This window comes from Culex quinquefasciatus, chromosome 3 (assembly GCF_015732765.1).
Source record: "Culex quinquefasciatus strain JHB chromosome 3, VPISU_Cqui_1.0_pri_paternal, whole genome shotgun sequence".
NCBI classification, from domain to species: Eukaryota; Metazoa; Arthropoda; class Insecta; order Diptera; family Culicidae; genus Culex; species Culex quinquefasciatus.
This window is the reverse complement of record NC_051863.1, coordinates 77,533,467-77,677,645: the sequence shown is the minus strand read 5'-3', so window position 1 is coordinate 77,677,645 and position 144,179 is coordinate 77,533,467. Positions and strand designations below refer to the sequence as shown.

The 144,179-nt window shown below is 37.5% G+C and overlaps 6 protein-coding genes across 6 annotated transcripts in view; 5 read left to right on the top strand and 1 right to left on the bottom strand.

Moving 5' to 3' along the window:
- LOC6037781 (pancreas transcription factor 1 subunit alpha) overlaps positions 1 to 11,718 on the top strand; it is a 17,241-nt gene extending 5,523 nt beyond the window's left edge. Inside the window, exons 2-3 of the mRNA XM_038265766.1 lie at positions 771 to 1,087; positions 11,378 to 11,718. Of these exons, the coding sequence (XP_038121694.1) occupies positions 771 to 1,087; positions 11,378 to 11,535 (475 nt within the window). The 3' untranslated portion in view covers positions 11,536 to 11,718. The remainder of the gene's footprint in view (positions 1 to 770; positions 1,088 to 11,377) is intronic.
- A 4,442-nt stretch (positions 11,719 to 16,160) lies between these two features.
- LOC6037782 lies at positions 16,161 to 17,193 on the top strand. The gene is made up of 2 exons (XM_038265544.1): positions 16,161 to 16,516; positions 16,582 to 17,193. Exons 1-2 carry the CDS (start codon positions 16,250 to 16,252, stop codon positions 17,050 to 17,052), a joined length of 738 nt encoding a protein of 245 aa, XP_038121472.1. The 5' UTR covers positions 16,161 to 16,249; the 3' UTR covers positions 17,053 to 17,193.
- A 12,803-nt stretch (positions 17,194 to 29,996) lies between these two features.
- On the top strand, positions 29,997 to 31,846 carry LOC6037783 (ELMO domain-containing protein 2). Its single transcript, XM_001847609.2, has 3 exons — positions 29,997 to 30,287; positions 30,348 to 31,166; positions 31,232 to 31,846. Exons 2-3 carry the CDS (start codon positions 30,621 to 30,623, stop codon positions 31,646 to 31,648), a joined length of 963 nt encoding a protein of 320 aa, XP_001847661.2. The 5' UTR covers positions 29,997 to 30,287; positions 30,348 to 30,620; the 3' UTR covers positions 31,649 to 31,846.
- Positions 31,847 to 36,167: 4,321 nt separating this feature from the next.
- LOC6037784 (protein AF-10) lies at positions 36,168 to 81,773 on the bottom strand. Its single transcript, XM_038258670.1, is given in 17 exon segments — positions 36,168 to 38,975; positions 39,142 to 39,427; positions 43,858 to 44,098; positions 44,161 to 44,424; positions 44,505 to 44,682; positions 51,331 to 51,660; positions 51,662 to 52,598; positions 53,057 to 53,753; positions 53,756 to 53,849; positions 57,869 to 58,012; positions 69,379 to 69,484; positions 69,548 to 69,911; positions 69,914 to 69,963; positions 69,965 to 70,821; positions 70,882 to 71,078; positions 71,141 to 71,710; positions 81,333 to 81,773. Coding segments are annotated over 16 exon segments (5,415 nt in total). The 5' UTR covers positions 71,496 to 71,710; positions 81,333 to 81,773; the 3' UTR covers positions 36,168 to 38,660.
- A 6,131-nt stretch (positions 81,774 to 87,904) lies between these two features.
- LOC6037790 (secernin-2) lies at positions 87,905 to 97,354 on the top strand. The gene is given in 6 exon segments (XM_001847615.2): positions 87,905 to 88,089; positions 88,150 to 88,394; positions 88,511 to 88,619; positions 88,684 to 88,744; positions 95,711 to 95,962; positions 95,964 to 97,354. Coding segments are annotated over 5 exon segments (1,098 nt in total). The 5' UTR covers positions 87,905 to 88,089; positions 88,150 to 88,238; the 3' UTR covers positions 96,484 to 97,354.
- A 28,790-nt stretch (positions 97,355 to 126,144) lies between these two features.
- The window catches only part of LOC6037793 (cardioacceleratory peptide receptor), a 161,614-nt gene continuing 143,579 nt past the window's right edge, over positions 126,145 to 144,179 (top strand). The window contains exon 1 of the mRNA XM_038260045.1: positions 126,145 to 127,021. The gene's annotated coding sequence lies outside the window, so the exon portion shown is untranslated. The remainder of the gene's footprint in view (positions 127,022 to 144,179) is intronic.

Sequence of the window (144,179 nt, the reverse complement as noted above, 5' to 3'; positions counted from 1 at the left end):
ATATAGAAAATGCCAAAAACCATCAAAAAACCTATTTTTTCAACATTTTTATTTTTTAAACCGCTGTAACTTCACAAGGATTGGGCTTAGGACAGTAGTCAATATGGAGACTTTTATGTAAAATTGTCTGGAGAATCGATTCCCGTATTTGGTTTTTGAAAATTATGACGTTTAGAGCACTTTTCAAAAAAACAGTTTCAGTAAATGATTTTTGTATTTTTTCAGGTGAGATGCTCCATCCTGCATTTTTCGTGAGTCTTTTTGCAACATCTTAGGCTATCTTCACAAAAATTTTGAACGAAAAACAATCGTGGGCTCCCCCTCAAATTTGACTTTTAAACTTAAAAATCAAAAAATCTCATAAAAGTTGAGTGTTTTTTTCGTTCAGTGTATTTTTATCGAAAAGCCTGTCAAATTTCCTACAAGTTTGTCTTTGACCACTTTTTGATACGATGCAACGGCTTCGAGATACAGAATTATTTATATTCCGAATTACAAAAATATTTAAAACACTTACGCCCTTCTCAAATGTCATAATCGTGTGGAACTGGCTCCATATACATAAAAATAGCTTATATAAGCGTAGGATAACATGTCTATAAAGTTTCAGTGAAATCGGAGAGGGTCGAGAAAAAAGTACCTGAAAAATTCCTGTTTTGGGCTGGAATTGCTCAGTATTTAATTTTCACGGTTTCAAATAACTCCAATTATTCGAATTTTTAAATCAATCATCTAACCATAACCCCTCTGCGCCCCCTCTCCCACCCCAGCATCTACTCCACCCGGTCGTCCAAGTACCGGCGGCCCAAGTGTGCCTCCCAGCAGGCCCAGCAGCGGCAGGCCGCGAACCTGCGCGAGCGTCGCCGCATGCAGAGCATCAACGAAGCCTTCGAGGGCCTCCGGACCCACATCCCGACGCTGCCGTACGAGAAGCGCCTCAGCAAGGTGGACACCCTGAAGTTGGCCATCAGCTACATCTCCTTCCTGGGGGACATGCTGCGGAAGGACAAAAACGGCAACGAACCCGGCACCAACGGGCTGAAGCGAGCACCCGTCAAGGAACCGCCGAAAAAGTTCATCGTGCGAGGTAAGGGGGAAAATGGGGTGAAATGGTCCTAATGTTTACGAAAAGCGTTATGAAGCGAACCAAATTTAGAACCGTGACGAACGAATCATCACGAAAGTGCGATATTTGAACCCCTTAAATTCTGCGCGAGGAATCGCCGAACACCGGTTCGTGGTGATGATCGCTTTCGTATTAATCCACATGCCCAATCCAGGAGGGTCGGTTCTACAGCTGGATCACATCACGGTATAATGACAGATGAATGGAGCGGCCAAATTAAGCGTAAACCGTGACTAATTTAGTGCATGGAGAACATCTCCGGGGCGATGAAAATTGATGGTTTGCTTTCGAAGCAGCAGCAGCAGCCGGTTGACAAAGTGTTTTCTGGTTGCCACAATATGGTTTTGACGAGGAAGAGTTCAGGAATACCAAATGGTACTCTGACTTGCAGGATGAATCCTAGTGAGCATTATTTAGGTACTTGGGTAACATGTGAAGCGAATGAATGAGTTTTTATTGCGGTTGGTGTTTATTCAAGCAGTGAAATGATTTTGTCTGTGATATTTTGTATATTGCACTGTTTCTATTCACTATTTATAACATATAAACTTCTATAAACATAATATTTTAGTGCCAAATGTTTTAAAAAAAGCCTAATTAAAAATAATCAACCGATTATGATTTTTCTGTTTAAAAGATTGATTTATTTCAGAATTATTCCCATTTGGCCCGTAAGCTCATGTGAACTTCAAACTTGGCCCGCCATTCAAAAACTTTGAGCACCCCTGGTTTAAAGTGCACGCGTTTCTGGGGACCCCAAACATAATGCTTTCTCTTAAGTTGAGCCTGCGCAGTCGGCTTTCATGTTTTGGGTTAGTTAACAATGCACAGTGGGTTAAAAGGCTGTTTTGATGAAATATAATTGATTACAGCCAAAAGTAAGCATTTTTGCGATTTGACATCTGGAGTTTTTTTTGAAAAGGTCCTATAAACCAAATTTTCTATTTTTGCTTTTTGGGTGTTTTTAGAACCGCCTTGAGTCAGGGGTAGGGGAAAGTGGGGCAAGTGTAACAAGCTAAGGAAATGCTCGTTATAACCCATCAAAAACGTTAAAAAATCTGTCGGATTTTTCATAATCATCTTATTCCAGGTCTTGACTAAGACTTTGTTTAAACAAGTTTTTAAAAAATCCTGTTTTTTAATGTGAAAAATTGATTTTAAAATTTTTGATTTTCCGTACGTTCTACTCAACTAGTGGGGCAAGACGAGCAACCCGTTGGGGCAAGAGGAACAATGCATGAAAAAATATGGTAATTTGCTAACAATTGAACTGTTATCACTTAGATACGTCAGATTAGAATGTATTTGAATGGTTTCTTCCATTTTTAGATTAAATAATAATATTTTACTAAAAATTTTATCGTTTTTACGAAAAAAAAAATACTACTTCGATGATAAATAGTGAATTTTCATAATATCACTATACTTTGTATGTACAATTTTTTTTAACGATTGTTTATCAGTTTTTAAGTACTTTCATGTATTTATTTCCCAATAAAATATGTTGTTGCAGCAATTCGTAATTTTTTCCATACTAAAAATCCATATGGTACACTTGCCCCACCTGAACAAGATTTTTTTAAAAGCTCTCAACAAAAATAACCAAAAGTTAAATCATATTTTGTAATAGGTGCATGTCATTTGTAGGGACACTACTAATCTAGGAAAAATAGCATTTTGATAAAATGAGCCTTAAAACGAACCCTAAGCCTTATTTTGTACTTTCCAAATATTATAAGAAAACAAAGGTTTCGAAAAAAACTTCATTAAATCTTATGCTCCGTGGCGTTTACGTCATTTTGGCGGTTATGTGGTAGTAGAATCAGCTAATTGCATTGCTAGCAACAATTCCTCATACTGGAAATAATCAAAATTGTACAAATTACGGCCGTAGGAGCGATTGTTCGTCTTGCCCCATATGGTCGTCTTGCCCCACCTTCCCCTATTCAAAAACACCCAAAAAGCAAAAAATAAAAATTTGGTTTATAGGACCTTTTCAAAAAAAAACTCCAGACATGTTCTATTTGACTCATCACAGTAGGCTATGGAATTTCTAACTTTAAACAGTTAAGAGGTAGAGCTTTGGCAAAGTTGTTGCGTTGAATAAGTTTTGGGAGTTTTTTTATAAACCCCCACAAAAAATAGGTTTTTGTCTGAAACTAATTGAAATTTTGGTGTAAGATGATTACAATGTTCAGAAGAGTTGTCAGGCATTACTAACTCAAAAAATGGAAGCAACTTTGTTAAAATACATTTTTAACTTTTTGAAAAACTAAAATTGTGGTGACTCTTATTTGAGACAACATCTTGGCATATATACTTCTGATTTTCAATGTCAAAAGTTTTGTGAAATTCATGATTCAAAATTTTAAAAGTGCTAAACACGCTAATGTTAAAAACATGGAAAACATTAACACAGAGATGATGACAGTAATTAACCCCTTCCTGCTCAGAGCAAAAACGAGATTTTTTTACGATTAGGCATTATTTCTAAACACTGAATTAAAAAAAATGATGAAATTATCAAGAATGATGAAATAACAATACTTAAAAAAAATTACAGCATTTATTTGAGTGCTAAAATGTTTTCAGGACTTCTATCGAAAAGTAATTCCTTTCGAGACTGTTTTTGTTTATAAGTTGGACAAATGCACGGCCGCCAAACTCAAACGGGCAAACATTTGTTTCACTGAAAAATCCTAATCAAACGTGCTTCAAAATTTCACTTCGAATAATCGAATCACGAAAAAAAACTTTTTTGCTGCAATATTTTTTCTTCTACTTGCTTGTATTTGGTTTATTTTTAAATAATAGCTCAACCCAAATTACAATTTTAAAACCTTATTTCGTCTGCTGTGTGCTATCTTGTGACATAGACCAAATGAGTTAATGATGACGTTTTGCTATACTTAACAAACACTACAAGTTGCTTTAACCCGATTTTGGGAACTCGCTTCCGTTTCCCGGATATCGCAATACACCCTTGTGACATAGACCAATTTATCATCAAAATTATCGTGTACACTTGTGACACGTCATACATGTTGTTGGAGAGTGTGGAAAATTTTTCTTGTTTTTCACAAATTTATGATGATACACATTTTCTAAAGTCAATGCAATCTTTTGTTTTTGAAAATATATGGATTAAGTCGGTTAATTATTGATTTAGCCTATTTTAGTTTGAATGGAAATTATGTGCACACTTGTGACACGTAGTACAATTTTACTTTCGAAACACACTTGTGACACGTGCTTTTCAGATTTTTGTTTACATAAATTACTGTATCTTTTAACTGGTGTAACCAAATTAGTTGAAACTTGGAGCGTTTGTTAGGCCAAAACCGATTGCTTAAAAAAGTTTGGCTCTATCATTCACGTTGTTACAAGATAGCACACAACATACGATTTAATGGATTTCCACAAATATTTATATTTTTGACATTTCCATGGAAAGCATTTCAATCAATAACATGCTCATTGGTTGAATCGCTCCAAGGAAAAAATAAACTCCCTCCCCATTCACCGTGCCAGAAAAGATACATTCAAATCCATAACATCTGTAGATCAATCCCAAACTTCCCACGGCCCACGATCGATAGTGGGTGGACCACACAAATGAACACACGATGACGGGTTGATGATTTATAACACGAAAATGAAGCAACCACGCCACTAAAAAGAGGATGGGCTAAATTTATGAAATACTTTTGCGCATGTCTCGCATTCTGTCTGGCTGGTGAAAATTTGAAAAGAACATTTATTGCCATTGTCGGAGGGGGTGGATTTGCAACCGGGGAAAGAATGTTGGATGATTGTGGCGTTTAACACCTGTCTCACGTCCCACAAATGTTTTAGGAATTATTCTCTTAGATCTGTGATAAAAACTCAGTAATATAGTAAATTTATCAAATTGTCAAAAGTAGTAGAGAGAAAGTAAAAACAATGTTTGGGTAATTTTGATATTGCTAAATTAGCCTTTAAGTTTGTTTTTTTTTTAAATAATGATTTGGATAACGTTGATGACGTGATTTTCTTTCAAGAATAACATTTTTTTAAGTTTTTTAGGCTCTACTCAAACAATGCAAATGTCGTTTCGTAATCCAAAAGTAAGCATGACATAAACTATTCTTCGTATTAAATCAATCAAACAATCAGACACCCCTAACGCCCTCGAAACCAAGATAAGATACGCCCCAGTGAGCACCACCTCCACGCGTAATCCCTTCACAACCCCTCGAACAAAAACTGCTCGAACCACTGGGAAGGATCGTTTCGCACTCGAATTGAGTGTTTCTTCCTGAAATGATGCCGGTGGGAAAAACGCCGGTTGCTCTCCCGCTGCTGGCTGAGTAAATAATTTTCGCTAATGCCCTCTGCGCGCTGGGTTTCTAACATCACTTAAATTGGATTTGTAAACACTCGACGGGGACGACAACGTGGCAGCAAATACAACGCCGAGTGGGTTCTGGGCTTTAATTTGTTCCCAATATCCTGGTCGCGGTTGGGTGGAAATTTCTGAGGGGAGTGAGTGCAGAACCATATGCTTGGAAGGGCGAATGTGTTTTTGATGAATGAAAGGAAGAGCAAACAAAGGTGTCATCCTTTGCGATACCTTTCTTCTAAAGAAAGATGCAATATTACAACTTTTTAAGGTGACAATTTCCAAAATTTCCATGATAATTCCTTCAAAAAGTTACCGTTTACCGTAATGTGTATATTTGGAAGGTTTAAAATTTGTAAGTGTAATATTACCTCTTTTATGATGCAATAATTTAGACTGAAAATGTGGCAAAACACTAAAATAGTGGTGAATTTACACATTTTTATAGGTAAAATTACACTTTTTTTCTACTTAAAGGTTGTACCCATTCCCAGATGTAATATTACCATTTTTTTTTCCTGTGTAAACCTGGGTGACATTGGTAGAGTTTTAATTTATTTTTCGAATAAAATTGAAATGTTAAGACTTGTCTCAAGATTATTATTGTTTAAACATGTACTGGGGTACACAGCAAAAAAAAAAGTAGTAATCCAGCTGCGTGTAATAGTCCTGGGTGTAAAAAAAAATTTGCATTATTTTATGCAATTTTATGTGATTGTACACTCAACCCCCGGTGGTTGGTCACTTTTTCGTTTGACACTTTTTTAGTTTGTACCCCGTTGGTTGGTCAAAGTCAAACTAAAAAGTGACGAACTGTCACTTTTTACGAACTGTCACTTTTTACACGGCGCTCACGCACACTATCAAAACAAACGTTTGATAATGTGCGTGAACTCCGTGTAAAAGGGGTGTCAAACTAAAAAGTGACCCCGTTCGTTTGACAACCGTTGGCTGGGCGAGATAGGACGCCGTCTATTTTTAGACGATGACTCAGCACTTTTCACTCTTGCACTTAAAAAAACCAGATGGCAGCAGGATACAACGCCACGTCCCTATGGGAAACCTTTTTGACCGAAATGTCAAGCTCATAGGGGAAATATACCCATTTTAATCACTCTAAGCCGTTCGACCAATTCTCATCACTTTTGCGGTTTTCCGCTATTAAATCAACATATTCAGCAGTGAGTGCATAATTGACAAAGGGAGCGCATGGTCGTAAAAAATATTCGGAAAGAAAAGTGATTTTTTTTGTGATTTTCAAAGCCCTTCTTATATCATCGTTGATCGGAAGGCACGGCGTCGGGTGGATTGTGTTTAAATTTTTCGAATAAGGTTTTATTTTTTATTTTTGAGGTGAAAAAGCTATTTCTATAAAATGATCGAAAGACGCACTGACAATTTGGATCGTTGAGTTAATAGTGGATCAAAATAATTGTGTGTGAGTGAGTTTGTGTGTTGACCAGAAAGACCTTCCCATAGCATCGTTGCTCGGAAGGCTCGCCGACGGGTCTGTTATGAAAGTCCTCCCCATAGCATCGAAGCTCGGGAGGCATCGAAAAGACAAAACCTTATCCTACTAACCCAAAAAAAAATAATCACGTGATGCTTGAAGGAGATGCTGTGGATTCAACGGTCTCAAGCGGTATCAACAAGTATATAGCGAAAAACTATGTGCTTGATGAGTCTGCAACTTCAACTATCGGACTAACATTCCTCCCTTTCGTTGAACTGCAGGCTTCTTGGGAGGGCGCCGGTATTGACTAATAAAGTCGGGGTCTTCAGGGGTTAAACAGTGAACGGATGGTTGGCTCCCACTGATCATTTTTGATTCATTGTTTAACTTCAGCTGATCTGTCAATAACGGAGTAGCAGCTCATTGGCAGTCAACCATGCTCATGCTCATGCTCATGCTCATTTAATCAACATATTCAGCAGTATCAACAATGAAAGTTGCTTGCTCATTTTTAATTGATCTAATTATGACTTTGGAACAGTCCAAAACACTTCATTAAAGCTGCAATTCATGCTTAAAGTGCTGATATGCCAATAATAGAAATAGGCTTAAAAAGGGTATAGTTCCCCTATATGCGTTTATCCTTAACATTCTTCATCGGTCTGGTGGCCGAGTGGGCTAAGGCGCCAGTCTTTACTATTGATGCTGGGTTTGAATCCCGTCGGTTGCAACTTTTTTTGTGTTTAGAAGAATTGCGTAATATTAAGTGCATTTTTTGACGAAGGTGATGTGTATGATGATTTTACCAACGGATTTTTTTGCTGTGTAGGCCACACAAAATCCATGTACGTTTTTTTCAAAAAAATATAATAGTGCTTTAAAAACAGTTTCGTTGAAAATTGTTATTCAAAAACTGTGTGTTTTTAACATATTGAAATAATTTCATCAAATTGACCATATTGGTAAAGATACATTTAATGATCAATTTAGAAAAAAATACAACTAAACGATTGTTTAGCTAAGTTGAAAAACTTTTTTATAAAATGCACATAAATTTGAGGTTAGGCAAGTTTGATCAAAATTCATTGGGCAGATACAAATTTTATTTAAAGTTTTTAAATATTTTTTTGTTGCCACTAAAACCAATTTTGTTGCATGATTGATATTTAAATTTTCCAAATTTAATTTTAAGAAATAGTTCTACTGAAAGTGCTTATGAATCTAAGATATTTTTGGATTTCTAGCCGGAAATTTACTAACACATTCCAGTATGTTTACATGGCAGCAGGACGTTTGTTTGCGCCCGATATGTCAGCCAACATAGGGGAACTATACCCTTTCTCAGCCTATTTCTATTATCGGCCTATCAGCACTTTGATCAAGAATTACAGCTTTCATAAAGTGTTTTTGACTGTTCCAAAGTAATAAATAGTTCAAATAAAAGTGAGCAAGCAACTTTTCATTGTTGATAGGGGAAATATACCCTTTCTAATCAAACACCTATCTTCGTCATATGGAGAGTTTGGTGCTCGATTAAAGCTCCAAAAATATTATTTAGGCTGTAAACTTACCAGCAACAGCACCGCCTCGAGTAAGCACGCAAATTTATGCCACTTACTGGCCAAAAAGATCAAATTTAATGCACTTTTGATCATATTTCTATTTTGCGAGACCATTTCTCATCATTTTGGTGGCACACACATCCACACGCGAGATCAGAGGTTAACTGCTTAACGAAAGTCACCATCAATATCTTTTCACTTGCGCTAACGATTTCAAAGCGCTTAAGATATAAAATTGCTTCCAACTACCGGCAACATGTTCTTTTGACCATTACTTAGCCACTCACTTGAAAAATAATCCCGAAAAATGTAAATAATTAGCAAGCACCAACAAAAAAAACAAACGCGCTAAGTCTTTTGACGTTTCAATTTTGAATACCGATTCTAATCAAAGGCTGAAGAAAACCGAGCGAGGAGCGAAGGCAAATAAAGAACAAAGGGTGGCCACCAACACCACCAACATGCTGGTGCAGCGCCTGTTGGAGTGAGCAAGTGCTGCCAGGAAACTTTCGCTATAAATGCTACTTTTCGTGAGTGTTCGCTTAAAATTTCATCAATTTTGGCAGCACTAAGCAGACCCAAAAGAGCGCTGGAAGAAAAAAAGAACTAAGCTGAAAATAGAAAAATGGGCGTGGCCCAATGCACTCGACTGATTAGAATGCATTTTTGTAATAGTTTTTTTGAATGCTTGTAAAAGGAATGTTCACAAAAAGTTGCTCTACTCGTTGGTGTACCGTAAAACGGGGTGACTTTGATAGCCGGGGTGACTTTGATAGGTTTGCGATTTTTCCGCAAAACGAAGAGTACAATTAAAATACGAAAGCAATGGTTCAGAAACATACTGACCGTGGTAGAGAAGTGTTCAAAGTACCTCATGAAGAACTTTTATAAATTTTTGAAAAGTTTATAAAGTTAGTTAACTATAGTTAAGAAAATGTGGATATAAGTCATTATTTTAAACTTCTCAAAGTGTCATGATTTTCTCAATGAACATGATTTTTAATCGGAAAACGGAATGCATTTTCGAATTCTCTGGACAATTTTCCACTAGGAGAAGGTTAAATAAGTTTGTAAATAATAAAAAATATGTGTTTTTGAAACACAAATAAAAAAAATCTCCAAATTTATAGGCAAATTCAGTTGAACAAATTTCATGTAAAATGTGAAAACTTGTGATTCGTGCTTCGAATTCAGTTTAAAATGCAATATAAATCGATAATTTTATAAACAAAACTATTTTTAACAAATTTCAGGCAAAATTCCGACTTTTTAACAATTTTACCTAAAATTTATATGTATTTTGTTAAAAAGCTTATATACTTAGTTAACTTAATATAAGCATTGATTTTTTTTCTTACAAACTATATCAGCTACTTTAGTGATGGTACATTTAACGTACAAATAAAGTTTGAACATCTTAAAAATGATTTTAACAAGAAAAACCATGACTATCAAAGTCACCCCGGAATTAAAACCAAGAATTTTTAACGTAACTATTTTTCTAAACACTATTGAAAAAACTTTTTTTCCAAAATAGTGCATGGACTTTGTGTGGCCTACACCAGTACATGTTTTAAAAATAATAATCTTGAGAAAAACCTTACCTGTTGGAAAATATTCTAAAAACAAATTGAAATCCTATCAAAGTCACCCCGGTTTACGGTACTTGGTTTTAGTGAAATTCAAGGAACAATCCAGATTATCCAGCATCATTCAAACACGACCGCTTATTAGGCTTAAAATGGGCATATTTCCCCTATTTTGTACGATCAGCCTGTGGGAGGTTTGATTCAACAAATTTTTTGTTGAATATAATCAACGCCGATTTTGCGTTGAAACAAACCTTGATTTTCTCAATACCACAAAAAACTTTCGTTGTTTTGAAAAAGTTGCTTTGACGTTTAGCGTTGATTAAAAAAAACTCTTGATTTTCAAATCAACAAAACATTTTGTTGATTTAAATATGCCTTATTTTTCTACGTGTGGCAACTACAGCAGAAAAGATTCAGGGTAGGCGTCGCGACGCTAGGGAGACTGGTCTAAGCTGGCTAAATCGATCTGGCAACGTATGTTTTGAGCTTGGCAACACTGATAAGTTTTGCTGGGCGTAAAGGCAAATGCTCGTTTGGATACGTCAAACTCGTGTCTGTTTGGGTACGTCAAATTCACTTCGACCAGTCTCCCTATTTAGGATCTCTAGGTGTTATAACTCCTGGAACAATTTAAATAGTGGCCGAATCTTTTCGCACCGTTAAGGGGTTCAAAACTGGCAATAACCAAAACGCACCGATTTTACGGGTTAAATTCCATTTAAACTTCAAAGTCAAAGCGCCAGGCCCTGTCGCAACCAATCAAGCTCATATTTGGCATTTGGACTCAGTACACCTAGGGTCATGCCCTTTAATGCCCGCAAAAATGACCCATTTTGTTACATCCTAATGTTAAAATAGCGTTTTTGGTTGCGGCAATTATTGAATGCAATTTTTGTTATCTTTGAAGATCACAGTTTAATTTTATGGCTAATAATTTTGAAGAACAGTGAAAATTTAAAAGAGACTAAATGTTATCAGAATCAATAAACAATTAAAATGATTAATTGAAATATAATAACTTTAAGTTAAAGAAGAAGGCATGAAAAGAAACCTTTTTCGTAAAGCGAAAGCAGATCAAAATTTCCACCAAAAATCAGACAAATTGAAAGCATTCGAAAAATTTGGGCAGCAGAGGATTAACCTTTGGTATTTAAAAGATAACTTATTCAACAACAAAAAGAATTATGATGAAAATTTACATTCTATCGCTTACTGAAAAGGCACACTTCTAACTGATTTACTCCCTTTTCTCTCCATTCGCAGGTGGTTCCGGCCAGACCCACTCCCTGTCCTGGCACCGGAAGGGTGATCGCAACGCAAATGGACGCTACTTCGCACGGATCTGGCGCCCGGAGGATCCCCGAAGCAACCAGCGGAACATCGCAGCTGGCCCTTCGACCTACTCAAACGGAATGGCTTAGAACTATTTTTCAAAAGCATCGTGTTCCTGTCCAAATTTCGTTCCGTACATTTAAATAGCATTTATTAATTTATTTCGAAATTCTAATTGATGAACATTGTGAACCGTTTCTAGTCGTTCTAGTCAGAGCTCAGTACTTTTGTTGGTATTTATTGTAAATAAATTTTATTTAATCGAAAAAAAACTCACGTCTCACACATCATTTGTCCGCATTTTAACAATCGCTTCGGCAAACAACTTCGGCGGCTAATTCACACGCGTGTCCAACGGGATTTTTGGATTTTCAAGTCATCAACTGGTAAGTTGCAGGAAGTACATCAGAAAACTATATGAACACCCGTCAGGAACGAGTTTCCCCTGGTGTTTTCACATTCGGTCGTAAAAAGAGCATCACCTGAACAAACATTGGCAACCAACGGTGCAGCGGATTTTCCTCAAGGGGAAACTTTCGCCTGTTTTAAGCACTGCAATCAAAACAGTATCGAATGAACTTGGTGCATTTAGTTTGAAGATTCATTCGAATTGAAATTTTAGCTTCGCGAATCTTCAATAGACAATCGCAAAAAAATACAGATTTTTAAAGTTTATTCCTAATCTGAGAAGGATTTATTTATTTTAATTACATTAGTGATATAGTTTAGCTAATGCTATATTTTTTCGACACAAATTTTAATCTCCTAATCTAAAACCCCGAATCGGACGTTACGCGAGCACTTGAAAATTAATGCCATCCACAATTAAAACCGAAACGCATCCATCAGTTCATCATACATCGTGGTGATATAAATCTCTGCACTTAATTGGGTTCGTTTTTTTGCCTTCTATAAACTTCATTCATCAGGAATTAATTTAAAACCGTCGGATTATTTCACGCGCCAGTCTGAACTGCGATAGCTTTCCAGGATTTTAAAACGCACACAATCAAACGCTTCATTTAGGGGTTGCATTATGACCCCTTGGATTGAGGCAATTTAAAGCAGCTAAGAATTAGGCAGGACAGTGCAATTTGGGATTGAAGGGATTGATTTTTTTTACTTTAAAAATAAAAACTTAAAAATTTCTATTGATATGGGCTGCATTTCTTACAAAAATATAAACCGTGTTAAATTTCAAAAGATTTTTCTGCCAATGCAATTTCATTAATAAAAATAGGTTTTTACCCATTTTTGCCTTTTTGAAAACGTTCGATTTAACCTTCTAACGCCCAAGTTTTTTTTCGAACATTTTATATTTTTTCCGATGTAATTTTTGTCGTTTTGAGCAACTTTTGTTCAACGAAATAAAAAAAAACTGTACTTATCTTGTTTTCGTTATACTTCTTTCTTTGAGCATAAAGGCCGTTGCCAATATAATTTTGAAATTTATGTCCCTCGACTCAGATCAAAAATGTTAAAAAAATTGAAATTACAGACCACGGTATCAACATTTCAATTAAAAAAGTGTTTCAAAATGCATTATACACTCAACCCCCGGTGGTTGGTCACTTTTTCGTTTTACACTTTTTTAGTTTGTACCCCGCTTTTACCAACGTAAAGCTAAAACGTGACGAACCGTCACTTTTTACACGGCGCTAACGCACACTACCAAAACAAACGTTTGGTAGTGTGTTTATTTATTTTATTGCTAGTTTTTAATTTTTTGCTATAGAATTATATCTTTATGATTTGAAGTGTGAAAAATGCATAAGAGAGCGTTTTTTTATTACGTAACCAAAAAAAAATAGATGCTATAAACATATGAAATAAAATAGTTCATAGGACCATTTAAAAAAAGTGGGGAAGTCAAACTTCTATCCCTGGCAATTTTAAAAAGGCCGCTGCAAATATATTTTCTTTGAATTTGTCCATAAAATCAGTGAGCAAAAAGTAAAAAACAACATTTTATTGGGAATGAATGGGTTGAAAACCATGTGAAAATTTGATTCTTAAGCTTTTATTCATTTTTAAGTACATTTGAGATCATTTTAAAATATTTTAACACTTTCAAGCCTGAAGTGTCAAAATTTCCAAAACTTTAATTTTCGTACGGTTTCTATTGCTAACTATTTTTTTAATGATGCCTAAAAAGATTATACAAAACCGTGGCATAATGGCACATCTCTGTTTTCGTTCCACTCACGGATCTCTTTATACCTAGATAATGTTTTTGCACGTTCTTATTGTCTAAAAATACTACATTTAGCCCTCTAACGCCCATGGTTCTACCAGAGAACAAATAATTTTAAACTTCGAATTAAAATTTCTCGAAAACTATTGAATGAAATGGACTCATTCTTCCTGCCCAGTGATACATAGGATGTTTATGCCTCCAATTCAAATCTCATATGAGTTAATGTTGCAGTTTGGTTCAAAATGATGTGCATAGTAAAGAGAAGTTACCGTAAAACGGGGTGACTTTGGTAGACTTGCGATTTTTCCGCAAAATGAAGAGTACAAATAAAATACGTACGAAATGGTTTAGAATCATACTGACCGTGGTAGAGAAGTGTGCAAAGTACGTCAAAAAGAACTTTTCATAACATTTTGAAAAGTTTAAAAAGTTAGTTAACTATTGTTCAGAAAGTATTGATGAAAGTCATTATTTTAAACTTCTCAAATTGTCATGATTTTCTCAATGAACATGATTTTAAATCGGAAAACGGAATGCATTTTTGGATTCTTTGGACAGTTTTCCACTAGGAGAAGGTTAAATAAGTTTGTAAATAATAAATAATACCAATGTGTTTTTGAAACACAATTTAAAAAAATCTCCAAATTTATAGGCAATTTCATTTGAACGAATTTCATGTCAAATGTGAAAACTTTTTATTCGTGCTTCGAATTCAGTATAGAATGCAATATAAATCGATAATTTTATAAACAAAACTAGTTTTAACAAATTTCAGGCAAAGTTCCGATTGTTTAACAATTTTACCTAAAACTTATATGTTTATATGCTTTTTTTAAACTAAGAATTTTTAACGTAACTATATTTCTACACATTTTTGAAAAAACTTTTTTTCGCAAAATAGTGCATGGACTTAGTGTGGCCTACCCTAGTACTTACTTACTTTATCAGCAACAGGTCTATCGACCCAACGCTGAACTAATCGAAGATTTCCAGGATGCTCGATCTTGGGCCGCTCATCTCCAGTCGCCCACAATGTTGGCCGCTCTTGCATCTTCGTCGACTGCACACAGCCAACGCGTACGAGGCCTTCCACGAAGCCGACGACCCCGTCCAGGTTCGCTGCTGAATATCGTTTTAGCCGCCCGCTCGTCCGACATTCTGGCTACATGTCCAGCCCACTTCAGCCTGTCGTGCTTGATGACTTTTACGATATCAGCATGTTTGTAGTCTTGGTACAGCTGGAAGTTCATGCGCCTGCGCCACCGGTCTCCTACTTGCTTGCCGCCGAAGATAGAACGCAGGATTCTCCGCTCGAAGACCCCAAGTGCTCTCTGGTCAGCCTCCTTTAGCGTCCACGACACGTGACCGTAAAGAGCTACAGGGTATCAAGGTCCTGTACAGCGTGATTTTCGTAGGCGTCCTTAGGCTGCGGGACCTTAGCTGGCTACGAAGACCGTAGAAGGCCCTGTTTGCAGCACTAATCCGCCGTTTCACTTCGCAGCTCACATCGTTGTCGCACGTCACGAGTGTACCAAGATATACAAATTCATCCACCACCTCATATCTTTCTCCATCTATTTCCACCTCCGAAACACCATCACCTGCACTGCCACGCGCTCTGCCAGCGACCAGATACTTGGTCTTGGCAGTGTTGATGGTCAGTCCGATCTTCGCAGCTTCCCGCTGGAAAGGGACGAACGCCTCCTCCACTGAACGACGGTCGATACCAATGATGTCGATGTCTTCAGCGTATCCAAGCAGCATGTGCGATTTAGTGATGAGTGTTCCGTTTCTTTGCACGCCTGCCCTTCGCGCAGCACCCTCCAACGCTATGATGTTGGCCTACCCTAGTACATGTTTTTAAAATAATAATCTGGAGAAAACCTTACCTGTTGAAAAATATTCCAAAAACAAATTGAAATCCAATCAAAGTCACCCCGGTTTACGGTACATAGTGTTTCATCACAAGTTGGCCTTATCAGACACCTTAGGACAGCTGAGGACCTATGGAATGTTAACATCAACCTTAACATGTTAAGATAAACAAATAATTGTCACTGAATCCGCTTTGTAAATGCTTTTCATGAAACATGAGAAAATTTACATTACTATACTGCCCATGATCGCATAAATGTCCCATATGCAAAAACAGCAAGCTCAGAAAACCGCGGAAAAAGTTTGTCCCACGCATAAGGCTACGTGTTTTCATGTTTTCACGAGAAAACTGTATTTCCTCCTGATTTCAAGAACAAAGGTCTGGATGTTAAAGGCTAATGCGATCAGGGGCAGTATAAGAAGGTATAGTAAAATCGATTGCTCGTAGTAAATTACCAAGCGACAATTATAGAACAGAACATCTTTGTTTCAGCTTTCAATCAATATTACAAATCATTCAAATGAAATATTGATTCGCAATTTTCTCTGTGCATACTCCACCAGCAATAGGCAAATACACTCGCGTCCAGACTTGTCGCACACACAAACTGGAAATAATTTAGCGTCAAGCTTAGCGTTCCGCTCGCCACTGATAACCAGTACGCTCACAAACACGACCGTGGTCAGTCACATTCACTGCGAGTCTCTCCGTTTCGAGTACGAGCTTAGAAATGACCAGAAACTGGGGCAAGTGCTGCGGCGATGAGGTCGATATCATCTACTACGATGAACGATACCGGGAAGCATCGATGGAGGTGCTCCGGAAGTCGTTCTTCCTGAACGAGGCCGTCTGCATAGGCTCGGAGGTGAACATGGACCCGCAGGCTCAGAAAGACCTGGAGCAACTCTGTCTGGATGTAGGCCGCAGCGGAGTGTCTCTGTTGGCACGGCACGTGGCCACCGACCGGATCGTGGGAGTTTCGTTCAACGTGCTGCAGGTAGGAAGGTTGATGCCAATGATGATGAGTTGCTTATGGTAATGACTATTCATTTATCTTTGTAGACGCCCAGTGCACCGGGTGACCTCAACTACTTTGAGTCATTCCGCGACGATCATTGCATCTCGCCGAGCTCCAAGAGCCTGATGCAGTACATGATCACGATGGACGCCAAGGTGGATCTGTTTCAGCAGTTTGGAATCGATTGCCTGCTGGAGATCATGTTCCTTGCGACGTTACCCGAAATGGAGGGAAAGGGCGTTGGCACGCAACTGGTCGCGAGCTCAATCGAACTGGCGAAGCTGCTGAAGCAAGGTCAAGCAACGGAAAATCTCCCCCAGGAATCGATTCACAAACGACCCCAGCTAGTGTCGTCACTGTTTACGTCGAGAATCTCGCAGAAGGTGGGCAAAAAGAACAACTTTAAAGAAATCAACGAAGTCCCGCATTCCGAGTTTGTGTTTCGGGGCAAAACGTACAGCGATCGAATCGGACCCGATCATCCGACGTCCGTACTGATGATAAGAGAAATTTAACGTGCTAATTGATAGGAACCACAGCCCAACAGTTACAATAAACGTTTTTTGGCACACGCTTCGCTTCGTAACGCAGATATGGTCTTTGAACAATGGCACAATCAAAATCACTGTACCAGCGTATCCAGCAAAAGGGCTAAACATTAGACAAGAAGCAGCTAAATATCACCTGATAAGCGCGAAATCCGCAAACGAGACGCACAAATGATAAGAAACCACGCGTGAGAAGAAAGCAAGTGTTGCTTGGAAAGAGAAACTTTATCTTGAGTACCTGGGTGTTGAATAGTGGTTCGCAAAACGGCCTCAATTTTGAACTGTCAAAGTGGAACCAATTTACTGTTCGCCAAAAGTAGAAAGTATTGTAATCAATCATTAATCAAGTAATCAATCATTGCGATGTTTGTTTCGCTGGACTAGGAAGAGCTGCAGGATTCCAAAATCAGCCAGGGAATTTATCTGCGACACCGCTGAATGAAACTCTCGCCGCAGTTTTTCATCACCCGTAAAAAAGAAAAACCCCTTCTAACCGCTCGAAACTTGAAAAACACAGCAAAAAATGTAAAAAACTAGACAAAATAAAACCCATACCACTGATTATAAAACAGCTTATTTACCAGTAAGAAAAAAGTCATACTTTTGCTTGAACAGCCTCCTACTTTGTAGATGTAAACAAAGTGGGATCATTCGAAAATCACGTTACGCATTCTCTCTGTTCATCACCCAGTTGAGTACGCTGCAAAAATAACTACATATCAAAAAGTTTAAAAACTATTAAAAAATCAAAAAATCTAATTACTCTTGAATGGAAAGAAATTGCTTATGATAAGCATTGTTCTTCTGGCTAAAATCCTAATTGCCAAGTTGTCGCACTTACAGACTGTGTCAACATTCCATTTCAAGATCGAAAACATTGCCAGGTTTAGGGGTCGCTTTTTATCGTTTGTGAGATTCTTGTAGGAAATTCAATTCGCTACAAATTTGCCGACGGGTGCAAATCGATCTGAGTTGATCCTGATTTTGATGTCTGCCTGTGTGGATCAATCGAACCGCGCATTGGACTCACAATCCAGAGGTCGCCGGTTCGAATCCTGGGGCAGACGTGTTTATATAGGTATTCGGTGCCCTCTTCCCGTGCCATACCTTCACACTTAGGAGTCCCGGGAGGCAGAATCTTGTCGCATAAAGAACGATACACGCCTGTGGATCCGTTGACGAAACCGCAAGGTTTAAGAGGACCATAATTGAGGTAAGGTGTTACGTCGATTCCATTCCGTGATCCTAATTTTTTGTGTTTTTTTTTTTTTTTTGAAAAAAGTATTTTCTTATATATTTCCTATATACCCTTACATAATTTCAAGTAAATAAGCCAATTTATTTTCATCGCATTGCTAATAACTCACCAGGATCAACTCGGCTCTTCTTGCATCCTTCGACAGAGTTGACTACCCCAAACTAGAGTAGGAAGAAGTCATAGAAATATGCCTCTTGCCTCCCGTTCTTCTTATAGTACATTCACTCATTCCACTCAAGACTAACTACGCCAATTTCCACTAAATACGCCTTGGTCGTTCGCTGTGAGTTGTGGATTCCCTGCTTCTCTTCTGATGGTTCGACTGAGGGGGCATGCTTATTAATTTCTCGTCGCTCCATACCTTTAGTGACGTGATGGGGGCAAGGGCGTCTATGCGAAGTGTTCCTACACCCGCTACAAATTTACCGGTGCTTGGGGAGGGGAGAGGGATACTATTTTATTTTATGCACCGGAATTTGTAGCACTGACATTCGTGCAAAAAAACTTATGCACGTGGGTGCACATATTATGGAGTAAAAGATGATCGAATTGCTCACCTAGCGCTCACATTCGATTCCAGGACCAAGTTGCCTGCGGGTATGGAGATCATTCATACATACATACAAAACCTATGGAATCATGTTAAATAACTATAAGTACCCTCATATAAGCAACTATGCGCATCCCCTTATTTTTGCTACCCCACAGATAAACGTGGGTGCACTTGGTTGCTTGGGATAATTCCATAGATTGTTTTCCCAAATTTATAATTTTATTTATTATCAGGGAATCCATTAAAAATTTAATTCTGTCGCTCATACACTGCCGTTCTACGCATAATTGTCCCATGTCAGTTTTGGACGGTTTTGACTTTATGACATTTTTAAGTTTAGTTTGATGTGTACTTTAAGAAAAACACATAAAATCTGGTACTTTGTTCGGAAATTCATTAAAAACAACACCAAGTCTGTTTGTCCCATCGTTGAACTTCTACGCATAATTGTCCCACCAAGTATTTTCTTACACGGAATCATTAGTTTTACTAAGCATTATGTCTTGTTTACCTGTTATATAGCAATAGAATCACAAATAATGGTGATAAACTGCTAACTGGGACGATTTGGGATACATAAGGCCAATAGGAACCCACGGGACAATTATGCGTAGAAACACAGAAATCGGTCGATAAATTTCAATCGCATTTTTCTCAGTTGAACTTTTTTTTAACATGGGACAATTATGCGTAGAACGGCAGTACAGGTCTAGGAAATCAAGCGCCAACTTTTGGTATTGTCTGTTTCTCTCAAAGATACACGCCGCGCGGCATTTCAGAATGTGCCGCAGACACTGTTGCCAGTGATTTTCTGCACTTTTGGTGCAATAAAAAACATTCCCGGCAACAATGTCATGCAATTCGAAGAAGAAGATCAACAAAAACAAAACGCACAGTATGGGATTTGACAGCGCGCATTTGCCGAAAGTGCGGCGCGTCGTTTCGAGGCTGTTATGCCGCGTGTCTTTTTCGGAAATACGCGCAATATCGTCAGGCCTAAGGGGATCTAAGGGTGTCTGGAGAACACTTTTCCCGAAGAGAGCATATGGATTCGTTGTACCTATAGCTGGCGCCTGTTGGAAATTATAGAGTAAAGTACTTCAAAAGTTATGCTAAAAAACCATTTTGAAGAAAGTCCGGAAGATCGTAAACAAGGTGGTTTTTGTAAGAAACCTTTCCAACGAGCCCCAAAACGTTGCCCGGATCTATCATGCGACCCGTCGTTGGATAGGTAATCAAAAAACCTTGCTAACGAGTTCAAAACTTCTAAAATCTGATAACCCTATCCAAAGTTATGAGCACTTAACGAGGCACATCAGCCGGAAACCCGTCCTCGAAATTTTTTTTTCTAAAGCTGGTATATCTCGAAAACTATAAAACATATCGATATGATTTTTGATTTAGCCCCTAGAGTTTTAATTTCTGAACAATTTGCAACTAAGCAAAACTATTTTACAATACCATTGTTTCAATGTTGGGTCCGAGTTCAATGTTGCATGCTGTTTTTGCACTCTACATATTGTTTTTTGATCGTGTAACCCCAACAGGGCAAAAACCACATTGTCAGTCCAAAAAAGGAAGTTGGTACGCGCTTCTCAAGACAATTACCTATTCATTGAATATAAATTTGTTTTGATATGAGTTTTCGTTTTTTTATAGTAAATATTCTACAAAAAAATATTTTTATCCAGCCCAAATCATGCAAAAGGCACGCGACAGGCAATTTTGCTGCATACAACAGAAGTGGCAACAGCGCGCCATGCTAGCCTGCTGCTCAGCACTCGGCCAGCACGCGGCACAACGCGAGAACAAAGGAGCCAAATAGGGCCGACTTCATATTTTTGTACGCTTTTAGGAAAATAAATATTGGACGACAAATATCTTTCAACATATTTTTTCACTGAAATAATGCCAACAGTAAATTATGTAATAATATTTTACACTCTAATAAAATTTATTGATGTTCCACAGCGAGATGGGAGCGTACAATTCGTACTCTGCTAAGCATTTTCATTATGCAACCTGAAGATAAAAAATGAATGAAATTTTATGTAATAATAATGTAATTTGAAACTTCAAATAACACTGGTGATTTCAAAAAAGAACAGTGTTTATTCTATTAAAAATTTTGATAATTTTGGTGGACTATTGACCCTATTTCTTCTCTGCTAACTTGCCGGCCCGGCTGGACTCGGTGTGTGATTGTGTGTGCGTGTGTGTAGGCTTTGTTTTGTTGCAATCATTGCAATCAAAGGCATGGTTTTGGATTTATTTTGGCATGCACGTCGTTAGCGACTGGTAAAGAGAATGATCAAATTAGATAATTTTTACAAAATAACAAAATTACAAAACTACAAAACAACAAAATTACAAAATAACAAAATAACAAAATTACAAAATTACAAAATTACAAAATTACAAAATTACAAAATTACAAAATTACAAAATTACAAAATTACAAAATTACAAAATTACAAAATTACAAGTACAAAATTACAAAATTACAAAATTACAAAATGCAAAATTACAAAATTACAAAATTACAAAATACAAAATTACAAAATTACAAAATACAAAATTACAAAATTACAAAATTACAAAATTACAAAATTACAAAATTACAAAATTACAAAATTACAAAATTACAAAATTACAAAATTACAAAATTGCAACTACATTATACAAATAATACAAATGAAACAAATAATATAAAAAATACAAATAATACAAATAATACAAATAATAAAAATAATACAAATCATACAAATAATACGAATAATACAAATAATACAAATAGTACAAATAATACAAATAATACAAATAATTCAAAAAATACAAATAATACTAATTATACAGAAAATACAAATTATACAAATTATACAAATAATACAAAAAATATAAATAATACAAATAATACAAATAATACAAATAAAATAAATAGTACAAAAAAAAAACAAACAATAAAAATAATACAAATAATACAAATAATACAAATATTACAAATAATACAAATAAAACAAATAATACAAATAATACAAACAATACAAACAATACAAATTATACAAATAAAACAAATTAAACGAATAAAACAAATAAATCAAATAATACCAATAATACAAATAATACAAATAATACGAATAATACATAATACAAATAATACAAATAATACAAATAATACAAATAATACAAATAATACAAATAATACAAATAATACAAATAATACAAATAATACAAATAATACAAATAATACAAATAATACAAATAATACAAATAATACAAATAATACAAATAATACAAATAATACAAATAATACAAATAATACAAATAATACAAATAATACAAATAATACAAATAATCCAAATAATAAAAATAAAACAAATAAAACAAATAAAACAAATAAAACAAATAATTAAAATAATACAAATAATTAAAATAATACAAATAATACAAATAATACATATAATACAAATAATACAAATAATACAAATAATACAAATAATTCAAATAATACAAATAATACAAATAATACAAATAATACAAATAATACAAATAATACAAATAATACAAATAATACAAATAATACAAATAATACAAATAATACAAATAATACAAATAATACAAATAATAGAAATAATACAAATAATACAAATAATACAAATAATACAAATAGGTTTTATCCCTTATCCCCGAATCCCACTTTCCCGAATCCCATATCCCCGAAAATCATTTTCCCGAAAATTCCACATCCCCGAAAATCATTTTCCCGAAAATTCCACATCCCCGAAAATCGTTTTCCCGAAAATTCCACATCCCCGAATGTCATTTACCTGAATGGCCATTTTACCGAACTGCCGTTTGCCCGAATTTACATATACCCGAATGGTTACTTCACCAAAAAATCATTTTTTCCGAATGATGACCTAAATATAAACTAAATTGTTATTTAGGGATTTTTTTTATAAAAGTATGACGTTAATATTAAATTCTCCTACGTGTTTTGTAAGATTAAAAAAACAAATAACCGCCATTAACAAGCTTCCCTGCACCGTGCGGTACACGCGGTTCAACTGTACCTCGGGTTTGCTTTGCGCCTGCTTTGTTCGGTTTACACCCGTACCCGACTCACACGAACCGAGGGTATTTTGGTTCATCGTACCAGCGCACCACGACACTCTCGGTTTGCCGCGTCGGTTTTGTGTCTGGCACTCACCCATGGCATGAACCCGGTATATGAGCCAAGGTGCTCCACTCGTCACGAGCCGAGGTACGTGCCGTGGTACGCGCTGGCGGTACAAAACAGGTTCAATACCACGACACGTACCACGGCACGCTGTGTTCATGCCATGGGTGAGTGCCAGACACAAAACCGATGGGGCGAGCCGAGAGTGTCGTGGTGCGCTGGTACGATGTACCAAGATACCAATACAAAAATGGGTTCAGGCACGTACCGAAGCTAGAAAACCAAACCCGCGGTGTGCGTTGGCACTGGCGCATGGGAAGCTTGGCCATTAATAAACCACGCGGACACTTCAAGAGTGCGGGGTATTGAGATCATCCACGTTCCATAAAAAAAGTTTTTTTTTTGTAGAGGCCATTTTCAGCAAAGGACAATTTTCCAAAACGGTATCTACGTGGTAAGGATAGAACAGCAACGATAGCTTTATGCGACGACTCGATGCGCAGGATTCAGTTTGTTCTTGATTTTGTTTAACTGAACTAATTTGTTTTTATCAATTTTGGCTGGATGAAGGCTTTGAACAATTAATTTTTATTTTTTTTACGTCCAATTAGAGTTCTGCGACCAACCCTTTAAATCTTATCTAAATAGTTGATTATTGAATTACAAAAAGCATTTTTTGAATATTTCATCACCGCCATTTTAGATTTAAAATTACTAAATCACTTTAAAGTAGTTTAGGAGCTATACTTAAGCTCGACAGCTGATTTTGGTTGCCAAGGTCCCGAGTAACAATTACAAATTTTTGCGGTAGTCGGACTTGAACGTGTGTCAAACACGTTCTGACCTGAAATCCCTTTGGCCAGTTGTCGCACTTACATCAATTTGAATATTCAAAATTCAAGTGAAGCTCGGAATTTTTTGAACGTTCAATAGAGTAATCTACGTTCGTTTGTATTGCGTGTACGTACACAAAAATTAAGTGAGGTTAAATTTTGTCAGCCAGCAAAATCAAATGGTGCACTAGTGTGCGTACGCGAAACGTCATAAAGCTCTATTGTGGACATAATCCCGGTACGAGAATCGAACTCACGAACTCTGGATTGGAAATCCAGCACGCCGCTAGTCGAAACCCATCCCCTACCGGTCAGTATTCCCAGTGAGCAGATTTTACTCTTTTAAGGGATCTGACTTTGCCGAGCCAGACAGGAATCGAACCCATCACCTTCCGCTTACAAGGCAAATCCCGTCCACGGAAGCTCGGCAAAACATGATACTTTATTGATCGCTACTTCCCCGAACCCGGTCAGGCGGGTATGGCCGTTGTCCAGAAACGCGCGCGGTTCTGGGCAACGGCCATACCCGCTTGACCGGGTTCGGGGAAGTGGCGTTCGGGGAAATGGCCATTCGGGATTATGGTCATTCGGGAAAATGATTTTCAGGGATGTGGAAAATTAGGGGAAGTGGCCATTCGGGAAAATGGTTTTTATGGGAAGTCGCCATTCGGGGATGTGGTCGTTCGGGGAAATGGATCGTTCGAGGAAATGATTTTCGGGTAAATGACATTTCGGGAAAGTGTCTTTTCGGAGATGTGGCATTCGGGGAAATGTCTCTTCGGGAATGTGGGTTTCGGGGAAATGTCATAGATTCATACAAATAATACAAATAATACAAATAATACAAATAATACAAATAATACAAATAATACAAATAATACAAATAATACAAATAATACAAATAATACAAATAATACAAATAATACAAATAATACAAATAATACAAATAATACAAATAATACAAATAATACAAATAATACAAATAAAACAAATAATACAAAAAATACAAATAATACAAATAATTCAAATAATACAAAGAATACAAATAAAACAAATAAAACAAATAATACAAACAATACAAATAAAACAAATAATACAAATAATACAAATAATACAAATAATACAAATAATACAAATAATACAAATAATACAAATAATACAAATAATACAAATAATACAAATAATACAAATAATTCAAAGAATACAATTATTAAAAATTAAACAAATAATACAAATAATACAAATAATACAAATAAAACAAATAATACAAATAATACAAATAATACAAATAATACAAATAATACAAATAATACAAATATTACAAATAATACAAATAATACAAATAATACAAATAATACAAATAATACAAATAATACAAATAATACAAATAATACAAATAATACAAATAATACAAATAATACAAATAATACAAATAATACAAATAATACAAAAAATTCAAATAATTCAAATAATACAAATAAAACAAATAATACAAAAAATACAAATAATACAAATAATTCAAATAATACAAAGAATACAAATAAAACAAATAAAACAAATAATACAAACAATACAAATAAAACAAATAATACAAATAATACAAATAATACAAATAATACAAATAATACAAATAATACAATATACAAATAATACAAATATACAAATAATACAAATAATAATACAAATAATACAAATAATACAAATAATACAAATAATACAAATAATACAAATAATACAAATATTACAAATAATTCAAAGAATACAATTATTAAAAATTAAACAAATAATACAAATAATACAAATAATACAAATAAATACATATAATACAAATCAGAATAAAACAAATAAAACAAATAATACAAACAATACAAATAAAACAAATAATACAAATAATACAAATAATACAATAATAAATAATACAAATAATACAAATAATACAAATAATACAAATAATACAAATAATACAAATAATACAAATAATACAAATAATACAAATAATACAAATAATACAAATAATACAAATAATACAAATAATACAAATAATACAAATAATTCAAAGAATACAATTATTAAAATTAAACAAATAATACAAATAATACAAATAATACAAATAAAACAAATAATACAAATATTAAATAATACAAATAATACAAATAATACAAATAATACAGATGTTACAAATAATACAGATAATAGATAATACAAATAATACATAATACAAATAATACAAATATTACAAATAATACAAATAATACAGATAATATAAAATAATACAAATAATACAAAGAATACAAATAATACAAATAATAAGATAATACAAATGGTACAAATAATACATAAAACTAATAAAACAAATAAAACAAATAAAACAAATAATTAAGATAATACAAATAATACAAATAATACATATAATACAAATAATACAAATAATACAAATAATTCAAATAATACAATAATACAATAATAAGATAAACAGATGTACAGATATTGCAGATAATACAAATAATACAAATAATACGGATAATACAAATAATACAAATATTAAGATAATACAAATATTACAAATAATACAAATAATACAAATAATACAAATAATACAAATAATACAAAAAATACAAAAAATACAAATTGAACAAATAATACAAATAATACAAATAATACAAATAATACAAATAATACAAATAATACAAATAATACAAATAATACAAATAATACAAATAATACAAATAAAACAAATAATACTAATAATACAAATAATACAAAAAATACAAATAATAGAAATAAAACAAATATTACAAAAAATACAACAAAAACAAAAAAACAAAAAAAAACATCAAAACAAAAATACAATCAATACAAATAATACAAACAATACATATTATACAAATTAAAAAAATACAAATAACACAAATAATACAAATAATACAAATAAAGCAAATATTAAAAATTATAGAAATAAATTATAAAATACGAATAATACAGTATTATTTGCATTATTTGTATTATTTGTATTATTTGTGTGATTTGTATTATTTGTTTTATTTGTTTTATTTGTATTTTTTGTATTTTTTGTATTATTTGTATTATTTGTATTATTTGTATTATTTGCATTATTTGTATTATTTGTATTATTTGCTATGTATTATTTGTATTATTTAACATTATTTGTGTTATTGTATTATTTAACTATTATTGTATTAGTATTATTTGTATTATTTGTTATTGTATTATGTATTTGTATTATTTATATTATAATATATTATGTATATTATATTGCTATTGTATTAATATGTATTAATTGTATTATTTGTGTATTTGTATTATTTGTAATATCTATTTTATTGTATTATTTGTATATTATTTTATTATTTTATTATTGTATTATTGTGTATTTATTATTTATATTATTTGTATTATTGTATTATTTAATTTAATATTATTTGTATTATTTAATATTATTTGTATTATTTGTATTATTTGTATTATTGTATTATTGTATTATTTAATATTGTATTATCTGTGTATTATTTGTATTATTTCATTAATTGTATTATTTAATTATTTGTATTATTTGTGTATATGTATATTTGCTATTAATTATTTTATTTATTTGTAATTTATTTATTTATTTAATATTTGATTATTTGTATTGTATATATTATTTGTATTATTTTATTATTGTATTATTGTATTTTTGTATTATTTAACAATGTATTATTTATTTGTATTGTGTATTATTATATTGTATTATTCTATGTAATGTATATTATTATGTGTCGTATTATTTGTATTATTTATATTATATGTGTATTATGTATATTTGTTTAATTTGTTTTATTTGTATAATTTGTATTGTTTGTATTGTTTAATCGTATTATATTATTGTTTATTTGTATTATTTGTAATATTTGTATTATTTGTATTATTTATTGTTTATTTTTGTATTATTTATATTTTGTATTTTTGTATTTATGGTTGTATTTATTTTGTATTTTATGTACATATTTTATATTGTATTTTTGTATTTTGTATTTTTTGATTTTGTATTTTTTGTATTTTGTATTTTTGTATTTTTGTATTTTTGTATTTTGTATTTTTGTATTTTTGTATTTTTGTATTTTTGTATTTTTATATTTTGTATTTTTGTATTTTGTATTTTTGTATTTTTGTATTTTTGTATTTTTGTATTTTGTATTTTTGTATTTTATGTATTTTAATATTTGTATTTTGTATTTTTGTATTTTTGTATTTGTATTTGTATTTGGATTTGTATTTTTGTATTTTGTATTTTTGTATTTTAGTATTTTTGTATTTTATGATTTTATGTTTTTATTTTGTATTTTGTATTTTTGTATTTTTGTATTTTGTATTTTATATTTTGTATTTTGAATTTTTGTATTTTGTATTTTATTTTTTATTTTGTATTTTATCATTTTGTATTTTGTATTTTGTATTTTGTATTTTTGTGTATTTTGTATTTTTATTTTTGTATTTTTGTATTTTGTATTTTGTATTTTTGTATTTTGTATTTTAATGATTACATATTTTGTATTTGTTTGTATTTTTGTATTTTTGTATTTTGTGATTTGTTTTTGTATTTGTATTTTGTATTTTGTATTTTTGTATTTATTTTGTATTTTGTATTTTGTATTTTTGTATTTTGTATTTTTGTATTTTGTATTTTTGTATTTTTGTATTTTGTATTTTGAATTTTGTATTTTTATGGTAGGTAGAGTATATTCATTTGGTATCGCATCAAATTACCAAAATTTGTCTCATTTAGGGATGCTGAACTGAATATTAAAAATATTACTGAAACGTTATTTTTTCATGATTCGATGGTTCGAAGCATTTGAAAGCTCTTCGATTATCTACTTTGGACTACGGCACAATATTAGAGCAATCTACTAATTTCCACGACACTTCATCTAACGTCCAAAGTCATCATTCCATAAGTCAGTCACGTGAGTAGCTAGACACGTGGCTGAGTCGTCACGTTAGTAATCACATGAAAAACTCTTCCGTAAACAATTCCGTTAGCAGTCACGTGGACCATCACGGAGCATGGCGAAAAACCCAAAAATCATGCATTCCATTGAAACAAAATTAGAAACAGTTCAACTACTACGACAGGATGCGTATAGAGATATCCATGCGCGAGAGTATGTAAGTTTGTTTACACACGAGAACCACGTGCTCGAAATTTCAGCCAATCAAAATCGATCAAATTCAAAACAATACTCCTGCAGGCCATGGCGAGCCTATGCTGCTGGAATAGGGTCCAGTACTCGATCGATCACTGACATAAAAAAGTTAACTAGAATATATAATGTTTATTATTTCGAAGTGTGCTCTACCAATTGAAAATATATTTTGCATTATTCTATTAATTTTTTTATCTTTAGCTTGAGAAGGAAAAATTGCTCAGCAAAAGGGATAATAATGGGCTTTGGTCTTTTTGAGACATCTCAAAATTTTATTAGCAAACGAAATATTATTGCGCAATATATTTTCAATGTGTTAGTTAAAATACTGATGAAAAAATATCAACATTCTAAAATTTATTTTCATAATAGAGAGCACAAATGTGAAGTCTACCCTATAACGCTCCTTTGTCCTCGCTTTGTGCTGGCCGTGTGCAGCGGCAGCAGCCAAGAATGGTGCGTTGTTGCCATTTTTGCGCTGCGCAACAGAATTGCTTGTTTCACTTGTGTTGCATTATTTCAGAATATTCAAAAAATATTGTAAAATCACGAATTATTACAAAAAATGTGTACTAAACCAATAAAGGTTGAAAGCTATTTCAATCAACCATCTTCAAATCACTCTACAGAACAATCCAACCACCTCAAAACGTTGCACGACATTTCTTCGTGATGTCTCATGCAACATTTTTTGAAGAAGAAGAGAACAACTTCCCCGGCTGATGTGCGCCCTTAAGTCTTATTCATACACTTTTTTGAGGTCGGTTCTCAAAAGATTGAAGGTTCCTAAAAGATTGAAGATTTGATAACCCTATACAAAGTATATTAATGTGCGGAAGGCATCAACCATCTTAAGGTGGATGAAGTAACGTTTTTCATTAAATTCATTGATTGACAAACTTCCAAAACCATTTAAAAAATAAATCATAAATGTATGACCTGGTGGACGGAACCAGTACTTTTTGCAATTACACCGTACTCCGATATACCGTAGGATTATTGCATGCAAGGCAAATAAGCAACACAGGCATAGTTTGACAACACCACCAAACTGAGGAGGAGATGACAGCTGTGGGGTGAGCTGGGTTGTTTTCTGGGAGGGTGGTAAACAAACGAATTCTAGTCAGGCTAGCTGAACGTTCAACCAAATTCAATGTTGCGTGTACGTTTTAAGGTTTGCAACAGATTGCAGATTTCTTTCTTTGATTTACTTATGTCCTTTTTTTCATTTCAGGATTAAATTTGAACATTTTAAATTGGTTTGAAACTACGTGTTTTTGTTTATAAAGAAAATCCTTGAAGATTTCATTCAATACATTTTAACACATTTTTGGAAGGATTCTGGCAATTCACGCGTCATGCGCATTGCGCCTCGGCTAGAATAGAACAAAAAGTCGGTCATCCTCAGTAGTTATGGGAATGTAATCACGTAAACAGTTTGTTCAATAGTCGCCAGCACACTTGTTTCAACAACACAAAAGTTTACCTCTCGAAAGAACCCTGGACGATGCTACCACCAGCCAGCAGCACCAAGATGGTCTTCAAAGTGTTCAACTTTTTCTACTTCCTGGCGCGGCCACTGCTCAAGTGGTTCCTGCATCGCTTCACGAACCTTTGCGAGCTGCAGCGGATATGCTACGGCTGTGCCCCGGGCGCACTCCGCACCCGGAAGGTCCAGATGTCACTGGAACTGTCCCGCAAGCCACGCATCAAGCAGATGGTGATGATTCTGAACGAGCTGGTTAGCCACGAGGTGGACGAAACGTTCCTGAAGGATGAAATCCACGGCCGTGCCATTGCGACGGTGCTGCAGGTGAAGAAAATAAACCCAAAAGTCCACGTGGACTTTCCGCGGTCGTTCGGCACGTGCGCCGAAAAGATCTGGGGCTACAAGCGGCTGTTCTGGCTGGTGGAACAGCTGCGGAGTACTCAGTATGATTGCGAAAATGACGAGCACGAGCGGAAGCTGCTCTGCCTGTGGAAGTTGCTGGCCGGACCGGAGGAAAGCCTGGAGGGCCGGGTGACGAACCAGTGGCAAAGCATTGGGTTTCAGGTGAGAAGACGCTTTTTACAGGTTGTTGCATCGCCAAGGTTACAAGAGTTCTAATATCTTTCTAGGGAGACGACCCGAAGACGGACTTTCGCGGGATGGGCATCCTCGGACTCGACAACCTGCTGTACTTTGCCCAGGAGTATAATGGGACGGCGCGGCACCTGCTCTCACACTCGCACCATCCAACGCACGGCTACTTTTTCGCCATCGTTGGCATCAATCTCACCTCGATGGCGTACCACCTGTTGAAGTCCGGGGCGGCGAGGATCCACTTTTACAACCAACCCCGGCTTACGGTGGACATGTTTCATCAGTTTTACTGCTATTTGTTCTTCGAGTTCGATCGGTACTGGGTGGAGTGTAAGCCGAAGAGCATAATGGACTTTAGCTGGATCCAGAAGAACTTTGAGGAGAACGTACGGAAAATGCTGACCAACGATAGCTGCAGTTTCAAGATGAATTTGTCGGTGGAAAATGTTTAATAGATTTTTTTTTATATTAGAAATAATATTGAACCTGCCGCGCACTTTGCTTAGCTTTTATTCGAACTAAAACAAGTGGCTTATAGATTGTGTTCTTGACCTCGGTGGAATGTTAGATAAGAAGAAATGTGTGATTTAGTTAATAATTTAATTTGGAACTGCACGTTTGAAAAATAAACATGCTTTGCAAGTCTGAAATTGTGGTTTCATTCGAGGCCGTTGCAAAATAGGTTTATAGCGGCAGGGGGGGCCTAAGTAAAATGTACCGAAAACCTTACAAAAACATACAAATGTATGAATCCAGTGTAGTAGGGTTATGCTTTGGGATGCATCCTTCAATGTTGTATACTTGGTTGATGACATTTTTTGCTTAAAACTATTTTTGAGCCACTTAAAAAAAAATGTTTTTTTGGCTACTTTTCCTGGGTGCGGGCCAGAATGGGTCTCCTTAGAAAACAAGGCATTTCGTCTAATACAACGTTGAAGGGTGATAAGAAATGACTTAAGTAACCTTTCCAACATAGTTTTCACTTTTATAGAAATAGTCACTTAACAAAACAAACTTTTTTGAAAATAGTGTAAATATGTCGAAATAAGACACTATTTTAATTTTTACGATTTTTACAAATAAGCATCAAAACTATTAAAAAATCAACTAATGTTGCATTAAACGTGATTTGTGAAGCTACCAGGAGTGAAAAAAATCCATTTAATCCAAATTTCATAACTTTTTAATGCAAGATAAGGGTGGCCCATTCTGCCCTCAAGTAGATTTTTATTTAACACTAGAGCGTCCAAAATACAAAATTCCCGGAAAACGGGAAATTTTTAACAAATTTCCCGGGAAATCCCGGGAAATTTTAAATTTATCGAAAATTGACCTTATCCTGCTTCTGATTTATATTTTGCAACAAAATTGTATAGAACAGCAACTGTAATGTTCAAAATGAGTGTGGGGGTCAATTAATGGTTTGACTGCTTTTCAAAATCATACAACTTTATAAAAAAATATCGAAATTTTCTAATTTTATATGCTGTCTTTCAACTCCTACCAAATAAAAAAATCAATTGATTTTTTTTTGTTGAGAAGTAGGTATTATGACTCATAAAGCAAAAAAAATAAATCATGCAGTAATTATGTTTTTCATGGCAAATAACTTGTTCTAGACCGCAATTTTATCAACAAATTTAGGCATTAGGATTTTTAGGCAAAATTTTGACTTTTTATCAATTTCACCTAAAATTTATATTGTTAAAAAGATTATAAACTAAGTTAAGTAAATTTACACATTGATTTTTTTTTCTTCTTAAAAACTTATCAGCAACCTTAGTGATTGTGTAAAATTTGAACACTTTAAATCTGATTTTAACAACAAATACTTTGTACAAAGCCACCCTCAAATGCTAAATATAATTTTCAACGCCACTATTTTTTCAAAAACCATTGAAAAAAAAATTTCCCAACAAGAATGCATGGACCAGTTCCTTTTTTTCAAAGTAATAATCTTGAGACTAACCTTACATGTTGGAAAAAAATAAAAACAGAATGAAATCCTATGATTGTTACCCCGTTTTACAATAAATATTATCTGAAATACACCTGAAATGAACCTGATTTTTTCTTATTAGTTCAATATGCACAGTAGATTAAAATGAATAATATTAAGTTAGGTTCTCTCATTTTTTTTAAATAAATTTTCAAAAAATTGGGACCAAAAAGTAAGGAAAATATATACTTCCGCTTGAATTTCGGGAATTCCCGGGAAATTTACAAATTTCCCGGGAAACGGGAAATATTATTTTTCGGGAAAACCCGGGAATTCCCGGGTTTTCCACCACCCATCCTCTAAATAATTTGAAGGTTCCGTTGTTGTTTAATTACCTTCGTAATAGTTCCTGGTAACATTCTTAACATTGAACAAACTATTTCAAACAATCTAACAATTCAGAAAGCTTATTTTAGAACCTTGAAATAAACAACATTTGCGTGGTTTTGTCAATAAATTTACCTTTTTGCTCATAATTCGAAAAATACAATTAATTCCAACGTGTTTTTTTGTGGGATGATGTTTTTTATGCTTTACATAACATTGCTTAAAATTATTTTTGGTCTTGTAAAATGCACTACACTGCCCATGTTCGCATAAATGTCCCATATGCAAAAACAGCAAGCTGATAAAAACGCATTTAAAGTTTGTCCCATACATAAGGCTACGTGTTAAGTTTTCACGAAAAAACTGGATTTTCTCCTGATTACTAGAACAAAATACTGGATGTTATAGGCTCTTTTGAAAGAGCATACAATTTTGAACCAAACTGCATCAATAACTCGAAATCGATGAAAATTCATATGGGACATTTATGCGATCATTTGTTCTAGTAATCAGGAGAAAATCCAGTTTTTTCGAAAAAAAAACTTAACACGTAGCCTTAGGTGTGGGACAAACTTCAAATCTGGAGTTTTTTTTGAAAAGGTCCTATAAACCAAATTTTCAATTTTTGCTTTTTGGGTGTTTTTAGAACCGCCTTGAGTCAGGGGTATTCAAAAACACCCAACAAGCATAAAATGAAAATTTGGTTTATAGGACCTTTTCAAAAAAAAAAACTCCAGAAATGCGTTTTTCTCAGCTTGCTGTTTTTACATATGGGACATTTATGGGAACATGGGCAGTACAGTAGTTGTTCGGTAACTGAGCGTTGTTTAACTGGGCGCTCGATAACTGGGCCGTAGCCAGGCAAAGCAGATTAACGTCAAAAAACCATAAAAAAACGAAATGATCGAGGGGTTAATGGATGCAAAAATCATGTTCAATTAATAAAAAAAAACTTTTTAAAACTTTTATTAGTTTTTAAGTCACAATTGAAGAAAAATGAAAAGTAAGCATTCGTTTTCGTTTTCATTTTACGGAGCAAGGTGGGGGACGCGGCCTCAAGTCAGTCCAAGTCCGGTTTCTTGTGGAAAAAAGGGTAGTGGCCGAACTAGTATTGCATACAAAATGAACACCACCGGAAGATATAGGGGATCGGGAGGGGGAAGGTGAAAGAAAATTAGTGTAGGTGTGAGTAGTAAGAACTTGGATGACTTGAGCAGTTACGTTAATCTAACTTTAAAACTGAATAAAGGAAATCTGCGATTATGATTCAATCAAAAACTAATTTGAGATTTATACAAAGGGAACCTATGATGTATTTCAAATTTAAAGGAAATCAAATAAATTTACTTGGAAATTAAAGATGAAAACTAACTTTTTAAGGAAACATAAATCTTGTGGCCTTTTTCTGGAAAACTAACTAACTTGAATCAACCTCAACTAAATTGTCTGAAAATAACTTGAATCTCAAATCCCCGAAATTTTAATTACAAAGCCAAACATTTCTTTACTTAGTTTTTTAACCTGTCTGGCTGCTTCCAAAAACAATAAACATTAATGAAACGTTCATATTTAACAAGTTGAACACTCGTTGTTAAGGCGACTATTTCGTGCCTTCCATTTCATTAGAGCACACAAGCTTTGCAAACAAGAGTGTATCCCTATCATACCTTATGTAAACTATCATTTGAGTGAAAGAGACACAATCCTGTTCACACCTGTGTGTCCTTTTGAAATGTTAGGCTCTATTTGATCGTCAAAACTCTAGTAGACCCTCGATTTGCAACAATGGTCGATACAACCACAATCCGAAAACCGTTAGTTCAACAGATTAACGAATTTTGGCCGATATCATTTCATTATTGATTGATCGAGACTCTATGGATTTTTTGACAATTCAAAATTAGTAGTATACCACTTCAATTTAAATCAGAGATTCTGATAGCATTACTTAACTGGTTTACACATAACTGGAATTATTAAACAACCTAAAAAAAGTTACAAAAAACTAACTATTCCTCCCCATTATCAAACAGATTTAAACCTGTTCCTAACAGATTTTACGAACAAGAATATTGAGATTCAAATGAAAAAAATCAATATCTTGCAATTTTACGTATTATAACTGCTGTGATTTCTATCAACACAAGTATATAAATATAAAATAAATGTGTGATATATATCAACATCGGAAACCATCTTTGCAAATAGCCATGAAACGACGGCAACGTGTGGCTCCATCTCCAGGGAGAAAAATGAAAAGTAAGCATTGTAAATAAATTTGAGTGACTTTTATTTTTATATTTCATCAGGAAAATATTATGCATCGGTGGTCCTATCGTAATTTTTCGTTCAGCCCAGTTAGCGAGCAGCATTCGATGACTGGGCTACGTTTTCAGACCAGTTACCGAACAAGTACTGTATTGTTGCATGCAAGCACTGACTAAAACCCCATTTTTTCAACGTATTTGTATCGTTTAACGTGTGCGTTTGAAAATTAGCCGTTTTGTTGCCACCGCAGTTGACGCGAGGCTTGTGTTGCTGCCAATTTTATTTGAAAATTTCAGAAACAAAAGTGATTTTTTGATTACCTCTTCTGATTGGATTGAGTTAAGGATGTGATATTCCGCCATTTGAATAAGGCTAAATTGTGATAGTTTCATTTTATTTCTTCATTGCACTAGATATCGCGATACAGCGTGCTTTCGACACTCTTTAGGTATTTTTGTAAGGGTTTCTATTTCTCACTAATTCGAATAGATCATGCATTTGCTGGATATTTTGCTTTTCTTTAACGACTTACGTTACTTCACACAATGTGTTTCCTCTTGAAATGTATTCTGCCAATAGATTTTTGTGCAAACGAATCAACCATTATTCACTTTGCCTCTGTTTTAAGCGCACAAAGCCTGTTCAACTGTAACTTTGCAATACCAAAAGTAAACAGAGCATGAATTACCTGAGTGTGCTGTCTGTCTGTGGCTGTGGTTTACAATTATTTCACATCAAACTATATTGCTACGACGATGTCCACGAAAATAATCCAATGCATTTACGAAGCTTAACAATTTGCTAGTTGAAAACATAAAATGCATACAAAAACAAAAAAAGGTCAATCGGGAGCAAACGCCAATTCAGGGTTTTTAACGTACTCGACTAACGATTCCTAACTTGCTTTAGAAGTTGATCTCAATACAGATGGCATGACTTCGAAAAAAAAAGAGTTTAAAATTTTATTTACAACATTACTGCGTTGCACATTTTGCTACTTGCTTACGGACTAATTTGGAGTTGTGATCCATAATGTGAGTATCTTTTTGATGTTTTTGTAAACAAATAACTTAAGGTGGGAAAATAAAAACGATGAATGGAACAGACTTAAATTCAAAAAGCATTTCATTATGGTTGATGTTTATTAAATTACTTTTTTGTTAGCTTTTTTTCGGGTGGGGCATAGCTATTTTAAGATCTTTTTTTAAAGAGGTACATATTAGAAAAAATAAAATTCATCAATATTGAGCCAATATTTAATTTGCATTTCGAATTCAATGCATTCAGATCCGTGAGAAAAAAAAATATAGGGAAATTTCTGTATCTTTGATAGTTTTACAATTCTGTTCTGTTATGTCAACTCTTACTTTTTAAGGAACTGTAATATGTAGAACGTTAAAATACCGAAAAGTCTTAAATAAATGCCCGAGGCAAATGCATTTTCCCCTACAAAACGTTAATTTTTTGTGGACTCTTTAATTTTTCAGGGTCCGATTAAAGTTGCAAAAATAACCTGTATAAAAATTCAAAGAATTGGATATACCTCGAAAAAATACTCAAAAAAGTCTCATGGCTTCAATGTGGTATTGTTGTGGTCTAAATAAGAGTTATCATATATACAAATTTGAACCAATTATCAAATTATTCCCAGTAGCTAACGTTTCAAAAAGTGCAATGGTTCTTTAAAAGTTTGAAAATATATTAAAGGCTAATACGGAGTTCGGAAGGAAAGGGGTCTTTCAACTACTGATATTCCAGTGCCCAGAAAAGTATAAGTCATTGTTCAAATTTTTCAACCTATCGCAGTTTTAGTGAATAAAGTTGATTTTTCCCGTTTGCATCATTTGTGCGTCTTTAACAACTTCAATTTCAATATGTGGTTTTGGCGAAAATTGATAAACATTTCCATTTTTGGTACCACCATAACACGGTGGCCTAATGGCCAAACAAAAAAAACGGGTTTATTTTCTTGGTCAAGGAACCCCCAGAAAATGTTGAGCCCGATCGGAGAGCTTTAAAAACAAGAAATAGTGCATGGACTTATGCATCTCTTTATTCTTTTTGAAGTCCCTAGAAACTAGGAGGTATTAGACTATGGCAAACAAACAAACAAACTTGCACTTTATTGTGTTTGACCGTTTTCCAAACTCGCAAACAAAGTCATATAGGCTGCCGTTTCTGCAAACAAACAAAGCAGGCAGACTTGTTTGCCGTAGTCTATTACATCCTTTAGTAGTTTTTGCTTGCTAAAACAAAATCATTAAGCTTTCTTATTTGCCAAAACTTTAACCAAATGTGCTAAATGCGTTTCAAATTATAGTATGGATTTTTTTTTTGTTGAAGGGGACCAATAATTACAATTTTTTAATACCCCTGACTTATGGCGGCTTCAAAAACAGGCAAAAAGCAAGGAAGTTTTTTTTTGTAATACAGATAGAAATAATCAAATTTCTCGAACAATAGTGCGAGCGCGAGAACGTTGACAACAGAGTGCAGAAAAGCAACTCTGCCGGAGAGAGATTGCCCGGGATAAATTTTGGTGATTTCTTTTTTTTTGCGGTGAGTGGGTGCTGAAGACGCATTCAATGGGTGAAAGTCTTTTGGTATTTGGCATGCACCGATGATAATCAGATTTGGGTGCTGATTTTGACGGTGCCCCCATTCCGGTAGCAGTCTTTCCGAAAGGAAGTTTTTTTTTTTGTTCAAACTAATTCGCATAGTGAGAAGGGTGGGTGTTAAATGTGTGTTTGTTTTTGTTGTGCTTTTGTATGTGTTGAATTGCTAAAACTTTATGTACACAATTTGTTGTTGTTGTAATATTTATATTAATATCTGCAACATGGTGTCAACCCGTGTCTTTTTCTTTAAGCCTAGTGCCGTTGCCTCTGCGGAAGCGGCTGCTGATGCTGCGGTTGTTGTTGTTGTGGGGGTGGATGTGGCGCGTGTGCCGATGAAGACGACGACGACGAAGAAGGATGGTGGGATGGATGGGAATGGTGAAGGTGCAGCTGGTGGGCGGACGGTCCCAGGTTGGAACCGCCACGTGACGCCCCGTGCGAACGTGATGTCGACGGAACGGTCGGTGGCGTTTGCCGGAGATGGTGAGGAGGTTGCTGCTGCTGCTGTTGCTGTGGTGGCTGTTGGGAATGGTGCTCCTGTTGGTGATGCTCCAACAAGAGCGGAATCTAGGTGGTTGAAAAACAATTCGTGATGAAACTATTCCACACGCTCTTGCTCTACACAAACGCAAGCACACACGCACTCGTGAGATTTTCGAATGAAGGTGATTGAATGAGTTTATGAATGATTCAACGGATCTAACCGCTTCTTCCGACATCGAGTCTACTCTACCTGATGGGCGGTGTTGTAAATCGTTTGCTGCTGGCTTTGATACACCGAAGCTGCCGCCGCCGAAGATGACGACGATGACGAGGTACTGTTGCTACTGGGTGCGTTGCTTGAGTTGCTGCCGCCGCCACCTCGTCGGGAGTGTGACGAGGGCGGGGGTTGTTCCGGAGGCATAGATCCGACGACGTTCGAAGACGCCGTTGCCGCCGATGCTAAGGATGTTGGTGGAGGCTGTCGACCGGTTGAGTTGGATGGGTTTGGATAGGATTGACTTGACGGGGAGTGATGCCTGGAAAAGTTGTTATTTTGGGGTTCATTATGGAGTTATATGTGGCTCGCATTAAATAAAGATAAAATAATAAATTGTGCTTACATGGTTAGAAGATAAAGGAAACTAAAATATGGTCATCGTTCACAATTGGCCTTTGACTTAGCAGCATTCACCTTCAATGCTATTGATTAGAAGTTAAACCTTTGGTTTCTTTTGTCAAAGTTTTTACCATCATAAACTAATAATTAACCAGTTTACCTCTACAAAAAGTTGTATTGTTATTCAGGTTAGTTTTGGAATTATGTAAAAAAGTGACCCCCTAGGTGTACTGAGCCTGAATCCCAAATTTGAGTCTGATTGCTAGCGACAGGACCTGCGACGATATTTTTGCCGATTTACTTGTATGCAACCCCTTAGCGTGTGATTTTTAATACAATAACCTAACAGAACTCATGCGACGGCGTGCCTTCCGATCAACGATGATCAAGAAAGCTTCCTGAAGCTATCTTGGCCTTGTAACAGCGGTAGAACCGTAGGCCGTTACGTAAAAAATCTCAACAGGAAAAATACAATATCTTTGGATGACCTAGGACACCCCAGCAAATCATATCTCTGCTAGTCGAAACACCCTGAAGCTACGCGAGTCGAAAATGGCCTACCTCATGCATGTACGGCGGTAAACACATAGGCCCCAACTTGGGGATGTTTCGGATGACCTAGACCTAGAATATCGCAATTCATTCGTTAAGTCTTTTGACGTTTCAATTTTGACTACCCATTCCAATCGAAGGCTGAAGAAAACCGAGCGAGAAGCGAAGGCAAAAAAAGAACAAAGGGTTGCCACCAACATGCTGGTGCAGCGCCTGTTGGAGTGAACCAGTGATGCCAGGAAATTTTCACTATAAATGCTACTTTTCGTGAGTGAAGTTAGTTACTCAATAAGAATTGTGTAGATTTAACTTGAAAATTGTACAAAATATTAAAAAAAAGTCAAGAGTTAGTAAATAATTCTCAAACAAGTATTCTTGGGATTCGTGACTTTTTGACAAAATAAATCACAAATCCCGACTTTTTCCCGACTTTTGGCGAATTCCCGACTTTTTCCCGACTTGAGTGGCCATCCTGTATAAGCTATTGTCTTTCATATGTTTATAGAACCATTAAGAAAACTCTTGATTTGTTCGAAGAGTAGCTAAAAATGATATTAGTCTGTTATTACAATAACAATCCAACAACAAAAAATCATAACGACGAATAACAAACCTTGTTATAAATAAAATAATATTTTTTGGCCTAATATTGTACGATCAGTACCTTGCTGGACTCGGTCATTGGAAACAGGGTTACCAGGTAAAAATTTAGAAAATCTGGCAAAGTATCGATCAAAAATCTTGAAAAATCTGGCAGAAGAAAATCTAACAAATATCAATGGTGAAGATGGGGGAGAATATAAATGAATTCAAAAGTTTGTAGAATTCAGGTGTTTCAACTGTTTTCAAAGCCTAGAAAAGGTAAAATATACACATTCTAATATTTTTGATTTTCAATTAAAATCATGAAGTAAAAATCTGGCAAAATCTGTCAATATCTGGCACTGAGAAGGATGAATCTTTATTCTGGCTGACACTTGAAAAACCTGGCATTCCCTGGCAACCTGGCAACCCTGGTTGGAAACGACCGTCGGCTCAACAATTCTGGAGTTTTTTAAAGGTCCAATAAACCAAATTTCCAGTTTTTGCTTTTGGGTGTTTTGAAACCGACTTGAGTCAGGGGTTTTAAAAACACCCAAAAGCAAAAACTGAAATATTGGTTAATTGGACCTTTTAAAAAAAAACTCCAGAATTCGAGCCAAACATTTCATTAGGGCACAAAACCAAAAACCGCGATTCGAGAAAATCGCTTGCAAAAGTGGACAACTTGTTTCAATTCCTATTTAAAAAGAAGCCTGACTGTTGGTATTTTAACTGATGATACTATAAAACACATCATTATCCTCAACTCTGCTTAAATGCTTCTTAATTTTTGTTGATTTTCGCAATAAAACTCATAAATTAAGAAAATTTCGTTATTAGGCCCTTTTAACTTTCCAACTGTTGTTCATAATGGGCCCTTTCTAAATGCAATTTCGAAAAGAGCTGAAAGGGCACTAAAGTGCTGTCACCGCATTGTTGTTTGGAATGATGTTTACGGGCCCTTTTGTTTAGTTAGAAATAATGAGGAATTCAGTAGAAATTTTGATAATTGGTGAAGTTTTGTGATTGAATAGTGTAAATGAGGTACGTGAAACATAAAAATTCTTCTAAAGTGTACTGAATAGCAGCCGCTGGACCGTATTAAATATTGTTTTTTGACGAAGTTTTTCTCTGCAGAAATCCTTGGTGAAAAGTAAACCAAACTTTTTTTTGTAGTGAATTAGTGTTGAGAATGTATGAAAAGTTCATTTTAAAACACACAAAGTTCCTCAAGTACGAAAACCTAACGAAAAATAAAAGGGCACATTTGAACTTTTTTTTTGGTTTGCAGTGAAAATGGTTATGTGCCCTTTTGTGTTTTTGATTTTTTCAATAGGAAATTGTTTGTTATCAATCTGATTCTTGGAGGGCATGTAGGGAGTGTACTATTGAATGTGTTGGATTATCGAATAAGTAGAAACTGTAGTACGCAACCAACAAATTTAAAGTTTATTTTCAGAAATACAAAACGTGTGCGTCTACTTGCTAGGGTCGAACAATAATGATTTCTCCACTCGAACTTCCGGCGCGGTTGACGTCTATCGAGCTGACAGATGTCAGCGGATGAGTCGCCGCGTCGTAATAGGGACGTTCTCCCAACAGAATGGAATAGTGGAATAATCCCGAATGTTTACGTTTTGGTTTTGTGCCCTAATGAAATGTTTGGCTCGAATTGGTAACCGACGAAATAGGCGGCGGGCCAGATGCGGGCATAAAAATGTCAAAACCCTTCCCCCTCTCACTTCGTCTCACCATCCAGCTGCAGCTTTGTTGACAAACAAACGGAGCACGCGGTCGCGTGATGGCGGCATCGCTCCAGAATTAGGGGTGATCATGTGGTTAAAAATTAAATAATGTTTCAAGAAAAATAATATTTCTTCGACTGAATAAAAAATTTGCGAGCATGTACAAACCATTATTCCTAATGTCCAAGAAGTGATTAAAAAGCCAAATTTTAATCCATATTTTTTCTATAACTTGAACTTTTTCACTCCAATTGAGAACCCCTAGGTCTATCCACGACCGTGAGAAGATGCCAGAAAATTCAGCTACCAACTAAATCCACAATATTTTCAAGTATCAAAAAATGTTAATCCCAAGTTGTTTCCGTCTGCTCGGGTTTGAACGTGACACATTTAGTGAAGATTATTGATAAATGTATATATATTGAAGCAAAAGAATTAGTTTCTGTAATTTTAACATAAGAATTTCAGGTTTATTTTCAATAATTCACGATCGGCGTGTGTTTTGGAATTAGGGTCCCCGTGAAATTTGCATTTTTTTAGCGTGAAAAATCACTAAGCCTACTCAAAAGCATTGTATTAAGACTGGTTAGCAGAAATGAAAAAAAAAATTAATTGTATCATATGAAATGTGTAGGGGCATCCACTTGAGCTGCAAAAGACCCACAACCTTCCCAGGGAAAAAGACAAAAAATGAAGGAACTGAACAGAACATTTCTCTCAACAATAGGAAAAAATAAAGCAAGGGTGTGTTCGAAACGAATGAAAGTAAAAAACAGAATTTAGTCGAATCCAATTAAATTTTATTTACTAAAAATAATTAAATTAAATATTTCTGGTCGATACCTTCAACTAGTCTGACGTTTTACTTGTAAACCAAGTATAAATTATTGTATAACTGAAAAATAATAACTAAACCTAGAAGGCAGGACAGTTTACTTTATTATTTTTTTATACAAAAATAAAAGTATAAAGTGTTAAAAAGCATTTTGCAGCCAACTAAAGAAAACGAAAAAAAAAAAAACATTTGTTCCGAAGTAAAAACTAAAAACAGACAAAATAAATCACTTTTCCTATCGCGCTAAACAGCTAAATTGCCAGATAAACTTTAGACAAGTCCCGCGTGTGTCCGGCGTGCGTCGGCTACAAGAGTGTGTGTGTGTAACCAGGCAGCAGAGATTGGCTAGGCCAACCCGTTCGGAGAAGGAGGAGACAGAAACCAGCAGGAATCACCACCACCACCACTTTTGATTCCTTTCAAAAGTTGACGTAGATTGTGTTGGGTTTTTCGCTGAGGCGCGCAAATTTGTGATTCGATTGTGTGATAGACGGAGAAGGCCAAAGATATAGAAATAAAGAGCACAATAGAAAGAAAAAAAAAACGATTCGTAAATAAATAAATGGTGGAAAATTATAACAAAGAGAGGAAAAAAGGATTGCTTTCCGGGTGATTTCCCGCAGGTTGGTTCCTTACCTGATCGATGAGCTGTTGGTGTTCTGGTGTGTCGTGTTTGAGTGTCTAAAGTCGATACCATTTTCCAGTGGTAACTGACCGGTAGAGTTGCTGCCAAAGTGAGATTGTGTTTGCTGTTGCTGCTGCTGCTGGGACTGATGCTGCTGTATCCGACTACTCCGGCTGGAGATGGCGCTCGTCGTGGTCGTCGTACTTCCACCTCCTTCGTGCGGTCCGTTGCCGTGCATGTTGTTGAATTGACCTGCAAAAGTCACATGTGTCTTGCTGTTTAGAATTATCATCAACGCATTCAAGTCAACATACCTTGAGATCCCGCGGAACCGGTACCACTTCCACCTACCGTCCCCGAAGGGCCTCCTCCTGTTCCACCACTGGCGCCGCCACCACCACTTCCTCCTCCCCCTCCCCCAAGACCAACCCCTCCCAGAGCGGCCGGGTTCAACGGAATTGCCAATCTCGCGTTAACTGCCAGCAGGTGATCCCTCCGCGCAACCAGGTTGTTCACGTGATCCTCAAGCCGGATGTTTTCACTTCGCAATTGGTGCAGGCAGGACAGTAACGATGCGACTATAAACAAGAAACACAAAAAAAAACAAACCATCAGTATCGAAGGGCGGCCAGGACATGGACGCGGATAGCGGACTCACTGTCGAAATGTTGCGCCTGCTCCATCAGGAATTGAGATCCTTGTTCCCATTGCCGCTCGAGCAGCTGCTCCAGACTCTGGGGGGTGTTACCGTTGGCGGTGGCCGTCCCACTGCCCGACAGCATCGAGCTGAGCGAGGGTGGGGCCGGTTGGGGAGCGGTCGCGTTGCTGGATCGGGCCTAAGGGAGATGGAAAGTGTTAAATTTTGAAATATTTTCTAAGAGAATTGTTTATGTTAAGGTTGGTTTTTATAACGAACAGATGGTTTTTTTTATAAATTTTGTCAATTTTCGAACTATATGCATTTTTTCTTTGGTTCCCTTTGGAATATTTGTTGTAAATTGCTGACCTTTATTTCCATTAAGTCCTAGATCCGTCTCTTTCACTATTTTAATAATATCTCTTGTATAACATTCCTTTTTTTCTTTAACTCTCTACTTGTACTCCTCCACTTGTATTCATTTCATTCTCACTCTATTGTTACTGTCTATCTGTCTCACTATCGCTGCAGTTTTAATATTTTTTCTCTGTTCTATTTATTTTTCCTTTATCCCTCCCTTATTCCCTCTTCTTTACCACTAGAGGGTGACGATTCTCGAGATTTTCAATTTCCCGGGAATCGAGAGTTGAATTTGGCCATTTCCCGGGAATTCCCGGGACCCGGGAGTTTTTTTACTATGCCAATAGTGCTAAAATTTAATAAAATGAAAAGTAATAAATTTGTTTTTGTTTTTAATAAATTCAGTTACAATTGATTTATACTAATTCTATGAGACGGTAATTTAAGCAGCCTCATAATTTTAAGGAACTATATGAAACTTTTTGATTTTTTTGAAAATACAAAATCGTTTCCTGAGCTTTTAAGACTCAAAATTATAGTTTAAAATGTTTACGAATCTTAATTCGCACTGAGTCATTTTTCAAAAGTTGCACAAAGTTGTTATTAGATTTTTGTAAAAAAAATAACTAATATAACTAATATATAATTTTCCAGTATCGGGAATTTTGCAATATGATAAACATCGACTGAAAACAACAAATTCAACTTTTTTTGTTATTTTTGAGGTCAACATATGTTCACAAAAAACTAGATTATGAGGATTGCTATGCTCAAGAGAAGATTATGGAAATAAACTTAACTTGAAAAATCTTTTCCCTCTTAGAAATAATTAAAAAAAAAATATTTGAAAATAAAACATTTGATTTCATGTCTGGGGTGTAACTGGTAAATATTTTTAAAGGTAAATTTTGGGGTCCAAATTTTTCTCAATTCTAGCGTTTGGAATTTTTGACAAGTTAAAGTTTAAACTTTCTGGATAAGAAGATTAGAGAAGCATTGGTTTTTTCGAAATTGAACATCGAACATCGAACATTAAATGTTCAAAACAATTTTTTCAAAATGTTTTTCTTATTAGTTTATCTATGTTTGCTTCAATATTTATAAGTTAAAAAATTCTCGGGAGTCTCGACCGAATTTCCCGGGAATCGAGAGATCCAAAAATGGGCGATTTCCCGGGAAATTTTTCCCGGGAATTCCCGCTCGTCACCCTCTATTTACCACATAATTTTTCTCCATCACCCGAGCGAGTTGTGGCGCTATAACCACGGCAAAAAATGTCCAGGGCATTTGTGGAAATACAATGTCCCATCCCCGAGGGTCCCGGAGCACCAAAACTTCTTAGCATGGTGCTCCCAACGAATCATTGCTTTTATATATAGGAACGTGAGCGGGGGATCCCCACGTTTCTTCCTCCCCTGTAGATTCAGAAATGTATTGTGGTTTGAACACTCGTGCTCAAACTCAATCCACTTCAACGAATCATCTTTGCGGTTAACTTTACGCAGTTGGCCTGGCCGCTTTAACGTTTGTGATGTTTCTAAGCAACAGAGGCGTCGCGTCCACCTGTTCATAGGACAGGTGGATCATTTTGATTTCTTTATGAAGAAAGAATTAAAATATGTTCATCAAAATAATTGAACGAACATGCCAACTCTTCTTAGAATCATGAAACAATCAAGCGCATTCGAATCCATAGAGCTCTCAATGAAAATCTAACGCGCACTGAAAATCCTCCCAAGCAGCCACCAACCTGTTCGAATTTCTCCATGCACGAGTTCCCATACAACGCATCAAAAAATACACAGAAAGCCGCCCCAATATGTACACTAGGGTGTAATATGAAAATCGATTTTCCAGCACAGCAATTTTTCAGTTCCTTTTGGGGTCCTAAACAACTCCCCAAAGTTTGGGAACGATTGGTTCAGTCCTCACATTGCGCAAAGCGATTCAATTTTCCATATAAATTTGTATGGGAAAAACATTTTTTTTTGGATTTTGATATTTACAAAATCCACGTTTCACGCTGTACTAAAACCGGATTCATATTCGGATGCTCTGGAATGTGCTCTACAACTTTCCCCAAGAGAGTATGGTGCTAGCTTGTCGCTGAAAGAAGATACAGCGTCCTCAAAACTCGTCTAAAACGTGATTTTCGATCAAAAACACGTTTTAGACGAGTTTTGAGGACGCTGTATCTTCTTTCAGCGACAAGCTAGCACCATTCTCTTGGGGAAAGTTGTAGACACATCCAGAATCCGAATACAATCGTTTTAGTAGCGTGTAAATATCAAAATCAAAATCCAAAAATGTTTTTCCCATACAATTTATATGGAAATTGAATCGCTTTGCGCAATGTGAGGACTGAACCAATCGTTCCCAAACTTTGGGGAGTTGTTTAGGACCCCAAAAGGAACTGAAAAATTGCTGTGCTCGCTAAATTTGGACAACTTTATTTTTTTCCATACAACCATATTACACCCTAATGTACACGCTGTACGGTATGAATGTGGTAGTTCAGGGTGTGCATGAAAGCTTTTGCACAGTCGACATAAAAGCGCGCGAGCCGAGACGCGAGCAGGGAGAGAGCAAAATCTGGAGTTTTTCTCTCTCTCTCTTTGAACTTTGCTCTCTCCCTGCTCGCGTCTCGGCTCGCGCGATTTTATGTCGACTGTGCAAAAGCTTTCATGCACACCCTGAACTACCACATTCATACCGTCCAGCGTGTACATATAGGGGCGGCTTTCTGTGTATTTTGATGCGTTGTATGGGAACACGTGCATGGAAAATCCGAACAGGTTGGTGGCTGCTGGGAGGATTTTCAGTGCGCGTTAGATTTTCATTGAGAGCTCTATGGACACGAATGCGCTTGGCTGTTCCATGATTCCAAGACGATTTGGCGTGCTTGCTCAAATATTTTAGTAAAACTTTTTAAAAATGTTGCTTCAAAAAAGCGTTTTTAACTGAAATAAAGTAATAAATAGCCCTGTCAAAAGTAAGCAAGCATGTTCATATCGACAGATTTGCAAAATAATTTGGAAGAAAATAGAACGAAATCTTTAACCTACCAAGCATACGATAATTTACTTCAAAAGTTATTTGTACAAAAACAAAAATAAAAACAAAGCTTAAATAAGCTGTCGTAATAATGTCTACTTGGTTTGAATTCTTGAGTTTTGATCGTTTAAATTTTTTTTTCGGAAAATTTTATAAAGTGATGTTTTTTATTTTATTTTATGGATTTATATTGAGATATGAGACGCAGTAAAAAAACAAAAAAACTCAGACTTTTTATACTTAATTATGGCAATTATTTTTTATTTGTGGCTATCAATTCAAAATTTGTTATATGCTTAAAAAGCCCATTTTGAAAATCAATGCAAAAATTAAGGTTAAACGTCCAATCGATTGCACGAGTTTTTGATAAATGAAAATTTTTATTATCATCGATATTAATTTTTTCTCTTCTAGTTTTTTAGGGAAATTTTGAAGAGAAACGTAAAATAAATTTTTTATGGCCTAATTGTTTTGGTCAGGAAACTAGAGCACGTGATTTCAGGATTAGAATGGTCAACATCCGGAAGGTTTGCTTAGTGAGATTTGAAAATAATTAACAATTTTGCTCTAATCTAATCCAATGGAACATAAGAGAAGTCATTCTAAAGAAAACTCCAGGGAAAAACTTGTGGTTGGATTACGCCTCATTTTTGAGTTTTGATTTAGTTTTTTATTCATTTACAAAACAAGCTAATTATAGAAAACTACAATGTAAAAAACATTTCAATTTTACACTTCTTAAAGGATGATCATTACTGTAATTTGAAAAAGTTACTATTTCAATAAAAATCATGTGATCAATAATTCTCACAACAATATTGCTAACATCATCTAATTTCTCTTTATCATGTATAAAAGATATTTTTTAAATATAATTGAGCTAAAAAACTTGAAAATTACTGAAAAGATTGTTTGAACAGGTAAACATTTTGGCCACGCGTCGCCTCTGCTAAGCAATTTATTGCATTGAGGCACTGCAATTGTTAATAATGACAAGAGGATGCTAGGCGTTAATCAACCTAAGACATTTTCCAGGATGCCCTCGAAAGACTGGCTGCGCTAGGGTTAGATTAGATTAGATTAGATTAGACATAATTTTTCTCCATCACCCTTGCTTATTTTGGTCTAATTTTTGTTCCTCTACTTTTGTTCTTTTCTATCTCCTTTTTCTGTGTTGTCTTACGTGATGTTTTCCTCAAATTGTGTATCTTTTCCATTACGCTCTACCTTATTCTTTTGTATACCCATTTTTAAAAATCCTGTTAGCCAAATTATGTGGTATTAGGGGTTTTCTAGATTTCTCTTTGATGTTATATTCGTAGAGCAACTCTCTGTTCTATGTTGCAAACTGGTTTTCTGTGCTGTATTGTGGCGCTATTTGTAATGTTAGCGACGATTTATGTTTCTTCAGTAAAATTAATTCTCTCTCTCTCTCTCTCTCTCTCTCTCTCTCTCTCTCTCTCTCTCTCTCTATCTATCTATCTATCTATCTTTTTATCTATCTATCTCTCTAACTTTCTATCTCTCTAACTTTCTATCTCTCTATCTTTCTATGTATCTTTCTATATATCGATCTTTCTATCTATTTTGTTTATCTCTAGTCAAGTAAAAAAGTAAATCTTTCCCAGTTCCTGAGGGGAACACCCTTGAAGAGTATCGGGGCCGGCATTTACAAAGCGGATTCAGTGGCAGTTTCATTCTCAACTTAATGTTAACATGTTAAGGTTAATGTTAACATTCCATAGGTCGCCTCCCTAAGGTGTCGTGATAAGGTCCAGTTTGTGACGATACACTACCTTCCCTTTAATAAGCAATCGATTCCAGAAGGGAAAAGATCACCAGTTGTGTTGGTCCGAGCCGGGATTTGAACCCCGATCTACCGCTTACGAGGCGGAAGCGTTACCACTGGGCTACGTGGCTCGGTCAAGATGTTCATCTCTCGTTCAATCATATTTTCTCTTCCTCTATCTATCTTGTAAATCTCTCGTTCCATCTCCTTATCTCTTTTTCTATCTATCTGTTTTATTTCTCTGAGAGATGTACTCTTTTCCTCTTTCTATATTTCTTTCAATCTACCGACAAGATGTCTCGAAAAATATGGCAATCAAACATTTTGAAATCACACATTGGCGAAGGGGAGGAAGAATATTAAATTATTAAAAAGTGTGTAGGTTGATTTATTCGACCTCAAATTTGTTGAATTTACATTTTCATAAAACATTACTAAACTTTTCGATATTCACTTTATGATTATCATTATTTGTATTTGTATTTGTATCTTTATTTCAAAAATATACATAAGGGCAAGCCTTTTATCGTATACAGAGACATCATTTAGTTCGAATATGATAAAACTACAAACAAAAAAAACTTATAACTTATTTTGGCTGAAACTTTAAACATCAGACCTTCCCATATTCATCTGGCCACTTGACAACCCTGCTAATACCTTACTTTTTTTTCTCTTTTATCTCTCTTTTGTTTTCTCTATCTCTCTCTTTTCTTTTCTCTCTCTCTTCTATTTTCTCTATCTCCCTCTCTTATCTTTTCTCTCTCTCTCTCTCTATCTCTCTCTCTCTCTCTATCTCTCTCTCTCTCTCTATCTCTCTCTCTCTCTCATGCTCATGCTCTCTCTCTCTTCATTTATCTTTCGTTTTTTCTTTTGCTTCTCCTTTTTCCCCTTCTCTTTTACCCATCCCGTGTTCAATTTTGTTCTTTTCTTTTAATTTAAAGAAAAAATATCAAACTTTTCCTTCTATTCAACAGCACAAGCATTTTCTAATTGTCAGCCGCAAATAAGGATTTTCCCCCTCTCGCCAAGGGACTGACAAAAATTACGTGCAATGTTTATGATGATTTATGGGGAATACACTCAACCCCCGGTGGTTGGTCACTTTTTGGTTTGACACTTTTTTAAACAAACGTTTGGTAGTGTGTGTGAACTCCGTGTCAAAAAGGGTGTCAAACTAAAAAGTGCCTATCAAAAAACAATAAAACAACAACTCCAAAACATATTTTATAAAACAATTATTTCCAACGTTGTTACTATTATTTTTTTTAATATATCCTATAAACATATGAAACACAATAGCTTATAGGACCTTTCCAAAATAAAATCTAGATTTTGTCGCTACTATCTTAAGGCTGGTATGCTGATCGGAAGGAAAGGGGTCAAGAAACAGCTTTACGAACAGCAGAACAAAGAAGAGGGAACGATTTCTTGGGGCTTTTCTTCACCCTCTCTGGCTTGCTTACACTGCCACTGTTGCCCATTTGAAATTTTTCTTGACCGATTCCTTCCGAAGTGCGTATACCGCTTTAGTTTTCTTACCGAAATACGAAAAAAATGGATTGTGTTGTTTTGATTTACCGACCTAAATTTTACCATCGGTGAAAAACAATCTATAAATGGATCCAAGGGAAGCCAACTTACCGCTTGACTCTTTCCTGGGAACGGCGGTCCCAGCATGGCCGTCGGCGCCTCCACGAACGAGTGCGCATCGACCTCCATGCACAGCTGGTCGGACATTTTCTGCGCCACCGTACTGTTCGGATTGAGCTGGTTGCCGAGCATGTGCGTCGCGTGCACAACTCCATTCTGGAACAGTTTACTGTCCTTGGCGTCGAGAGGAGGTCCGGCGCCACCGCCGACAGCATCGCCGACGATTCCGACGCCGACAGCGACACCACTCTTGCCAGCGTTCGAGTTGGTCGACAGCTTCCGGTTGCGCTTGTTGCTTCCGCCGCGAGCCCCCTGTAACTCCTCCCGTGTCCGATCCGGGCGAGCTGGGCGGCGACTCTTTGACCACCATCGGCTGTGGGGCGGTGATGATCGTCGAGGTCGCCCCCATTTGGGCCGGATTTGCCGCTGCGGAGAGGATGGTGGTGGTCGGGGTTTGGGCTTCGTACGAGAACTTGAGGCCGCCGCCACCGCTAAACGACGCATTGGAACCGAAACTATTGTCCGGCGTTCTGGAAGTAGATGGCGAGGGTATTTCAACCGACGGTTGCGAGGATCTAAGCTTCTTGCTGCCGGTGTGCGTGACCACGACAGCGTTATTACTGTTGTTACTGTTACTACTGTTACTGGTGTTATTATGGTTATTGCTACTGGGGTTGGTGCCGACGCCGCCGTGACCGTGGTCCGGGGTTGTGCTGCTGCTTTGGAAGAGTTTGGCGGCCACCAGCGGAGACGCTGCCGGAACGACCGAGCCAACGCTCTCGATGACCGGCGTTCCGACCGAAGGGACGACAGTGTTAGAAGAGCTGACCAGCGCGTTGACGGCCGGGACCGTCACGGAGGACGACGAAGAAGCGGAGGGCGTAAAGTGGGAAAGCTTGTCGGAGTTGTGGGCAGAGTGGCGTTCCGGGAGTTGCGGTCCGGCAGCGGTGTTACTGTTACTACTGTTACCATTGGCCGTGTTAGTGTGACTAGGCGTAGAGCTACGACTGGTGGAGGTTGTGGTGGTGGTGGTGGGCTCGTTAGACGGATAGATTGCGTTGTTGGTAGAGGAAGAAGGGGTGGAAGAAGAGGACGACGTGCCGGAGCTGATGAGCGGGGACGAACGGTGTTGGTGTTGCTGTTGTTGCTGCTGTTGCAGTGACCGTTTTTTGGAGATTCGTGTTTTACCAGCACCGCCGCCGCCGCCACCCGAGTTGTTTCCACTTCCGGTACCACCACCACGTTCTCTTGATTGTGATCTGTGTACAAATGGTAGTGGGTGGGAGAAAAAATATTGACGTTTTTGTTGGAGGCATCGATCATGTTTCATTGTAAGATACCATGTGAGTGAAGAACTGAACTGAACTGAAAAGTGGAACTGAGGAATTGTGATGACTTACTGCTAAATACAAACCAGCTTTATTTAATCTACTAAATTAACTTTAGTTTTTTACCTTAACATAAACTATGATCTGTGGGTTTCTAATGAAAATTTAATGTCCTTTTGAGGAAATCTGTAAAATTCAGAATGTTGCCCGACTCTGTGAAAAAATGTCGATGTTAGTTCCTACTGTTGGTTTGTATTTCGCAAAAGCTCAACTTATCTACAAAAGCAAACTACAAGCTCAACCTGACTAAACACCATGCTAACTAAATCTCATAATAATGAATGTATGTAAACCAAAACCAATCAAAACAAAAAAATACTCTCGCTTACCTCGACCTCCGCCCAGCCAGCTGCTGCTCCTGCTCCTGAAGAGCCGTAATGCGGGCGTTCGTCGTGGGCGCTTGCTTCTCGAAGGTTATCTTGAGACCGCCATCGCCCCCGGGCGTAATCGGAGACGACGACGTGCTCTGTATGGCACTCATCGGCGGCACGGGCGAAATGCTCTGCAGTACGGACACGCCCCCGGACAAACTGCTGCCGGAGTTGAGGTCCATCGCCGCGGTCAAAAATAGATTGTTGTGCGATTGTGGTGGCGGCGGCTGCTGGTGCTGCTGCTGCGAGCTGGCGCTGGTGATGATCGAGGGTGACGATCTCATCGAAGGCGAGTGCCGTTCGAGGATCGAGTGGGCCGCATTCTGGATCACGTGGCTCGGCGCCGGCTGCTGGATGACCGGGCTGGACCGGTTGGTGCTGTGCGCGTTCAGCAGCTGCTCGGAGCCGGATCGGTGCGCAATTTGCTGGTACAGACTCGACCCTGGTGGCATTTGGCCGGGGGAGATGATGTTGGGGGTGTTGCCACTACTGCTGCTGTTGTTGCTGCTACCCGACTGCTGACTACTCGTCGGCGGCGGGACATTGCTGTTTGAGTTGGTGGTGTTGTTGCTGCTGCTGGTTGTGGTGGAACTGCTGCCACTACTACCACTGTTGCTCGTCGGTAGATTTATGCCAGGTACGGTAGCTGTCGACAGGGAACCGACACCACTAGACTGGGTGTGTGCGGTTGGTTTTGTTGCTGTTGTTGTTGAAGTTGTTGTTGCTGCTGCTGAAGTTGAGGTGAGTTGGACTGGGGAAGAAACAAGGCAGTAAATTTGTATCTGTTTTTATTTTTAAGGGATTTAAGAAAATAAGTACATGAAGCTTCTTTTATTAATCAAGATTTTAAAGAGGAACCTGAGCCAGTTGCCTTTCTTTTTTTAAAAAATGCACGTGTTACTCTGCTGAAACAACTACCTACTCGGCTTCAACCAAATCTTAATTTCACATAAAACATCATCAGATGTATTTTATATTGACTTGAATTTTAATTGGATTGATATTCTGCTGACTCAGTTTGTGTGCATCCTATCTCGAGCCGGATAAGTAGCATCGCCAGCTTTTCCGGTTCCATATTGATGTGTTCCGCATCGATACCATCCTTTCCTGCTGCTTTGTTGCTCATTCAACTTTTTGATGGCGTCTTTAACTTCCCTCATCGAGGGTGCTGGCTTGTCTCCGCCGTACACAATACCGTCATCGTCGTTTCTCCTGGTGCTCTGGAAATGCTACTTCCACCTTTCGATCGCCTCGTTAAGCAAGATTCCCCATCTTAATCCCGGCACATTTCGGCTAGCGGCCTGGAGCCATTTGTAGAGCTTATACATTTTGTTGAATCCGTTTCAACTGTTCCATGTCTTGGCAATCCAACTCTTGATGCTTTTTGTCTCGAAAGATTTAGGATTACTGTATTCACAACTATTTATACGTGTCCTTTAGGGTGGTCCAAATCCGGACTTTTTTGGGGCTACCCCCTGAAATCAAAGATTTACCCATCACCAGGCTAAATTCCAAATTTGAGCTCATTCTGACCACGGGAACCCCTCCCTCCAATCGCTTAAAGTTTGTATGGGAAAAATCATCAAAATGTATGGAGAAAAGCAACTGTTTTACTTTTTTACCTGTGGAAGGCGCCATAGTTATCCGATTCTTACCATTTCTTAAATGTAGAACATTTATTAAATTTAGAACAACTTTCCCGAAGACACTATATTTTAAGGATTTTTTCCCGCGAAGTTATTAGCGCCCAAAACTGACCATTTTTGCTCAGCTAGCTGTAAGGGGCTACCTAACAACGATGTTTAATTCCAATTCGTACACGCACGTGCTCTCTCTCAGGTCCAAACTCTCTCGCGAGCTTGCTCGCCTGCCTGCCTGTTTACCTACAAGCGCGCGCTGTTTCTCTGCTTAGACTTTTGTCGTCGTCGTCGTTTTCGTTTGCTCTCCGCTGCGCTGCGTTTCTGGCATGTTTATTATAATTTTCAAGATATATTTCGAGTTATAAAATTAAATGTAATATGTGATCAACAATAGATATCATATTATCAGAGCGTGTGTGAGAGAATACAATTTTTGATAATTTCCATACAAAATATAACAAACTTCCTTACAACGAATTGCGGTATGTTTTGCCTTTGACGATTATTAGAAGTTTATGTCAGATTCCGAAACATCCAAAAAGTGCAACGATGTCTAAAAGAAAAGCCTCAAAAATAGAGATTGTTGAGCTAGCTAGTTTTATATCTGGAATCAAATTGCCTTGGAATGGACAAGCAGTTGGTCGGATGATATTTAGAGTAAACAAAACAAAATTTGTATTACCTGAAGATTTTTTTTAATAATTGAATCATTCTTTCTAATGAGCATATACGAACAACTGCTTGTAATGCTTGGAAAAACGAACAAACTCAGTTCATTTGCTTAATTTTTTTAAATGAGGCTAAGCCAAGGCTGCATTTTATTCAAATTATATTTTTCAGTGCACTTTTTTTAAGTTTGACATAATCTAAGAATTCATATGCTAAATATATCTCAAAACAAACCTGCTATTTTAGTTGGAAATTATAATAAACATGCCAGAAACGCAGCGCAGCGGAGAGCAAACGAAAACGACGCTTGTAGGTAACAGGCAGGCGAGCAAGCTCGTGAGAGAGTTTGAACCTGAGAGAGACACGTGCGTGTGCGAATTGGAATTAAACATCGTTTTAGGTAGCCCTTACAGCTGGCCACGCAAAATGGTCAGTTTTGGGCGCTAATAACTTCGCGGGAAAAATCTTAAAAATACGGTGTCTTCGGGAAAGTTGATCTAAATTTAATGAATGTTCTACATTTAAGAAATGGTAAGAATCGGTTAACTATGGCACCTTCCACAGGTAAAAAAGTAAAACAGTTGCTTTTCTCCATATATTTTGATGATTTTTCCCATACAATCTTTAAGCGATTGGAGGGAGGGGTTCCCGTGGTCAGAATGAGCTCAAATTTGGAATTTAGCCTAGTGATGGGTCAATCTTTGATTTCAAGGGGTAGCTCCAAAAAAGTCCGGATTTGGACCACCCTAGTGTCCTTGTTCTCTTGAATATTGTGCAGTACACTCGTCCTGTGCCATTTCCTTCTCGTTCAAATCGATCTGACATTCCTCGTCGAACACAGTTCAATTAATCTGTGGCGTTCGATGTAGTTTCGCTGACGGATTCACTCGTCACAGATGATTTGGTTGATTTGGGTCTTCGTGTTGTTCGGTGATCTCGAGGTGTACTTCTAGAGAAATTTGTGCTGAATAAAAGTACTACGTATGACCATGGTTCTAGTCACAGAACCGGTATAAATTCTTTCTTCTTGCCAACCGGAACGCTCTTTAAGTCGCCGATGACAATCTTGACGTCGTTTTTTGAACACTTCCTGTTCAAAAAGCTCGTAGAAAGCGTCCTTGTCACAGGCGTTGCTTCCCATATGCGGGCTGTGCGGGTGTTGCTTTCCAACCGGCACATGAGCTGTCTCCAGATGCGCTGCCGCTGGACTTGAGCTGCTACTCTCCAATTCCACTGCAGAACTTCCACACTTACTTAGAAGATCTTCCTCTACTTGGTCCAACCACTTCGCACGTTGCGCCCCCCTCCGCCGCGTTCCAACCGCTACCAAGTTAAACACCAATTTCACCGGATAGATGTTCTGGTTTGGTTGGCATGCTTCCGACCTATATGGCGTTCTTGCGACATGTCCGGCCAGCCTTGGCGACTTTCCGAATGCTTAGCTTGCCGTAGAGTTGGGCCAGCTTGTAGTTCATCCTCTCTTCCATACATCGCCGTTCGAAAACTTCAAGCGCTTGCAGGTCCTCCTCGAGCATCGTCCACATCTCGTGCCCGTAGAAAACAACCGGTCTTATCAGCGTTTCGTACATGGTGCACTGTGTACGCCGGGAAAGATGACCAGACCTTAGACCAGACTACCGGTGATGATGCGCCTCCGGATTTCCCTGCTGCACTTGTTGTCCAACGTCACCAACGATCCGAGGTACACAAACTCATCCACGACCTCAAACTGGTCGCCGTCGATCGTCACGCTCGGTCCTATACGCGAGTTAAGGGACTCGGTTCCTCTTGCCAGCAGATATTTCGTTTTCGCCACACCTCGAACGTTCTGCCGCGATGTCCATGTCGTCGGCATAGCAGATGAGCTGGCTTAATCGGTTGAAAAAAGTGCCCCGCATTTGAAGTCCGCCTGCCTCATAATACCTTCAAGCTCAATGTTGGAACAGAGGCCACCCGAGATCTTCACGCTGCACCGCGCTCTATCCATCGTTGATTCCACCATTCTGATCAACTTCCCGGGGAAGCCGTTCTCGTACATGATCTTCCATAGCTCATAGCGGTCGACTGAGTCGTCGGCTTTGAAATCGATGAACAGGTGGTACGTCGGGATCTGGTAATCGTCACATTTTTGTACGATTTGGCGTAGCCAGAATGACGTCGAGATAGCGTGCCTCCAATTCAGAGACTTGCAGTTCCACGTCCCGAGTTACCAATCCCTTGATCCCCGTAAACCTGGTCGGCGATTGGATCGCCTTGCATCTGAAATTTTCTAGTTGCATTGCGGGTATGTTTAGCTGTCTCGCCGAAGAACCCTCGTGCCAGAACTGATTAGGGTCTCACGCTTGCACTGGGACTTTTAATCAGCTGCTTCTAACCTGGGGTACAGACGCTGTTTCGAGCCGTTCATAACCTGTCAATTGAAAAATATCGATTAAAACCCCCAAATCCCAAGCGCACTCACCTGCGATTGATGCTTGATGGAGGAGGATGAGATAACGTTCGAACCGTGCTGCGTCTGCTGCACCAGGTTAGGGCTCACGTTTTGCAGGTTAGGATCCCCGCTCGTCGTCGTCGGCTGGAGTGGGGAGTTTGGTTCGGTTTTGGCCTGCGTAATAAAAACACGATTAAGAGGGAAAGAGAGAAAAACAAACACATTAGAGTACATCGTATAGCTCCGCACACACAAAAAAATAATCATTCAATGGGCAGAATATGCAAATGCTGTCTACAGGACATAAAGTATAGCGCGCGCGCTGATGGTCAACCTCTAAAATGGGGGGAACTTTTCAACACAATTGGCGGCTCCCTACCCTGGTAGTAAAAAAACACACTTCATCGTCCGCGGTTCGGTCCCTTTTGCGTTTCTTTTCGCGCCGTTCCTTTTTGTGGCTCTTGTGTTTCATCCTCGAAGATGTCCTGACACTGCACAGGGGAGGTTCAATCACACTTTATTGTTTTGCCTTGTGAAGGTCACCGCCGAATGCAAATCCCAAATCAATGCCGCTGGTGTTTTGAACAATGTCCTGGGACAAGCCAAACACTCATCGATTCACATCCCACTGGGAGTACACTTTCGATTATTACAAATCACTGTTACAACAGACTGTTACGCGACAACTCGAGTACATTACGTCTGGAGGCGCGTGCAGACGAGGAGCACATGTCCTGTTTGCAACTTCAACAGCTTCGGTCTTGGTTTTTGTTTGCCCTTTCTCAGTTTGAGATTTCTGTTTTTTACCTCGAGTGTTGTGTACCCTTCACATCTACAAGGATACCGTTAGGGCAAACACCAGAGAAAAGTGAGAGTAATAAAATCCTGGCAAAATTTTCCGCTCTTCTCCATTCACCATACCTTGCAGAGTCCCCAGATTGACGATACATTCAGAGATGACGCAACGCCGCACCTCGTACAAAGCCATAAACATGTATCAACATTTGTAACGTAATTCGTGAAATCGCACGCTTTGGTGAAATGCTGATGTCCTGCTCCCTTCAGTAACACGCTGCGCGTGTGTGTGTGTGTTTGTGTGGTTTCAACACACTATGGCGAGGAGACGAATACCTTTACAGAATGAAAGGATGAATTAACAACCAGCGTACGAATGGAACAGAGAGAGAGTAATGAACGCGGTTCGGTCGTCGTCGTCGTCGTCGTGTCTGGCTTGGGTCGTTCTACCTTCTATTCAACGTGCGGCAGAGGGGTTGATGTGCGGATATTTCAAATCTGATTTTGCCTGGGTTGGACCGGGGATGATGACTGCCAAATGGCGGTGAATTTTAATGTTTGGTGAAGGTATGGGAAGGACGATGACGTGATTGTGTGTTCGGGGTGTGATACAACATGTTGTACAAATTATTAGCACTGGTTAGGGGGTCGTTTGTAAATTACTTTTCAAATATAGAGCTGGAAAGGGGGTCTTATTTTGTGACAGCTAATGTTGAAAGTATATGATAACCACGTGATAGGAGAAAAGGGTCTGAAATGAAAAAAAAAACTATGGATGCTATATTTGAACAGCCCATAAGACAGTTTGTTATTAAAATGAATATAACAAACATCGATTTAAATTGATTATGAACTCAAAGATAAACACTCGGACAAGTTTGCAAAATTTCATAACAGCCATCACAGCCAATAAAGAAAAATAACAAAATAACGAGCACCAGATTTTTTTTGACGCTTCTCTTTAAAAAAAGGAGCGTTCTTTTATTACGTATCGCAAAATTTTGGTTTTTTTACCCCCCTCCCCTCGTAACAAAATTTCTATACAAATTTTAAAATGTTTGTATGGAGCGTAACACGGCCTTTGACCCTACCCTCTCCCCTCCCCTCAACTGCGTTACGTAATAAAAGAACGCTCTCGTTTAATAATTTATTTTTTGCAATTCCGTCGTGAAACCGCTCACTTTTCCTGTCATTCTTGAATGACGAAATAGCCTACTTTTCAGTACCAAAAATAACAGAATCGAATAGCAACACTTTTCAAAATAAATGCTGAAAAGTTCTACTATTCAGCACTCAAATTGGAGCTGAAAAATTGAACTTTTTAGCACTTGTTTCGAAAAGTAACACTTTGATTTTTTTTTATTTAAACGATTTATTGACAAAATACATGAAAATTTGACTTAAAATTTCAATGAGTGTTTTTCGAAATTGCAAAAAATGTTGTAAGGAACTCGTTGCAAAACTTGATTTTTTCAGCACTCATCGTATTTATCCAACTCGGTGAACCTCGTTGGATAGATGTACGACTCGTGCTGAAAAAATCCTCTTTTTGCAACTTGTTGCATAAACTACTATTAACCAACTGAAAACCAGTTAAAATGCATTTTCCCGCGTTTATAATCATATTTAGCATGTTTGAACTCCTTTGAAAACATTTTAAATTTTCATGAAATACCAATATACAGTCCCACAACAAAAAAATTTTTTTGGGGAAAAAAAATCCGTCAATACCTCGATATTTTCAAAACTAATAATTGGAAAGCAACTGTAGGGGAAAGTGGGGCAAGTGTAACAAGCTAAGGAAATGCTCGTTAAAACCCATCAAAAACGTTTAAAATCTGTCGGATTCTTTAATAATCATCTTATTCCAGGTCTTGACTAAGACTTTGATAGAATGAGTTTTTTAAAAATCCTGTTTTTTAGCATAAGCATAGCATAAGCATAAGTGCCCACCCGCAGTTGCTACTCCGTTATTGACCAGGACCTCCAGAAGTTACATCCACGAGCCGTGGAAGATGAGTGGGTGCTATCTTTCCTCGCTTCGCAACTTCTCAAAGGCCCCTATCATGCTGATCAATACCGGCGCCGGCCACGACCAGTGGTAGAGTCACGGGGAAGTGGATGGGAATGTTAGTCCGATACTTGAGTGATAGAGACCGCCCAATCGACTGCTTCTCCGACAAAGTATCACATGAGTTTTGAGGGGGGTTAGTAGATGGGTATGAGGTCAGGATTCACGAGTGGCAGTGATGTGACCATGAGCATTTTGTTTATCGGTTGAACATTTTAAATCTTAGGCAGCCGGCTGCGGAAAGATAAATAATTGATTATTTAAAAAGAAGTTTTTTAATCGGACGCGTGCCAACCGAGCAGTAGTGCTATGGGCTGGACTTATTAGTATATTTTTACTGTTTGTACAAATTAGATAGCGCGAACAAATTTAAAAAATAGTAAATAAAAGACGCTTTACTCTTCATAAAATCGATAGTTTGTTGAGTTAATACTAAAACTGCCAGTTAGAGTAAATTATTACGATCAACGAATATAAACGAAAAGAAAACAGGACACCACGTAACCGATTGTAATGAAATTAAAACAATAACTTAAACGAACTAAACCGGCGACGTGCCTTCCAATCAACGATGATGAAAGAAGGACTTATGGAAATTAAATATCAAATAAACGGCTCCGAAAAACACGTTGCAGAGTATCCGTGAACGCGATGCCAATTCAATTGGCGTCGTGATGTTTTGTATACTTATTTAACCTTGAAGCTGAAAATTAAAGTTATTATCAGATTTTCTCACGCAACCGTTCACTTATGAGCCGAAACAACATAAAAAAGAAAACTTAAAAAAGCTTCTTGAAATAACAACCTTGAACAAACATGTTATTAAAAATAAAAATAAAATAAGTAAATAATCACAAAAATAATAATAATAATATTACATTGAATGATAATTGGCAACACTTTCTAAACAACATCTACAACCACATTCAAACATAGTTGTGTGGATCAGTAACTGTTGTTTTGGCTCAATCTCATTCACTCATGCATGGTTACCAGGTCAAAATTAAAAAAAAAATCATGCAAAGTATCAAATATAAATCTGGAAAAATCTGACAGATGAAAATCTATCAATTCTTAATGGTGAAGGGGAAGGAGGATATTAATTAATTCAAAAGTTTGTAGAATTCAGACGTTTCAACTGGATTAATGTTCTCAACGATGTTGAATTTACATTTTATCAAAGAAAACTACAATCTATTTTTTAATTTGAATTAAATTTGTCAAAAAAATCATAAAGTTGCTCAAAATGGTCAAAAATTGAAAATCTGGCAACATATATGTGAATGTTTATTCTGGCTGACACTTGAAAAATTTGGCATTCCCAGATATATCTGGCAACCTGTTAACCCTGCACTCATGCACTCACGCTCACACATCTACATTCACATAACAAATTCCTATTGGAATTGGCTCACCCGATTTTGTGGCGTTCCACCAGCAACAGCGCGCCGCCGAGCCATGTCATCGGCGAGCCAAAAAGCGCACACACGAACCACAGTAAGAAGCAGAACCGCACAAAAGCATCTTTGGTCTTCTTCCGGCCTCCTCATCACAAAGGCTCCCATTTACCACCCTTTTCGGGCCACACACACTAATGCAACCCAAGTGCTTTCGATCACAAACAGAAAGGTTCTCTACAAACACAGAGACTTTTTAGGCATGACTTGGTGTGCGTGATACACAATTTCTTTTCACTAATACTATCACCATGCAAATGCAACGCGTGGAGAAAAGCAACTAAATCGCCGAATTATCACGATTTAAAAACGCGATTTTCGTAACTACGAAACGGTAGCCAACAAATCTTCGATCACCACGACGTTCCCGGAGTAACCACGAATCGATCAATCCGTGTCACCAAGCAATTCGACCGAAATTAATCACTAAAAAAAAGTTACAAGGCAAGAGCGCGCGACGACGATTCGAACTCGACCAGCTCCTCCAGCCCGTCTCAGTTTTTTTAAAAATCCTGTTTTTTAATGTAAAAAATTGATTTTAAAAATTTTGATTTTCCGTACGTTCTACTCAACCAGTGGGGCAAGATGAACAACCCGTTGGGGCAAGAGGAACAATGCATGAAACAACATAGGGCTTTTGTTAATTTGATTTGGTTAACCGCGGTGGATTTTCTTGAAATAATTCGAACTGTCAAAAATCCACCAAAGCATCTACCACATTGATCGCACAAAAATCTGTGGTAGAAAAGTATCCACCGGTAGATGCTTTGGTGGATTTTTGACAGTTCGAATTATTTCAAGAAAATCCACCGAGGTTAACCAAATCAAATTAACAAAAGCCCTCATGTTAATTTGCTAACAATTGAACTGTTATCACTTGGACACATCAGATTAGAATGTATTTGAAACGTTTCTTTCATTTTTAGATCAAATAATAATATTTTGCTTAAAATTAGATCGTTTTCACCAAAAAAAAATTATTGCTTTGATGAAAAAAAGGAAATTTTCATAATATCACTGTATTTTGCATGGACATTTTTTTTACAATTGTTTATCAGTTTTTAAATACTGTTATGTATTTATTTCTCAACAAAATATGTTGTTGCAGCGATTCGTATTTTTTTCCATACTAAAAATCCATATGGTACTTTTGCCCCACCTAAACAAGATTTTTTAAAAGCTCTCAACAAAAATAACCAAAAGTTAAATCATACTTTATAATAGGTGGAAATCATTAGTAGGGACACTATATTTCCTTGTAAATTTTTGCCTTGTATAATTTTCTAATACTTGTTTATCAAGTAGGGTACACCATAAGACAGAATGGTTTTGATGATAATATTTTTGAATTCAATAAGATCTAGTTAAGGCACGTTTGGTTTTCTTCAAGAGCTGTTCCATTTATATCTTGATTTATTTCAGTCGCTAAGAAGTCTTCCAGGATACTCCAAAACCATTTATCATTTACACAAGATTTATTTAATTCAGCAAGAGTCTTTGAAGACATTGCTAAAACTTATCTGCTAGATTATATCGTTTTAAAATATCCTTGAAAATTGATCTTCATAACCTCCTAAAATAGTCCACTTTGCACTTAACTCAGCTTTAACTCGTGTTTAATACAGCATGTAGGACTAAAATGTTTTATAACAATTTTTGGCCAACGACTCTTAATAATCTCTTCTAGATCGTTTTAAAACTTAAATTGTTACTTGGGTACTGATCTAGGAAAAATAGCAGTTTGATAAAATGAGCCTTAAAACGAACCCTAAGCCTTATTTTGTACTTCGCAAATATTATAAGAAAACAAAGGTTTTGAAAAAACTTCATTAAATCTTATGTCCCGTGGCGTTTACGTCGGTTTGGTAGTTATGTGTTAGTAGAATCAGTTGATTGCAATGCTAGCAACAATTCCACATACTGGAAATAATCAATATTGTAATAATTACGGCCGTACGATCGATTGTTCCTCTTGCCCCATATGGTCGTCTTGCCCCACCTTCCCCTACGTCAGTAAAATTCATTTTAAAACACTTTTTTCATCCACATGTTGAAACCTAGGCTTGTAGCCCCCTCGACTTTGGTCAGAGCCGAGGGACATAAACTTTGAAAAATATTTGCAACGGCCTAAGATTGTGTTAACATGAAATTATCACCTGAAACACTCGCTCCTAATTCCATCCAATTTGCTGATTTTCACAGTTTAAACCATTTATTTTGTAAATCTGTTGATAGAAACTTGCTTGCTCACTTCCTATCGAGAAATTTAAAGTGAGAGTGTGTGCGTGCAACATGGACAAACTAATGATGCAAAATGGCTTGTTTGGCAATGCTGTAGAGCGAATAATTTGATTTTTTGTTTTTTTTTTTAAATACAAGAATTAAAATTCAAAAAAGGATCGATTTCTTAGAGAACTGCTCTATATTTGAGTTATAAAGATTAAAAGTTTTATCTGATTTAATTCCATTATGTATTGTCGTTGCGGCACTAAACCGAATTGAGCGAGTTCAACTCTCGCGATGATTACTGTCGCGAAAAATCAGTCATGCAAGTTTACGTGAATTCAAATCAGTGTGTTGGCATGTTTTGTTTAGATGGCTAGACATTGTTTACGTTGGTGAAAAATGCTTGATGGATCTATGCTAAGAAATTGAAGAAATTATTGTTCTGAATCTTAAGTACAAGTACACTTATTTTCTGCTGTCACTAGAACTGCTCTGTCGGTTCAGTCGGTTCCAGTAACAGAAGGGGCGCAAAATGAAAGCAGTTTTGGTTACGTTGCCGAAAAGGTTGACCCTTAGGTTCACTGAATCCATGCCCAGTGACATGGCCATGGCAGTGGTATTGCTCACAAAACGATTTCCGGCAAATTTTCGGGATAGATTGCATGCTTCATGTTGATCGCGGCGCGAGTCTTTTTGCCACCCAACTCGCGACCTTTCAGTTTGGTGCCGCGGCGAAATTTTGTTTTGGTTTTTGCGTGTGACATTTGAGATACTCTCAGAAATGGAACAACGCGAAATTGCTTCGCGAGATGAAAAACACTCGCGCTGTTATTTCGATTTATTTCAAAAACCACAATACATATATCTATTTTGCATTTTTAAATCAAAAACATAATTATTGTGGAATCCAAATCAAAACAAGATTTAACAGTCTTCTCTAGCCAAAATGATAAACATTACTTTAGTTTTTTGTTTTATTTTTGACATTTTGAGCCCCATAGAAAATGTTTCATTTCCCCCATAAAAAGTTTCATTTGAAAACTAAGCAAAAATATAATCTATAACTAAATAAATTTTCATGAAAATTTCACGTGACTCAGACATTTTTTAATATTAAAAAGGTCTGAATTTGAAGATGAAAAAAGGAAAATATCAATGAAATAATGAATTTTTTTGTTTGGTTCTTCAAGAAACGCGTGCAGTTTGTGGTTCATGGGTCTTCGCCACACTCCGTCAAGCACCTGAACTCCATCGTAGTCCGTTCGTAGCACCTTCCGTTCGAAAACTCCAAGGGCACGTTCGTCCTCCTGCCGCATCGTACAGGTCTCGTGGCCATAGAGGACTACCGGTCTTATCAGTGTTCTGTACATCGTCAGCTTCGTGCGGCGTTGCACTCGATCCGATGTGAGGGTCTCCCGTAATCCTAAGTACGCACAATTCCCACCAAAAATACGAGTCCAAAAATCTCTATGCTCTTGTCGTTGTCGGCGGTTACCAGCGATCCCAAGTACACGAACTCGCTCAACTCGTCCAACTCATCACAATCCACAGTTAGAGGGGTGAGATTTGGGAAGCCGACGTCCCTCGAGCCCTTGCCTTTCATGTACTTTGTTTTCGTCGTATTCATGCCAAGTCCTACACGTATTGCTTGTACCTTCAGTCGGATGTAAACATCTTTCACCGCCTCCTGGTTTCTTGCCACAATGTCGATGTCATCGGCAAAATCAAGCAGCTGGTAGGACTTGTTCATGATCGTGCCACTCGTTTCGATGCCCGCCCTTCGAACGATGTTAAAAAGCGCACAGGATAAGCCATCACCATGCCGCAGCCCTCGGCGTGATCCGCTTAATCCCCCGCAACACGCACGTGACACATCACACCATCCAAGGTAGCCTTGATCAGCCGAGTGAGTTTATTCGGAAATCCGTTCTCGTGCATAATCTGCCATAACTGCTCGCGGTCGACTGTATCATAGCCCGCCTTGAAATCGATTAAGATGTGATGCCCACACATTGTACTCACGACACTTCTCGAGGATTTGTCGGAAACAAAATATTTGGTCCGTGGTAGCGCGCACTCCAGTGAAGCCTGTTTGGTAGGGCCCCACAAACTTCCTTGCATGGGGTGACAGCTGACGGCAGAGGATCTGGGAGAGGAGCTTATCAATCATTCTTTGTTCACGATCAGGTTTTCCGCGTTGTCCCTGCACACGTCGGCTCGCGGCACGAAATCTTTACGGGAACGGTTCACCTTCTCGTAAAATTTCTGCGCAGTAGCCTGTCCCATTTTGAGGTCATGTCGAGGAATTTCAGGTGCTCACTTCTTAAATGGTAGATTATGATGTTAGGAACAATGTTTTCTTAGACAAGAAAAAATAATAAAATACTTTCTCGCACCCCCTAGTCGATTTACTGAAAAAAGTCACTTTTTTGAACAAATTTTCTAAAATCGCTTGGAATCAATACAAAAACTGTTTCGATCAGGTGTGTATTATCTTCAAACGATAGGTTTTGTCCATAGATTAAGATGCACTATCAATATTGGACGAAAATTTAAGTTTTGGACTCTCCCAGGCGGATTTGTGTCGAAAAATCGCATTTTTTCGAAACTTTTTTCAGAAATGTTCATTTAATTTAGGGTAGCCTATTTTTCCCAGTAAAACTAATACGTGCAGCTTGTAGGAAATTTCATGGCGAACATTTTTCTCTCTGAGAAAATGCAATTTCGACACTCCAGAGCCGAGATATTTGAGTTTTAGTGAGGAAAAAAGTGCCAATTTTCAAAATTTCTCAGAATTCTGAAGCAAGGCCTACTAATTACACGATGTAGCAAGCATATGTCTCAAAGGTCAGGGTATGCTTTTTATAGTAATTTTGGCCGCTGAATCCGAATCTGAAATCAAATTTCGTGCAAACAGTGATGTTTTGGAGCTACACCCTTTTGGAATGTTATTTGCGTGTTTAAGAGGTAGTTTTGTAAATATTGCTCGGTTTGTTGTCGTATCAAGGTGCTCCGATTTGGATGAAACTTTCAGCGTTTGTTTGTCTATACATGAGATGAACTCATGCCAGTTTGGAGTTTGAATTTTCCGAGGATTTCGAATATGACAAAAGTGAGACTAAACAACAGGACAATAACTAACATTGTAAAATGTTTGTTATAGAAAAATCGAAAAACTATGAGAAAAACTGCGATTGGCCAAAAGTTATTACCGTAGGCTTATAGTCCATGAAATTCCCTAACTTGAACTAAAAGAGTATGGGTGTTGGAGGCTGTTGCAAAAATATATTGAGGTTTAAAAAAACAATTTTTAACAGTAATTTGCAAAAGCTATGAGAAAAGTTAAACCAATCTTGGATGTCTATGGCTCATTTTGAAGTGCTTCAAAAGACCATTCAAATGCATCTAAGATAGTTGAAATTGATGAAGTTTTACTTAAATACGAGCAATTTTAAGATTTTTTATGTTTTTTGGACCTCAATCTTCAATGCCCGTTTTACCCCACTTCCCTTTGTCTTAGAGGGCTCATTTTTGGCATGAGTTTATCTCATGTATAGACAAACAAACGCTGAAAGTTTCATCCAAATCGGAGCACCTCGATACGACTCTAGAACAAACCGAGCAATATTTACAAAAACTGCCTCTTAAACACGCAAATAACATTCCAAAAGGGTGTAGCTCCAAAACATCACTGTTGTGTGTGTGTGTGTGTGCAACCAACCAAACGGGACCACGCGGCCGCTTCTTACAAATTGAGTTGTTTCCATGTATTTTTTAGATCTACATTCTATACATGCAAATAACTCGCATAGGCATTTGGAAGGTGTTAGCTCTGCCGAGCTTCGGTGACCCATTTCTACGCTGGCTAGCCGAGCGCGAGGTACTTCAGCTTTGTCGACAAGCCCCGCCCTGAAGAACGTTTGCACCAATCGGATTCAAACGTTATTTAGAACTTCCGAACCCTTGTCAAATGGACAAGGACCCAGCGCGTATATAGTTTGATAGTAACAGTATTCCTAATTCCAATCTTAGCTCACCAAGTCGCGATGGCCTAGTGGTTAGCATTTTTGCTTACCAATTCAAAGGACGGGGAATCGAACCCCGACTCGAGCGACTTTGATTTTTCGTTCATGTTCAGAATTTCAAGATTTATATATCCTATACTTTCTCGTTGGGAGCAGATGGGAATCGAAAACATCACTGTTTGCACGAAATTTGATTTCAGATTCGAATTCAGCGGCCAAAATTACTATAAAAAGCATACCCTGACCTTTGAGACATGTGCTTGCTACATCGTGTAATTAGTAGGCCTTGCTTCAGAATTCTGAGAAATTTTGAAAATTGGCACTTTTTTCCTCACTAAAACTCAAATATCTTGGCTCTGGAGTGTCGAAATTGCATTTTCTCAGAGAGAAAAATGTTCGCCATGAAATTTCCTACAAGCTGCACGTATTGGTTTCACTGGGAAAAATAGGCTACCCTGAATTAAATGAACATTTCTGAAAAAGTTTCGAAAAATGCGATTTTTCGACACAAATCCGCCTGGGAGAGTCCAAAAACTTAAATTTTCGTCCAATATTGATAGTGCATCTTAATCTATGGACAAAAACCTATCGTTTGAAGATAATACACACCTGATCGAGACAGTTTTTGTATTGATTCCAAGCGATGTTAGAAAATTTGTTCAAAAAAGTGACTTTTTTCAGTAAATCGACTAGGGGGTGCGAGAAAGTATTTTATTATTTTTTCTTGTCTAAGAAAACATTGTTCCTAACATCATAATCTACCATTTAAGAAGTGAGCACCTGAAATTCCTCGACATGACCTCAAAATGGGACAGGCTACTGCGCAGTCTCGGTACTGCTGGCGCTTCTTGAGCAGTTTAAGGGGATTTCGCGTAGCAAAAAACTTTGGTCCAACTTTGATCTCTCCTCAACGAAACCGGCTTACCCTATTCGTAGACCACGAGAGATTAACTGCAACCGACTTACCTTCTTTATGCTCTTCTCGAACCCACTCAGCGACGCCGGATCGATGTTGTCATTTTTGTTCAGCGGCAATGGCACGAGAGAAACCGCTACGTCCTTGATCAGATCGCTGCAAAACGAGAAAGAGAATATGTATTGCTGTTGTTACGGAACAATCTTCTGAACTACCCACCGGTTAATATCAATATCGCCGCTTGCGATCGAGGTCGGCGTCGATCGGGCGTCCGCCTTTCGCTTCTTCGCGACACCCGATCCCGTGTACGAGGAGTTTCCACCTCCGGACATGCTTAGCTGCTTGCTGCCGCTGCTGCTACCGCCACCCGGTGTATTCTCGATGACCGAAGTGGGCGCCATGTTCGAACCAATGCCGGATGATTGGCTGGTTGGGCCACCAGCATTGTTGGAGCTGCTGTTGGAGGAGGTGCTGCTCGTGGTGCCGAATACGGAGTCGGAATTGACGACAATCGTTTCGGTGAAGTTTGACGTGGTAAATTTGGCTATCGCTTCCTTGGACAGCAGGTCCTTGTTGCTGCCGGGTGATCGTGCGGTGGTTTGATGATGAGTGTCGTTGGGATGGCCGCGGGGAGAGGAAGCCGCCCGGGCTGAGGAGGCCGCGGCGGAGGAAATTTGCGCGAGCGTCTTTTCCTGCTTGATGCCATCCTGGTGCTTGTTTGACAACGAGCTGTTCATTGTCGAAGGGCGACGAGGACAACGGGTCGTTCTCTTTGGGAGTGAATTTCCTAAACTTGAGCTGACGCTGTTGACGTTGCTTGCGGACGAACCGAGGCCACTCGGATTACTGTTGCTGTTGGTTCCGCCGCTGGACTTTGACGATTTGGAGCTCTTGTCCCGCTGTGAAGATGAGGAGGAGGACGACGAGGACGATGATGGTTCCTTGTCGTGGCCCTTGTTTGTACCGGAGACTTTATTTACATTTTTGCTATATTTGTCCTTGTCTTTGGTGCTACCGCTGGACGAGGACGCACTGGTTTTGTTGTTGCTTCCTGGCATCGTACTGCTGCCAGCACTTCCGGAGATCATTCCGGTCATGCCGGAGGACGCCGAGGACGTCGATTGGCTGTTCGCTCCGAGGGAGTTGCTTCCTCCGGTGACCATTCCGCCCGAAGTGGGTCCCGAAGTAGACGAGGAACCAGCGGAGCTCTTCGAGGCGCTCGAGGACTTGCGTTGCTTCGAGGAGGAAGAGGACGAGGAGGCCGCCGCCGATGACGATCCGCCCAGCTCTCCGCCGGGCATTCGGCTGTTGGACTTCATGTTGCCACTTCCACTGTTGCTGTTGCCGCCCATGGCACTCCCGCTGGAATGCTGCTGCTGCCCGGATGATGCCGGTTCCAGTTCCTTCTCGGGCGACGACGGTCCGTCGCTGGAATTTGTTTCGTGGCTAATCGGTTTGTACGGTGGAATCGTCTTGACGTTGCCACCCTTTTTCTATTGAGAGATAAATTGCTTAGACTAACCATTAAGAACCTCAAGAATCAGCTAACTTACCAATTTACTATAATGATGCTGGCAATAGCCGCAGTACTTGACGTTGTCCAAATAATTGCCGGCTTCCTCGCAAAGCAGACCCAACTGTTGGGCGCACGTCACGTGAAACTGTTGCTTGCAGCCGGACTTGTTACACTGCATGCAGGCGCCCGCCGTCGAACGCGAACCCTTGCCCATCTCCTGACAGATGTAACATGCTGAAAAGTTCAAAAAGTTACTCCACAAATCAACTCCCTACCCAACAAAACCAAAATCTTACTTTTATTGTACCGCTCTTGCGGAATCAGCTGCAGGATGATCGGCTCCATCGTCGTCACGTTCCCGAAGCGCACTTCCGGGATGTACAGCGCGCAGACGACGTGCGCCCAGCCCTGGTTGTCCGTCCGCTTGAGGGCACCATCCCGCGAGGGGCACAGCTCGCACCGGACGCGCGCCGACCTCTCCTGACTTTCACACTTTCGACAGTACCAGGGTCCGCTCGGGACCGTTACGATTCCGTAACATGCCTGGTGTACGGCCACCGCACAGCTTTGGCCGTCGCAGTAGACCAGAGGGTTCTCTGACCAACCCCGATCATCGGAGCAAACACAGCAACCACCGACCATCTCCTTCATTCTGGCCCGTGGTCTAGGGAAAAGCGCTATCCATCCACCGATTTGCAGGTTCCGTTGCGCTTTAAAATTTGGGGTTTAATTCAAGTACGGAAAGAAAAAGAGTCTCGAACACTATTCAAAGTCTATCGGTTTCACTTTATTGCACGCACTTTCACCGAAATAAATGTTTATTAGCCATTTTTAATCACTTTGACTTACTAAAATTATGAAACCACCTGTAAGAAACAGAAAAAAAAACAATGTTAGCATTTAACTTCAGGAAGAGCACGTATTTTTGACCGGTTAAAATTGCGCGCTTCTAGGTCCATGAAGTCACTGACGTCGACTTCATGGACCTAGAATGCATCAAATTGGCCATCTAAAAGCGCTTTCCTAACACGTAAGTTAACTTCAAGTACCTAGAATACATTGGATTGTATACTGAAATTGCGCTTTACAAACACAGATGTGAACTTAAATCAGCTATAACGTTTAAAACAGCCATGAAATACGTTTCTTCGTTTTTCGTTTTCGTTTTACGGAGCAAGGTGGGGGACGCGGCCTCATGTCAGTCCAAGTCCGGTTTCTTGTGGAAAAAAGGGTAGTGGCCGAACTAGTATTGCATACAAAATGAACACCACCGGAAGATATAGGGGATCGGGAGGGGGAAGGTGAAAGAAAATTAGTGTAGGTGTGAGTAGTAAGAACTTGGATGACTTGAGCAGTTACGTTAATCTAACTTTAAAACTGAATAAAGGAAATCTGAAATTATGATTTAACCTAAAACTAATTTGAGATTTATACAAAGGGAACCTATAACGTATCTCAAATTTAAAGGAAATCAAATAAATTTACTGGAAAATTAAAGATGAAATCTAAGTTGTCAAGGGACATAGATCTTGCGGCCTTTTTTCTGGGAAAACTACCTAACTTGAATCAACCTCAACTAAACTGTGTAAAAGTAACTTGAATCTCAAATCCCCGAAATTTTAATTACAAAGCCAAACATTTCTTTACCAAGTTTTAAAACCTGTCTTGCTGCTTCCAAAAACAATAAACATTAATGACACTATTTGCCGTGGTTATAGCGCCACAACTCGCTCTCTGTAACAGTATTCCTAATTCCTGTCTACGCTCACCAAGTCGTCATGGCTTAGTGGTTAGCATTTTTGCTTACGGGGGATCGAACCCAGCCCCGAGCGACTTTGATTTTTCGTTCATATTCATCATTTCAAATTTTTTATGAGTTCTTAACTTTCTCGTTGGGAGCAGATGGGAATCGAACCCAGAACCATTCGCTTACAAAGCGAACACCGTAACCAGTCAGCCACGGCCGCTCCTAAAAAAATGACAAAAGTCAGAATCGACCAAAAATTACACAGGACAATTATGCTTAGAACGGCAGTGAGTTTAACTGATATTTTCACAAAAAAAAGTTATCAGATCATTCATAAAACATCACTAAGCTTTAGATTCACTGGTTTCAGTGTGTGAAGTCATTATTTTGTTAAAAATATGTACTTCTGGAGAGATCCAAAGTTTGTTTACATTCGGAAGAAAAAAGTGTTCCGAATTTGTGGATTTCAAGGGTCAATGTTTTTCTTTAATTCAATTCAATTCGGTTTTATTAGTGAATAATCATGTTACAATTTGTTCATTCGCAATACATAACAGAGTTTTGGAGTTCCTTTCAGCAGTGTGTTAAATCTCAATCCATTTTGGAACGATTATTACTTATCACTAAGAGATCACCAAGAGTAAGAAAAAATTTGAAAAAAAACTTACTGAAATTACAAGGAAAGGGGATAGAAATAGAAAAAGCTTAAACTAGATAACAGTTTTTATCTATTGTAGATGTGTAATCATAAGCTCCCCGAGGGCCACAAATTGCTCCGCCTTCTTACGGCAGGTCCGAAACCGCGTCATCATCTCCCCTGCGAGAGCAAAAAACTCCGACAAGGTGAAGAGATCTTCCCCGGTTACTTCTTGCTGGGCCGCATCGCCGCTACCAGCAGCGACCACGCTGGCGAACGATCGCTGTCCATCTTCAGGGACGGTAGAGCTCGTATTCCGCTGAGAAGGGTGGGATGCTGCTGCTTTCTTCTTCCTCTTTTCCTGCTCCTCGAGGTAGGCCTTGCGCGCGACGCATCCGCGGTAATTACCGGTATGGTTGCCGTCACAGTTGGCGCACTTAATGCGCGCCTTGGTTTGCTCTGCCTTGTCCCCCAAGTCCGCCTTGCGCGGCAGTGCACACTTCTCCGAGAGGTGTGTTTCACCGCACTTCACGCAGCGGGGCAGGAGGTTGCAGTTCTGCGAGCCGTGGCCGAACTTCTGACAACGGTGGCATTGCGCTACGTCCATTGCACAGTGTTCGGAATGGCAAAATTAAGTGGAATAAATTGATAACTCCTTTATTTGACGTCCTAGCCAAATTGTGTCTTCGGAAGAGTTGCTGTACTTGATAAGGGCTATCTTTTAAAGTTATTGACATACAGGGTGACGACCTTCCAGGGTGTCAACCAAAAACTAACTTTCTTGGATGACGTTGTAGGGCTTTGGTGTTTTCGGCAAAGTTGTAGAGGAGAAAATTTCATGAAAGATTGTCGAAGGCACCAAATTTGTAGCTCTTAATCTACTCGAGATATACGCCATTTTTGCAAAAATGGTCCAAAAAAGCACTTTTTTGGTGATAACTCAAAACGTTAACATTTTAGCGGCCTACTATGTTCTGAAGAGTTGTTTATGACATAAAATTACACATCTTTGCCGAAGACAGCAAAATGTTTTGAGCCTTTATTGAAGAGTTATAACCATTTTTATGTGATTTTGAGCCTATTTTCAAGTTGCTATGTTTTCAAAATGGCGCATTTTGGCGCAAAACCGAACAATGCACCTGAAAGTACACACTTTCAACTATATTCCCTGAAAATATCTCCGTGTCTATCCGTGTCTATTTTTAGATATCTTGATTTGAATTTGACGGTTTTTAATCAATTTAATCGTCATCCAAGAAAGTTAGTTTTGGTTGACACCCTGGAAGGTCGTCACCCTGTATGTCAATAACTTTAAAAGATAGCCCTTATCAAGTACAACAACTCTTCCCAAGACACCATTTGGCTAGGACGTCAAATAAAGGAGTTATCAATTTATTCCACTTAATTTTGCCATTCCGAACACTGTGCATTGGGTTTTTGGAGTAAAACCGCCAGTTTACCCAAAAACCACCCAACGCCTTAGTCCGTCGCAGGTCTTGGATTTTGACGGTGCCGCGGTCGAAGTACAACAGGTACAGAGTGTGCGTACCTGTGACTGTTGTCTTCCGCGAGAGGACTTTTATGTCACGCGGTGTTATGCCAGCACCCGAGAGGTCCTTCTTGAGGTCGGAGATCGGGCGGTCTTGGTACCCCTGCAAGACGACCTTAATGGCAGTCTTTTGCACGGGGTCGAATGTGTAAAACTTTTGACGCTTCAATTTCTCCACAACCAGGTCGAAGTTCTTTTCGTCAAATGTGTAAACTTGCACTGACGACTTACCGATTTCAGACAATATCCGAGGCCTTCCAGTAACTCGTCAACATCGCCCGCCAACGTGTCCAAAACAAAAATTTTAGGTGGTCTACGTTCCTTTGGAGAATTGTTCTTTTTTGGCGTCAACACTTTTTTCCGTGCACGCCCGTCGTCATCGTCGTCGTCGGTAGTGCTGCTACCGTCGGTGTTGTTGTTTTCTTCGTCGTCACTCAGCATCTGGAACTCGTTCCTGATGGGGATGTTGGCGGATGTTGTGGCACCGGAAGTACCTGAAAGGGTTCGCACTGGTGATCGCGGAACATATCCGGGATGTAGTAACTTTTTGTCGATTCCATCTGCGCTCACGCTCCCCTGCGCAATGGCGGCCGACACGGCGTTGTTTTGTTTACCTTTTTGCACACGGCCGGTAGACGAACTTCGCGGGTTTTCGAGGCCGCACTCGAACTGCCACGGCCACGGCCGGCCTTTGGTATGCTGGAGAAGCAAACTCGCGGGTAATCACAATCAACTACGGCGAAAATTTCGAAAAAAAGGTAGAGCACAGAGCACTTGACTGCTGCTTGCTCTCGTGCGTACACGGAGGTTGTTTGGACCTTGGACTGGGCCGACGGAACGCGAGAGATCCCGGAGGAAAGAAAGACGACCGTGTTTACCAACTAAACTACTGTTTTATTTGCGTCCGTTCCTTTCGAGTCGTGAACAACAATAATACACGTGATTTGTCTACTGCGCGCGACCTGTCAACATGTGCAGGGTTGCCAAATCGCCAGACCGGAGAGTGGCTTTAAATCACCGGAACATTCTCCCCCGCCTTGAGGCACATCTGCCTCAAACCACCAACTCCGCCAGCTGCTACGATCTTCTTCGAGGTGTGTTTGATCTTGAGCTGCAATCCTTTGCCTTCGCCAGCACTCGCCGTTTGATGGTGTGTCCAGTTTCCGATCTGCTCGACCTTGAGTAGGTGCCAGATGTGATCACGAATCCACAGTTGCTTGAACGAGAACGTGGCGTCCCTGAAGCGTGACGTAACCTCCAACGTCCTCAAACCTTCTCGTCGATTCAGTCGAATCAGTGTCGACCAACGATTGATCTCCTTCAATTTCCGTGAAACTCTCGTCGTTGATGTTGCGCTTTTCTTTCTGGAACTTGACATCCGGTCCAACTGCACGGACGCTGGATGTGTTGATAGATTGGATGCTTGGCAGACCAATCCAGACACCTCTGGAGTCCTGCGATGCTCGAGGAAGTGCCACGTCAATTCCCCGACAACTGACCGGTTCAGTCGGCAGTAAGTGCGCTTTCCGCAGTGCTCCTCGTGGATCCTGCGTCTCCACCACGTTGATTATTACCTCCTCCACTTGTTCTGCAGCTGGGTGCACTACCTGATTTTGTGATGCTTCGCCGCCTGTGAGTGCCATCTCTACGTCCGTCGCGGACGTCTCCAGACCACCCTTACCTCCATTACAACTCAGCCGAACGGGGCTGATGGTCGACATCCCGATCGCCGGAAGTTGTTCCTCCTCGATTCCGTGAAAGGGACAGAGCTCGGCACAGGTCTTGGATTCCAGTGATGCTTGGGGAAGAGCCACGTCGATTCCCCGAACACTGAGAGCTTCAGTTGGCATAAGAGCCTTCCACTTTACTCGCCTCGGTTCCTGGTCCACCGCCATGTTGATGGCAGCTCCATCCACTTCTTCCGATTCGTTGTTTTCTTGCGTTGTTGCCTTTTCCACCGATGCCTTCTCTACGCCCTCCATGGGCGTCTCGGACCATCTTTACCGTCATAACACGTCGCTTGACCAGGGTGGAAGGTCGACACCCTGATGCGGGGACGGGGATCCGGAAGCAGGAACCAATTCGACATCAGTTCGCCTTCTTCCCGCGACGAAACGGTCGTTGAGTCCGTAGCGGACGCACAATCTAACCGATGTTTGCCATTTGGATCGCCGCATCCCACGGCTCCAAACTGGCCGTCGCTTGTTGTCGTTGGACCCGAGAGGGGTGCGCAACTCGACACCTGAGCGCTGCTATTCGGATAAGTTGGAATAGTTCCGAACTGGCCGACTGTCGCTGCGGTTACTTTCTCGCAAAACTGCCGGATCTCATCTAGCAGACTGCCGCTGCTCGATTTCCGGGTAACTGCTCGAACCGGGGTTGTGTTTTTGATGTGAACTTCGAGCAGTTCCTCGGCCGCTTGATAATGGCCTATCTACAATCACTTAGCTTAGAATAGTTAAGTAAAGTAAAACTTAGAAAATGTACACAACTTACGGTCGTCATCCACAATCAACTTAGAAAATTTGCTGGGCTGATATACGTTGCTATGCAGTTGTTTGTTTACCTTTGATATGGATACGTCAACTTACCGTAGATTTTGAAATTTTCCAAACCATACGTCAAGTTTCTAATTTTATACCTTTTCATTGTAGAAGATCAGATTCATTTTCATTGATTCAAACTCCTAAGCTAAGTGAAATTTTCTAAGTTAAGTGATTGTAGATAGGCCATAAGCCGTAAAAAACTCCACAGATTTCTCACGCGCTGCGGCAACTTCTTCCTGGTCCTCTAACGTTTCCTCGATGCTCTGCTGCGTCCGCCGGAACTTCCCAGCAAGCTCCCGGAGCCGTTCGAGCCGTTCCGTTGCCTCGCTGAAGGACGCCTTCCGTACAGCGAGTTTCCCGGCTGCCACCAGCTCCCCACTCACGCGGACCAAGCACACCTTTCGAAGGTGTTCCAGCTTGTCCATGCTGACCGGTTCGCGAAACCCATCCGGCGACGAAGGACCAATGTTTGGACCTTGGACTGGGCCGACGGAACGCGAGAGATCCCGGAGGAAAGAAAGACGACCGTGTTTACCAACTAAACTACTGTTTTATTTGCGTCCGTTCCTTTCGAGTCGTGAACAACAATAATACACGTGATTTGTCTACTGCGCGCGACCTGTCAACATGTGCAGGGTTGCCAAATCGCCAGACCGGAGAGTGGCTTTAAATCACCGGAACAGAGGTGATAGGACAATTATGCTTAGAACGGCAGTGAATTTAACTGATATTTTCACAAAAAAAGTTATCAGATCATTCATAAAACATCACTAAGCTTTAGATTCACTGGTTGCAGTGTGTGAAGTCATTATTTTGTTACAAATTTGTACTTCTGGAGAGATCCAAAGTTTGTTTACATTCGTAAGAAAAAAGTGTTCCGAATTTGTGGAATTCAAGGGTCGATGTTTTTGTTTAAAGAAATGATATATAATGTAAAAAATACATCAATCGAAAGATCACAAGAAAAGCTTTCACATGAAGGTAAAAGCAAATCATTATGTTCAATTTGCGATTGTCTATGATTTTTGGAACATCGGCCAATCTGTAAACCGTTTCGAATATGTGGGATGACTGTACACATCAAATAATGAACAAATGTCTGTGCGTGCGTGTATGTAAGTATGTGCACCTAAAAATATGCACTCGATTATCTCGGGAGCAGGGGCGCCAACTCTGGGGGGGCACGGTACTTTTTGCCCCCCTTAAAATTGGGCAGGGGGGGCAGCCCATACATTGTGCCCCCCCCCAGAAATTTTGGAAGACAAATATTCTTATTTTTAATATTACAAAAAAAATCACAGAAATAATTGAAAATAATATTTAAAACTGAATTGGAATTGGATAGAATTCTTGTAAGCGAATCTGTAAAATAGTTCAAAAACATTTGTTGTTTTCTAAATCGACAACGTTTCATCTATACTACTGCGCTGTCTTATGCTAACTAGGTAGGAAAACCAGCAAGCTTAGTATACAAGAGCAAACTTACGCAAACTCTTGCCAAAACAATCATCAAGTTTTCAGACGCAACATTCTACGTTTTGCCATTGTAGATGAGGATTTAGCGAAAATGAACTGAAACACTTTTCAAAACGGTCATTTTTTGACATCTTTACGTTAAAAAAATAATGATAAATTTGATATTTTTTTGAGTAATTTTAGGTAATTTTTTTCTTGATTTCATTTTAAAAAATTGCAAATTTTTGGTCGTATCAAATTGTCATAATGCTTTTTTTGATTTTATTGAAAACTGTTTGTGTATCTTTTTTGTTATTCTTTTATTCTTAAATTCTTAGATTCTTAAATTCTTAAATTCTTAATTTCTTAAATTCTTAAATTCTTAAATTCTTAAATTCTTAAATTCTTAAATTCTTAAATTCTTAAATTCTTAAATTCTTAAATTCTTAAATTCTTAAATTTTTAAATTCTTAAATTCTTAAATTCTTAAATTCTAAAATTCTTAAATTCTTAAATTCTTAAATTCTTAAATTCTTAAATTCTTAAATTCTTAAATTCTTAAATTCTTAAATTCTTAAATTCTTAAATTCTTAAATTCTTAAATTCTTAAATTCTTAAATTCTTAAATTCTTAAATTTTTAAATTCTTAAATTCTTAAATTCTAAAATTCTAAAATTCTTAAATTCTTAAATTCTTAAATTCTTAAATTCTTAAATTCTTAAATTCTTAAATTCTTAAATTCTTAAATTCTTAAATTCTTAAATTCTTAAATTCTTAAATTCTTAAATTCTTAAATTCTTAAATTCTTAAATTTTTAAATTCTTAAATTCTTAAATTCTAAAATTCTAAAATTCTTAAATTCTTAAATTCTTAAATTCTTAAATTCTTAAATTCTTAAATTCTTAAATTCTTAAATTCTTAAATTCTTAAATTCTTAAATTCTTAAATTCTTAAATTCTTAAATTCTTAAATTCTTAAATTCTTAAATTCTTAAATTCTTAAATTCTTAAATTCTTAAATTCTTAAATTCTTAAATTCTTAAATTCTTAACAAAATAATTGATGTTAAATTTTCGATTTTTTTAAACATTGATTTTTTTTTGTAATTTCCAAATTTCAGATTTTTTAAATTTCTGACTTTTACTTTTGATTTCAAAAATTTTTTAAGCCATGAGTTTTCTTTAACCCTAGAGTTTTTTGAACTTTTTTTTAAATTTTGGAATGTTTATTTTTTCTGTTATTTTTTTTCTTAATTGCAGACTTGAAAAAATGTTGTTTTTTAATGTGTATTTTCCAATTTCTAAAGTTCTAATTTTTGCTTTTACTTTTGTTTTCATTTTTAGAATATTTGTGTTGTTGAATTTTAAATTCCTGATCATTTTATAATTGACTGTTACTTCTGGAAAATAAGTGAGAATATGCCAATTAGAAGGAATTCGCCTTCCAAACATATAAAAAATTCCCCCAATAAACATTCTCAATCACGTTTTAATATATTATCTTTAAAAAAAATGGATGAAACAAACTCGTATCACATCGTAATATTCAAATTGGTAAAATTTGTGATATACAATAAACTTAAACATCAAATCACCACTCTCACCTAACGATTTCGGAAAACAACCGTGCCCCCCCAACATTTTGGACTAGTCGGCGCCTCTGCTCGGGAGTGATTGAACCGATTTGGACCGTTTTGGTCTCATTCGATCTGCCGTGAGGCCCCATAAGACCTCAAGTTATGCTAAAAAACATTGCAACAGACGACAAATCTAAGAACGTAACCTTGAGGACGGGACAATTTTTTTTTATTATGATTACGATCAAACCACTATCTACAATTTAAAGAATGATTTCAAAACAGATATATTTTTCAAAGGTTAAGAGTTAGCGTAATTAGGTATTGCACTATTTTTACGACAACTTGTATGTTTACATTTGTGATTATTCAAACTTCGATAATTCCTATTACTAATTTGATAACAAGCAATCGCCGTCCCATACATCAGAGCAAAATCGTTTACAAACTCTGAAAGACGATCTCCACGCGCGCACTAAAACCCATCACACAGCGTGCCGCGAAACGTCTTGACGCGCCACCACCTTCCTTCTTCTTCTCCTCGTCCCTCTTCTGACCCTCACCTTATCCCACCCACCCAGCAAGGGGCAACCCATCAAAGCACGCGTTGCCTCTGGAGCTGGGCTGGATTGATTCTTCCAAAGCGGTGCGGCGTAGAGCGTCTTCATTGCGTTGCCCTTCTGCGCCACCACCCCCTTCCACCCACCACAACACTCCCTTTCTCTCAATCACACACAAACAGACACACACGCGGGACACAAAATTGTTTTTCTAATCCCGTTACCTTCTCGCTCACTCTCTCCTGTCTTCTCCTTTCCGTGGGGCCTCCCCTGCCTGTGGACAATCTTCCCTCCGCGGCGGAGGAGGACGGAACCTTCTTCTTGCGCGCACACACACGCACGTACACAAACACACACACACACACAGCTACAAAAAGCAAGCGCTGCAGGGATAACTCAATGGAACGTCGAAAACTCACTTTTACACTTTCTCCCAAAAGGACTTTTCTGCGTACCGTCCCGGTTTCAACTCGGTTTCCGGTTCCCGATTGTCCGCGGCCGTAAGGCGCAAGAAACCGCGCGCGCCCTTTCTTCCACACTCGAAATCCAAGCTTGCCTTGCGTACAGTCTCAGCCTGGCCTGCTCTGCCTTTGCTGGATGTGGTGATGTGATGGGCTTGCTGTCCCGAAAAATCCGAAGAAAAAGCCCCTTTTGGCGGCCCCGAAAGCCACTCCCGCGCGGCAGGTTCCACCCGGCGTAATGTCCACCGTGTTTGGGCCGGTTCCGGCAGCACTTTGCACCACTTTTCGGTCGGTTTTGCGTCGCGAAAGTACACAAACTTTTGACAACCCGTACGCGAGATTAATGTTGTTTTCACACGAAATTCTCCATTTTATTTCTCCGCCTGACACCGGCCAGGGATGCCAGTTTGACAAGGGGAAGGTGCTGGGCGGGAAAAAAAGAAACGCATCTGAAATTTTAAATATTGCGGTAAAATTGTGATAAAATGTTATAAAAAATATTTTAACATTGAATTCCATACAGAAAATTAAAATAACCGTCAAAATAGCAAAAAATCCTTTATTTTTGTTGCATAACAAAAGGGAAAACAAACCAACAGAAAATAAACCTGCAGCACGGCCGTATCAACGACGTGGAGTGCGGTATTTTATCTTTTGTGATAGACCGGTCGATGGTGGGGCACTCACGAAATGAGTTACTTTCGAGGGGGCCAACGATATTTAAATGTGGGTTATTTCAATGATAAAATTTTGCATAAAATTTCAAAAATCAAGCCAATTTGATATATTTTTCTAAAAAAAAACATAAACATATAAACACAATAGCTTATACCCAGTCAAATCAATCCGAATTTTGAAACGGAATCTAATTAGAATCGTACACAAATTTCGGTTCAAACGCAACAACCGGTTCGAACACGGAACAGGTTGTTGCGTTTGAAACGGAATTTGTATACGATTCTAAATAGATTCCGTTTCAGAATTGGATTGAGTTAACTGGGTAGGACCTTCTCAAAGAAAACTTTAGAATTTGACTAAGAATCAAAATATGAATAAAAATTAAATTAATGCGGTATACTTGCGGTATACCCACGGGTATACCAGTGTTTCTCAACCGGTGAGGAATTCCCCCTGGGGGAAATTTGACCATTCTAGGGGGAATGAGGGTTCAATAAAATTCAATGTCATAAATCATTATCTGAAACATTCTTTGCAACTTGCAGTTTCTTTGATTAATGATAACCATATTTGTTTTTTGCTGGTTTCAGTGAGATTTTTGTACACTTTTTCACAAGAACAATTTAAAAAAATGATTGGAAATTGAAAAAAGTTTTTCAAAAATTACTTTAAATTGTTTGAGATCTTTACATTTTTGAGAGTAATTTGTCTTCTGCCGCAGATAATCATGAACTTTATTCAATATTTGTTCATATTTTATAATTGTATTTATTTATTGTAATTTAAACGAAAAGAAGCCTAGAATAGTGGATTTTCGTGTTTAAAAAGGTGCAGGTGGTTATGTTACACATGACCAGTATGACAAAGAACTTTGCAAGATGGTTGTTGAAATTTTCGATTACATTGTCTGGTCCAAATTTCCCAAGATTCACTAGATTCATAATTACCATAAAAATTGATACCCATTTTGCCCCTACTCTTATGGTTCGGCAAATGTCCCCCCATCGGAACATCACCGTGGCCTCCGGCCTCTTCGGATTGTGGCCACTTCTGCTGAAATGTCAAATTTCATATCTAGTATCAAAAATCATAAAGTTTGATACCCATATTGCCTCAACTCTTATGGTTCGGCAAATGTCCTCCCATCGGAACATCCCCGGGGCCTCCGGCCACTTCGGTTTGTGGCCACTGCTGCTGAAATGTCAAATTTCATATCCAGTATCAAAAATCATAAAGTTTGATACCCATATTGCCCTACTTTTATGGTTCGGCAAATGTCCCCCCGCCCCTCGGAACATCCCCGGGCCTCCGGCCACTCCTGATTGTGGCCACTACTGCCGAAATGTAAAATTTCATATCCAGTATCAAAAACCATAAAGTTTGATACCCATATTGCCCCTACTCTTATGGTTCGACATATGTCCTCCCATCGGAACATCCGCGGGCCTCCGGCCACTCCGGATTGTGGCCACTACTGCCGAAATGTCAAATTTCATGTCCAATATCAAAAACCATAAAGTTTGATACCCATATTGTCCCAACTCTTACGGTCCGGCAAATGTCCCCCCCATCGGAACATCCCCGGGGCCTCCGGCACTCCGGATTGTGGCCACTACTGCCGAAATGTCAAATTTCATGTCCAGTATCAAAAACCATAATGTTTGATACCCATATTACCCCAACTCTTATAGTCCGCCAAATGTCCCCCCATCGGAACATCCCCGGGGCCTCCGTACTCCGGATTGTGACCACTACTGCCGAAATGTCAAATTTCACATTCAGTATCAAAAACCATATAGTTTGATACCCATATTGCCCCAACTCTTACGGTCTGGAAAATGTCCCCCAATCGGAACATCCGCGGGGCCTCCGGCCACTCCGGATTGTGGGCACTACTGCCGAAATGTCAAATTTCATATCCAGTATCAAAAACCATAATGTTTGATACCCATATTGCCCCTACTCTGATGGTTCGGCAAATGTCCCCCCATCGGAACATCCCCGGGGCCTCCGGCCACTCCGGTTTATGGCCACTACTGCCGAAATGGCAAATTACATATTCAGTATCAAAACCATAAAGTTTGATACCCATATTACCCTACTCTTATGGTTCGGCATATGTCCTCCCATCAGAACATCCTCGGGGCCTCCGGCCACTCCGGATTGTGGCCACTACTGCCGAAATGTCAAATTTCATGTCCAGTATCAAAAACCATAAGGTTTGATACCCATATTACCCCAACTCTTATAGTCCGGCAAATGTCCCCCCATCGGAACATCCGCGGGGCCTCCGGCCACTCCGGATTGTGGCCACTACTGCCGAAATGTCAAATTTCATATCCAGTTTAAAAAACCATAAAGTTTGACACCCATATTGCTCCTACTCTTATGGTTCGGCAAATGTCCCCCCATCGGAACATCCCCGGGGCCTCCGGCCACTCCAGATTGTGACCACTACTGCCGAAATGTCAAATTTCATATCCAGTATCAAAAACCATAAAGTTTGACACCCATATTGCCCCAACTCTTACGGTCCGGAAAATGTCCCCCCATCGGAACATCCGAGGGGCCTCCGGCCACTCCGGATTGTGGCCACTACTGCCGAAATGTCAAATTTCATATCCAGTATCAAATACCATAATGTTTGATACCCATATTGCCCTACTCTGATGGTTCGGCAAATGTCCCCCATCGGAACATCCCCGGGCCTCCGTACTCCGGTTTATGGCCACTACTGCCGAAATGGCAAATTTCATGTCCAGTATCAAAAACCATAAAGTTTGATACCCATATTGCCCCAACTCTTACGGTCCGACAAATGTCCCCCCATCGGAACATCCACGGGGCTTCCGGCCACTCCGGATTGTGGCCACTACTGCCGAAATGTCAAATTTCATGTCCAGTAGCAAAAACCATAAAGTTTGATACCCATATTGCCCCAACTCTTACGGTCTGGAAAATGTCCCCCCATCGGAACATCCCTGGGGCCTCCGGCCACTCAGTCCAGGTGGTGGCCAGTTCCAATGATCGACTCCCGCGACTACCATGTCTTAGCTGGTCCTTGCCTCCAAGCCATCTGCTCCCAGACCTCCAGGCCGTCTGCTACCGGGCCACCAGGCCATCTGCTTCTGATGTGTTCTCGTCGACGTCCAGCAATAGAATGACTTTTCAGGACCGACCGAGCCGAGTTTTGTTGGCTCGTCGACGATCCGAAAATTATGTATGTGTGAGCATTTAAACAACCAACGCGAGGTCCGCTTCGGATGAAACCTCGGTAGGCACTGAATTTGTCTGAGGCTAAGTGCTAACTTAAATAGTATCGCACGGCATGTTGCAACCATGGTGCTACATTCTCGCGTGACAGTTCCACGGAAGGAGGAGGCAAGGCAAAATTTGCTAAGTGCTAGATACTTGAATCTGATTAATGTGTTCGGGAAAGGTTGCGCTTGACCAATCAGCGTTCGCTATTCTTTAGTAGTTTTATGTTAACTTTTAAGTACTTAAATAAATAAGTACTGTAATTAACATGTTTTAAGATCATTAAGTAAGTCTTCCCCTTTCGTTTGGTGGGTAAAACGTTCAAATTGGTCGAGAGGGAAAAAAGATACAATCGTTTGAAATCTTGCACTTTTTTCGAAAATTTGCTTCCACGCGTTACATTTCGCTTCGCGAAAAATCTGGATTGCTACCCTTGTATAGAGCCCTAAGACAAAGTTCTTTGTCAAAAAAATGATCAAATAAACAAACAATCAACCTGCGTTGTCTGTTAGTTTTTTTTCTTCTAGTCAAAATAAAACGATTACAGTTTATTGCATAGTTTACACTTTAATTTGTTCTGAAAATTGTAATCTTTTTGCATAGTTGTAAAAAAAATGTAATTAGGGGAAATTCTCGTATCTTTGGCAGGTTAAGCACTCGCTCCTAACTCCATCCAATTTGCTGATTTTCACTATTTAAACAACTAGTTTTGCTAAACTTTTGATAGAAACTTGCTTGCTCACTTCTTATTGAGCTATTTATCACTCGATTTCTGTTGAAATCGCTTTTAATGAGCTTTAATTGAATGTCAAAGTTCTGACCTGCCAACATTAGAGGCACGCTGGAATTAGATGCTGTTCCCCTATATTTGTACATTGATACCAGTAAATTAAAAATCAGTTGGCCGAGGAGTTTTTTTGCTTAAAATTGTTTATTTGGCTTCTTGTTTTCACAATTTTGGGCCAGGTTAAATCCTTTCCTCTTCTTCTTCTTTTCCAGCAAGTTGTAGCAGTTTTTGTATATGCATAAACAAAGCATGACTCGTTCGTTATTTGAAGTGGATTTTCATTTTCGTTGCTGTTGCGGTGTATGGTGTTGCTCTTTGTCTTCGTGTCTATAGGCTAGTATGCAGATCGGAAGGAAGGGGTCAAGAAAAGCTTTACGCGCTGCTGCTGCTGCCCATTTGATTTTTTTTCTTGACCGGTTCCTTCCGAAGTGCGTATACCGCTTATAGCTTTTTATGCACTTCGGAAGGAATCGGTCAAGAAAAATCAAAAGGGCAGCAGCGGCGGCGAGAGCAAACCAGAGAGGGTGAAGAAATGCCCCGAGAAATCACTCCCTCTCCTTTGTTCTGCTGTTCGTAGAGCTGTTTCTTGACCCCAGTCCTTCCGAACTCCGTACTAGCCTTATCTTAAAACGATCACTGATAATCAACATTACACACTGTTCAGTTCACTTTTACACACTTGTATGGAATTTTTCAGTTCAAGTATGATTACACGAAAGTTTGTAATCATACTTGAACTGAAAAATCCCATACAAATGAGGGAATCAGCTTTTTAACTTTCACTCGCACGACCCTAACCCCGTTTGGGATGCCGGGGAAGAAGTCGTGCCCAAGGTCGTGCCATACCTCATTGTGGATAGAAATTATCTCCTCGTGTTGTTGTAGTTGATCCTCGATGAGATGATTTGGCATTCTAGGTGGCAAATCGTGGACTTTAACCTCGATTGCACCATCCTCCACGTCGATCGGAATCAGGAACCACTTCTTCTGGCGTTGTTGTCTCGATGATGACCTGGTCCCTCGACACGTTCACCTGCAGGCGCCTGCACGACAGGTCCAGTTTGACTTGCTGCTGCAGAAAGTTCTGGATTGTCCCCAATTCGGGAACCGCTGGTATGACGTTAAAGTTCAAAAGCCAGGAAGTTCTGGCGAAATTTGTATAGCACTTTGGGAAGAAATTAAGGGTTGTCGTGTGGCATTTATCTCTGAAACGGCTGTACATTTCGTTTGGTTAACTGCAACAATGAACGACCTTATGCCGCATCGTTTCACAGAAGATAGCGAATAGTGGACGAGCGCAAAATGCGGCTGAGTGTAGAATAGCGACTTGTGGCTGAGGACTTAAGAGGAGTTTAAGATGACGGACCTAGGAATGTGCATAAAACGTGAAAGGATGTAAGGAGTTCTGAAGATCAATCAGTTCGACTACTTTGGTGGACTCCTGAAGTTTTCCGGAGGAAACTTTAAGCCGATCATAACACCGCTGAAGTTAAAAGAAGAGGAGAAGCCTCGGGAGAAGCAGAGAACATCGAAACCATTCCGCGAGCTAATCTTATACGCGTCCCTCACATCAAGATCGGATCTCGCTTTTGCGTTACGTAATAAAAGAACGCCCCCTCTTGGAAACCTAGCCGAAAACTCATTACTTGAGTCGTTTTCTAAATAAAAATCTTTATCTCAATTTTTATTTCAACAAGACCCGTTTCACCTCTGCGACCCCTAAACACCACTCAGCCACTCACTCGAGGTGAGTGACCGGTGCACTCAGTTCCGCTTATATGAAACGTCACTTTATGAATGATTTTTCTGTCTGTCTGGCTGTCATTCATTGAGCAAAAATCTCACTCTGCAGGCTGGCTGGCTCATCCCTCTTCCACGCACGTACAAATTTACGCAAGGAAAAGTGCATTCAGAAAAAGATCATTTTGGTGCGTGCAGTGAAAAAGTTTAAAAGTTTGTGAGCCAGTTCCGTGATTAGAGATTTGTGATAAGGTTTGAATGGTTTGTTGAGCGGATGCATGAGCCGATGAAAACTTCCTGCTTTTCTTCCAGATCTCTCCATCTCCCAGTGGGCCAACTTTCACTTCATTATCGATTTGGATAGTGTGCAGCAACAGAGAAAGAAGTTTTTAGTTTCGGAAATGTCTGGAATCTGTGGGGAAGCCTTCGTCGTCCTTGCTCCATTGACCGCCACGGCGCAGACCGTCATTTACGGCCGGAACGGACTCGCCGGTCAGGGCTCCGACGTTAGCGAGGTTCACTTCTATCCAGCATCCGAGGCCAGTGGACCAGTGAAAGTAAGGATTTTTCTTGGTTTATCGTGTCTGCTGCTGCAGTAGTGATTGATTTTTTTTCTGTTTCGCTTTCCATTTTTCATCTCTTCTCGTTCAATGCAACTCTTCATCGTCATCAGTGTGACTCAGCCGAGGTGGACGCGGCAGCGACGTTTTCTGTGATTTTGAGCAAACCGGCCGGAGTCTGGGGTGCCGAAAGTGGTTCCAACGAAAAGGGCGTATGCATAGGTAATGAGTTAGAGCCATGATAAGTTATACTGATACATTGGTTAAAATGTTAAATTTTTAACAGGTTTAACGTTCAGCGAGGGACATCCCGTCGATGGCAAGCTTAACGCAACCGACTTAGTGAGGTGAGTGCTATTAGTTACTTGAGAAGCGTATAAAATTTTGAAGGAAAATGTTGAAGTCTATACCCAAACCCAAACCTGTCACTCATTTTGACTACCTCTCGATATGGACTAAACTGACAATAAAACTATTCCGGTTGTGTCACGGCATAACAACTTTGATTTTACTGTGAAAAAATAGAGCAATTATACTTTTGACAAAGAACTTTGTCCGTAAAGCGTAAATACCTTTGAAAATTTGAGAATTGCAAAATTTAAACATTTTAAAGTTTATAAATTCCAGCCGGTAAAAAATAAGAAATTAAAAAAACAGCACAAATATACACATTTTTGAAACTTCCATTTTTTTTTCATTTTAAGATTCATAAAATTAAAGATAAATTCAATTTATTTAGAATAAAAAGGTGCAGGTGGTTATGTTACACATGACCAGTATGACAAAGAACTTTGCAAGATGGTTGTTGAAATTTTCGATTACATTGTCTGGTCCAAATTTCCCAAGATTCACTAGATTCATAATTACCATAAAAATTGATACCCATTTTGCCCCTACTCTTATGGTTCGGCAAATGTCCCCCCATCGGAACATCACCGTGGCCTCCGGCCTCTTCGGATTGTGGCCACTTCTGCTGAAATGTCAAATTTCATATCTAGTATCAAAATCATAAAGTTTGATACCCATATTGCCTCAACTCTTATGGTTCGGCAAATGTCCTCCCATCGGAACATCCCCGGGGCCTCCGGCCACTTCGGTTTGTGGCCACTGCTGCTGAAATGTCAAATTTCATATCCAGTATCAAAAATCATAAGTTTGATACCCATATTGCCCTACTTTTATGGTTCGGCAAATGTCCCCCGCCCCTCGGAACATCCCCGGCCTCCGGCCACTCCTGATTGTGGCCACTACTGCCGAAATGTCAAATTTCATATCCAGTATCAAAAACCATAAAGTTTGATACCCATATTGCCCTACTCTTATGGTTCGGCATATGTCCTCCCATCGGAACATCCGCGGGGCCTCCGGCCACTCCGGATTGTGGCCACTACTGCCGAAATGTCAAATTTCATGTCAATATCAAAAACCATAAAGTTTGATACCCATATTGTCCCAACTCTTACGGTCCGGCAAATGTCCCCCCATCGGAACATCCCCGGGGCCTCCGGCCACTCCGGATTGTGGCCACTACTGCCGAAATGTCAAATTTCATGTCCAGTATCAAAAACCATAAAGTTTGATACCCATATTGCCCCAACTCTTACGGTCTTGAAAATGTCCCCCCCATCGGAACATCCCCGGGGCCTCCGGCACTCCGGATTGTGGCCACTACTGCCGAAATGTCAAATTTCATGTCCAGTATCAAAAACCATAATGTTTGATACCCATATTACCCCAACTCTTATAGTCCGCCAAATGTCCCCCCATCGGAACATCCCCGGGGCCTCCGGCCACTCCGGATTGTGACCACTACTGCCGAAATGTCAAATTTCACATTCAGTATCAAAAACCATATAGTTTGATACCCATATTGCCCCAACTCTTACGGTCTGGAAAATGTCCCCCAATCGGAACATCCGCGGGGCCTCCGGCCACTCCGGATTGTGGGCACTACTGCCGAAATGTCAAATTTCATATCCAGTATCAAAAACCATAATGTTTGATACCCATATTGCCCCTACTCTGATGGTTCGGCAAATGTCCCCCCATCGGAACATCCCCGGGGCCTCCGGCCACTCCGGTTTATGGCCACTACTGCCGAAATGGCAAATTACATATTCAGTATCAAAAACCATAAAGTTTGATACCCATATTGCCCCTACTCTTATGGTTCGGCATATGTCCTCCCATCAGAACATCCTCGGGGCCTCCGGCCACTCCGGATTGGGCCACTACTGCCGAAATGTCAAATTTCATGTCCAGTATCAAAAACCATAAGGTTTGATACCCATATTACCCCAACTCTTATAGTCCGGCAAATGTCCCCATCGGAACATCCCGGGGCCTCCGGCCACTCCGGATTGTGGCCACTACTGCCGAAATGTCAAATTTCATATCCAGTTTAAAAACCATAAAGTTTGACACCCATATTGCTCCTACTCTTATGGTTCGGCAAATGTCCCCATCGGAACATCCCGGGCCTCCGGCCACTCCAGATTGTGACCACTACTGCCGAAATGTCAAATTTCATATCCAGTATCAAAACCATAAAGTTTGACACCCATATTGCCCCAACTCTTACGGTCCGGAAAATGTCCCCCATCGGAACATCCGAGGGCCTCCGGCCTCCGGATTGTGGCCACTACTGCCGAAATGTCAAATTTCATATCCAGTATCAAATACCATAATGTTTGATACCCATATTGCCCTACTCTGATGGTTCGGCAAATGTCCCCATCGGAACATCCCGGGGCCTCCGGCCACTCCGGTTTATGGCCACTACTGCCGAAATGGCAAATTTCATGTCAGTATCAAAAACCATAAAGTTTGATACCCATATTGCCCCAACTCTTACGGTCCGACAAATGTCCCCCCATCGGAACATCCGCGGGGCTTCCGGCCACTCCGGATTGTGGCCACTACTGCCGAAATGTCAAATTTCATGTCCAGTAGCAAAAACCATAAAGTTTGATACCCATATTGCCCCAACTCTTACGGTCTGGAAAATGTCCCCATCGGAACATCCCTGGGGCCTCCGGCCTCCAGTCCAGGTGGTGGCCAGTTCAATGATCGACTCCCGCGACTACCATGTCTTAGCTGGTCCTTGCCTCCAAGCCATCTGCTCCCAGACCTCCAGGCCGTCTGCTACCGGGCCACCAGGCCATCTGCTTCTGATGTGTTCTCGTCGACGTCCAGCAATAGAATGACTTTTCAGGACCGACCGAGCCGAGTTTTGTTGGCTCGTCGACGATCCGAAAATTATGTATGTGTGAGCATTTAAACAACCAACGCGAGGTCCGCTTCGGATGAAACCTCGGTAGGCACTGAATTTGTCTGAGGCTAAGTGCTAACTTAAATAGTATCGCACGGCATGTTGCAACCATGGTGCTACATTCTCGCGTGACAGTTCCACGGAAGGAGGAGGCAAGGCAAAATTTGCTAAGTGCTAGATACTTGAATCTGATTAATGTGTTCGGGAAAGGTTGCGCTTGACCAATCAGCGTTCGCTATTCTTTAGTAGTTTTATGTTAACTTTTAAGTACTTAAATAAATAAGTACTGTAATTAACATGTTTTAAGATCATTAAGTAAGTCTTCCCCTTTCGTTTGGTGGGTAAAACGTTCAAATTGGTCGAGAGGGGAAAAAAGATACAATCGTTTGAAATCTTGCACTTTTTTCGAAAATTTGCTTCCACGCGTTACATTTCGCTTCGCGAAAAATCTGGATTGCTACCCTTGTATAGAGCCCTAAGACAAAGTTCTTTGTCAAAAAGAACCTAAAATGTTAAAATAAAAATTCAAGGATGAAATATACCATCTGATTCACGATTATTTTTTCAAGGTTTAGATTTATGACTCCAAAAATGCACAAAATTAAGTTATCTTTTTTGTCTGAAATTAAAAAAAAAAAACGAACTGCTCATGTTCGAAAGAATGCGATAACCTTGGAAACCCTCACTAAAGTAATTCAAAAGTTATGCTAAAAATTTATTTATTTAAAAAACCTTTCCAACGAGCCAAAATATTGGAGATATGACAACTCTATTAAAAGTTATAAGCACTTTAGTGTTTATTATATGTAGTTGAAGCCAGATCTCAGATATTTTGATGAAAATAATGTCCGGATCTATCATGTGCAGGTGAAGGTGTTTCGGAGGTGGAAATAGAGGGGGAAAATTACGAAGTGGTGGATGAATTTGTATATCTTGGTACGCTTGTGACGTGCGAAAACGATGTGAGCTGCGAGTGAAATGGCGGATTAGTGCTGCAAACAATGCCTTCTACGGTCTTCGTAGCCAGCTCAGGTCCCGCAGCCTAAGGACGCCTACGGAAATTACACTGTACAGGACCTTGATACTCCCTGTGGCTCTTTACGGTCACGAATCGTGGACGCTATAGGAGGCTGACCAGAAACTTGGGGTCTTCGAGCGGAGAATCCTGCGTTCTATCTTCGGTGGCAAGGTAGTAGGAGGTGGCGCAGGCGCATGGACTTCCAGTTGTACCAAGACTGCTAACTGGGCTGAAGTGGGCTGGACATGTAGCCAGAATGTCGGGGGAGCGGGAACTTAAGACGAGCGGCCCAGTATCGAGCATTCTTGGAAATATTCAGCGTTGGGTGGGTAGCCTGTTGCCGATAAAGTAAAGTTAGTAAGTTTTCAAATGACCTGCCGATAAGTCAGAAAGATTGAAGATTTAAACCCTATCAATAGAAATGAGTAATAAAGCACACACGCTGAAAGGAACTCCAAAACTCTGTTATGTACCTTAATGAACTCATTGTAACTTACTTATGTTGGTGGCCTGTGGAATCGGCTTGTAAACTTTTGGCCATCGTGGGTCAGAGTCCAGACGGCTGAAAAAAAGGGCGCGACAATGTGGGAAAGGGAAGTAATTTGTGATTGTAGACGGTATTGTTTTGATTTGCAGTTTGTTGAGTCAACTGCTGTGGATGTATCTGAAACATTCCAGAACGGGGTTTCTCTTCTTTCCCTTTTTATCTATCATTTATCTTCTGTTTTTATTTTGCTCAACTGATTTAAACTTATTCACTGATTCTTCTGTTTACTGTCCACAATTTGGTTCGATTTTATTAACTCTTGATTCTTTTAACTTTTAATGTTTTTCCACTCTTTTTTTTATTAATTATTGCTGATGTAACAAACTGTCAGTTTTCCCTTTATTCCTTTATCAATGTCAATTCAGTTTATCATTTGCCTTTTCTTAATTTATCTATTTGTATATTTTTTCATATGCTCTATAAGTTGTCCCTTATACAAAATAAGCTTATTTTTTTACCTCTATTTATTTTCTGTTTTTATTTTCACATCTGCTACATAAATTAGTATCTTTATACTGCCGCTCGAAGCTAGTCGTGAAATTCTAACACATAGCCTTATGGCCTGTGGAAACGACTTGTAAACCTTTGACCACCACCGGTCAGAATCGAGACGGCTAAAAGGTGCGACAATGCGGGAACGGGAAGTAATTTGTGATTGTAGACGGTATTGTTTTAATTCGCAGTATGTTGAGTCAACTGCTGTGGATGTACCTAAAACATCGCAGAACGGGGTTTCTCTTCTCTTCATTCTCAGCTACCACCTATCTCCTATTTTTATTTTGCTCTACTGATTGTCACTTCTTCACTGATTCTTCTATTTAATATCCATCATTTGATCTTGATTTTACTAACATTTGATTCTCTTTTCTCTCAAAGCTTTTCCACTCTTTTTCAACAATTGATACTGCTGTAACAAGCTTTGTTTTTCCTTAAAAATATACTTTTCCTTAGTGTACTAGTAATATCAAGTCTTTTTATCATTTGCCCAATCTTTTTTTGATTTTATTGCGAATTTATTTATTTGAATAATTCTTTATCTGTCCTATAAATTATCATTACTATAATATAAGCTTGTTTTTTTTTATCTCTATTTATTAATTATTGTCTAATTTTACATCTAATACATCCGCTCATCATTCTCTTACTATTGATTCTTTATTTTTATAAAATAAATTCTCTTTCACTGTCTATTGTTTTCAATCTTCACGCTTTTTTCAAACAAGTGAGTTTTGAGCCCTTACACAAATTATGGAATGGTTAAAGGATTAACACAAATATTACTATTGTACTTTTTATAAACTTTTATAACATGAATTCAAACTATAAATAAATTCATTTTTCGCTTAAATAAATGTTGATAGGAACACTATAAATGGTTAGGCGCTTATACTTGCATCAAACCCTACGCAATGTACCACCTCCGGAACGAGTTCAAAGGCGTAACCGGAACAGGTGCGAATACCTGGCACGAACACTCAAAGCGTGTTCTAGCGTGTTGCTCGTACTGACTCAGTGCGAGGGTGAGATGTAGGTGTAAGGGCAGTGCGTGTTCATCGGGAACCTGGTGCATAAGAACGGTCAAGACCCGTTCTTACACTGAAAATTGCGAATTGCGAATTACAGTAGTTGTTCGGTAACTGGGCTGAGAACGTAGCCCAGTCATCGAATGCTGTTCGCTAACTGGGCTGGACGAAAAATAACGAGGGGACTACCGATGCATAATATTTATTTGATGAAATATAAAAATAAACAAAACTAAAATTTATTTACAATGATTACTTTTCATATTTCTTTAATTGTGACTTAAAATAACATAAAAGTTTGAAAAAAGTTTTTAATTGTTGACCATGATTTTTGCATCCATTAACCCCTCGGTGATTTCGGTTTGTTTTGGTTTTTTGACGTTTGTCTGCTTTTTAACTGGGCTACGGCCCAGTTATCGAGCGCCCAGTTAAAAAGCAGCCCAGTTAAACAACGCCCAGTTACCGAACAACTACTGTAGTTTAATATTGATGGTATGTTGGCGCCCATGTGATCACTATAGCCTTCAAAACAATGCTCTAATAAATATTGTAACACTCTTAAGTTTGATGATTCCGTTAAAAAATACTTACTTTTTCTGTCTTTCTGGCCTATTCTTCATCAACAAAAATTACAGTGCTGGAATTCTTATTCGCACGATCGGACCTCGCTCCCAGTCAAATCAATCCGAATTCTGAAACGGAATCTAATTAGAATCGCATACAAATTCCGTTTCAAACGCAACAACCGGTTCCGTGTTCGAACCGGTTGTTGCGTTTGAAACGGAATTTGTATACGATTCTAATTAGATTCCGTTTCAGGATTCGGATTGATTTGACTGGGCTGTAAACCCGGCACGGGGTGTAAACTTGAACTAAATTGTGTCAAAATGTACATATGAGATTGTGGTTCTTCACATATCTATAACACAACCACCTCCACTTTTTTCGTTCCAGATTGGGCCTGGAGCGCGCATCGAGCGCAGCGGAAGCCGTCGACGTGCTGACCTCGCTGTCGGCCGGTGCCGGCCCTGACGGTGAATCGAAGGACGCTCCCAAGGCGGCGTTCGTAATCTGCGATGGCTCCGAAGTGTGGCTGCTCAACATTGTGGGCTCACTTTGGGCCGCCCACAAGGAGACTTCCAGCAGTTTGGCGCTCAAACCGGGTTTGTCGGTGGGCGCGCAAATCGACCGCAGCTCGGATGACTTGGGGGAAGTTGAAGAGCGGTGGGCTTTGGGACGGATCGGGCGAGCTGAACTTTGGTGGCGTGTTTGGGCTGGACGCGACGCGGTCGTGGCCGGGAAGTGAACCGGCTGCGGAGGGTTCGTACGGGTTGGCGCAGATCTTCGAGAGTTTGCGTGCGGCCGGTGCCGACCAGAAGGCACTGTCCAGCCACGTGTCGGTGCTTTCGGGTGGGGGCGGTTTGTCCTGCCACTGGTTCACGGCGACGCCTGATCCGTTGGAGTCGGTGTTTAAGCCGTTTGTGTTTACGCCGGGAGCGAAGATTTCTCCGCTGACCAAAGCGCCCGAGGGCGAAAGCCAAACGTTGCTGCACAAGTTGCATGGGAATCGTAAGTGGGAGGCGGTCGGTGATTTGCTGCGATCGCTCGAGGGCACCTGCGTGGACGAGGTCAATCGGTTCATTAGCGAGCACTCGGGCGAGCCGAACCAGGAGCTGGACGAACTGATGAAGGATTGCGTCGAGGCCGAGGTCAAGTTCTACCGTTAAAGGGTCGGCAAACTAAACATACCAACAGCGAATCAGACGCTATCTAATAGCACCAACACACACACATAAACTGTAACCGTACTTTTACGACATTCCTTAACTAATAAGACTTGCTTGATTTTTTTTAGTATTTTGTATTATTAAATATACCAAATTGATAGCGAACGAACCGTGTTGTAGGTTAACAAAGGCCACTAAATGCAGATCTGACTGGTGTGAGAATGAACGAAAACAGTACGAACGACGGAAAATATTCAACATAATAATTACTATTAGCCTAGAAACGAGCATTCTTTTGCAAACCAACTTAGCGAACAAGTATTTTCTACACATTGATAATAACGATATTGTATTGCATTTTTATTTTGCGAGTGAGCTTACGCTGTGTTCAGGTGTATTCCCAAACGAAAGCATTTGTGTTACTATCATAGACAAGTAGATTTAACACACAATCGAGTAGATTTCAAAGAGATTTTTTCATAGATTTTCAATGTGTACGTACGAGATCTCAGTAAGTAACTGTGTATTTGTCTGTCAATATTTATTTATTTAAAAAGCTTTGCCAAACGAGAAGTTTTCTCTGTGTTTTTTTTTGTGATTTGGCCAGTGGTCGAAATTTCCGTGACCGTATCCTAGAATGGCTTCTTTCTTTAAAACAAACTGTAGTTTTTACAATAGAAATTGACAATTAAAAACGTTTTGTGCTCGCGCGCGCTCTCGCAGGAGACAGCAACTAATTGCATCTACAGTAATAATATGCCACGTGTATCCATTTCTCTCTATTGAAACAAACCAAAAAACAATACTGGAATTATTCTATCGATGCATGCGAAACAACAACACAATAAATTGAACTACAAAAAAAAAACAACTCGCTGACTTTCGCCTTACTCTCATTTTTGATGAACTGTGAAAGAAATGACCATGATGAGAGTTTAAAGTTGGTGATAATTGCCGCAAAACCGCCGCAAAACCGATCGCAAATGAGCTCATTAAGTTCCTCCACCTTTAATTGCAAAAAAAAAAAAACGTAATGCACGTGTGTGTAACTTAATTTTTATTACCGGCTGATCGGCAATTTGTTTACGTCGCTGCGTGTGGTGCCTCCCCGCCGCGGATTGATGGAGGTCGGGTTTTCGCCGAAGGCAAAGCAGATTGGGCGCGTGGGTGGGGTTAAAGGGGTGCATCCATACAACAAAGATACAAAAATAAAAGAACCGGCGTGTGCGATGCGACACTTTGTTGTGGGTTTTTATCGGTGAAAAGTGTGCGCGTTTTAGGGTTTGGATCTTCCTAGAAGTTGAAGGAAAGGATGTTTGCTGTTGCAACTTGTAAAATGCTTCAATGTGATTTTTTTAATGCAATTCCCGTAAATAAGAATCAATTTGACTTAATTTATCAATTTATCAAATTTTAAATGTATCAATTTATCAATCACATATCATACATCTTTTAGACATAAAAATAATTTCGAATTATAACAATAAAGATTAAACTTTAGAAAGGGACACTTATTTTGGGCATATTCAAATGATAAACTTGATTTTAAATTCCAAAATTATGTTTATAAAAAAGAACAGCAAGGATGCTGTTAAGGTGGCAGACCCACAGATCTAATCTCCAGGGAGTCCTTGGATGACCCAGACCATCCCAATAAGTTGTAGCAATAATGCACTGTAGTCAACCACTGAAGCAGTCTGGTTAGGAACCGTTGTCAAAATCTTGAAGTTTCGATTTCTTTCTTTGTTATGCCTATTGCACAAAATTCCCGGAAGTTTCGGATGGACTACAACATTCCAGGTGTTCCATAACAATGTATAAGGGACAGCAACCAGTCTTATTCCAAAATTGACAAATTTTGTTGTTAAATCTTTATGGAAATAGTATCTTAGGGGATGAATAAAAAATAATATCGATAGTTCTCGTTGTTTTGAAGATACTAAAATGTCTGTAAACAAAACCTGGGTGCAAAAGCTCTGGCTGATGTGCTCCGTTAAATGTTTATTTTATTTTATAACATAACTAAACAAAATACAATTTTAACATTTTGAAAATTCTTAATTTAAGTAATAGAGCAGTTCTCTAGGATTTCGGTCATTCGATTTTTTTTGTATTTTTTAATCCGACTGAAACTTTTTTGGTGCCTTCGGTATGCCCAAAGAAGCCATTTTGCATCATTAGTTTGTCCATATAATTTTCCATACAAATTCGGCAGCTGTCCATACAAAAATGATGTATGAAAATTCAAAATCTGTTTCTTTTGAAGGAATTTTTGATCGATTTGGTTCTTCGGCAAAGTTGTAGGTATGGATACACTGGAAAAAATAATACACGGTAAAAAAATTTGGTGATTTTTTATTTAACTTTATCACTAAAACTTGATTTACAAAAAAACACTATTTTTAATTTTTTTTTTTGATATGTTTTAGAAGGCATAAAATGCCAACTTTTCAGAAATTTCAGGTTGTGCAAAATCACTGACCGAGTTATGAATTTTAATCAATACTGATTTTAAAAATCGAAATCGTAAAAATTTTCAACTTCATTTTCGATGTAAAATCAAATTTGCAATCAAAAACTTTACTGAAATTTTGATAAAGTGCACCGTTTTCAAGTTATAGCCATATTTAAGTGACTTTTTGAAAATAGTCGCAGTTTTCATTTTTAAATTAGTGCACATGTTTGCCCAGTTTTGAAAAAATATTTTGAAAAGCTGAGAATTCTCTATATTTTGCTTATTTGGACTTTGTTGATACGACCTTTAGTTGCTGAGATATTGCAATGCAAAGGTTTAAAAACAGGAAAATTGATGTTTTCTAAGTTTCACCCAAACAACCCACCATTTTCTATCGTCAATATCTCAGCAACTAATGGTCCGATTTTCAATGTTAATATATGAAACATTTGTGAAATTTTCCGATCTCTTCGAAAAAATATTTTTGGAATTTTCAAATCAAGACTAACATTTTAAAAGGGCGTAATATTGAATGTTTGGCCTTTGTGAAATGTTAGTCTTGATTTGAAAATTCCAAAATATTTTTTCGAAGAGATCGGAAAATTTCACAAATGTTTCATATATTAACATTGAAAATCGGACCATTAGTTGCTGAGATATTGACGATAGAAAATGGTGGGTTGTTTGGGTGAAACTTAGAAAACATCAATTTTCCTGTTTTTAAACCTTTGCATTGCAATATCTCAGCAACTAAAGGTCGTATCAACATAGTCCGAATAAGCAAAATATAGAGAATTTTCTCAGCTTTTCAAAAATATTTTTCAAAACTGGGCAAACATGTGCACTAATTTAAAAATGAAAACTGCGACTATTTTCAAAAAGTCACTTAAATATGGCTATAACTTGAAAACGGTGCACTTTATCAAAATTTTAGTAAGTACTTTTTGATTGCAAATTTGATTTTACATCGAAAATGAAGTTGAAAATTTTTACGACCAAAATTTCGATTTTTGAAAAATCAGTATTGATTAAAAATTTATAACTCGGTCAGTGATTTTTGCACAACCTGAAATTTCTGAAAAGTTGGCATTTTATGTCTTCTAAAACATATCAAAAAATAAAAAAATTAAAAATAGTTTTTTTGTAAATCAAGTTTTAGTGATAAAGTTAAATAAAAATCACCAAATTTTTATTACCGTATTATTTTTCCAGTGTAGTCCGTATCCATACCTACAACTTTGCCGAAGACACCAAATCGATCAAAAATTCCTTCAAAAGATACAGATTTTTGAATTTTCATACATCATTTTTGTATGGACAGCTGCCGAATTTGTATGGAAAATTATATGGACAAACTAATGATGCAAAATGGCTTCTTTGGGCATACCGAAGGCACCAAAAAAGTTTCAGCCGGATTAAAAAATACAAAAATTAAAATTGAAGAAAAAAGACCGATTTCGTAGAGAATTGCTCAATACTCTCAATTTAAGTCATGAACATTCTTTTTTTAAACGATTCTCAATTTAATGTTTGGTGAGCATATTTTTATTCAGTAAAGATCAAACATGAAAACGCGTTTTTCTCACAACGTCAAAAAGCGACGTGAGACAAGATAGCACGACAGCGTCGATTACTTGCAGGGGTGTTGTTCCTTTATATTTTTTTAATTACAAAAAAGCTGAACACTTTTTGTTAATGTTCACCCAAATATGCCAAAACTGTGCACATTATCATAAAAATGTATTCAATCAATATTTTAGATTTTTTCAAAAACCAAAATTTAAAAAAGCATATCTCCGGTACCAGATTTTGCACCGTTCCTAACTCTAGCTCAAAAGATGCCTTTTTAGTAGCCCTATATAAAAAAATTTAATGTTTTTGCCTTTCTTACTAAAGAAAGGTATAGGTTTTACTTTATGGATTGATATTATTTTTATCTCAGTGAACTTCATCAAATCCAGATTTTTAAGCGAAGATGGCGTTCGAATGGTGAACGCCCGAAATTTCAAAATCACGCAGTGGTACCAACATTACGAAAAAAGTGTGCCATGGCATGACAGCCATACTAATGTTGGTGCTACTGCGCGATTTTGACAATTCGGGCGTTCACAATTCGAACGCCATCTTCGCTTAAAAACCTGGATAGCCGAAGTTGACACTTTGGATGTTATGTCCAATAAGATAATTGATGCATTTCGACAAAAATCATTGCAGTCTTCAGCTGCATTGATCCGCTATTTATATAGTTTATAAGTTAGTTTTAAGGTATCCCTTTTCCCTTTTGTATGTAGGACCTCCTACATTTGAAATTACTGAATAGCGAAAGCTACAATATTTCATGAATAAATGAAAATTGCTAGTATTTATAATTGAGATGAAAAGTCATCGATTGTGATTGGACACTCAATAATATTTTAACTGAATGAATGTACATCGAAAAGAAAACTAAATAAATATAAATTAAAAACAAAAAAATCATTATTTTCATCTTCGTAAATATTACAATCCAGCAAGAATTTTAAAATCACACTACATTGATTTTCGACGCTCTATCGATTCATCTTGACAGAACTCGTCTATCTCCAACCTCCGAATTTTGAGAAAATAATTCCCGTGGAGATCGAGTGATGTTCGAGTGTGGTAAAATGTTGCCAAATTTTGTGTCGCGTCGTTCTCAGCTCTCCTATATCCGATTTTGATTCTTCTGAATGCAGATGAAAGTGTGCTAAACCTGGTCGAGTTGCCGCTCAAATTTCGAATTATCAATCTGTTTTCGGATTTGACAGGATTTTCCAACGAATTGCACAGTTTACAAATGAAAATATGGTAGTTTTTTTTTCATTTACAAATCCTTTGTTTATCTTAAAAAATGCATTTTTCGAGCTCTACAACCTCCCCAATTATCATCCAGATTCATAATATGGTTCTGGAGTTAGAGCCGTTTGATTAACCTACCATAAGAAAAAAAATCCCTAAAAAAAGGTAAAAGCCTACCTCGTGACCTCGCCAACATTTATCGTTTCTAATTTTATCCGAAATTTCTTTCTACATTCATAGTACAGACCATGAGTGAACATCTGAAACTGAAATTTGACATCGATCGGCAGTCCCGATCAACATGTAAGATATCGTAGCTTTTCGGTTTCTTTTGCCTGTCCGATTTTGCATAAATGTCCAATGTTTATGCAAAAACTTTTGTGACATAGGACATTTATCCGGCTACAATCAATTTGTTTCCCGTGTGCTCCTAAAATCACCTAATAGTAGGCTTCATTTTTTCGTGAATTCGTAAGTTTATCTAACAGAGTTCATTGGATTCCAATAGGAGCTCTCTAAGCTTTTCATCGTTTATATCGTTTCCAAGATTTTCAATGATCGCGACGCCAATGGCAATCTACCTACCTAAGGTACTCGCGGTTGTAAAAATAGCTATCTCTGATTCTCTAACTTTCGTAAAAGCTGAATGGCAAGCTTCCCTGCACCGGGCGGCATACGCGGTTTACTTGTACCTCGGTTTTGCTTTGCGCCTGTTTTGTTCGGTTTAAACCATCTCGCTCGAAGAGATTTTTCGTGTCGTGGCACTTTGTGACATGAACCTTGGCTGGGTTCATGCCAGATACGAAACCGAACCGACAAGCCGAAGCTTGGGGCGCTGGTACGATGAACCAAAATACCAACACACAAATGGGCTCGTACCGAAGCTAGAAAACCAAAACCGCGGTGTGCATTGTCACTGGCGCATGGGAAGCCTGCTATGCTCGCGTTTGTCATAAATGCTTGTATATGTACGATAAAAAATATGCTCTTGGTGAAAATTGCGTTTTTAATTTATTTGGAAAACATATCATTTATAATACTTTGCTTTCATCATAAGATTTTTTGTATCATTTCACTTTCTTTTGTGCAAAATAAAATAAACAAAGTCGATGTTATGAAATGAAAGAATTTCTAGCATTGTTATTTTCTTTTGTAAGAAAGACTCAATCTCACCCCAGATGGGATTAGACCGTTTTTTTAATGTTAATGTTTTTTGAGAATTGCATTTAAAGAAAATCCCTTTTCAAGATACAGAATTTCTATCGTTGACATTGCCATTTTGTATGACCAACCCTCAAAATTGTAAGAAGCCTGCAAAATAGCTTATTTTGACATAGAGAATGCATTGACAAAGTTTCATTCAAATAAAACAAAAATACAAATAATAGTCAGTTTGCGAACTCATAGGGACTGTGGATTTACATCCTATTCCGGACGTTATTAGATTTGCTGATATTTTAACTATAATCAGTTCTATTGTTATTATTTGCAATCTTGACTGCACTTGAGGGCATTTTCACATAAACTCGTCATTACAATGCTAGAAAAACATCCTTCAATTAAATAGAAGAGCAGTTTTCTAGAATTTTGTAATTAAAAAAACTTGATTTTAATTTCCACTTTCCTAAGAAAGCTTTCGATAGTTTTGGAAATTAAATATTATATTATAACTTCTTTCAGCTTCTTCTAAACCAAACCAAACGCCAACATTGCCACCCGTAGAAGTCATTGTATCACGTGCCAGGTCAGGTTGTTACGTGCAATTGTCACTAAATTGGTCGTAATTTAAAGCCAGCAGCAGCTGTCTGTTTGCTTACGCTATAGATAGTATGCAGTAGCTGCTCACTTTTCAAGACCGGAGACGTCGCGACGTCCTTTTCAACGCTCAAGTCTGCTGCTGGTTGCTTCTGGTTTTATGATGCACGATGCCCGTGGCTGCAATTTGTTACAACTTGTAAATCCAAGGACGGACTGGCTGACGAAGAAGCTACCTCCTACCGTGACTTGGGCTAAGACGTGTAATCCATCCTGGGCCATCCTGTTGGTTGGTTGTTATAGTTGATAGCTAAGCTCACGCAAGTCCATCACAAGGCGAGACGGAATGCTCCTCTGTGAGTAATGGTACCTCGTCTATTGGGGGTGTTTGTTCAGTAAAACTATCACTTAAACGTCTCACGAGCACGCTCTGGGTCCTGAAGGGGGTGGCACTAAAACAAGTATCAAACGAAGAAACCGGTGTCTGTTTGATGATCAGGGTGTTTGCACTTTAAAGTTACTAAAATATTCTTTTTTTTAGATTTATATTTCAGTTATATTGCACAAGTATAACAATAACTCAAGAAAAGAAGATTTTCACAAAAGTAATATATTATCAATTGTTCTGACACCATGTAATAAAAAAATCCCCAAAAGTTTTCATCAGAGTACAAACGGTCAGACGATACTCTGTCAACTTTCTACCTCTCGCCAGCATCATCAGCGAATACTCGCGACCGGATGGTCTTAACAAGAAAGGAAAAACTGTCCAAAACAGCCAATATAAAACATACACACCATAAGTTAGTCTAGACATTAGTCATTTGAATTTTTATGCATCCCTTCATCACTTGCTTCGGTCCTGCTGACGGTATTCTTTCCTCAGCTCCAAGGAAGTTTCGTTGTTCTTTTGTACATGAAATATGCAACACTTTGAGACTTTTTTTTCTTTTCTGTTCTGCAACCAGTTCAGTTCCCACGCCGCCAACGCCAGACGTCAAACAAATGATGGCACCTTCCGTTTACCCACGACCATCCTTGGGAGAACACGTGGGAAAAAGCTCCCAGCTCGTGTGACTTGGACCAACTCGTTGACAAAAGCTACTCCGCCAACGAAGTGTTCCTCGACGTATGTAGAGTACATGCATTTTATCATCTTTCACTACTCCTTATGTAGACGTTAAGTGGAACCTGAACCTGGCTGGTAACGAGCATAGCTAATCTAATACGCATACCATGTTGATGTATAGGAGCACATTGTGTGGCTGGCACACGTGGAAGGCATGATGGATGTGGTGCTCAATCAAAGCTCACGGCAAAGACGCAAGATTCCTTCAATAGAAGAGACTTACCGCAAATTTAGTCAATGAACACACGGCTGTGAGTGGAATCTGAGTTGTGCTTTGCATTTTGTTGCTGGTGTTTACGTGAACTGCTAATAAGTCACGACGTTCTACAAACTGAAGTGCACGTCCAGTGAACAAATTAAGATATGTTTAGCAAAAATCTTTAAAAATAAATATAGTAATGGAGAATTGAGTTTAATTTTGGAAGACATCAAATTGATCATATAAACATGCCATTTTCCAACGACAATAGGGTGACAATCAAACAATATCTCTGACGATGGTATGGTTAATGTTTAGGGTACATTGCTATGCGTTAAAGTTTGTATAAAAAATAAACATGTCAAAGTGTGAAGTTCGTGTAGAGAATTCAATTCCCTGCAACTTTGTCGAAGGGTTGCACAATCCGATTAATCAAACTTTTCTAATAGCTGCAATTTTTTTGAAAAAATCTGTTTGGGAATTTAATTTTATATTTGATGCCAAATTTTGATAAGTGCCCGGTTTTCACGATAATCAGTAGTGCCTATGATTGCCAATGTCTGAAAATATTTGTTTCAAAAGGTTTATAAATGATATGTCCTATGAATTTGTTTATAAAACATTGTAGATTGGAAGGAAACAGATACTAAATAGCAATTCTCTAAGGAATCGGTCTTTCTTTTCTTAATTTTAATTTTTGTATTTTTTGATCCGGCTGAAACTTTTTGGTGCCTTCAGTATGCCCAAAAAGCCATTTTGCATAATTAGTTTGTCCATATAATTTTCCATACAAATTTGGCAGCTGTCCATACAAATATGATTTATGAAAATTCTAAAATCTGTATTTTTGGAAGAATTTTTTGATTCATTTAGTGTCTACAGCAAAGTTGTAGGTACACTGGAGTTGTAGGAGTTGTAGGACTACATAGCATAGCATAGCATAGCATAACGGGTCTGCACCACGCTGTAAGGGGTGCCACAATGGTCAATTCAATATTCTTAGACAATTTGATTGCTGCCCGGTAACTATAACCAAGAATATCTAAGAACGTAAATTTCCACACTGTGCTCCAAGGCTACGCCCATAAAGTCCCGTGGGGATTTGGGAAGGGATGTTTTTGTTGTTCACTAGTAGCAAAAGTGCAGGGAACCCATGCGACTTTTAAAAGTGAACGGAATATTTTTGGGAAGTTTGGAATGGGGGTTAGAGGAATTTCATCGGGCCGATGAAAATGGTTGAATGCGTAATGTATTACATGATTTGGATGTTTGTAAGTGTAAATGTTAGTCTTTAGTGTATTATCTAATATGCATATAGTTTTGCAATAATGATAAATAATAAATATAATAAATATAGTATATAGAACAAATATAATAAATATGATAAATATATAAAAATTTTGGAACATGTCATTTTATGGGAAATTTAATGTACTTTTCGAATCTACATTGACCCAGAAGGGTCATTTTTTCATTTAGAACAAATTTTTTCATTTTAAAATTTCGTGTTTTTTCTAACTTTGCAGGGTTATTTTTTAGAGTGTAACAATGTTCTACAAAGTTGTAGAGCAGACAATTACAAAATTTTTGATATATAGACATAAAGGGTTTGCTTATAAACATCACGAGTTATCGTGATTTTACGAAAAAAAAGTTTTGAAAAAGTTACTTTTTGCGTTTCTCTTTGTTTCGTCGTCCGTGTCTGTCGCGGTTGACCATGAACGGCTATGATCTACGACGACCAACTTTTTCAAAACTTTTTTTTTTCGTAAAATCGCGATAACACGTGATGTTTATGAGCAAACTCCTTATGTCTATATATCAAAATTTTTGTTGTTGTCTGCTCTACAACTTTGTAGAACATTGTTACACTCTAAAAAATAACCCTGAAAAGTTAGAAAAAACATGAAATTTTAAAATGAAAAATTTGGTTCTAAATGAAAAAATGACATTCAAAAAGTACATTAAATTTCCCATAAAATGACATGTTCCAAAATTTTTTACAGTCGAGTAACGGAAAATGGGAGAATTTTTAAAACTTTTTTAGTGTTTTTTTCGATGAAAAATACGTTTTTTCGGAATTCTGAGTACGCCATCAAATCGGGCGTCTAATTTTACATAAAAATCTCTTTGACACCAAATTTCTATCTCATCACCGTTTCAGGCTGCAAATTATTGAAAAAACCTCTTTTTTCGCATGTTCAAAAATGGAAGGGGTCGTACCGCCCCTCCGTCACGAGATATCAAAAAACGGACCTCGGATTCGTGTTCAGGGACAAAAGTTACCCCTTAGGACAAAGTTTCACGCAAATCGAAGAGGGGTCGGGACAACTTTTCCCGATTTCGTGTGAGTTGGTAGAGAATTACCCATAACTTAGTCAAAGATTTTTTGCCCATTCAGGAAATTTGTGAAAAGTTGGCATTTGATGTCCCCAAAAACATATCAGAAAATGAAAAAAATAAAAAATAAAAATAGTGTTTGCAAATCAAGTTTTAGTGACAAAAAATTTAAATTAAAAATCCCCAAAAAAATTTATACCGTGTATCACATTTTTCCAGTGTAGTCCTTATCCATATCTACAACTTTGCTGAAGACACCAAATCGATCAAAAAATTCCTTCCAAAGATACAGATTTTAGAATTTTCATAAATCATTTTTATATGGACAGCTGCCAAATTTGTATGGAAAATGATATGGGCAAACTAATTGTGAAAAATTGCTTTTTTGGGCAAACCGATGGCACCAAAAAAGTTTCAGCTGGATTAAAAAATACAAAAATTAAAAAAAAACCCGATTCCGTAGAGAATTGCTCTTTAGTAGCTGTTTCTTTGCAACCGAAGGTCAAATCTGCAATGTTTTATAAACAAATTCATAGGACATACCATTTATAAACCTTTCGAAACAAATATTTTCAGACATTGGCAACTATAGGCACAACTGATTATCGTGAAAACCGGGCACTTATCAAAATTTGGCATCAAATATAAAATTAAATTTCCAAACAGATTTTTTTTTTTAAATTGCACGAACAGGGAAAATAATGTTTTATGAATCTAATCTAAATTGAACTCCTCTTTCTAATGATAATATCTTGGTTAATATCTCAAAACATTGGTTAAATGATTAATATATTTAAAAAAAAGTCTAAAAAAAGTTTGAAAATCAATTTGGCTTTAACCATTTTGACAACTCTTGGAATAAAATTCAAAGTTTAAAAAATGGCTTTTAAATCATGTTCGACTTCAAAACTGAACTGGAGGATCCCTGGCCGAGACCCGTTTTTTTTGTTAAGCTCTTAGGGTGACCTACGCCGAGTTCTAAAAAGGATTTTTTCGCAAAAACATTTTTTTTTTCAAAAAATATTTCGAAGAAAAATAGTTTGGAGTTTAAATTGTAAAAAAATGGAAAAGTCACAGCGATAACAAAATATATTTTTACAATTCAGAATGTAATATGTTGATTATAAAGAGTTGCTCTATCTTTATTTCTAAAAATCAAAATATATTTCCTATTTGCGCCACTGCTTTAAGGGGTTACATACATGTAGAAAATTCACAAAATTTACTAAAAAGATGATTTTCCATCACTCCTGAAAGTATCACGAAGATATTTCATGATTGAACTGAATAAGAGACGATTTCAGTTCAGAATTTTGCCATGCGCAAAGCGAACTGTCAAACTTTGTGAACGTTTTTACCTTCCTCACCTCTATGAGGAAAGGCTATAAAATCACTCGAAAAATGAACTTCTTTATTCGACCTCGTAGACCCACCTTCACGTATACCTATCGACTCAGAATCAAATTCTGAACAAATGTCTGTGCGTGTGTCTGGATGTGAGTCCATGCACCGAAAAATATGCACACGATTATCTCCGGACTGGCTGAACTGTTTTGGCCTCATTCGATCCGTCGTGGGGTCCCACAAGACCCTAGTTAATATTATGAAGTTTAGAAAAGTACTTCAAAAGTTATGTTAAAAAAATATTAGTTTCTGATATTTACAATAAAAAAGGTTAAAAATATAAGCGGAGTAGCAATTTCGTCCACAACCTTTCGCATTTTTCTGATCAACTTGTTGCTCTTGTGGAAATAAATTGCACGTCGCGCACTAATATTGTACCTCGAATCTTGTCGGACCGCGGTCGTAAAGTTAAATGAGTTTGACTGTTGTAAAATTAAACACCTTCGATTAAATTATTTTCTCTCTCTGTCAATACCTCGGTTGGCCTCTTTTTTAAAAGATCTGTGCAATTGGCACTGGACCGCAAATCTGTTTGTGGAGCAACTGAAGCATTCCAAAATGCAAATTTGGTCCGCAAATGAGTTTACAATAAAAGGCCAAGCGCTTCAAGGATTAAAATCGTTCCCGCTGCTGGCTTACAATTTAAAACCCGTAAAATTTCGTAAAAGCGACACTGATAGCTTAATCAAATCGAATTTGGGTCTTTTTAGTGCACTTTATGTGAAATGGGCGAGCGCGTTGCGAAATTTACGAGCTCGCGACTGTGTGAGTGTGTGAGTTTGATTGCACTTTTTGGGTTGTCGTTGGGGGCTGCCAAGTGTGAAAAATGTGATGGAATTTTCGGTGAAATTGGATTTAATTAAAATCGAGTTTTTGAACTACAAGTTAAAAAACAGTAAATTGAAAACTTCAATGTGCTTTAAAAGCAATCCCAACTAATCCACTAACTTTTCTCAGTGCCTGCCCAATCGTGTCATGTTTACAAGCGTGTTAATATCTGAGGCGTTAAAATGATATAAATTATCCGACTCTTCACTCTGTTGGTTTGTTTGCGTGAACTATTTTAAGTTTGCTGTGAATGCATAAAATCTAAAATTACAAAGCGGACCATTTGCCGAGCTGGCGAGTGTTGGGCAGTAGTTTTGTGTTAGTCAATAGTGCTATTCTTAGATTAGTTCCCCGCCAATCTACCTGGACTAGCGTCGTGGCCAGCAAGTCTGGACTTGTGTTTACAGAGGAGAGTCAAGCATACTACTTGTTGATTTATAGATTTGGAAGACTAGTGAACTTTGCAGTGCGTAGTTTTTTTAGTTGGAAATATTTGAGGTGAGATGATAATATTTATGTTTTCATATTCCAAATATTTGTGGTTTAATGCATGTTTATTTTATTACTGTACGGTTTTATTATTCGTTAAGTAAATTCCAAACTAAGCATTCAACACGTTTTGAAACATAAAAAAGATTGTAAAAATGTTGATTTAATAGTGAAAATCGAGGAATTGGATTGGATTCTAATCTAATCTAATCTAATCTAAGTCTTTCGAGGGCATCCTGGAGAATGCCTTAGGTTGATTGACGCCTAGCATCTTCTTGTCATTATCAACATTTGCAGTGCGCCATTGAATTAACATGCATTGAAACATCACAAACGTCGAAGCGGCCAGGCCAACTGCGTAAAGTTAACCGCAAAGATGATTCGTTGAATTGGATTGAGTTTGAACACGAATGTTCAAACAGCAATACAGTTCTGAATCTACAGGGGAGGAAGAAACGTGGGGATCCCCCGCTCACGTTTCTGTTTGTTTAGGCAATAAATCATTGGGAGCACCATGCCAAGAAGTTTTGGTGCTCCGGGACCCTCTGGGATGGGACATTGTATTTCCACAAATGCCCTGGACACTATTTGTCGTGGTTATAGCGCCACAACTCGCTCTCGAGGATTGGATTCTACTTCAAATCTCAGATAAGGAGTTTATTTGAATTTAGTTTAATTTGCTTTTGTAGTATCGGAAGTTATTTTATGCTTAGCAGGTCTAGAATCGGTCCTCATTCCATCCATTTCGTCGATTTCTACAATTCAAACAACATTTTTGTTTTTGATACTGAGCTAGTTTAGAATTTTCAACTAATACAATGTAATTTGAAAAAATAACTTGTTTTTGTTGTACTTTAACGAATTTCCCGTAACTTTCAAAATAAATCTTATTTTTGTGAATTCTTTTTTTTTATTTTTCTAGATAATATTTTAAATATGATAAGGTAAATACTATAGGGATTTATAAATATATAAAGTTTGCTCGCAGTCTCACGATTTCCCTATATTTGGCCTAGTATATACATTGGACTTACTCGTAAGTTTATAGGTATCTGCCGTTTGGGAATGAAACTTACTGTCATTATCTTCATTTTGATTTTTTTTCTACTGAATTGAGAAATAATTCTGGTTTAGTTTAGGTTTCAGCAATAAAATAAGCACAAAAAACAACAACTGAATGATTTCAAAAAGTTATTTTGTTTTCAATAAAATGCTACTAATATATATTAAAGAAATTTGAGTCAATTTGGCAACTTTTTCTTTATTCATTTCAGTTTGAAAACACATTTTTCCTGGGGATGTTTTGAAAATAGCAGATATAAAATGGTTCTTAATGTATCTTTAATATACAGTTCCTTTGCCTAATTATGCTGTAATATATATTTTTAACCAACCTCTAGATAAGTTTCGATTTGTTTCAGGCGATTTGCCAATGACTTGAGCAAATGACTTTAGTCGTATCTTTAACAAATTTTCCCTGCATCAAAATACGTATTTTTGGGATTATAAATATTTTGACACACTTTTTTGCTATTTAAGACTGGGTGAGAGGCAATCGAGTAGTGCGGTGCCTGTGTGGACGCGCAGTCCTGTTTTTTCGTGTTATTTTCCGTCTCTTTTATGTCGCTGTTTGAGTGCATGGGGTGATTGGTCATTATAATTAAATAATGGCATCAGTAGTGTGGTGCTTGTGTGGACGCGCAGTACTGTTTTTTTTCGTGTTATTTTCCGTCTCTTTTGTGTCGCTATTTGTGTACATGGGGTGATTGGATTTCTTCTTCTTCTTTTTTCATTTATTTTTGTTCGCGCGTTCGTTGGCCGATGAATTTTATTTTTTCTCTTTATATAGTTTTCGATAGAAACGATCCGATTTTGTTTTTGAGACAAGCAAGTCGTATTGCTGGATTAAGTCCTTTCCATATCATCGAGGATCGGAAGGCACGTCGACGGATATGTTTTAAGGCTTAGGATATAAAATAATTTTAATGAATGAAGCCCTTCCTACATCACCGTTGATCGGAAGGCACGCCGACGGAGAATTTCTGGAGAATCGCGGTCGAATTAATACTATATTTAAATCCCTAGATAGGTATCTTTCCGCAGCCGGCTGCCTAAGATTTTTAAAATTTCAACCCATAAACAAATTGCTCATGGTCGCATCACCTACCACAGTGAATCCTGACCTCATACCCATCTTACTAACCCCTCAAAACTCATGTGATACTTTGTCGGAGACGCAGTCGATTTGGCGGTCCCATCACTCAAGTATCGGCTAACATTCCCATCCACTTCCCCGTGTCTTACCACTGGTCGTGGCCGGCGTCGGTATTGATCAGCACGATAGGGACCTTTGAAAATTGCGAAGGGGTGATGATTGGTTCCTACTTTTCATCTGTGGTCCACGGAGCAATTTTTGGGGGTCCTGGTCAATAACGAAGTAGCAGCTACGGGTAGACACCAATGCTATGCTATGCTATTTAAGACTGGGTGAGAGGCAATCACGCTTCAAGGGTCCCAGCTTCTCGTGCATATTGCATGCAATTTCTAAGTTGTATGCAACAGCGAAAAACCACCCTAATTCACCATACAAATCTTAGAGCAAAACCAATAGGCCCTCCCAAAAGTTATTCGAAAAGACAAATTGAGAATGTTTAAACAAATTGTTGGTCGGTGTGATTCGTAAATTTTGATTAAATGTGTTTAAATAGTTTTTGAACCATTCGAATGAACATCATGTAGAACGCATTCTTCACATAAACTTGAACCACCAGCCCGGATTGTTTCGTACGTTTTGTGCCCACAGCCAAAACCTTAAAGTGTCAAACGTGACAGTTCATCAGACCGTGACCAGACACGGCAGTCTGGGACAATAAATAACCCTCGGTAATGGCTTGGTTCCCATCGGGAGGAATATGCGCCCACGTACATGGCTGCACCAAACCCGTGGCCAAATTTTGTCATCATCCGCGCCGCCAGTTGATTGATCGGAGACCTTCCCGAGGACAAGATAAATGGGCGGACATGTTTGCATTCTGTGCTTTAACAATGTAGTTTTTTGAGGGTTAACGCATTCGTCGGCGGTGTGTCGTGTAGTGCCAGTTCTGCAATTTTGTATTGTTATTGGCTTTGGTTCAATTCAATTTTGTTTTGTGTTCCGTGCAGCTTTTCAAAGAAATATGAGTGAAAATAATGATAAAAAATTACTAAATCTGGAAATTTAAAAATATCAATAATTTACATTGAAGGTTGAAAGAAGATAACCTTTTCTGTATATTTTTTTTTCTGAAATAAATACAAAAAATAAAAAAAAATATCACCGCATAAAAGGAGACCATAACTTAATTGTTGGACTAAGAAAACCTCGCCACGCAACGTTTGAACTAGTGTCGGATGTCTTAATCGTTGTCAACCAAAACGCACGTAGAATGTATGTCACCCACAAAAACTTGTCAAAAGCAAAACTATGTCTTCCGTTCCGAAGAACCATGCCACCTTTTCACGAGTATTACAATAAAACAACATTTATGTTCTGTAGCACGTCCGACGCAAAAAAAAAGTTTTATTGAGTGTCATTTGTTTTGGCGGGTTTGTCGAGAGAAGGACCTTTTCCACACCTTCTGGAGGAGGGTTTCTCGGGCATGTGTCAGGGTGAGAGTCGGTGGTTGTCTGGCCATCGTCGGACACCTTCGCACGTAGATGTGGTTCTCACCTGTTGAAGGGTGAATTTATGGAGCTTTTGTTTATGGTTGGTAGATGTTTTGGTTTTCTAGTTATCTTCAAGTTCACAGTAGTGGTAAAAGAATTTAAACTCAGCTTCGCATTTTTATTGACCTTTTTATGTTTTAAGCCATTGAAGATTTTTAATTTTATACGATATCATTAAATTTATAGCCAACAGAAGAAGGCTTTCTCAACAGCTCTTGGTAGTAGCTCTTACTTGTAGTTGATGACGCCCAGCTTACCAACCTTTCATACCCAATGTGACCCAATACTGACCCAGCCCAAGTCCCCCAAAACCCCAAAGCAGCAAGCACCATGTAACGTGTGATGAAAGCGAGGTGAGAAAGGTGAATTTTTCAATCGATCAACAATTAAACCGTCGTAAATTGCTTTATGGCCGCCTCACGCGGCATTTTATTTTGGAGCATAAATTAGGGCCGGTGACGGGACCGAACACCGCCGAGGTGGCCAAATACAGTGGACTTTGGGCACTTTTTTCGCAATCGTCGGGGTGATCTTTCCGGGCGGCCTACAAGAAGAAGACGTTCACGTCAATGGGCTGGACGTAACGTTCCAACAGGGTTGGGACATGCGAGGCACAGTGGAAGTTGTTTGTAAAAGCTGGTCAAAATTAACAAAATCAACAAAATTAACAAAATTAACAAAATTAACAAAATTAACAAAATTAACAAAATAAACAAAATTAACAAAATTAACAAAATTAACAAAATTAACAAAATTAACAAAATTAACAAAATTAACAAAATTAACAAAATTAACAAAATAAACAAAATTAACAAAATTAACAAAATTAACAAAATTAACAAAATTAACAAAATTAATAAAATTAACAAAATTAACAAAATTAACAAAATTAACAAAATTAACAAAATTAACAAAATTAACAAAATTAACAAAATTAACAAAATTAACAAAATTAACAAAATTTACAAAATTTACAAAATTTACAAAATTTACAAAATTTACAAAATTTATAAAATTTACAAAATTTACAAAATTAACAAAATTAACAAAATTAACAAAATTAACAAAAATAACAAAATTAACAAAATTAACAAAATTAACAAAATTTACTTGAATTGGTGATTTTTAATTGGTTTCACCCTGTTTTTTTTAAATAACCAGTGTGCATCAATCGGAAGTAGGAAACTTTTTTCGCACGACTTCCAACGTTGGATTTACTCCACACACACACGAAGCGATGCTTTGCTTTCTTGGCCAAGTCCAGTTTCCTGTCCTATTGACGGTGGGGAGGTACCATACTGACACTTTCTTACTCTCTTACCTCCGTTGCTGAACATTGACTGCTGGATAACTATACACCGCAGTTTGCGCTGCGAGTGTGCTATTATCGTAAAAAGTTTTATTTTATGCAAATTAGTCGCGAAAATTAGCATTTTTATGTTTCGTTGTTTAATCAATCTTCGTTCTTTCTTTCCTTCTTGAACTTCGTCGCGCTTGTTGGGAGTGTAGTGTTTTCCTTCTTTCGTGGAAGCTCAACAGGTTCAAGAAATTATTTCAACCAGAAGGATTGAATCGTCCGTCACGACGAATTTTGCAAATTTGGCATGTGCTGTTTTGTACTTTTTGTTGGCTATTGGATATCGAGATTCAATTTTCGACTTCTGAATGTATCTCTATCAATAGAGTTTCTTTTTATTTCTATAGATTTCAAACAGTGATAAGCGAAATGTTCGATTCTCTCGTTATAGCTTTTATACTTTCTATTTGGTTATGGGTTGGTCATTCAAATATGCTGGATTATTGATCACTTTTGTCCATATTGGTTGAGAATAGATAAAAATTCAAAACGTTTCAACCGATTTCCTTTAAGTATGCAAACTCTCAAAAAGTGGGTCATCTTTTACGATAAGTATATTTGCCAAAAAATTCTGCGAAAATATTTTCACGGTTGTTTGTGATTGGCAAACTTATTTCGGATAGTCTAAACGGAAGCTTATCTCGAGATCATCTAAGCCGCAGACCAAATACCGACTAAGCAAAGCACACTCATTAGACAGTAAACACACGCATAAATAAAAAATACCCACCTCTGGAAGGTTCCATTTCACGTGTAGTTAGTTGAACTGGGTGGCATTCTTCTTTTGTGAGGCGAAATTCCGGTCCAATTAGAAAAAAATGTGAAACCGTTGTAAACAAATCATGGTGAGAAACGATCGTACATAAATTACACTAATCCGGATTATCTAATTTACGCGACGCACGGTGGCGGCTGCCGGCGTCTTTGGGCGGCCAGCTACCTTTCGTAAAGGGACACTGGATGATGAAAAATAATTAAATTTATCTTGTCGATTTCTGAAATTCGACGGTAACATTTCAAAAGGCATCATGTACATTTTGACACTTTCTGAGTTATTGCATATTCTGAAAGTACTCCTAATAAGCTACCTCTCCACCAAAAATGAGCAAAAGTTACTTCAGTAAAGTCTGTTTAATCATGATTTTAAATAAAGTAACATAAACAAAATCTCTGCCATCAGCAGTCCCTGTTTATATAGCCCTGTCAACCTGTCAAACAAAAGACTACATGAACCTCGTGACGAAAAAAAAGCAACATGAACAAAGCGCCATGTACATTCGGCGAAGAAAAACGAATCATAACAAAGCGTCCCCCTCAATGACAGCAGGGTGATATAGACGTTGGTGATTTCAAAAGAAGTTATGTTTGTTTTTCTCAAATAAAATTACGGAAATAATGTTTTATTGAATTTGGATGATCAAGTATCAATATAAGCAACGTTTTTCATCGTTTGTTATCATTAGAACATCTTATTTTGCTTTTTATTAAAATGGGAATTGAAAATGGATGCTCAACATTCAAATGCGTTTTTCTCAAAACGCATGGTTTGTACATGATGCTTTTTGAAATGTTTGCGTCGAATTATGAAAAACCCGATGCAAATATATAAAAAAAGTTAATGTCACTAAAACCATCAAAAATGTCAATGAAAATAAAAGTCCAGAATCCAGGAATGCATGCTTGGGCTGATTCAAAATATTTTGATTTTTTGAGAAATTTCGGTGCATCTACAATAGCGCAAAAAAAAACAAAAATTTAAATAAACGATGCATAAAAATTTGTATTTTATTTTGAATTTGATTTGATACAAAACATTTGATTGATATAAAATGCAGCACAAAAAACTGTTTTGCAAAAACCTTGAATCAGAGCACACAGTAGACCAGCAGTAAACATCAACAATCTTCGTAATTTCCGTCCTAACCAGGTTCCTGTACCCAAAATAGACCTAATAAAAATAATAATTTTATGAAAAAAAAACAAAACCTAAATAACAAACATGTTTGTAATACTGACCGCATTGTTTTAAAATTTGATTGCAATGTGGCGATATATAAATATGGATTTATTGTATTTTTTGGATTCTGAAGTTTTAGTTAAAAAGGTCCAATAGTTTTTTTTGCTTTAGGGTGTTTTTGAAATCATTGCAAGTAAGGAGTATCGATCAAACCTAACAATTATTTTAATTATTATTAAAAAAGTCAAGCCTATTTTTCATTTTTTTTCAGAATTTGACTTTTGTGGATCTGAAAAAGCGTTGAATATTGCGCAAATCGGTGAAAAGAATATTATAAGCATATTAGGACGCTACAATAACTTCAAAGTGAAAAAATGTGTAATTTTGGAGGGTTGAATATTACCTCTTTTATGATGTAATTTTACCTCAATTTAGACTGAAAAAGCGACATTACAACATTTTTTTCTGACATAAAAGATGTACCCCTTTCCAAATGTAATATTACCATGATTTTTTTTCTGTGTTTCTTTTTTAAATTGTGTAAATGTTACTGAGAAAATCTTAAAATGTGTAAAAGTCAAACCAAAGCATATCTTTTCAAAATAAAAAAAAAATAATAACAAAAAAATATATTTTCTTCAATAAACCAAGAACAACACATAGAAAATTACAGTGATGTAATTCTTATTTGATCCACTTGTCAGCAAATATCAATTTCTAAAGCACTAAAAACTGGGAATCGCTCATGTTGGGTAACAAAAATTACGAAATTATGTATTGTAAATAAACTAAAACATTTATAGTATGCTTATTGAAGAACTATAGTAATATAGTTCTCTGGCTGTCAATCTTCTCGATATCAATATTGCTCCTACTGTCAATAAATTTTTCAGTCCTTTCAAATAGATTGCTTTGATTTTTCGTTCTATAATTTGATAACTACCGCTCTCGACGGTCCTTTCAATATTGACAACGAGAGAGTCCACTGTATATTGGAGTTGTATAATTAAAAAATGTCAACCCCAGAGTCTCGGCCCGCAACTTCAAACACGAACAAAAGCAGCGAACCGCAGATTGGCAATGATGTTTTGGAATTTTGATAGTCTGGAACGCATGAATTACCCAATTATCGGTTTCCCGCACGGGTGAAGTGGAAATTGTTGCACATGGCCAAAGTTGGCAATTTTGCAACTTATTTTAATGTATGCTAAATTTCAAAATTTAAACACGAATCTACAGCAAACCGAGTTGAAAACTAAAGATAAACTAAAGGCACAATGATTAGTTGCATAATCTTATTTAGAGTCGCGATAAAAGCGGTTTAAATTGAGAAATTTAAATATTTTTTTTTCTGTACTGCAATTCAACGAAATTTTGTGTGTTATGTATGGTTTTAAAAGTAGTACATAACGGTTATAGAAATTTCTACAAAAAAGGTAATTTTTAGGATCGTCTACAAACAATCTCATGTTGGTAAACAAACGACGCCCCTCGAAATTTGTGAAAAGTTTATTTACCCCGGGAAATTGAACGATCAACTAAACACGATTACCATACCTAGAGTTTTTTTTTGGAAAGGTCTATAGACATACGGTATTGCACAGCTTATAGTACCTTTCCAACAATAACTCTACACCCATAGTTAAAGACCGAGCGGATAGTCCTTCCGAATTGAAACGAGACGAAAGTAATATTCTGCGAGAGTGTAGACAAATCGTGTTCATTCCTTCATTGAAACAGTTCATCCGATTGAGTTGCTTGTATGGACAAATGTCCGTCACTAAGTCATCAAAACATGGTGGCACGAGTAAAGATCTTTCGGTTATTTTTATTTATCCCTTCCGTCCGTTGACAGTACCATCTTACTGCTCTTTATCCTTTCGTATGCCGATGCCCAGTTCTGTGTATAGTTATTGAGAACTTACCGTTCAGGATGCCTTCCAAGCCGCAATACTACATGAAGGACTTCTTTAAACATGCATTATCACAAGAAATGTGTTGCAATATGAATTTAAAACCTATTTTTATCTATTACTGTTGCTATTGTAGGGATTATGGGTTGCAGGATTGAATATGTAATAAATTATTAAATGAGTATTTATTATTAGATTGATATAATTCATAAATAAGAGTTTAGAGCGCAACAAAAAGTGCGCACCTTCATGAATATTGCCTTGTTAACTGACAGATTGCAGATTGAGTGCGAGAGCGTGCTAGCGAGCTGAGTTGCGAGAGAGAACAACGAGCGAGTAAACAACGAGATACGTACGGCCGGCGAAAGAGAGAATGAAGATTGTCAAATCAGTTTTGTGGATAATTTGTGTGGAATAAGACGTGTTATTTGTTAATTGCAAAATATCTGTGTTTTTTTTAATAAAAGTAAGTCCCCGATCACGACAGCTATAACACATTTTTTTTTGTCTCCCAGTGTTCTAGTCCTCCCATCCAGACTAGCCAGCAAAGCTTCGGCGTTGATATGTGATCTGCCTCTTCGTGGCTTTGCCGCCTTTCGCGTGGTTGGAGACAAAATCATACACTAACAGTGCCTCCATCCGAGGATAATCCACGCCACCGGAGTCTACTGACCAGACTGGACACCCCAAACAAGAATCGACGGATCGCGTAGCCACATGTAGTTCAGGAAGAGACAGTTGGAGTTTGGAGAGCATGTACCGCTGGATGCTGGACGAAGAGTGAACGCACTTTCGAGGCATGATTTGCGGAGTATGCCGTCGTCGTCGGAGTATGTCGGTCAAATGGGCCGGGAACGTTGAGCGCGAGCAGAAATCATGGAAACGTACATGGAGCCGAGTGGCCGAGCAAACGAGAAGAGCGCAGCAGCGGGCGGCGCGCAGTCCAAACACGTTTAAGCTGATGATTTGTTTATTTAGATTTAATCGACACGCTGCTGCCGGCTCGGGGCTGACCAGAGAGAAGTTGCTGGGAGGGTGTACGGGGCGGGGTGAGGTTGGAGAGCAACAAGTGGTATATCATGCTGAGAACATGTGTGTGGTTATGCATTCAGGGATTAACACGGCTGATTGTGGAGTTGTATCCGCAAGACTGTGTATCAGGTCATGGTGGGAAGGCTGTCGAAATTAATTTGTTGAACATTCAGATGAGATTCTCGAATCTCGTTTTGGGAACAATTCCAAGGTTTTTCGAATTTCATATGATTGTACAGGGGACCATCCATAATCCACGAGGCCACTTTATGGGAAGAGGAGGATTTTACTATTGTTTACGTTCCGTATTAGAAAATGTGTTATTGTAAGGACAATTCTCTACAAGTGGGAAGGAAAGAGGGAACGTGGTTTATGGATGGTCCCACATAAGGATAAAAATTAAAATTTTATTTCTAGTTTTTGTTAGAAGGGAGGATCCTTAAAAATTTCCCAAAAAAAGGGCAAAACAAATTTTGACTGGAATTGAAATTTTCATTGAAAAATCTGGTAAAATCCTGGGTGCTGAAAAGACAGAATGCGTAACGTGATTTCCGAATGATCCCCCCTGCTCCTCACTAATACAACAGCACTACAGCTGCAAACATAAACAAAGTAGAAGGCTTTGTTTAAGCTCAAGCGTGACATATTATTTGCTGCTGAAGTGACTCGTTTTGAAACATTTTGGATCTGATGATATTATAGTTTTCGCTGAAAAATTAAGTTCTTCGTGCTTTTTTGTTCGTAGACAAAACGATGAGCGGTTAAAAGAGTCCTTCTTTGTTTTCATCGTGATGAAATATTGCGTCAGAAGTGGGGGAATTTTGTGAATCAGAAGAGCAACCGGATGGAATTTACGAGATTATGTATCTTTGAAGCGCAGTGATAATACAGGATTAAGATTATTCAATTTTATTTGGCAGGTGCCATTCACAGTTACTGATAATTCGCCTTAAACAATTCGTAAACAAAGGTTTTGAGTGAGGCATAGCGCTTATGGAAATGTAAGCAACGAATTATGACAATCTTGATTTTATCCCTTTTCTAAGGACTGACTCAAAAGCCCCACGATTTTTTTTCCGGACAAAATAAATTATAGATTGATTACAATACTTGCCAATTCTTGGCATCATTTTTCAAACAGTAAATTGGTTCCACTTTGACAGTTCTAAATTGAGGCCGCTTTGCAGACAACTATTCTGCACCCAGGTAAAATCTATTGTTAATCATTTGAAATGGTATAAATAAATATTGTTTATAAAAAATAATTATAAAATTATAAAATTCATATATGAATTTTGTAAAACGCTTGTTTATGCATTTTAAAAGAAATAAGACCGGTGCAATTTTTTTTTGAAGTTCATGGCCCTCAACTCTGACCAACGTCGAGAAAAGTCTGTCCAGTTTTGTTTTGTATTAATTATTTTTCAAAATATCTAAGTTTGAACGAAAAAAATGTAAGCGAAAACAAATTCTAGTGAACATTTCAAAAACTTTTTAATCTTACTTAAAATTTGGAATTTTTGGACTACAAATCGGTGCAAGACGTTAATGTTTAGGAAAAAATATATTCATGAATTCATGCATATATTGCAAATTTTTTAATAGTAGCATAACTTTAATGATGTAAAAAGCATTTTAATAATGAGCAACTCTCTACGAAATCGGCCGATTTCGACCATTTTTATTTTTTGTATTTTTTGATTTGACTCAAACTTTGTGGGGGCCTTCCCTATGACCAAATATGCTATTTTGTGTCATTGTTTCACCCATACAAGTCTCCATACAATTTTGGCAGCTGTCCATACAAAAATGGTATGTAAATATTCAAACAGCTGTAACTTTTGAGTGAATTTTCTGATCAATTTGGTGTCTTCGGCAAAGTTATAGGTATTGTTGAGGACTATTGAGAAAAAAATAGGTACACGGAAAAAAAATTGAGGATTTTTTAATCAACTTTTTTTTCACTAAAACTCAATTTCCCAAAATACGTATTTCTTGATTTTCGAGATTTTTTGATATGTTTTAGGGGACAAAAATCCGCAACTTTTGAGCCATAGAGAAACATGGTCAAAAAATATGCCGCCGAGTTATGAATTTTTGAAAAAATAGTGATTTTTGGAAAAAATCGAAGTTTCATGCAAAACAAGTTTGACATTATTTTTTAATGCAAAATTGAATTTGCAATCGAAAAGTACTTTACATATTTTTTGATAAAGGGCTCCGTTTTCTAGATATAGCCACCGAAAGTTTGATTTTAGCGAAATATTTGCAGTTTTTCAATTTTTAAAAATAGTGACCATGAGTGACCATTTCTAAAATTATATTTTTTGAAAAGTTCAGAAAATTTTCTATAAAATTGTCTAAGAGACATTGAAGATTGGACCTTTGGTTGCTGAGATACAGCGGCTTAAAGAAAAAGAAACACGAAAATTGAAGTTTTCTAAGTCTCACCCAAACAGCCCACCATTTTCTAATGACGATATCTCAACAACTAATGGTCCGATTTTCAATGTTAATACATGAAACATTCGTGAAATTTTCCGATCTTTTCAAAAAAAATATTATGAAAATTTTTAAATCAAGACTAGCATTTTAAATGAGCGTAATATTCAATGTTTGGCCCTTTTAAAATGTTAGTCTTGATTTTAAAATTTTCAAAATATTTTTTTCGAAGAGATCGGAAAATTTCACGATTGTTTCATGTATTAACATTGAAAATCGGACCATTAATTGCTGAGATATCGTCATTAGAAAATGGTGGGCTGTTTGGGTGAGACTTAGAAAACTTCAATTTTCGTGTTTCTTTTTCTTTAAGCCGCTGTATCTCAGCAACCAGAGGTCCAATCTTCAATGTCTCTTAGACAATTTTATAGAAAATTTTCTGAACTTTTCAAAAAATATAATTTTAGAAATGGTCACTCATGGTCACTATTTTTAAAAATTGATAAACTGCAAATATTTCGCTAAAATCATACTTTCGGTGGCTATATCTAGAAAACGGAGCCCTTTATCAAAAAATATGTAAAGTACTTTTCGATTGCAAATTCAATTTTGCATTAAAAAATAATGTCAAACTTGTTTTTGCATGAAACTTCGATTTTTTCCAAAAATCACTATTTTTTCAAAAATCATAACTCGGCGGCAGATTTTTTGACCATGTTTCTCTATGGCTCAAAAGTTGCGGATTTTGTCCCTAAAACATATCAAAAATCTCGAAAATCAAAAATACGTATTTTGGGAAATTGAGTTTTAGTAAAAAGTTGAAAAAAATCCTCAAATTTTTTCCGTGTACCTATTTTTTCTCAAAAGTCCTCAACAATACCTACAACTTTGCCGAAGACACCAAATTGATCAAAAATTCACTCAAAAGTTACAGCTGTTTGAATATTTACATACCATTTTTGTATGGACAGCTGCCAAAATTGTATGGAGACTTGTATGGGTGAACCAATGACACAAAATAGCATATTTGGGTATAGGGAAGGCCCCCACAAAGTTTGAGCCAAATCAAAAAATACAAATAAAATCCATTTCCGGTTTTGGTAGAGAATTGCTCTTATGTTACGTTTCTAGGCAGGCTTCGGTCTAAATATTCGCCAAAAGTAAATTTTTCAACATTTTTTTTGATTTTTTAAAAGTATTGGAAAGAAAAACCCTTAGCATTTTTGACAATTGATACAAATTTGATTTGGCCACTAATTTTGATACATCCAATGTAACAGTCACATTTTTGCATATATGTTCGATAATAAGCTATCCCTTTATGATTACATACTCAAAATTCTCAAAATTGTTTAGATATTAATTTGACGGACATTTGAAAAACCTATCAAAGTCACCCCGGGCTATCAGAGTCATCCCAGTTTACGGTAGTTGGTCCAGAAATCGCCAAAACGATATTTTAATTTTTAATATGACTGCATAAAATGTTAGGCTCATCCTATTGTTATTTTAATGTCCAATTAATCACTTTACATTTGCGTCGGTTGAAATCGCGCGAACTTAGGATTTATGGTTAGGATTTACGTTAAAAAAAAATAGCAAATACTAACATTTTTTTGTAAAATTAGCTGTAAAATGAAAACTTCAACATGATATGAATTATCAAAAAGATGTCTTCTGGTGAAGCAACAGGTGCGTGACAAAATTTCCACCCACACACACGCACCGTAAAATGTCGCTCGGAAAAGTGTCGTTTCACCCCACCACCTCTCTCGAGGCCGGGTGCTGCAACATCCCAGTAAAAATGTTGCGTTGCGTGAGAGTGAGAGTGCTACAAGAAAGGTGCGACGGCGCGACAGCCCGAGAGCCGTTTGCCGAATTCGGTGAGCTTTCATTCACAAATCCACAACGGAACCGGTCTCGGCCGGCGACCGTTCGATCGCCAATGAGACGCGGCATGTACTGTGCAGCACTTGGTTTGAAGTGTTTGTTTTTACACGCGCGGGAGTGATTTTTGTCTTGTTTTCACGCTTGTGCAATGTTTACAATGTCGTGCTGGGAGTTTGCAGGAAAACAAACAGTCAATCACGAAATGCGAAAAAGAAAAAAAAAGCTGATTTGACATTTGAAATTTGTATAAGGATTCTAAAAAGCATTATTTTTTTTTAATCTGAAACCAGGTTTTGTAAAAACAATCTCACTTGTCACTCGCTGCTGCCTGACAAATTGTGTCGTTTTCAAAACTCTAGTAAATCTCTTAGAATTTTTCGGTACCGTCATCTGGGGCGAATTGGGAGTACAGTCTGAATAGGGACTTCACGTTTTAGAGCACCTAAAAGTTTGAAATTTGGAAATAGATGCGCTTGTTCTATCCGAAAGCAATCAAAAAATTTAAAAATTAAGAGGTAAAAAGGTTAAAACAGCTGTCCCGTTTCGTCCAGACGACGGTATCAATAGTTAAGTGCATTCTTCACTAAACTTTATTATTTTTCGCTCAAAGACAATTAAAGCAGTTTCAACAACTACGATTTTGTTGGACGTTTGGTATTCACATTGTTGGTCTGGCCAGAAAAGTCCCATTTAGAGCTAATTAAAAATGCGGCGAACTGGAATACGAAAGGGCAGTGCCAGTGTCCTAACGCTTCCAGAATTCCCAGAACCGGAAGTCCAGCGGAAACTTTTCCAATATCTACATTCTATCGCAAAACTATTCGACAAGCGTTGCACACATCCCCAGGCACTGCCGCGGCTGTGCCAATTCTTGATTGTTAGGGGAAAGCTACTTATTTTTATGCCGAATCTTTTTTGGTTTCTTTGTTCCAAAATGTCTAAAATTTGTAAAAAATTGCATCTTGAAATGGTGACGATTTGGAAATTTGGCGTCGAATGGACTTTTTTGTAGAATTGGACTCGATTTGATGGCGTACTCAAAATACCGAAAAAAAAGTATTTTTCATCAAAAAAATATTTAAAAAAATTGGTTACTCAACTGTAAAAATATTGAAACATGTCATTTCATGGGAAATTCAATGTACTTTTGGAATCTGTAATAACCCAAAAGAGTCTTTTTAATAAATATCAATATTTTGCGCTAGCTTGCTTTGGTAAGAAAAAGAGGGTAGATGCGAGCTTGAAAATTCACTACCCCGAATTCTTATGTACCTCATAGCTTTTTACCGTTACCGTTAGTTACCGGATTTGCTTTGAAAAATGATCTAAAATAATTAAAATCTCTAAGACTTTCGTTCTTGGGTTAAAAGATGTTTGAGTAAGAGGTTTATTTTTTTTCATATTCTAAAAGGAAACAATTGTAGTTGTTGTCCTGCACAGTAAAATAATGTCGTGGTAATATTATATTTGAAAATGGGTACATCATTTATGTCTGAATAAATGTGTAATTTTACCTCTAGAAATGTGTAAATTCACTTTTTCTAGTGTCCTGCCACTTTTTCAGTCTAAATTGAGTTTCGTTTATTTTGGTAATTTGCGGGAGGTCCGTGTAAAAGAATTTCATATGAACCAACATTTTCCGGTCACGGCTCGGATCACAAGAACCAACCTGCCATGCATCCGTTGTTCAAGTTCAGAACAGCTGAACTTTCACACTCGCGTGCTTTACTCTCCCACCACGTGCGCCAAAGTTGTCTGCTGCACGAGTTGTGCTGCGTCACGTGCGTGCAACAGTATCTTCCCTTTCGTGTCTTGTAGCATCGCACAAGAAGAGAAGTTGCGTCCCGGTGAGTAATTCGTGTAGCAAAATAATCATCAACGCTGTTGGGTTCTGCTGCTGCTGGGGTCTCGTACACACACTTTTTTGTACTCATTTTGGGGCGCGCTGCGATGCCGTCAGTTGGATTCCGCTTGTCGGTAGCAACGGATCGAACGCGAGCGCGTGCCTGCCGGAAGGTGTCGTAGGACATACGCAAATGATCTACGCGCGAAAGGAATTTTGAAGTTGTCGCGCGCGTGAGATTTTTTTTCCGTTGAGAACAGTGTTTTCGGGGGGAGTTTCCCGGCCTGATTTGGGACCAGACCGCGGACCTATCTTCGGTCATTCCGCGTCATGTAGTCCGCAAGAAGTGGACCTGGCTGCTGGGAGTGAAGTTTTTCGTGATTGTGTCGTGTGAATCAGCGTCAATCAGGAGGAAAACCCGAGAGATGAAAGTGAGAGTTGTTTCTGGGTGGAAATTTATTACCGCGGTGGCGGTGGTGCATTTTGGCCCAACGGGAGGTCTGCGATGTGGCCCGGGAGGAGGGAGGTGGTCACAAACATAAATTGAACGCGTTCCAAGGGGGTCACGCAATGGCCACCCACGAGGAGAGGTGGCGGGAACCATCAAGTGGCCGTTTGGCAGTGAAAAGTTTGCCCGCATTTCAACTGATTAAATAGCGAGAAAAAAAAGTTCGTTTGTTTAGAAGAATTGCGAATTTCACTGAAAAAAATAAATAAATTATAAACGAGCATAGTGCAACGAAACAGAACGATAATAATCGTCTAAATTGCACTGTTTTCTCTTCTCATTCAGTCAGCACCGAGTGCAGTGAAAAGAATGTGAAAGTTAGTTTTTTGTTCTGTGAAATAGCCGACAGAAGGCAGAGGAAAAAATAATAATAAATGCACTTTGCGAACTGATTCAAGCGCGAGGGGGAAAACGCATAAAAGATTCTTTCGAGCGCATTCTTGGAAGTGACAACAACAACAATCAGTGGACGAAGGTAGGTGTGGATCGAGCGCACGGTGTCTTGTTTTTCTTTTATTTTAATATGAATTTAATTACTTTCCGCGGGAATGTTTTGGTGATGTGCATGGGAAAAGTTTTAGGTGTGATACTTTGTAACTGAGTGGAAGTAGGCAATTTTTAAGCGTCTTTTCAAATTTCAACACAAATCTTCATTTGCCATTTTAAAATTAAATCTTAATTTAAATTTAATCTCATAAAATACCTTTCTATTTATTACGAAAAAAACCCATTGGGATCCAGGAGGAAATTCTTACCTCGAAATGAACAATAAATGTGTAATTGCCTTGTTATGCTGGAACCAAAGTGCACACTTGGAGAAGCTTGTCTCTTCGCGGTAAAAGCACTGGAGAAGCTTGGGATTCTTGGAAAATTCGTTTTATTGAAGACATTACCTTCTGGGCTGATTGAACTTTGTCAGATGGTGAACTAGAAACTTAGACTTTGTAGTAGCAAAATGAGCAGTTTAAAATATCGTTTTGCCCTTCCAGCCACAGCCCTGGTTTCGCTTGGAAAAATTTAATTTGCAGAATAAGCTATTTTGAGTTTGTTTAACATCGAGTTCACTCTGTAAGGCCTGTTTTGAAAAGATTTTTAGCCGTTTGTCGCTATTAAAGAATTTTTTTAAATTTGTTCTCCACGTGCTAGCAAAAAACGGTTTTTGCCTTTCTTACAAAAGAAAGGCTTAATGTTTGCTTTTGAAAAAAACGCTTTTCTCAAAAATCTTCAAAAATTCGTGCACGGCGGGGAATCGTCCAGAAAAAAATCCTATTACTAATTTGAAGGTTTGGACGCGCTCTTTCGATTGAATTTTGGCCCGAAACCCGGAACTCAAAGCCTTTTTCTGAAATACTTGTGCGATGTCTGTATCCGCTCTTAAAATTTTGTGTCTTCCATCATTGGAAAACCGCTCGTAAAACCCACAGTTTTTATATTTTAGATTTGTAGCCGTGGGGTCGGAGACGAACATTTTATTTTTCTATTCACAATTTTCGACCAGTAAATGTGGTCAAAGACATTTTAGAGGTATTTTTTGGACTATTTTACAGATAACACTATCAAATTAGAATAATTCAGTTTCAAACAAAAAGCCATTTGAATACAAGTGCAATATCGATACCGTAAACCGGGGTGACTTTGATAGGATTTCAATTTGTTTTTCGAATATTTTCTAACAGGTAAGGTTTTTCTCAAGATTGTTATTTTTAAAACATGTACTGGGGTAGATTACAAAAAGTCCAGGTACTATTTCGGAAAAAAAGTTTTTTCAATAATGTTTAGAAAAATAGTTACGTTGAAAATTCTTAGTTTTAATTCCGGGGTGACTTTGATAGTCATAGTTTTTCTTGCTAAAATCATATTTAAGATGTTCAAATTTTATTTGTACGTTGAATGTACAATCACTAAAGAAGCTGATATAGTTTTTGAGAAAAAAAAATCAATGTTTGTATTTAGTTAACTAAATGTATAAGCTTTTTAGCAAAATACATATAAATTTCAGGTAAAATTGTTAAAAAGTCGGAATTTTGCCTGAAATTTGTTAAAACTAGTTTTCTTTATAAAATTATCGATTTATATTGCATTTTATACTGAATTCAAAGCACGAATCACAAGTTTTCACATTTTACATGAAATTTGTTCAACTGAAATTGCATATAAATATGGAGATTTTTTTTAAATGTGTTAAATATTATTTATTATTTACAAACTTTTTTAACCTTCTCCTAGTGGAAAATTGTCCAAAGAATCCGAAAATGCATTCCATTTTCCGATTAAAAATCATTGGGAAAATAATGACACTTTGAGAAGTTTAAAATAATGACTTTCATCAACATTTTCTTAACTATGGTTAACTAACTTTTTAAACTTGTCAAAATTTTATGAAAAGTTCTTCTTGAGGTACTTTGAACACTTCTCTACCACGGTCAGTATGATTCTAAACCATTCCTTACGTATTTTAATTGTACTCTTCATTTTGCGGAAAAATCGCAAACCTATCAAAGTCACCCCGGCTATCAAAGTCACCCCGTTTTACGGTACATATTTTTTTAAATTAATCGTAGACTAGAATATTATTTAAGAATGAGTACCTTTTTTCAAATAATGCCAATCCAAAATGTTTTTCCAAATTAAATATATTTTTCTTGCGACCCTGACCTCTGACGTTTAAAAAAAATGAATTCGAGGTTTAGCCTTAACCCTCTACAACCTAACCCCGCCTCTAGACGGGCTTCAATCTAAAAAATCGTCAAAAATCCATTTTCCAACCGATTTTTGATCTTTAAAAAGCATTGGAAAGAAGAACTCTTAAAATTTTAGAAAATTTAAGGGTTGGGAGTTTAACTTGCTTTATGTGACTTAGCTAGTGTTTTTAAAAATGTCTTTTTTTAGGGGTCAACTTTGGCTGTGTTTATTACTAACATTTCCTATACTTTCAGTAAAAAGAAGTATGCAGTAATTTTTGTAGTGTCCCAGACTATGCCTCTACGCATTTTTTTCGCAATTTAAATGATGATGGTGCCATTCTATAGCAGAAAATGTGAAAAACATGCAAAAAATTGAAAAATGACTGTAAAAACGTGAAAAAATTAGATAGGCAAAATGTAATTATATTAGATGGTAGAATAGGCCAAATACTACCAAAAACAAACATAAACTAAACAAGATAAATGCAAATTAAAATACTAAAATAAAACAAGAAAAACATAAAACAAGAGAAGTAAAGTTTTTCGTAGAACAAAAGTTGCTCAAAATGACCTCCTGAACACGGGAAAAATAAATATTTTCGAAAAAAAAATTTGGGCAGTAGAGGGTTAAAAGATTCGAAGCTTCAAGTCAAATTCTCATTGGGTGGTATCATTAGGTTTCTGAAAAATTAATTCCACTAATATATTTTACGGAATTTCATAATTTTGTAAGAAAGGCTCTATTTCACCACTGGTAATATTAAATTGAGTTTTTAAATATTCTTTTAGGCTGGTAAAAAATTTTATTTAAAGTTTTTGACAACCCCCTCCCCTCTCTTCGCTTCAAGATCGGGCGAACAGTTAAAATTTTCAACGGAATTCTAGTGCAATCGACTGAATTCAGCCAGCTTCCCCGAGAACCTGCTCAAAGTGAAGAATGTGCTTGTGCTCTATCCCTCTCATTTCATCAAGTGCTCCACTGCGCAGTGGTAACGTTTCAGATTGCTAATCAAGAAGTTGCTGGTTCGATCCTCGTTTAAACATGTTTATTTTTTCTCAATACCAACAAACAGCAGTCGGTAATGTCGATAATTGTTGGTAACAGAGCAGTTCTCTCAGATTTCGGTCATTCGTTTTTTTTTGTATTTTTTAATCCGACTGAAAATTTGTTGGTGCCTTCGGTATGCCCAAAGAAGCCATTTTGCATCATTAGTTTGTCCATATAATTTTCCATACAAATTTGGCAGCTGTTCATACGAAAATGATGTATGAAAATTTAAAAAAATCAAATCAATTCAAAATTCAAAAAATCTGTATCTTTGAAGAAACTTTTTGATCGATTTGGTGTCTTCGGCAAAGTTGTAGGTATGGATATGGACTACACTGGAAAAAAATGATACACGGTAAAAAAATTTGCGAAATTTTTATTTAACTTTTTGTCACTAAAACTTGATTTGCAAAAAAACACTATTTTTATTTTTTTTTTATTTTTTGATATGTTTTAGAGGACATCAAATGTCAACTTTTCAGAAATTTCCAGGCTGTGCAAAAAATCTTTGAGCGAGTTATGAATTTATGAATCAATACTGATTTTTTCAAAAAATCGAAAAATCGGTCGCAAAAATTTTTTAACTTCATTTTTTGATGTAAAATCAAATTTGCAATCAAAAAGTAATTAAGTGAAATTTTGATAAAGTGCATCGTTTTCAAGTTAAATCCAATTTTAGATGACTTTTTTGAAAGAAGTCGAAGTTTTTCATTTTTTTAAAATTAGTGCACATGTTTGCCCACCTTTGAAAAACATATTTTTGAAAAGCTGAGAAAATTCTCTATATTTTGCATTTTTGAACTTTGTTGATACGACCCTTAGTTGCTGAGATATTGCCATGCAAAGGTTTAAAAACAGGAAAATTGATGTTTTCTACACAGCTAAAAAAGTAGTAATCCAGCTGCGTGTAAAAGTGTTGGGTGTAAAGTAAATATTGCATTATTTTATGTAATTTTATGTAATTTTACGCCCTGAAATATGTAGCCCATCAGTATGGGAAACCTACTTGACCAAAATGTCAAGCTGATATATGCGTTTATCCTTACAGATTTTCATCGTTCTGATGGCCGAGTGGGCTAAGGCGCCAATCCTTACTGTTGGTGCTTGGTTTGAAAGCCGTCGGTTGCAACTTTTTTTTGTGTTTGCAAAAATTGTATTTGACGAAGGTGATGTGCATGCTTTTGCATGCGATTTTACCATCGGATTTTTTGCTGTGAAAGTCCCATCCAAACAACACACCATTTTCTAATGTCGATATCTCCGCAACTAATGGTCCGATTTTCAATGTTAAAATATGAAACATTCGTGAAATTTTCCGATCTTTTCGAAAAAAATATTTTCAATTTTTTTAAACAAAGACTAACATTTCAATAGGGCGAAACATTCAATATTACGTCCTTACCTGGAAATTTCTGAAAAGTTGGCATTTGATGTCCTCTAAAACATATAAAAAAATAAAAAAAAATAAAAATAGTGTTTTTTTGCAAATCAACTTTTAGTGACAAAAAGTTAAATAAAAAATCACAATTTTTTTTACCGTGTATCATTTTTTTTCAGTGTAGTCCATATCCATTCCTACAACTTTGCGGAAGACACCAAATCGATCAAAAAATTTCTTCAAAAGATACAGATTTTTGAATTTTCGTGCATCATTTTTGTATGGCCAGCTGCCAAATTTGTATGGAAAATTATATGGACAAACTAATGATGCAATATGGTTTCTTTGGGCATTCCGAAAGCACCAAAATAGTTTCAGTCGGATAAAAAAAAACAAAAATTAAAATTTAAGAAAAAATACCGATTTCGTAGAGAATTGCTCAACAGGCAAAAATGCCATACCCCTATATCGCAAAAAAAAAAAAAATGAATTCATGCAGAATTTTGATATACTTTCATGCCACCATGCAAAACAATCATGCGACCGCCGGTTGGTAAATTTACCAACTATAGTTGAACAAAACAAAATTCAAGAGTGTTTCCATTTTTTTTTCTGATCATAACCTACAACTTTGTTGAAGGCGCCAAATCGATCAAAAATCCTTTCTTAAATTAAAGCCTTCAAATTTGCATGAAAAACCACAGAAACCAGCAATAGTCATTTTTGCAATTATTATTTTTCTTTTTTTGCAACTTGTTGAATAAACTACTAGGGGAAGAGCATCTAATTCCAGCGTGCCTCTAATGTTGGCAGGTCAGAACTTTGATATTCAATTAAAGCTAATTTAAGGGGGTTTCAACTGAACTCGAGTGATAAATAGCTCAATAAGAAGTGAGCAAGCAAGTTTCTATCAAAAGTTTTGCAAATTTGCACTAATTTTAATTAGTTGTTTAAATAGTGAAAATTAGCCAATGGTATGGAGTTAGGAGCGAGTGCTTAACCTGCCAAACATACGAGCATTTCCTCTATTTCAACATTAGAAATCGGCGATCAGAATTTGTAAAATGTAAAAGCCTCCGCAAAAATAATAATTATGACCAGACAAAGTATTTGCTTTTCTTTTTCGCAAAGACATTAATTTCACCGTGTGTGTTGTGTTGTTGATACAGCAAATCAACATGAATGGTTGTCGGGGCCAAATAAATTTCTAAACAAATTCTCGCTGCCACGCTGTGCCGTGATTTGAATTTGCCGCGTGTCAAACAAGAAACAAAGCATATTGGAGGGGAAGGAGATGTTTACTTTTTATGAATATTTGTGTTGCTTTCAAAGCTGGAGGTGAATGAAAATCGCACAGATTTGATACAAACCCGGCACCGTATGTTTGAAAAATGGTTCAAACGAAAGGCCAACTGTATACAGCACATCCCTAGCCCAAAAATATCGTTTTTTAATAAGCACCGATGTAATGAGACATGAAACGAATAAACACTTTGTTGTTGGTTGTTGGTATGTTGTCCCAGTTTACAAGTTACATGAGGGGTTGAGGCTATATTTTTAGAATTGAGTTTAAATATATTTTTCCAAAATAACAATTTAATACCAAATATAATTTTGATGCTGTTTAAAAACATGTTTTTTCCTAATCCTGGCCAAAATTCACTACTTCCTCTTATTTCCTACGCAATGGTGTGGCAAAAGAAGATCAGCCCAGCTCAGTGATTGCGCGTATATTCCTGTGTAAATACTGGCGGCGCACAAACCGTCAGCCGAGACCACGGCTGCACTGGTTCCTCCCCCCTTTTGCCAATTCGAAAGGAAACAGCATCGTCGACTGTCACCATCATCCTCCGCCCCAAGAGTGCGAACAAAAAAAAAAGCACGAGAGGAGTAAAACAAACTGACAGAAAATTATTGCCGGCGTTTTCTGAAAATGAAAGCAGAAATGTCACATCGCCCTTTCAACACGGCTTGGGCAAATTGTTGGATGTTCATTCCGATGGAATCGGTCCTTTATTTAGAGCAGATATTTTGCTTTGATGTACGATAAGAAAAATTTCTTTCGATGCGTAGAAAAAAATGAGTTTTGTACAAGCTGGGCTGGAAGACGATAGAGGATATCTATTTATAGATTTTTTAAAATACGTTTGATCTGAACAAATTGAAACGTTATCGAGCAAGACGGAGTCAATGAGTTGAAATTTATTAGCTGGTGTGGCGAGTTTCTTCGGCAAAACTTAATGTTGACTTCTTAAACACTTAAAACATCGACTTGACGGTCAAAATTCATTTAAAGTGTTTCCGAGAAGAAAAGTTTTCGATTTTTTGTTATTGGATGTCAGAGTAAATATCAGGAAGTAATAATGAAATTGAAAGGATATTTCCCGAAGGCCGAACTAAGTGTATTTGGAAGCTACAGAGAAGGTCTCTTCATTTAGGGCATGAGTTGATCAATTATTAATCAGATGATACCCTTTATCACTTTCCTTTCCGTAAATTTTATGAACAAAAATGGAAGTTTTGGAGCTGTGTTGTTTGAATAGAAAGGGGCAATTTTTGGTAAGGTTGAATGTTAGGGTGCTTCACGATTAGGGTGATTTTGAAAATTCATCTTTTCAGGAATAACTTTGTCGAAGACACCAAAATTCATCTCGCAATCTACGCCTTCTACGACCAAATTTAAAGAAAGCATCTGAGCAAACCTTCAAAATTCAGTTTTTTGTACGCGGCAATTCAGGGTTAAGTTTTAGAAAAATAGTGATGTTCTGGGAACTTTCAGAGCTACACATTTTAATTTTTTTATAAGTCAATTTGGACTTAATGGGTCAAAAGATACAGCCATTTTAAGGTAAAAAAGATGCAAATTTAAAACTTGAATATCTCGGAAAAGCGCAGACCAAATTTTAAGCGCAGATTGCATTCGAAAGAGAAGATCTAGCAATTTTAGACCAAGTTTTCATTTTAATTATGTTTCAATAATTGCAATGTGCAATAAATGCGTTTTCTTACCTCAAGAGCCAAAAATATTGACCAAATATGGTCTGCAAGCCATTGAATGAGATAGGAGTTTTTTCATAAATCTGCTCCTTTCGTTGTCCCGTCACGAAAAGAAATGGCTGGCAAAAACTCAAATCTCAACCAATTCGTTCAGTTCAAGGAGCAAAAGATTCGTTTTTTAATTTGTGAGCAAAAGTTTTAAAAAATCAAACTGGCAAAACTGTAGCGGTTTTTGTAGTGTGCCTTTTAAAAGTCCTGTTTTACGATGTTGTCCCGTCACGCTACATTTTCATTTCAGCGGAAGCACAGGTACTATATGGTTAATTCTGCATGATATTTCTTTGTCGGAAAATCAATTATCTTTCCAAATATGTAATAACATTGGGGGGTTTCTTCTTTTATTTTACCACTACAGCCTAAACGCTGAAAAAAACTTGGGATTTTTTTGAAAAGGAGCCGAAGAATCGGTCATTAACGCTGAAAAAATCCCTTCTTTAAATTCGATTTTCATTTGAAAATGTATATAAATAAAAATCGATTTTTGGTCTTATTTTGGGTTTCCGTGTAAAATTATCATATGTGTGTGTGTGTGTGTGCAACCAACCAAACGGGACCACGCGGTCGCTTCTTACAAATTGAGTTGTTTCCATGTATTTTTTTTTTAGCCTAGTTTTTAGCTCTCATTCTATACATGCAAATAACTCGCATAGGCATTTGGAAGGTGTTAGCTCTGCCGAGCTTCGGTGACCCATTTCTACGCTGGCTAGCCGAGCGCGAGGTACTTCAGCTTTGTCGACAAGCCCCGCCCTGAAGAACGTTTGGACCAATCGGATTCAAACGTTATTTAGAACTTCCGAACCCTTGTCAAATGGACAAGGATCCAGCGCGTATATAGTTGATGGTGGTAACAGTGTTCCTAATTCCAGTCATAGCTCACTAAGGCGCGATGGCCTAGTGGTTAGCATTTTTGCTTACCAATCCAAAGGACGGGGGATCGAACCCCGACTCGAGCGACTTTGATTTTTCGTACATGTTCAGAGTTTCAAGATTTATATTTCCTATACTTTCTCGTTGGGAGCAGATGGGAATCGAACCCAGGACCATTCGCTTACAAAGCGAACACCGTAACCAGTCAGCCACGGCCGCTCCCTTCCGTGTAAAATTATCATATAAACCCAAAATATGACCTAAAAACCTTTTTTGACATTTTGGTTCAGTTCTGAGGGCAGATTCAGATTCAGTTAGCAAAATTACATGGAAAAATATATGGTTAGATCATTTTCGAATTTCGTTAGAGAGATCGAAGTAAGCCTCGCGTGTGTACGGATCGAAAAAAAAAATTCGCTGTCAATTTCTCCTCCTACAATTTCGTTTCAAAAAGTGCGAAAAATTGCCGTTATTTCTGCCGATATCCAGTGGAGAATGTGGTGGTTGCGGAAAAGACGTCCTGACGGTGGTTTCCAGCGTGACTTCAGGAGCACATCTTTCTGGATTTTCCAAGCCTGTTGCAAAAAATTGAGCTGTTTTCCGGATTTCAACGACAACGTTTCCTGGTAGCAACTCATCGGTGGATGGTGATCTTCATCCGGTGCGTTTCCTCGGACAACCATTGGGTCCCGTCGTGACGTTTTCAAACTCGGCGGAAATTCGAATCATCAACCATCTGGCTGTTTCAAGTTTGTCGACGGATCTCAAGTTAATCAAATCGGACCACTCCTGATACTGAAGATGAAGCTGGTATTGAAGATACATAATTTGGTGAGCCCGTTCTTATTATAATACAAAAAAAAACTTTCACTTATACGCTAACATTCACTCATTCCAATCAAGACTAACTACGCCAATTTCCACTAAATACGCGGTAGGGTGTTCCCTTGGTCGTTCGCTGTGAGTTGTGGATTGCCTGCTTCTCTAATGAAGGTTCGACTGGGGGGGCATGCTTATTAATTTCTCGTCGCTCCATACCCTCAGTGACGTGATGGGAGCAAGGGCGTCTATGCGAAGTGTCCCTACACCCGCTACAAATTTCCGGCGCTTGGGGAGGGAAGCGGGAAACCATTTTGTTCTATGCGCTGGTATTTGTAGCACTAAAATTCGTGCAAAAAAACTTATGCACGTGGGTGTACAGATGACGGAGTAAAAGATGATCGAATTGTTCACCTAGCGCTCACATGTGTTCCAGGACCAAGTTGCCTGCGGGTATGGGGATCATACATACATACATACATAGATCATTTTCGAATTTCGTTAGGGTGGTCCCATACACCCTTCCCTTGCAAGAAAAATACCCCGGGGATTTTTTCAGCGCTAATAGTGCTAGATCTCGTCTTTTGAACGCAGCCTGGCGTTTCAAATTTTGCCTGCGCTTTTTCGAGATATTCAAGTTTTAAATTTGCACCTTTTTTATCTTAACGTGGCTGTAACTTTTGACCCTTAAGTCCAAATCGACTTTGCAAAAAATAAAAATGTGTGTTTTATAAAGCTCTAAAAGTGCCCAGAACATCACTTTTTTTCTCTACAAATTTGGTGTCTTGGTCAAAGTTGCTTGGATTGGCAAGCCCAACAACTTTCTTGAAGACAAAAAAAATCTCAAAAATAATCCAGAAAAGTTAAATTTTCAAATCGCCCTAATCGTGCACCACCCTAATGTTTGACCAAACCAAAAGTTGCCCTTTCTATTTGCAACAACTTTTCTGAAGACACACAGTAAAAAACAATGTAAATTTGGAAGCTGTAATTTTTGAAGGTTGAAAATTGCCTCTTCTATGATGTCATTTTACCTCAATTTAGACTGAAAAAGTGACATTACACACCAGATGTAATATTACCATGATTTTTTTTTCTGTGCACCAAAGCTCCAAAAACTCAATTTTTCAATTTTTCGGAAAATCAATTTTCCACTTAATTTTACGATCTGGACCACTGTGCATTGAAGGATTTTCCAACTCATGACTAAAAAAAAACAACTTCTTTGTATTAAAAACAGTATGATACTTTAAATATAAGTCAATAAACTCTCTACACACCTCAGTGAACAGTATTCAATTCCCGTCAGACTTCACCTTGCATGTTATTTCTATGAGAGTTCATCCAATTACAATTTATCACCGACACTTGGCCGCCACCGCGTGAAGTGTGCCCATAACCTGTGATAATCCTTGGCTCCCCAGCAGGTCATGTCATCGTGCGTGTCACTTCGAATAATACAGACCGCACTACCCCGAGTGTGTCACGTGTGGAAGACCTGACCGGATCCGGCAGCTGATGTGGCCTGTGGAAAAGTAATATCCTAGGAAGGTAAAACTTCCACTTCAGGGAAGCATCACATTAAGTTGGAGGAAATGTACAGCCCTAAATAAACTAGAAACAGTGCATCCTCAACTAGAAAACCCTTAATATTTTAATGATAATTTTAGCTTTGTCGTCCAACATTTAAGAATAAAAAAAACATTTAAAAAATATCAACATGTGAATATTGCTTTCTAGATTTGTATTATGAATTCAAAAGGACAGACAATATATCAAAATCAATAAAACGAGAATTGTACTAAATTTGAACCAATCAATTATTTTAGATTTAGCCTTAGTTGAACATAAGGTTATACGAAAAATACCCGATTTTTTAATTTAATTATCCGCCACTATAAGTTGAATGATGCATATTTTATTTTAAAATTTTTTGAAATGTTTTTGGGGACAATTTTTTTTAAATATTGTCAAACAATATTTCGAAGCTTATTTTAAGATGCAATACCAAATTTGTAATCTAAGTTGACACTGTTTTTTTGTTAAAAATGTGCACCTTTTTCAAATAAATGGCATTTCCATGTGATTTTTTAGGAAAATGTTCAGTTTTGAATGAACCCACTCCCGCAAAAAGAAAAAAAATAATACTGGAAAGGCAGGGAAAAAATGTTTAGAAGTAAGAGTTACATGTTGAATAGACTGAAAACATTTATTATGAATGTCGTCAAATGTTGGACTAGATTATGAAATTTCAAAATTATTATAAAGTGGAAAATTTCAAAATGGGCTCATAAGATGAAACTGAGAAATACTGAATTTCCAACGTGGTTCACAAACTCACATAATATTGGGGTTCGATTTTTTTCTGTGAAGATGCCATTTTCAGTCCTATAAAACAAGTGGAAGAATTTGAAAAAATTAAAAATGCGTATTTCTGGAATATACAGTAAAAATCCTTTGTCAAGATCGCATATTACAGATTTTTGATCATTCACATTCAAATGCCTAGTATGGAAAAACTAATTTTATGCAAATGGCTTTCTTTAACGTAGGGACAAAGTTTAAAAAAATAACATAAAAAAGATATAGAATATTTCTGCCCATGTTAAGCACCAATTTAGAGAGTAACATACTGAAAAAAAAATGTTATTTTATCCTACAATAGTTCTTCGTCCTTAATAACCATGACCAACAGTCGCATCAAAGTGTTTCATGAGAAAGGGATGACTGTTCATATTTTCTCGACCATCAACACTTGAACGAATCACGTGCTGCTGCTTCTCTTCACTGAGGTTGAAATCGTATGCTGGCCAGCATCGGAATCTGGAGCGGCGAGAGGGCGGCTTCTGAGGCATCAGAGGCCACATTTCGACGTCGAGTGACTTTTAATTTCGTGACCGAGATAACGACGAGAGAAGCTTTTGAAGGGAATGGTGCTCGACGGGACAGAAGCAGAAGCTTCTTCACGACCTTCACGGTTCCGTTGGCCGATCCTTGCTAGTGAGCACTGTTGTCGTTATTTTCCTTCTTTTTTTTTCTTTCCTCGCTACGAGAAGAGCACTCGACGACGAAGTTGTTTACTTTCGATGACAAAACTGGCCCTCCGGGGGCACGTCACCGTGAATCTTCCGTCACCGGAACTGGTACAGACGTAATTTGCGACGATGAAGCAGTTACCACATCGGTGAGTTCGTCAACTGTGGGTTGTGGCTGCGTTTGCTGGCCGCCGGGGATTACGGGCTTGAAATGAAAATGTATTAAGCTGAGTGAAGACTTCGGGAGCCTTTTTTCCGGTTGCAAGAATGTATCGTTTGTGGTGTTACAGCTTCTTTGGATTTTGTTTTCCCTAAGCAAAGCGATTTGTGTTTTATTTATTTAGGACATCTTAACCTTTCGCGGAAGGCTCAGATTGTTTTGGGACGAGTAATCGTCTTGAGCAAATCTGCTTGAAATAAATTTGAAGAAAAGGGACATTTTGATTTGTTTTCGAGACATTGTTTTACAATCAACACGAAAATCATCAATGTTATTTATCACCACGTATTGTTGGAATTTTCCACCTCCTCGGCTGTTTACGGTTTTGTCAATAACGTGCAATTGCATATGAAAATGGAGGATATCAACAGTGAGCCACGTGTTGCAAAGTGTAAGTACAATGTGGTGGTAAACACTGCACAATTCGTTGCTGGTGTCTCATCATTACTCATTGGTTTAAAATGTAGATTCTGAACGTTTGCGTTTCCTATACTACCTTTAGGTAGCATAAGCTTTCAAAAAAGTATTATTTATTTAAGAAAAAAAAACTATTTTTATTTTGTACCAGGCTTCTCCATTAATATGAAAAAAAAACACTTTTTTCTGAAAAAACTTAGATTTCATTGATAGCATATCATGAATCGAACATATTTTTAATCGGGAAGGTGACACACGACTTCTACGTAAAAATCTCCTATTGACCATCTCGATTTATAATATTTTGTTTCCGCCATAACGTGTGTCTGCTTCTCCGGACACTCTGTTATTTGGGTAATTCTCCGCCAACTCACACAGCAGTTGCCCCGACCCCTCTTCGATTTGCGTGAAACTTTGTCCTAAGGGGTAACTTTTGTCCCTGATCACGAATCCGAGGTCCGTTTTTTGATATCTCATGACGGAGGGCGGTACGACCCTTCCATTTTGAACATGCGGAAAAGAGGTGTTTTTCAATAATTTGCAGCCTGAAACGGTGATGAGATAGAAATTTCGTGTCAAAGGGACTTTTATGTAAAATTAGACGCCCGATTTGATGGCGTACTCAGAATTCGAAAACGTATTTTCATCGAAAAAACACTAAAAAGTTTTAAAATTCTCCCATTTTCCGTTACTTGACTGTAAAAAATTTTGGAACATGTCATTTTATGGGAAATTTAATGTACTTTCGAATCTACATTGACCCAGAAGGGTCATTTTTTCAGAACAAAATTTTTCATTTTACAATTTCGTGTTTTTCTAACTTTGCAGGGTTATTTTTTAGAGTGTAACAATGTTCTACAAAGTTGTAGAACAGACAATTACAAAAAATTTGATATATAGACATAAGGGTTTTGCTTATAAACATCACGAGTTATCGCGATTTTACGAAAAAAAGTTTTGAAAAAGTTACTTTTTGCGTTTTTCTTCGTTTCGTCGTCCGTGTCTGACGCGGGTGACCATGAACGGCCATGATCGATGACGACCAACTTTTTCAAAACTTTTTTTTCGTAAAATCGCGATAACTCGTGATGTTTATTAGCAAACCCCTTATGTCTATATATCAAAATTTTGGTAATTGTCTGCTCTACAACTTTGTAGAACATTGTTACACTCTAAAAAATAACCCTGCAAAGTTAGAAAAAACACGAAATTTTAAAATGAAAAATTTTGTTCTAAATGAAAAAATGACCCTCCTGGGTCAATGTAAATTCGAATAGTACATTAAATTTCCCATAAAATGACATGTTCCAAAAAATTTTACAGTCGAGTAACGGAAAATGGGAGAATTTTTGAACTTTTTTTAGTGTTTTTTTCGATGAAAAATACGTTTTTTCGGAATTCTGAGTACGCCATCAAATCGGGCGTCTAATTTTACATAAAAGTCCCTTTGACACGAAATTTCTATCTCATCACCGTTTCAGGCTGCAAATTATTGAAAAACACCTCTTTTTTCGCATGTTCAAAAATGGAAGGGGTCGTACCGCCCCTCCGTCACGAGATATCAAAAAACAGACCTCGGATTCGTGATCAGGGACAAAAGTTACCCCTTAGGACAAAGTTTCACGTAAATCGAAGAGGGGTCGGGGCAACTTTTCCCGATTTCGTGTGAGTTGGTAGAGAATTACCCATTTTTAACAAATCTCTGATTTTCTTTGAGAAAATATTTTAAATTTGATCTTTGTAAGACAACTTTGAAGATTTTGTTCAAGGCTTTGAAGTAATTTTGAAGTATGGAAATGAGTATAATTTAAAGTTAATTTCAAAATTTAAATTATGTTATAATTTTGGAGCAAAATTAGGATGCCGATGGTCAGAAGTTAATGATGTTGATCTTATTTGAACATATCTCTGTATAAAAAAGAAGTATCACTTGTTTTATGAAAAACTGCTTATTTTTATAATTCAGAGTTATGGATATGATCTTTCAATTCTGATTAAATCGTCTGTTGTGTGTTATCTTGTGACAACGACCATTTAGTACTATTCGAGAAAATCGATATTTAAAGTTCGATGATAAATATTTTCAAAACTATGAATGATAGAGCCAAACTTTATGAAGTAATCGGTTCATATACTATCGCTTAACAAACGCTCCAAGTTTCGACTAATTTGGTAACACCAGTTAAAAGATACAGTAAATTATGTAGACAAAAATCTGAAAAGCACGTGTCACAAGTGTGTTGCGAAAGTAAAATTGTACTACGTGTCACAAGTGTGCACAGAATTCTCATACAAACTAAATAGTAATTATTGTACATAAATTTATCTTTAAAATGATTAGTTTTAATTGCAATAATAAAAAAATTATACACTTTAAAAAAAATCTTCGCTGCTTTATTTTTAAATCAAAAAGCATAATTTGAATATGTTGAAGAATGGCAAAATCATTTTTTTCAGAGTGGCTTTGCCAAATCGACCAAAATCTCACAAACATTTGATTGCTATTTGGTATAAACATTCCCACAATTTATATGATGCTGTATTTAGGATCCTATTATGCTAAATAGTTATTTTTTGGACATAGAAAATTGGCGGCAAAAACTCAATATTTTTTAAATGATCGATCCGTTCAACGGCGTAAAATAAAACTTCCCGGGAAATCCCAGGAATTCCCGAGAATTCTCGGGAAGTTTAAAAATTATCGAAAATGATTCTAATCGTGGCTTTGATTAATATTTTACAACAATATTGTATTGAACATCAACTTTAATGATCCAAATGAAAAATGGATAAATTAAACACTAGTAAAAATCATAGAACTTCAAGAAAATGTATTGATATTTGACGAGAAGAGTTATTTGTTTATGAGCATGTAGATTTCGGTCATTCGATTTTTTTTGTATTTTTTAATCAGGCTGAAACTTTTTTGGTGCCTTCGGTATGCCCAAAGAAGCCATTTTGCATCATTAGTTTGTCCATATAATTTTCCATACAAATTTGGCAGCTGTCTATACAAAAATGATGTATGAAAATTCAAAAATCTGTATCTTTTGAAGGAATTTTTTGATCGATTTGGTGTCTTCGGCAAAGTTGTAGGTTTGGATATGGACAACACTGAAAAAAACGTGATACACGGTAAAAAATGGTGATTTTTTATTAAACTTTTTTTCACTAAAACTTGATTTGCAAAAAAAAAAAACACTATTTTTATTTTTTTTATTTTTCGATATGTTTTAGAGGACATAAAATGCCAACTTTTCAGAAATTTCCAGGTTGTGCAAAAAATCTTTGACCTAATTATAAATTTTTGAATCAATATTGATTTTTTCAAAAAATCAAAAATCAACTCAACAATTCAAAAATTCATTTTTCGATGTAAAATCAAATTTACAATCAAAAAGTACTTTAGTGAAATTTTGATAAAGTGCACCGTTTTCAAGTTAAATCCATTTATAGGTGACTTTTTTTTTAAAGTCGCAGTTTTTTATTTTTTTAAATTAGTGCACATGTTTGCCCACTTTTCAAAAAAATATTCTTGAAAAGCTGAGAAAATTCTCTATATTTTGCTTTTTTGAACTTTGTTGATACGACTCTTAGTTGCTGAGATATTTCCAGTCAAGTGTTTAAAAACAGGAAAATTGATGTTTTCTAAGTCTCACCTAAACAATCCACCATTTTCTAATGTCTATATCTCAGCAACTAATGGTCCGATTTACAAAGTCAAAATATGAATCATTCGTAAAATTTTTCGATTCTTTCGAAAAAAAAATTTTTCGAAATTTTTAAAACAAGACAAACATTTAAAATAGGGCGTATTATTGAATGTTTGGCCCTTTTGAAATCAAAGTGCTTGGACAGCGATTAAAATGAATCCAGGATCCGCATCCACAACATTACTTTCAAATTTATCCCTGTGATCAAACCAGCATAGAACTCTACAAGTCTTACTGGTGTCTGGTCATGAATAACATACATGTTTTTTTTATATTGAATCTTCTTACAACCTTCTTACCGGTGCTTGATTAATATTTAACTTCATATTGAATTTCTCGAATACCATTTGACATATTCTTCTTGCAAACCCCTTTGAAATATTGAATGATACCAA

Bases quoted from the DNA above. Each gene is read 5' to 3' on its own strand.
- LOC6037783 (XM_001847609.2), top strand. From the start codon at position 30,621: ATGCTACCACCAGCCAGCAGCACCAAGATGGTCTTCAAAGTGTTCAAC. The intron at 31,167-31,231 runs GTGAGAAGACGC...ATATCTTTCTAG, and splicing joins GGCAAAGCATTGGGTTTCAG to GGAGACGACCCGAAGACGGA.
- LOC6037782 (XM_038265544.1), top strand. From the start codon at position 16,250: ATGACCAGAAACTGGGGCAAGTGCTGCGGCGATGAGGTCGATATCATC. The intron at 16,517-16,581 runs GTAGGAAGGTTG...TTATCTTTGTAG, and splicing joins TTTCGTTCAACGTGCTGCAG to ACGCCCAGTGCACCGGGTGA.